Source organism: Neopsephotus bourkii, unplaced genomic scaffold (genome assembly GCF_033783945.1).
Source record: "Neopsephotus bourkii isolate Nb327-2 ecotype Australia unplaced genomic scaffold, CSIRO-AGI_Nbou_v1 NB_1825, whole genome shotgun sequence".
NCBI classification, from domain to species: domain Eukaryota; kingdom Metazoa; phylum Chordata; class Aves; order Psittaciformes; family Psittacidae; genus Neopsephotus; species Neopsephotus bourkii.
This window is the reverse complement of record NW_026902298.1, coordinates 7,565,754-7,685,863: the sequence shown is the minus strand read 5'-3', so window position 1 is coordinate 7,685,863 and position 120,110 is coordinate 7,565,754. Positions and strand designations below refer to the sequence as shown.

At 41.5% G+C, this 120,110-nt stretch overlaps 4 protein-coding genes across 11 annotated transcripts; all 4 read right to left on the bottom strand.

Annotated features, from left to right (window-relative positions):
- Positions 1-226: 226 nt before the first annotated feature.
- LOC133207010 (golgin subfamily B member 1-like) lies at positions 227-44,382 on the bottom strand. Of its 7 annotated transcripts, none has more exons than XM_061343490.1 (28): positions 42,129-42,186; positions 41,338-41,481; positions 40,123-40,269; positions 38,893-39,015; positions 38,129-38,296; positions 37,590-37,775; positions 36,010-36,132; positions 35,713-35,826; positions 33,564-33,885; positions 33,100-33,209; positions 32,640-32,757; positions 31,843-31,934; positions 30,774-30,924; positions 26,179-26,288; positions 24,865-24,988; positions 23,244-23,377; positions 21,656-21,765; positions 21,217-21,385; positions 20,765-20,869; positions 9,693-20,495; positions 9,304-9,455; positions 7,691-7,850; positions 6,062-6,214; positions 4,461-4,628; positions 3,145-3,242; positions 2,667-2,801; positions 1,737-1,851; positions 227-926 (listed from the first exon to the last, which is right to left on the bottom strand). In XM_061343490.1, exons 1-28 carry the CDS (start codon positions 42,171-42,173, stop codon positions 768-770), a joined length of 14,538 nt encoding a protein of 4,845 aa, XP_061199474.1. In that variant the 5' UTR covers positions 42,174-42,186; the 3' UTR covers positions 227-767. The 7 variants fall into 7 exon arrangements, 6 of the variants coding, with proteins under 6 accessions (XP_061199474.1, XP_061199479.1, XP_061199475.1 ...); XM_061343495.1 differs by having other exon boundaries at positions 9,810-20,495; XM_061343491.1 differs by having other exon boundaries at positions 23,244-23,374.
- An 8,229-nt stretch (positions 44,383-52,611) lies between these two features.
- CD59 (CD59 molecule (CD59 blood group)) lies at positions 52,612-58,516 on the bottom strand. Of its 2 annotated transcripts, none has more exons than XM_061343520.1 (4): positions 58,424-58,516; positions 56,019-56,091; positions 55,277-55,378; positions 52,612-54,135 (listed from the first exon to the last, which is right to left on the bottom strand). In XM_061343520.1, the coding sequence occupies exons 2-4, from the start codon at positions 56,080-56,082 to the stop codon at positions 53,942-53,944; spliced, it is 360 nt and encodes a 119-aa protein (XP_061199504.1). In that variant the 5' UTR covers positions 56,083-56,091; positions 58,424-58,516; the 3' UTR covers positions 52,612-53,941. The 2 variants fall into 2 exon arrangements, with proteins under 2 accessions (XP_061199504.1, XP_061199503.1); XM_061343519.1 differs by lacking the exon at positions 58,424-58,516 and adding an exon at positions 57,778-57,950.
- Positions 58,517-61,764: 3,248 nt separating this feature from the next.
- On the bottom strand, positions 61,765-78,300 carry FBXO3 (F-box protein 3). Its single transcript, XM_061343513.1, has 11 exons — positions 78,134-78,300; positions 74,796-74,885; positions 73,359-73,522; positions 72,258-72,372; positions 69,305-69,509; positions 68,190-68,235; positions 65,987-66,071; positions 65,424-65,546; positions 64,871-64,986; positions 64,283-64,473; positions 61,765-62,865 (listed from the first exon to the last, which is right to left on the bottom strand). Exons 1-11 carry the CDS (start codon positions 78,238-78,240, stop codon positions 62,740-62,742), a joined length of 1,368 nt encoding a protein of 455 aa, XP_061199497.1. The 5' UTR covers positions 78,241-78,300; the 3' UTR covers positions 61,765-62,739.
- A 12,346-nt stretch (positions 78,301-90,646) lies between these two features.
- Positions 90,647-97,783, bottom strand: LMO2 (LIM domain only 2). Its single transcript, XM_061343789.1, has 4 exons — positions 97,520-97,783; positions 97,252-97,429; positions 93,612-93,827; positions 90,647-91,652 (listed from the first exon to the last, which is right to left on the bottom strand). Exons 1-4 carry the CDS (start codon positions 97,524-97,526, stop codon positions 91,433-91,435), a joined length of 621 nt encoding a protein of 206 aa, XP_061199773.1. The 5' UTR covers positions 97,527-97,783; the 3' UTR covers positions 90,647-91,432.
- Positions 97,784-120,110: the final 22,327 nt, after the last annotated feature.

The window sequence follows — 120,110 nt, the reverse complement described above, 5'->3', positions numbered from 1 at the left end:
AACTAAACCCACCAAGACAAGTTCAAGTGAATTTAAACAAACAAAAAAAATCACAAGAAAAAATATGGAAATGGAACCTTTAACCAACTCTAAAGGAATATAGGAAGTTGAAGACATTTCTTCATGTCATCTCAATTCTGAATCTTTAATCACCGGCTTACGTCCTTACCACACATGTATCAGCACACCTTGCCATATCCATTACAAACTGTACAGCCACAGAACCACCTTCTTCATTCTTTTATTTTCAGCCAGAAAATAAAACCCCAAACCAAACAACACCCAAACAAAAAATTTAAATCAAAAATCCAGTAGTTCTTCCTTTATTGCACTCTATAAAACTCCTTGTTATAATCAAGAAGCCAGTGAACAGTAATAGCTGAATATTCCCTTAAAATTTATAGTTTAACTCTTAAAATAAAATTTATATAGAAAAGATATCATTTACAACCCATTCAGTAGTAATCAATCATTATGTACCCACAAACAATATTAAATAACTTGTATGCAGCAGTTTCTTTATAGGGCAATCTTTTCTCCTTAGCAAATATAATATTCCACTGGTAAAGAGTGATTCAAGTCAACTTTGGAGCAACTGTGATATACACATATGTCTGTTTAGAAGCTCAAGATTCATGTATTGTAACAAGAATATATACAACTGTGTCCAGTGCATAGCTTAACAGCAGCATGTGAAAAGTCTATAATCTTGAATTGGCACACCATTACCTACAGGGAAGTAAGTTACCCAAGAAAATGCAGTGTATTCAGAGAACACCCGTGAGGCACAGTAAAATAACAAGATGTAGTGTAACCAGGTATGTAAGGAATAAATAGCGGGATTTTGCTCTGGAGGTCAGCAGCTTAGAACAGTAAAGACTTCGCCCTCGAAGCCATCTTCGGATGGAAAGGGCTCCTCCTTTCATCTGGTTAGGAAACAAAAAGCATCCAGTAAGTATTTATGAATACAAATGAAAGGAAGCTCCAGTGCAACTTGGATTTCTGAGCCACTCTAAACCTCTTGCCTCTGGTGCAGCAATGGGTACCACAGCACAGGCTGTAAGCAGAAATGATTTAAAGGCCGAAGAAAACAGCATTAATAAAGGGGAGGGGAATGGATAGAAGGTATTTGTGTATTATGTAATTACATATACACACTAGAGATGAAAATACATAATTATATGCATACACATTTTATTTAATGGCCACACGTACAATATAAATATGGTTACTCATGCTTTAATTTGGACAGATGTAATACATTCTATGGCATGGAGTACAGCTGCCTCTATTTGACTCACCATCCACAACTCAAACAGAAAGAAATTCAAGACATTTTTACAGTAAGATGTAGTTTCAGTAGTAGTTTACTACTCAGAATGGGTGCCTCTATGGCCCATCCATCCCCATGATATTAACAGGATAAAAGAGTACTTCACATCTTTTCAGAGACAAGGCAGATTAGGCAAGCAGCTGCTTCATGCCTGTGTTTCTGTGTAGAGGACAAGCCAAAATCAGTGACTTCCAATCACTCAGAAGGGAAATCTGCACTCCCAAGAATGAATGAGAGTTGAAACAAAGGTACAGCGGAGGGAACACAGAAAAACAAAGGGGTAGCATGATGCAGATCATCATGTGTGCTGTCTTCAGTCTAGCCTGCAAGTATCAGCATATGGTATGCACACCTCTGTTAAGTAGCTTATAACACAGGGGTTTAAAAGCTTTCATTCACTTACCTTTCGCACAACAACATGTTCACTGGGATTGATGATTAAGGCTTCCCTTTCCTCCTCTGCTTCCATCTGAACAGTGTATTCACTAGGTACAGACCTGTAACTGCTTACTTCAAACCTAAAAATAAAGGGAGACAGTGGAGTACTGACTTACCTCCTCTTTTAAAGTACTGAATTCACATCAGAAACATTGTTTTGTATACATACATTAAGAGGGGAAGGTCCCCACAAAAAGCAGGAAGACTTAGTTTATGTTGCCAGGTCTTTTTCAGTCTCTATTTACAATCTACTTTCAAGGTGGTTTACTTATTCACAAGAACCCCCATCACCATTAGCTTATTGAATAGTGATTTCCAGATGATGGCAGCGATGGACACTTTACGTAGCCAGGTGGATAATGGTATTTTGACTCTAAATTGTGGGTGTGCTAAAGCTGTTATACTTGAGGCTTTTTTCTAACTTGGAAGAAAACAAATACCCCTGACTACTGAGTCCAACAGCTGAGGCCATAGAGTTAAACCTAGCTTTTTAACACAGTCTCCATTGCTTCAAGTAGCACAGACTCACAAACAGGCTCTATTAGTTGTTTGTTCTATTTGTTCTGTTACTTGCTCAGAAATCTAACACCTACAGGAAAACCTACCACTAATCTCACTAAAAACAAAAGGCAAACAAAAAAATCTGACCCTTCTTTTTTCAGTTCTGTAGCAAGCTTTGCATTGACTCCACACATAGTGTAAATGAAAACCTCACCCTGCATTCATCCAAGGGGAAGCAGAGGTGAAAGGTGGCTTTGGCTCTCTGAACATTAAAGTTATTCCATACCCACATAAGGCTTTAATGCAGCAATCTAACTGTCACATGCTCAAAAGTGTAAGAAAAGAAGTAACTACATTTTACAGACACTCTTCTTTACAACCAGGAGTATTTTACCTGTTACTTCGCTCCTCAGAGAGCCCAAGGGCTTCTTCTGCTGCTTCTCTCCTCCTCTTCTCTTCTGACAGTGTTTCTGTCAGCTGCGTGAGTGCCTGCTGCACTGAATCATATTGTTGCTCAGTCTCTGCAAGCCTGTGACAAAATGAAATGCAAGATCAGCATCTGATATACTTAAAGAATTACTTTCTTGTTGTTTTTTTTAAGGAATGCTCTTTTTTTGTGAAAAAGATTTAATTATCTTTAAATTAGTTATTGAAATAGTCACCAATAAGTGTGTATCTTTACACCACGAAACCACAAATACCAGCAGATTATAACAATTCACAAGGACAACTATGATTCATTTAATCCACTGTAAATCCACTTCTTTCCCTTTTCCCCCAAAATGTCTTAGAGGGATAGAAAAGCATTACTTTTGCACTCACAACACAGCTGTCAGGAAAACAATATTGCTAATACATGTCTCAGTCCTGACCTTTTTCTGAGTTCATTTAGCTCCATATTGTCTACTTCAACAATAACTGCAGATCTTTCCTGTGGCGCTCCAGGGGGAACTTCTGCTCTAGTTTCATCCTAGGAAATATTAAAGGGGAAAAAAAAAAAGCCAGTCACCATTTTTCTAGCTGCTAAGAATCTTTGTTTCAATTAAAGAAGCCATAAGCACCATGAAGCTGTGGAACAAACCCCTCTTTGTGCCATTTAATCTTTTCATTTCTGGAGCTGCAATCTTCCAAGCCTGTTTTCTAACTGAAAGCTGATGAAGAATAATGCCTGTGTGTGCTGCAGGACTTGAAGGATACATGTATGCTGTATAACAAAGCCAGCTCTGAAGTGAAAGAAATGCATCTACACATCCAGATAATAATATAGCATTGACTGCAGTTTCATAAGTAATGCAGCTATTCATTTCCAGATTTTCCTCTGATCATCCCCAGATGCTCAGAGGCCCCTCTGCTCTGAAGACAGGCTGAGAGAGCTGGGCTTGCTCAGCCTGGGGAAAAGGTGGCTCTGGGGAGACCCTTAGAGCAGCTTCCAGTGCCTAAAGGGGCCAACAAGAAAGGTGGAGATGGGCTTTTTACAAGGGCATGTAGTGACAGGACACAACAGAGAATGGCTTTAAGCGGAGAGAAGGTAAATCTAGATTAGACATTAGGAAGAAATTCTTCCCTGTGAGGGTGCTGAGGCACTGGCACAGGTTTTCCCAGAGAAGCTGTGGCTGCCCCATCCCTGCCAGTGTTCAAGGCCAGGTTGGATGGCACGTGGAGCAAGCTGCTCTAGTGGAAGGTGTCCCTGTCAGTGGCAGGAGGTTGGAACTGGATGAGCTTTAAGGTCCCTTTCAACCCAAACCACTCTGTGATCTGTTTTTTATTCAACAGTTCTTCTTCAGGTTTATTTCTCTTTATGGAAGAGTAAAGGTTGTTATATGTATGTACCTATATCGTATTTTAGGGTATTATATTGATTGCTACTGAATAACCAAGGCAGTAGACCAATTAAAAAAGATGGTACTTCAAAACAGAATGAAAAAAAAGCCATGTATAAACAGCTTCCTTAAATGAAAACTCAAATAAAACCAGCTTTACAACAATGAAGACATGTATCTCCAGCACATCATGGTCTTTACAGTCCCTTCCAACCCAAACCATTCCATGATTCTATGATCACGGACTAGCAAAAGTACTGAATCGGTACAACAGAAAGTATTTACTTTGTTTTTTAGCATGGAAAAAATAAAAGCATAAGCATAGGAGGAAAAAGAACCAACTAAAACCACTTCCATATATTGGTTACCTGAACAGTGCCTTGGAAAGATGTCACTTGCATTGTCTGATACTCCCTCTCCAGTCTTAAGTAACGATTTTGCAAGTCAGTGTAACGAAGCTGGTTGTCTCTTAGGGTCTGTGAAAGAGTCTTCAGCTGGGCAGACAAGACAGCATTCTCTTCTGTTGACTGCACAACCTGCAAGAAATGAACATTTAAATAAATAAAATTTAGCAATGATTTCCTCCTGGAAATTACAACAGATTTGAGACCTGCTGTTGAACACAACTGTGTACTAGTTTGAAAACTGCATAGACTTCCAGTATCTGAAGGGAGGATACAAGAATGCTGGAGGGGGACTCTTCATCAGGGACTGTAGTGATAAAGAGAAGGGTTAATGGGTTCAACTGAACCAGGGGAACTTCAGGCTACATATAAGGAAAATGTTCCTTACTGTGAGGGCCGTGAGGCACTGGAACAGATTGCCCAAAGAAGTGGTAAACACTCCATCTCTGGCAGTGGTTCAAGGCCAGGCTGGACAGAGCCTTGGGTGACATGGTCTAGTGTGAGGTGTCCCTGCCCATGGCAGGGGGTTGGAACCGAATGATCTTAAGGTCCTTTCCAAACCCTAACTATTCTGTCATTCTATGATTCTATGACTTTTCAGTAAGATTTACCTCATTACTTTTTGGACAGTAAAAATAATAAAACCTGAGTATTGATTTCCCCTGTCACCAATCTGCCCGAAACAAAAACTCAGGATTTTAAACCCTTCCTCCATGTGTTTGCTATGCTATCACCACCTGGCAAACACAGCATATGTAGTCGCTGCTTCAGGATAACACATAAAGCCAAATAAGGCTGGTTGTATAAGCATGTTCACCAGGCAGTCCAGGAATGCTCAGCAGTGAATTGTCATCTGTTTTCAAAAATCAGACCATAATATGGGGCTCATTACCCAAACACTCATCTTCCCTTGTAGGAGGCTTAGATTTCTACACCTGTTTCAAAGTTTGGTTAAAATGATTATTAGGTTTATAAAACGTTTGGGTGAAGGAGTGAAAACAGTGACAGACAAAAGGTAACATAAACCTGCTTTGCTTGAAATACCAGGGGAATATCAGGCAAAGAGAGAAACATTAAGGGAACTTGCAAGAACATTTACAAACTTTTGTAAACAAAACTGAACACAAAATCATTATGTGCACACAGACACACACTGTGTTAGCAGCCGCAAAACTGTTCATCAAGAATTTGTAAGGAAGCATATCTGAAGTATGTAATATTTGGTCTGAGATAGCTAAAATCTTGTTCTAGCAAAGACAGACATCTGCTTCTTTCTATAATGAAAAATCCTTTACTCTGAGTAGAAGCTCATCAGCATCCCATCCATGTCTTCAGAATGCAGATTCAAACAAACCTCTCTCAGCCAAAGAACAAGCCAGGAAAGCCTGACAGAAACATAATACTGATGTTTAGTTTGCAATCTCTAGTCTGAGCCAACGTTTTGGAGAATGTAAATTTTAAAGCCAAACCACACAAGACACCACCAATTTAAGCAACGTTTCTATATTGATACCAGCTAAAATTCATACGAGGTATTCAGGATCACAACTGTTGTTCTAAGTTACCTTTGAATTCATCTGCTGGAAATGAAGATCCTTCTGGTGTATCTCCTGGAGGCAGCGCTGCAGTTCATTCTGGAGCTGATTCTTTTCAGCTAAGATACGTTTGGTTTCCTCCAGTGTATCTGCACTTCCAGCAAGGGAGACAGTTTCTAAAACCTTAAAAAGCATCAGCACATTCATGGGAAATGGTACAGGAGCTCTCTAAAGAATATAAAACTCCAACACTAAATATATAGACTACATAATAATTTCCTATTCACAAGATCATTTCCTTCTCAGAAGTTAATACCACATTTGCAAGAGACTTCTACTTTATATGTATTTAAAAAACCCTTAGTTTTCAACCTAAATACTTCAATTTAGAGAAAAAAACCCCAATTTAAATTACCTTGAAAAGGCAACCCAACTTAATTTTTAAATCTGCAAACTGTGTGAAGCACACAAAAAAGGGGGGGTGTGTAATAGCAAGAGACAGATGAATACAAAACACCTTTCAAACTAATAATATATGGTATTCATGACTCATAGAAGAACAGCTATTTTGTAAATACGAATTTAAAGCTGAAAGTCCTTTTTGAAAAGAAAACTAACCCACTCAACTTTATCACAGATTCACAGCTTTGGACTTCTTAATCTCTGGCAGTTCAATTTATTGATATTACTCTCCAATAATGGAGGGATGTGTGCAACCTCTAATGCTTTACAAGATCTGTTTTCCTATGCAATCATGAAATAAAGACTTCTACCACCTAGGATGTTCCATAACCCCACATTACTGTTCCATAGCTTTTATTAGAATCATAGAATAGTTAGGGTTGGAAAGGACCTTAAGACCATCCAGTTCCAATCCCTCTGCCATGAGCAGTGACACCTCACACTAAACCATGTCACCCGAGGCTCTGTCCAACCTGGCCTTGAACACTGGCAGGGATGGAACATTCACAACTTCATTATTTTAATCACAGAAAATGAACAGCATGTGAGATACAAACTATACCAACTAAAATGTTTTTAATAAAATAAAAAAGGAATATGGTTTACTTCCTTCACTTATGTGTCGCTATCAGCACTCAGTCTGTTGCTGAACCATTTTGTGGGTTTTTTCCCCCAACTTCTTCCCATTACATTCTGGATTCAAGTCATCTGAGATAGTAACTTACAATGTTACTTCAGTAATCTACTACCAACTCAGCAACAAGCAACTAGAATTACCTTAAAATGTAACCACAGCAAAGTTACTCCTTTTCGACTATGAAACCATTAGTGGTTTAAGACCTTCACATTTTGCTTCACAATCATGCCATTTCTTTATGAAGGTGCTTTCCATTTTTTTAATCATTAAAATACAGCACATCAGTGAGTTCCCTCTCTTATTTTATCAATGCATGAGAAACTCATTATTTTTCTTTGTTTAAAAGAAGCTGACCAATGTATCAGACTCCCTTAAAAAGTGGTTTTAATAATTGCAACTCATTGGCTTGGAATAGTTTCCATTTACTGATTTCAGCCCAGGCAACACTGACATACATTCGATACTTCACTATCATGCTCTTCTGGGAAGCAAGCTGCAAACTTAAACCAATAAATTGATGGAAGTAGATTTGTGCCTCCTGCTACATTTCATTTGTTTACCTGGACTGGATAATTGCTGCCAGCAGAGACTGATTTCTTCACAATCATGTCTTGTTGTAGCTTCTGTAGTTGTGCAATCTGTTGGTCCTTCTCAGCAACTGTGATTTGGCATTGATTTCGCAGAGCCTGAGACTCTGAGAGGAGGAGGTTTTTTTCCATTCTGAACATAAAATATTAGACAAAAAATTAGATGTCAAATGATGATATACATACAAAGTTCAAGAAAAATGGTAAAGTTGTACTTATTGTTATTTCTGAAATAAATAATGGTATTTTCCAACAGTTATATGCAAATATGGAACAATATATGAATATTCTCAATACATACTTCAATTTAAAGAGATGTGCTAAAAAAAAGGTCAGAAAATAAAGGCTGGAAAGTGATAACATCACATTTTCTTTGTTGGCTTGGAGACAAGAGAAGATCATAGGCTGCAAAGACACTAATATCTGTTAATGCAATAAATACTTCAGCTAGTTAAAGAATAAGGTTGTTCAACAAAGCAGCTCTAGGTCACAGTTGTGCAGGGTGCTGCTCAGGGCAGCCAGCCGCCCTTATTGCAGACACACAAGTTTGAAAAGGAATACCCCTCGACTCAGAACACTGAAACAAACAAGCATACCACGTCTCCAGAATCTGCTGTCAGACACAGGCAATGTCTCAAAGGGCATAAATGCAATTTAAATCCTTTTGTATTCAATTTAAGACAAGTTTGGGGAAAAAAAAAGGGAAAAAGACTATTAATGCTGTTCACTGGTTAAGTCCACATGTTTAGAATGAGGTTTGAATATTTCATGCTAACTTGCTCACATTTGTGAAGGTAAATCTGGGGCTGGCCTTTTGATCTACAACCCCACCCCTAAAAAGTTCTAACATAAACCAGGTATTATCTATACAGACTTTAATTAGAGATCTAGAAATTACACTATGGATAGTAAAATGCAGTAAGGCACTAGTATGCTGCCTACTGGCCTCAAATTCAAAGTATCTTCACTGAACCGATCACAGCATGTTAAAAGCTTGAACAAGAGTCTAAACCTCCACTGAGTGCCACTTAAAAATGCCTACTGCCTTCTCTGAAGCAGCCCTTGTGAGTCATTCACAGAATTAAGCCCAAGGTGTCACATTATTTATCACACATGATGCAAGAACAGTGCTGAACCTACAAAAATAATGCTCAAATGTGAAATTACTTTGATTTTCAATATGTTGTTGGGACACACATGCAACACCTCAGACATCTTTTAAAAATCGAGAAATTTAGGGGAGGAAATATCCAGCCATATCGTTACTTTGAGAAGAGAGTATGATACCAAGCACCGAAATAAGATTCATGAACTATCGTTCCATGTCACCAAAAGAAAAACCATTCAGTGAAGACTGTTTGAAACTTGACATAAATCAGAGGACCATTACATAAAGATACAAGGATAACCACCAACAGACAACCCTGTAGAAATCAAATTCGGAGATTTCACACATTACAGAAATATTTTTATCCTACTTCCTGCTGAACTATACATAATTTGGGGTTTGTATCAGTTTTATGTCAGGTTCTGAAGTCACTGAAGAATTCTAAACAAGAGTCACATATACCATTTAACGTTTATACCTTAATCCAGCAAGCTCATTCTGGTATGATGCAATCTCTCGCTCAGTTTCTGCTTGGAAGGCTTTTGTCTGATGCAATGCCTTCTCCAAATCATCAACCTTGGTCTTCAGTTTTGATATTTCAACAGCTGCAAGGCTGGCTCCTTCTTTAGCCTATGTTTAATGAACATGATTAGTGAACTGGAACAAAAACTGTCTGGTTGAAGTTTTAGTAGTGCTAGAATTCCAATTACAGAATGATGTTTTTTCATCATTTGCTCCTGTTTAACACCATAATTACCTAAACTCCCAAAATTGAAAGCATGCCTTTCTAATCCCACGTTTTCTTAGCACTCCAAAATAATGTCTCTAAGCATTCTCTGCGTAAAGAAATACAAAATGAAAACTTACCAACGTTCCCCTATTGTTCTGAGGCATATTCAAATAACTTTTAAGAGAATTTAGCTCACTGATGCTGTTGCAACCAACGAGAAATGAAGCTGTGCCCTGTTTTGTTTCAGAAGTTACCTTCTGATTGCCGAGTTCCTGCAGCAATTTGTCTCGGTCATCCTGAAGACTGGCCATAGCCTTGGAAAAAGCTTCAATCTGGTGAACATAACTGCCACACTCAGCTGAGAGCCTGCTAACCTCCATCTCTCGACTGACTAATGTCCTACAGAGCTTTTCAATTTCAGCAGCAATCTGATCAAGTGTAACCTTATCTGCAACATCAAAAATAGCCCGATTCAGAAGAGAATTTTTTTTGAGCATAGTGACAAGATGTAATTTAAAGCCATCCAATTCAGCTTCACGTTCATCTCCTTTCTTTTTTTCAGTCTGGAGATCAGATGTGTATTTGCTTTGAAGTACCTTTAAGTCTTCTATTATCCTATCTCTATCATTTTGCAGAGCACTCATTGCTTTCCCAAAGGCCTCGTTTTGGGACCTCAGCTCACTATTTTGAGACTGAACTTCTAGCATCATCTTCGTTGGAAAAGCATCAGGTTCATCTCTATGTTCAAGTGTCAAAAGAGTCTTACTGTATTCCTTATCTGCACCCTTAGTGTTTCTGCCTCTTGATTTGTGGAGTTCTTGAAGATTTTCTCCATACTGCCCATTTGATACACATTCTTGATTCTGAACACTATCACTAGTTACCAGCTTCTCTCCAGATCTGGAAACAAGCTTCTCCTTATTTAGTGATGCAATTAAAGATTCTAAATCATTTACTTTAGACACCAATTTCTTATTTTCATGTTCCAAAGATACAGCAGTATCCTTCTGCAGTTCACTGGAAAGCTGCATTTCTTTTATTTGTTTTTGAAGATCATATTTTTCTTGTTCAAGGCTTTTAATACAATCCAATTTCTGCTTAAGTAAGTCTTTTAGCTGATGGTCTTTCAGAGATAAAACTTGGTTAAGATCTTCCCTATACTTTATCAGCTGTGCACTTAGCATTGCATTTTCAGAATGAAGATCATCAATTTGATTAAGAAGCACCCTCAGTTCTTCTTTCAAAGCATTATTCTCACTTGCATTGCCAACTATAAGGCTGTCCCTCTGATTCAAGACATCTTGGTGAAGATGTTCCAGCTCTCTGTATTTAGTAAATAGATCATCCCGATCATTCTGAAGAGATGACATTGATTTTTTCAAGGCATCTATTTCACCGGCAACTGCAGCCTTATCTTGACCTGCTTTGTCTGCTTTCACCTGGAGACTTCTCAAATCATTTTCCAACCTCTGACAGGACTCCTCAGATTGCTGCCTCTCCAGCTGCAAAGACTTTAACTGAAGTTCATACTCTTGGATTTGTTTTCTGTGTTGATTCTGTACCTGACTAAGATAATCAGAGATTTCATCACCTTTGGAAGAAATAAGTATGGAAATTTCCTTGTCTTTATTATTTAGCATGACCTTCATTTGCTCAGAAATGGTAATCTGCTTTTGCAATTCAGCATTAAGTTTTTCCTTCTCAGCTAGAAGCTGTTGCAATTCTTGTTCCTGTTTGGTAAAATTACTTTCCAGAGCTTTTATCTCTCTTCCTGCACTTTTGCTATTCTCTATAAGATGATTAAGAGAACTATTTTCTTTAAGGAGTGCTTGCAAAGCTTCTTCTTTGGACTGAAGAACACTCTCCAGTTCTTGCTGCCTGTTCAGAAATGCTGTATTTTCTTCCTTTATTCTGCAGAGCTCTTCATGGCGTTGTCTATCAACAGATTTTTGCCTCAAATACAGTTCATCCTTTGTTTCCTCTACGACAGAATATTTGATATTCAGTTCTTGAATCTGAGTGATCTTCTCTTTCAATTCATCTTGTAAAGATATTATTCTTTTATTACTGTCTTCTACCTGTTTCTCTTTCTTTTGGATGATCTCTTTGAACTGCATTTCCCAGGTTTTCATTTCGGTAATTACCCTGTCCCGGTCATCCTGAAGAGAGGACATACACTTTGTAAAAGCAGCTAATCGTGCCAAAGCTGCATTCAGATCTGCTTGAAGTTTCTTGTTTTCAGAGTCCTTCATGCTAATTTCCTCTTGCAAACCATGAATCTCACTAAGTGCCCTATCTTTTTCTCTCTCAAGGGCACCGTGTCTTTCCTCTAGATTCAAAAAGTCTCTTTTGTGAACCAATTTTAGCTGCTGAAGATTAAATTCCAATTGTCTCTCATATTCCCTCTTTTGAATTTGCAGCTCATCATCTTTTTTCTTAAGTTCTTTTCTCCAATTTAGATTCTCATCTGTGAGCCTGTTCACTTCATCCTTTGACTGATCCAATAAGCTCACCTGGGAGGAAAGCTTTCCCTCAAGATGCTGTATCTCTTCATTGGACTTTGCAAGCTTCTCTGACATATTCCTTAAGTCCTTTTCGAATTTTTCGCTTTTTGCCTGTGACAGTTTCACAGATCTTTCCAAATCCAGGATCAGCTCCTGGAACTTTATAGAATCCTTTTGCAAATGGCTGATCTCCTGCTGTTTCTCCTTTAAGAGTTCTTGCAATTCTTTCGTTTTGTTTTTACTTCCATTATTATCCCTCTGAGCACTTTTCACCTTCTCCTCAAACATTTTTACAAGATGTAACTGCTGTTCTTCTTTTTCTCTGATCACATTACATTTTTCTGCCTTTAATTCTTCCAGCTGCTGTAAGAGCAAGTTATTCTGCACTTGTGCCAATTTCATTCTGTCAGTAAGGTGATCAACTTTTTTGACATGATTAAGCAATTCTGTCTCCAGAAATTCTCTTTCATTCTTTACTTTGTAAGAACTTTCTTGTACATTTTCTAATTCTTCCTGCAGGAGACATTTGTCATCCTCTAAAATCTTAACTTTTTCATTTAGGCTAACAATTTCTTGTGTAAGCCTTTGACATTCCATGTCCAGCTTTGTTAGACAGTGATCTTTGTGGTCCAAAGATTTTTCAGTTTCTTTTGCTTTTTCTGAAATTACATTTCTTTCTTGTTCTAAGATAAACACGTCTTGTTCTTTTTCAGAGAGTTTATCCTTTAACTCATTAATGTCCTTTAATAATGATTCGTTCTCCAATAACGCCTCACTGATTTTAGATTGTGTATCATTCTGGTGCACTTCCATTTGAACTTGGAGCTCTCCCAAAGCTGCTTTAGTTACAGTGATGTTGTTCTGAAGGATGTAATTTTCATTTTGAATCTTCTCTAAAGACTGTTTTAAGTTTTCAGAAGTTTGTTTCAGCTGCTCATTTTCCTCCATTAGCTGATGATTCTGTTTGGTGAGTTCATGAAGACGATCTTGGTGCTCCTGCATCCTTGCCTCTTGCTCACGTATCTGCCTTTCTGCTTTACTTTGTAGCTCGTCAACTTCCATTTTCTTGGATTCTCCAAGTTGTTTCAGCTGACTCTTAATAACCTCATTTTCATCAATGAGTTTTTGTAAATGCTTCTCAAGAGCTTCCTTCTCAGATTCTCCTTCCCTCAGTCTTTGAATAGCCTCTTGCTTCTCTTTTCTACTGAGATCGATAACTTGCCTCATATCTGCTATTTTACTACTGATATTCTCATACGCCTGAAGAAGCGATTCATACTCCTGCTTTAATTCACTATGTTTAGCCTTCCAGCCTGTTAATTCAACTGTCTGAGAATCTTTTAAGGTATTTAGTTGGAAAGAAAAGGCCTCTTTTTCCTGAACTATAGTCTCCATGGTGGATTTAAGACTTTCACAAGCTGCAGTGAGGTTTTCATTTTCAGTTAGCAATCTGGCATTTTCAGATGCAAGGCGCTCCTCTTCAGACAATGAAGCAGCAGTACTTGAACTCTGCTTTTCTCTGGCAAGCTCTAGCAAGTTTTCAAGCATCCCTGCTTTGTTCACCAGTTCTTCTCTTTCCAACATCACCTTTTCAAGCTGGTCTTTTAGACATTTATTTTCTCTCAGGGATTCTTTACGTGATATTAAAGCTGCCTGTAATTTTCTCTGAAGGAGCTCTTTGGTCTTCTCTTCTGGTACAGTTCTTTGCTCTTGTGGTTTAGAATCATTTTCATTTGCAGTTTTTGCCAGTGGCTCTTCAATCACCTGCATTTGTTTTTGGACTTGACACTCTGTTGCTTCTCTCACTTTAGTTTTGCCAGAGCAAGCAGTCTCTGATAGTTGGAAATAGGCGCCTTTACCCTGCAACCTTTGTCGTTCGGTATCATCGTCTTCCTTCAGCTCTTTGGATGGTGCCACGGGTCTGCTCATCTCAGCCTTCTCACGTAGCACACACAGCTCTGTCAGAAGTTTTTTGTTTTCCTCACTGAAATGTTTTACCTCCTTTTTCATATTAATTAGCTCCAAATCAGACTTTTCTAAACAACTGAGTAGTTTTTCTTTTTCACTCTTCACTTCTTCAAGTGCTGTTTTGTAATGGAGGGTTTCTTCTTGGCCCTCCTTTATAGTTTTGTTTAACAATTCCTTTTCCAGATCAAGTTTATCTTTGAGATCTGTAAGCGAACAGTGCAATGCTGCTATTTCCTCATTCTTTTCTCTAACCTCCTTCTTAGCTTCACTTCTCAATTTCTGCAGTTTCTCCTGGCTCATCTTGTAATCTTCTTCACTTTTTTTAATCAGTGCTTCCTTCTCATTATTCACACGTTCAAGCTCTGTCTTAACGTTTATAGCTTCAGCCTCATATGCTTTCAACTTCTTCTGCAGATGCTTTATGTCCTCCAACAAGCTGCCCTCACATTGCTCCTGCTCCCTTGAAGAGTGCAAGTTGACAGTTTCCTCCCTTGCATCACCAAATTCAGTGGGTATTTTTCTCAACTCTTTCCTTAACATTTCTGTTTCCTCCTGAAGTTTTGCATAATTATTTCGCAGTTCTATTAACTCGGTGTCTTTATCTGCCACCAAAGTGATGTCTTCTGACTCTTTAAAGGATGAAACCTGAATGCTGCTTGGTTTATCGGATTCTTCTTCTCCCATCACTACCTTAGATGAAGCCAGCTCTTTCACTAGGGGGTACTCTAACTCATTCAAGTCAAGTTCTTTACATTTTGTTTGAAGAACTTCCCAGAGTGCTTTATGTTCTAGTTTCAGTTGCTCAAGTTGGTTTTTTTGTTCATCAAAATCTGCTGCAAGTTTAATGTGCTCTTCCCTTTCTTTCTGAGCTTTCTTCCTATCTTCTTCCCTGACCAGAAGCTCCCTCTGTAAGGCTTCTTTTTCTTTTTTTAATTGATTCATTACATTAACGTCAATGTTGGCATCCAGGCACTTCTTTCTGTCCCCAGCACTTAAACCAGGCTCGTCTGCACTGGAATCTTTCAACAATTCTTCCTTGTTAACTTCAGACTTCACCTTTTCAAGAGCTAAGAGCAGCTTAGAATGTTCCTGTTCATACACACTTGTTTTTTCATCAAGCATAGACTGCATATGAGCAAGCACATGGTCCTTCTCTTCTAAAGACTTTAGGTTCTGCTCACATGTATTTTGTTTGTCAGCAATGACATCATTTAGTTCTGCAATCTTGTCCTGAAGTTCCTTTAAATAAGAAGCTTTAGAAGACAAAACTTCAGTCAAATCACTTATTTTGGCATCTTTTTCTAAAAGTTGTTGCTTCAAAGTTCCAAGATGAGACTCAAATTCTTTCTTTCGTACTTCAACTACTTTCAGCTTCTCTGTTAACTCATTAACTTCCTTCAACAGCTCCTCTGCTTTTTTTTGCTCTTTTTCTATTTCTTCCTGACCATTCTTCTCTAGTTTTGCAACTTTTTGCATTAGATCTCTTCTTATTATCAATGCTGCTTGAAGTTTCTTTTTAAGATTCTCTTTTTCCTTGCCCATTTTCTCAAGATTAAATTGCATTTGCTCTTTCTCATGCATTAAATCTCTAAACATAGCTTCTCGACTGCTTAACGTAACCTGACTATGTTCCAGTTCTTTCTTACAGTCCTCAAGTTCCTGCAATGCTCGGGTTAGCTCTACTACAGAACTATTATGGACAACTTCCAGGTCTTGCAGTTTGGTATTTAACATATTTCTTTCTTCAGAAAAATTCAGCATTTCATTAGACAATGATTCCATGATCTGGGTAACAGAACAGTCCTTTTCTTTCAGTTGCTGGCTTAGGCCAGAAACTAAGTCCTTCTGCTGATTTACCTGGGAAGTTAAGTTTTCAATGAGTTGCTCTTTTTCTCCCATTTCTTTAAGGAGACTGGCTACTTTTTTACCTTCGATGTGCAGTTTTTCTTGACTGGTTCTTACTATTTCTTCTGATTTATCTATCTTGTCTTGAAGAAATTCAACCTGCTTATTTACTTCTGCAAAAGATTCTTTGCTTTCTTGCAGGAGAGACTGTTGTTTACATAATGCTTCCTTCACTGTGACCACTTCTTTTGACAGACATTCAATTTCAGACTCATATTTACCCTTCATCTTCTCAATATCATTCTGAAGCAACTCCTTCTGCTTCTCAAGTGACTCCATACTTTTTAATTCCTCTTTCATGGTGTCTATCTCTTTCTGTTTTTCTAAAAGCACCAGTTGCAACTGTTCTCCTTCTGTTTCTTTGCTCAAAATAGCGGTTATCAGAGTGGAGAATTTTTCCAACTGAGTTTTACTATTAGTTAGCTGCAGTTCAGAATCTGAAGCCTGTGCTGCCTTTTCTTTACATAAAAGCCTACTACTAAGTAATGGAGATAAGCTTTGAGTTAATTCCTTGTTTATAAGATCCAGCTCTTGCTGCAAAGACTGGATTTTGCTATCCTTTGATTCCATTTCACTTTCTAAAGTGCTCAACTGCTCAGCAAGATTGTTGTTTTGTAAAGTTGCCCTATCAAGTTCAGTCACCCATTTGCTTTCTGACTCAAGTAGACTTTGTTCTAGAGTTTCAAACTTACGTTCTAGTTTAGCAAGTTCTTCACCCTTCACACTGACCTGCATCTGTAACTTCTCTTTTTCAGTCTTCATCTGCAGTTTGACAGCATCTATCTGCATTCTTGAATAATCCTCACTGATTTCTAGTTTTTCATTGATTTCTCGGAGCTCTTCCAATTTCTTCTGCAAACCATTTTGAGAGGCACTAAGTTGTGTGTTTTCGGCCATCAGTTTATTCACATCTTCTTGTAACAGATTTTTTTCTTTCTCTAAAGCCTCTACCTGACACTGCAGACCAGCTATGAAAAGTGCATTGTCATGGCAGTCCTGAGATGATTTGGAATTTACATTGTCCAACTCTAACTTCAAACGCACTATGTTATCTGCCTGTTCAGTGCACTTCACACGCAGAGACTCCACAGACAATTCTTTCTGCTGTAGTTGCTCTCCCCATGTACTTATTTGGTCTAGTGCTTTTTGGTGTTCACTTTTAAGAGAGTCAAGTTCAGCAGTCAAAGAATCGATTTTCTTCTGATTAATACCAAGTTTTTCATTCTTTTCCTGAATTTCCTCAGTCAGGTTTCTCATGGCTGTATCACTTTTCTCTAGTTTTTCTCTGAGAACCTCAATCTCACTAGAAAGAACATTAACGTTGCTATCTGCCAACTGTATACTGGCATCTTTCTCCTTTAAAGAGTTAAGCAGTCCAGCAATAACAACTTCTTTTTGGCCAAGAGCTGCATTCAACTCAGTTCTTAGTTCATTCTGTGCTTCAATTTTCTCCTGAAGAGATAAAAAGGCATTTTCTTTCTCAAGGATTAGTTCTTTAGATTTTTGTAGTTCTTGTGTTAGTTCGTGTACCTGATTTTGGAGCTCAGAAATTGTAACTGTCTTCTTGTCATCTTCCTTTGCTTTCTCCTTCAGAGTTTTGAGGAGATTGTCATTTTCTTTAAGAGATGATTCCTTCTCTGATAATGATTGTTCCATCTCAGTTACTAAATTCTTCTGATGTTGTATTTCTCTTTGTAAAGTCACTTTTGCTTCCTCCAGCTCTACCACCTGTTTCTTTAAAACCTCACATTCATTCTCTTTCCCTTGAAGCTGTGTCTTTAAATTCTCACTGAATAATGAAATATTATCGATGGCTAATTCTTTTTCTGAAACAAGCACTTTCAATTGTTCTGCTTCAGAGGCTATAAGCTTTAACTGCTTCTCCTGCAAAACAGAAGATTCCTGTACTTCAGCAAGCTGGGCTTTTAAACTGATGTATTCATCTAACTTTTGTTTTAAACATTCATCCTTCTGTATAATTGAATCATTCAACTGGGATGATTTTTCTGCTGCATTTCTAATCTGACACTGCAGGTCAGAAATAACCTCCATATTCTCAGACAGTTGAACCCTAAGTACATCAGACTCCTCAGATTTATCTTTTAATAATTTTAATTCTTGGCCTTGCCTCTTAAATTCATTTTCTTTTTCCTGCACTGTTTGTCTAAGCTGGTTGGTTTCAGAACCTAGGGCTTGTATTTGGTTTTGCAGATCAGAAATGATTTGCATGTACTGCCCTTCTCCTGCCTGTTTACTATCTTTCATTTGCTGAATCAAAGCCTCCTTTTCAGAAAGGAGAGCTTCTTTTTCTTCAGAGGCAACTTTTAAGTTTTCTTTTTCAATCAACAGGCCATCAATTTTGTCCTTCAGTTCTAAAATATTATGACTTTGTTGGGATAAGTGTGAAGTTAAAGCAGCTACTTCATCTGACTTTTTCATGACCAGAACATTAACTGTTTCAATGTCTGCTTTCAACTTGTCATTTTCTAGAGCTGCTGTTTGTGCTTGTTGCCTTGCTGAAGTAATTTCGGACTGTTGTTGTACCAACTGTGACTGAAGAAATTCACACTCGTGTGACTTTGTGATCAATAAGCTTGCAAAGTCCTCCTTTTCATGCCTAAGCTGATCTACTTCTTTGCTTAAGAGCTGTAGCTGATCCTTTAATGAAGTACTTTCTTCCATGTTTTCAGAAACTTGCTTGTGCAACTTTTCAAGTTCTGAACCCTGATTTTTCACAGTCAGGTCTCTTTCCTCTACCAACTGTGATAACTTTGTTTTTACATCCTTAAGATTTTTAATTTCATCCTGCAACTCTACAACACACAGCTTACTCTCTTCCATTTCTTTACATAATGAATCATTTTGAAGGGTCTTCTCTTTTAGAGACCTGTTTGCAGTTTCAAAATCCAAAGTTAGGCTTTGAATTTGTTCCTGCAGTAGTAAATTATTTTCCTTACTATGGCTGAGCTCCTGGATCAGGCTGCTGCATTCAGATAATTTATTATTTAATATTTCTTCTGTTTTTATTTCTTTGTCTCTAGTATCCTTCAGCTGAATGAGAAGTGATTGCATTTGCTCCTGCAACTGTTGCATCTGTTCCTTGCTTTCAAACAACTGATCAGTTAGCACATTACATTCCTTTGTTTTCTCCTGCAGCTGTTCTGCAACTGAATTTTCTTTTTGCTGGGCAAGCACTGAAAGTTGTTCAATCTCTTTTGCCAGGCTGGTTTTATCACAGTTTAGTAGTGAAAGAGATTTTTCGTACTCAGCGGTGCTAATAGATAACTTATTCTCTATTTCTGCCACAGACTGGATTTTCTTTAACAATTCACACTCTTTTACATCCAGGAGTTTGGACAAATCCTCCTTTTCACTGATCAGCTGTTCCTTCTCTTTTTCTACCATATCGATACTACTTTTCAGGTATTCATTTGCTTTTATTTGCTCTGCCAGTTTTTCCTCTTTCTCTTCAAGATCTGCCTGCAATTGCTTATTAGCTGAAGTTTTCTCCTGTGCCTCCATTTCCAGTTTGTTCATCTGTTTATGTATTTCATTTAATTGGTTATTAAGTTCTTTGCAGCATGTCTCTTTGGCTTTCAGATCTCCAGTTAATTTAAGTTTAGTCTCTTCATTTTGCTGCTCCATAACCCCAAGCTTCTCCTCTAATGAAATAATGAACTCTTGTTTCTCTTGTAGCTCTTTTTGAATTGTTTCCTGATGTTCAGTATGTTCCGCAAGCTTCCTAGACAACTCAGTCAACTCTTCCTCTTTTTTAGCATTTTCCAACACCAGTTTGTTGTATGAATCTTTAATTGATTTTAACTCATCTTCAAGTGTCTGTGCTTTACTCTCTTTCTCTTTAAGCAAATTGCACCATTTTTCCTTTAGAGTATTGCTTTCCTCAAGCTGAGATTTCAAATGCTCAGTTTCTTTTCTTTGTTTATTCTCAGTTTCCTGTAGCTTTTCAGATGATTTACTAATTTGCTCTTTCAGCAAAGTAATTTGTGACTCACACTCCGCTAGTTTGTTGTGGTATGCAACACTGTTGGCCTTGATTTCAGAACGGAGATCCTTAATTGTAAGGCTGTTCTCACTGCTTTGTCTTATTAATTCCTCATTTTCTTTGGTTTTAGCTTCATTCTCAACTCTGATTCTTTCAAGCTCTACTCTCATTGTATTACTCTGCTCAGAAAGGGCAGATATGTGCAGGCTTGCATCTCTTACATCAGCTGTTTGTACTTCTTTCAGTAAATGAGTTTCCCTTTCAGCCTTTGATAAAGCCTCTTCCATGCCTCGGATTTCTTCCTCTTTGCATTGCACGTGATGCTTCAGGATGATAACCTGTTCAGAATACTCTGTCATATTCAAAGACAGCATAGACATCTCCCTGTCTTTTTCTGCCAGTGCTTCTTTAAGATTATCAATTTCTCTTTCACATTTCTGGAGATCTTGAATAAGTTGAGATCTTTCCTCTAAGTGGCTTGTGTTCAATTTGTCAAGCTCTTCATTGGTCTGGTCCAGATCCAGCTGCATCGATTCTACCACACCATCTTGTTTCAAAGTCTAAACATCAAGAGAATAATGTTACAAGAATATTTCAAACTTATGTTAGAGGGAGAATGGAAGTTACACTCCACATGTGGAATGAGCACTTAAAGTAATCAATCTGTACCTTACTGTATACTCACAAGATACCCATATTATTCTTTAGGCTGTTTAAGTATACAGAAAGCTTAGTGTATGAAATTTTAAGCAGTTAATGCTGTTATTTTACTGACATTTAAATTGGCTGTGTCAAAAGAACATAACATCTCTTCATTTTAATGAGTTACCTTTTCCTTCAGTGTGGCAACTTTTTCTGTTAGATCACTGATGACTGTTTTCTGCTCAGTGTTCTCCACTTCATACACACTGCATTTCTTTAAGGCTTCATTCAGCTTAGTGTTAAAAATAAAAGGCAACGTGATAGAAATATATAGAACTATATTAAAATTGTGATGTTAGCGTTATAATATTCAGTTTATACAACAGTGAGGTTTCTGTGTTGAAATTAATAAATGAGAATAACTTATCACCCCAATAAAACATACTTTCATGCAAAGCTCTGTGTTTGGTCTAAGAAATCCTTACACCCAACTTAAAGCAAAGCAATTACATGGACAAAACTGTAAAGAAACAGAGCAAAAATCTTAGGGAAAACTGCAATACTGCTGCTGGGACACAAGTAGAAAGTTATGCCTAATGCTCACCAGTTCTAATAATACTATTTAACAATAAAACTTACTTTTTGCTCAGTATGCACAAACTTTTCACCAAGCTCTTTGTTCAAAAGATCCTTTTCTTGAAGCAGTTTCCTCAAAGTTTCAATTTGTTCCAGTTTTTCTGTTGTGCTCGACAATTTCAGTTCTTTCTCTCCAAGGGAATTTTCAAGAAAGCTATTCCTGTCACTTAAGCTAAAAGGAAAATATATACTTAGACATTTTGAAAACAAAGCTGGCTTTACGCTTTCTAGAATTATTAGCCCCAAACTATTTTCCTAAAATATTCATTTTTTACATTTTCCTTTTAAACTTCCAAGTACAAATATAACATTACTGCTATCAGAAGCAGGATTCTTGTAACTCTTTCACAGGTGTTTTAAAAGAGTATACTTTTCATACCAAGTTTAAGCTTAAAGCAAAGAAAGCTAATCTGTACAGAGTTGTAAAGACCCTTTATTTTACCCTTTAAGCTGCTCATTCAAGCCCGAGATCAGAAGCTGATGCTTTTCCATATCTTGTTTTTGTTGGTTGCGTATTTGGGTGAGTTGAGTTTGCAAACGTTCATTTTCATTCTGCAACAAAAAATTAATGAAGAGCATTATCATATACAAACACTTAGAACAGCATGAAGTAACTGGAGTCACGTAAATCTGACTCTTCAGGAGATTTAGATCCTACACAGGAGTAAGAGACCATTATTCCAGCACGTCAGCAGATATCATTGCAAAATACAACACTCCTATCAAAAGTTCAGATGTGATATTAGTCAAATAGATGCAACCCACCTTGCAGAAACACCTCCTTTAGTAGGAACTCTAGGATGATTGCTGTTTACTCAAAACAACACACACACTCAAGACTGTGTTAAGGCAGCTTACTTATCTTACTGCTTTGAATAAAACACTTTCCCCATTGGTTTGAGGATAGTACCAAACTTGCAATATTTTTTGGCCTGTTTTTTCAGGTTGAAGAAATGTAAAATATGAGGAATTATGGAGAAAAGAAAGAGGAAGCAAGCTTCATTCACACAGCTTTTGTTTTTAAACACAATACAAATCTCCTACTCTAACCAGATCCACGGCACCAATTCAAAAAGAAAAGCACAAACCAAAAAAACCTTACAAGCAACCAAACAACCCAAACCCAAAAGCACAAAACATATCCAGAATCAACAGCAAATAGGACAAACAGGGCAAACTTGTCACCACTAATGAAAATAAGCTAGCCTTTTGGAGGAGGCAGAACACACCTGTACCGCCCTCAATAGCTGCCCTTCTTCATCTACACCAAAGGTTACCTGTATTGAAAGGCTTTGTTACAAAATTCTCAAGGAATAATTAATACAAGGTTGTCATTCATCTTAATATCATTAATGTGCAACTTAACAGATGAATATCTATGATAATCTGTAAACTTTGTTTGCACTAAATGACACAACTGACGTCTTACAGCAGGCCTGAAAGAGTTTTACTTAAAAACAGTAACTTGTCAGTCAGGTGATATTAAAAATAACTTTTCAGATAAATATTTACTGTACCATTCCTTTTGGTGCACTCAAATAATTTTACAATATAAATATATATCAATTTGATATCTGAGGTTTAGATTGTATATCAAAATATTGAAATAGTAATTATTTTTCTATATTTAAACAGTTTATTTTCTATAAATGTGTGTGTATATATAAATAATAATGCACACATACATTTACAAGTAGCAACAGAATCCAATTCTGGACCTTCTGACAAAGGTCCTACATAGGATAATGAAAATCATGTTACCTTTTACTCTGTTCTGTCAAACAAATATTAATATCTACTTCCAAATAAGTCTCTCCATATGCTGAGCAGAAGTGAAAGGCTTCAACCTGTATTGCATAATACAATTCATGTACACTCTCTGGCAACATAATTATCAAGTATAAAGTAGGCTTTAGACATTTTTGCTTGCTGCAAATTGATGGGTTTGTCTTACTGCAGGTTAAAATTGTAAGACTATACAGAGAATAAAATGATTCTCTTATCAGGTTTTACACACTATAACAGCTCACCTGAAGAGCCTCCATTCTCCCCTGAAGCTGCAATCTATCTTCCAAATCTTGACAACGTTCTTCTAGAAAAAGAATTTGTTCCTGCAGTTGATTTCTTTCCAATTCCAACTCTTCAACCACACTCCGTAAACCTACTTAAGTCAAAGAAGAAGTTATTTCAGGAAAGGCCTACTAAAATTCCTGAAGTCTAGAAAGCTTCAGCTTCTGAATCACAATTCTCACTGGTTTGGGCACAATCAGGGCTCAACCATTTCCAGTGGAAATGCCTGAGGTCTTCTGTTTCCAAAAATGAGATGTCAAAATTACCCTTAACTGATGGAAAACTAAAATAAACTTGCATAGCTTAAAAACTCAGACCTTGGCAGAAATACTCATAGAATCATAGAATAGTTAGGGTTGGAAAGGCTCTTAAGATCATCCAGTTCCAACCCCCTGCCATGGGCAGGAACACCTCACACTAAACCATGCCACCCAAGGCTCTGTCCAACCTGGACCTGAACACCACCAGGGATGGAGCATTCATAACTTCCCTGGGCAACCCATTCCAGTGCTTCACCACCATCACAGTAAAGAACTTCTTCCTTATCTCCAATCTAAACTTCCCCTCTTTAAGTTTTAACCCATTACCCCTTGTCCTGTCACTACAGTCCCTAATGAAGAGTCCATCCCCAGCATCCCTATAGGCCCCCTTCCGATACTGGAAGGCTGCTATGAGGTCTCCATGCAGCCTTCTATTCTCCAGGCTGAACAGCCCCAACTTTCTCAGCCTGTCTCCATACAGGAGGTGCTCCAGCCCCTGATCATCCTCGTGGCCTCCTCTGGACTTGTTCCAACAGTTCCATGTCCTTTTTCTGTTAAGGACACCAGAACTGCACACAATACTCCAGGTGAGGTCTCACGAGAGCAGAGTAGAGGGGCAGGATCATCTCCTTCGACCTGCGGGTCACGCTCCTTTTGATGCAGCCCAGGATACGGTTGGCTTTCTGGGCTGTGAGCGCACACTGAAGCCGGCTCATGTTCATTTTCTCATCGACCAATATTATGTAAACAATACCCCGGCTTAATCAATCGTGTGGCTCCTGTTCCTTCAATCTCAAGTTACTCATGTAATTACAGGATCAAATCTGAAGTAATTATTGATAATCAAACTGGTCTGTATCAAGTGAGTCTATTCCACTTTAATAAGATACATTTGCAGCCTTTATCATCGATACAAAAACATTAGCATTAAAAAAAATATGAATTTGACCTTTAAATTAAAAGCATACAGCAATGGAACACAATTCTGCTTTGCAACACAACTGTGATGTAAACTGGAAACACATTCACAGGACAAGACTCATAACTTAAAAAATATATGATCTTGCCACAGAGGGTATTTCATAGGCACCAAGGCTCAACTAATTCCAGTGTGTGGTTGTGTATTCTAATTCTGAACCAAAACTAGGCAGTTCATCCAGCACGCACATGCTTTAAAATGAAAAAGAAAAGGAAAGCCAAAAAAATTCCACAAAGATTAGAATACACCACAAATGGGTTGTTAGTTGAATTTGAAAACAAAAATAGACACAAAATACAGATGCTGTGCATGCTTTAATAAACTGTCTAGTCTCTATCACACCTGCATTAGGTGAAGTGTACTCTGGCCACCAACCTCCCATGTTTTCTCCTTCAGCTGAATCAGTGCTATCCAAGGTGGCGTTCAATTCTTGAAAGCATTGTTTTCTATCGAAGTTGTATTCTTCCTATGCACGAAACAAGAGAATGAAGTTTGAATTAAAGAAGAAAGGAAGCATGGGTAAAATACACATTATAGAATCACAGAATGGTTTGAGTTGGAAAGGACCTTAAGATCATTCAGTTCCAACTCTCCTGCCATGGGCAGGGACACCTCACACTAGACCATGTCACCCAAGGCTCTGTCCAACCTGGCTTTGAACACTGCCAGGGATGAAGCATTTACCACTTCTATGGGCAACTTGTGCCAGTGCCTCATCATGCTCACAGTAAAGCACATCTTCCTTATATATATAACCTGAACTTCCCATCTTTCAATTTAAACCCATTACCCCTTGTCCTATCACTAAATTCCCTGATGAAGACTCCCCCTCCGGCATCCAGCATATTTAATAACAGACTATTAACATATTCTGTTATTAAAAGCATAGGTTTCCATTAAAAGTCCTAAAACTCAGCATGTGAATCAGGTGCTTAAAAGTACATGGGATTGCTGTGGACACTGGAGTAACCTGCCCAGCTTCCAGGTTTTATTTCTGGAAAAGCCAAGTCTTCCACAGGTTTTTGTAGTATCTACCAGGCCTTTGAAGACACCCTCAGGCGTCTTCAGGCCAATGAGTAACTATGTCTGCATACCTTAATTAGTCCCAATTTCTAATTAACAGGTTGTCTGAATCTCAAAGTAAAGTACTGGAGTTAACTAAATATTAAATTACACTTCCAGTGGTATGTTAATGTGACAATGACATCAATTTTTTCTTACAAGAACTATCATCTTTTTGTGCAAGTTACATCACTAAGTACCCAGAATTACACCTGAATGAAGTGAAACTACTCGACATTTATTCAGGAAAGCTCCACCAACAGAGAGATTCATGAAGATTGTATCTAAAGCAAAGATAGCCTCAACATATTAATCATGCACATAGCTTCAAGCATTGGAGTGAGTTACTCCAGAGGGAAGCTCATTAGTTTTCAGTGTAAAATTAAGCAGACTCATGGAATGGAGATGTGTGATGCACTGGAATTTCTTACCTTCTCACTACGTCTGGCTACAATCATTAAATTACCAATGTTTTCAGTTCTGTAAGTAATCTAAGTTAAGTCCTTAATGTTTTAAGTGTAAAACACCATACAAATAATAGTACTTTCCATATTTTTATTAACATAAAGGCAAAAATAACCTCTTTTAACCCACCTGAAGCTTCCTGCTGGTTTGATTGCTTTTTCTTCTTGCCTGCTGTAGCCTGCCCATTCCTTGAACTGTGGTCAGTTCCTCCTCCAGCTCCTGTTCCCCTGAGACTATGGCTGGATCAGAGCAGCCAGGAAAGAACCAGTCATCCTCAATCAGTTTTGTGCCACAGGAATGCAATTACATTTACATCAGACACTAATACATGAAAAGAGAGGCCAGGGACAGGCTGAAGTCCCTATGAATGAGTGACAGGAACAAGATTAAAGAAGCAATTCACTGCATTTACCCTGTGTTTTCTCTCCAACATTATTACATAGAACATGAAACTAAAGTCTGCATGTCTTACTAAGAAGAAGCAAACTGAAGTCTAACCTTACTTCTTCGTCAGCTCTAAATGAAGATTTTATATAGAAGACTAAAAAGGGTGAGGTTATACTGATACTAGAAAAAAATGCCAACCAATTCAAATGCTATATTACATCTCATTTCAATTTACCAGGTTAAAATATACCTCATTTGTATGAGAAAGGCATCAGCTGAAACAGCTGTGTTGTGCACAATCTGAACAATGAGTTTTATGGAAATGACGTGTTCCTTTCAACTTTGAATTTAGTATAAGCCACAAAGCCAGACCATCTGAGGAAGTCACAAGCACGTGTTACACTGCAAACTGGCATCAAACCATCTTATCACAGATTAGTAATACCATTCTTTTTAAGACAAATAGAGAATCACTTGTAAATAAACACACTGCATAAATTCAGAATATGAAAGCTTAGGTATGCATCCTGTCCATTGTTAGAAATGATTTTTCATTTCAAGTACATTCCCATCTGTTTTGCGATACGACAAAACATGTTTGGGGTAACAGATTTGGAAATAGATGTTTCATGCAAAGCAGACAAAACAGAACAGTCAGCAAACAGAAGCGAAAGCAAAGGTGGCTCCATACTAATTAAAAGTTAGAGTAATTAGACAGTTACGCGTTTAGCTTTCAATTTAACCACATCAATCCACAGTTGTCCTCACAGCATGCAAAATTCAGAGAACTTATGTTGAAGCATCTGTGAGGCTAATACCTGAAATGAGGTGGTTGAGCCCCACTGGGAACACTCAACTTCCAGCTGAGTTGTCCACAGAGTACTTGGACATATACCATAATGTCACTAACATGCAGTTCAGTAACACTTCCTAGATTAAAGCTCTTCCTGTAATATTTCTAAATTCCATACTTAACATGTTGTCAGAAGAGATTAGAGGAAAAAAAGTTAAACAGAGAAAAAAAATTAATGACCCTCTTAAAACAGGTCTGTTAAATTGGGGTTTAATTCTGGTTTTTGTTACATTTTGGCTTCTGGCACTGTCACTTCAGCAGCATTCATGTTACACGCCTTTGTTTATTTTCCAGTATAGATTTTATATTTAATTCTTATTATTAATCAATTCTCTTATTAATTAATTTAATTAATATTTAATTCTTATACATACTTCTTTAAAGGTGTGAAAATAAGTGCCAAATGTTGATCACAAGCCTTACACCTCTGTTTACAAGAGTTGTCACTGAAATCAGTGACACTACTCAAGAAGCAAGGAAAGAACTTAATCCTTCTTTTGGAGGGGAAAAAAAAAATAAATTCAATTTCTTGGACATTGAATTTGATGTGGTCTGGGTTTAAGTTTAATCAGAATGTATAACACACTGTTCTTCAGGAACACAAAAATATTTAGGCTTGTAAGTATTTGATAAGGAAAAAAGAATTAAATTACCATTATCACGTGAAAAATCAAAGTAGAGAAACCAGAGCACACCTAAGCAAGCGTTAAAACATTTTCAGTTAAATTTAGCATTAATTTATCAGCAATTAGTAAGCAAACACATTTTCTAATGGAATCATAGAATAGTTAGGGTTGGAAAGGATGTTAAGATCATCCAGTTCCAAACCCCCTGCCATAGGCAGGGACACCTCGCTCTAAACCGTATCACCCAAGGCCTCGTCCAACCTGGCCTTGAACACTGACAGGGATGGAGCATTCACAACCTCCTTGGGCAACCTATTCCAGTGCCTCACCACCCTAACAGGAAAGAATTTCCTCCTTATATCCAATCTAAACTTCCCCTCTTTAAGTTTTAACCCATTACCCCTTGTCCTGTCACTACAGTCCCTAATGAAGAGTCCATCCCCAGCATCCCTATAGGCTCCCTTCAGATACTGGAAGGCTGCTCTGAGGTCTCCACACAGCATTCTATTCTCCAGGCTGAACAGTCCCAACTTTCTCAGCCGATCTTCATACAGGAGGTGCTCCAGGCCCTGATCATCCTCATGGCCTCCTCTGGACTTGTTCCAACAGATCCATGTCCTTTTTATGTTGAGGACACCAGAACTGCACACAATGCTCCAAGTGAGGTCTCACAAGAGCAGAATAAAGGGGCAGGATCACCTCCTTCGACCTGCTGGTCACACTCCTTTTGATGCAGCCCAGGATATGGTTGGCTTTCTGGGCTGCAAGCACACACTGCCGGCTCATGTTCATTCTGTCATTGACTAGCACCCCCAAGTCCTCTCCGCAGGGCTGCTCTGAATCTATTCTCTGAGCTCAGGGAGCTTTTCAATTGCAATTGTATGTAGCGCAAAATACAAAAAGCTTCCCAGAACACCTTTCTGCACACATTTAAATTAACTAATGCTGTGTCTCTAGTTCCTATTCACACTAAATATCACAATCTTTAGTGGTGTGCAGAAGAAACAAGCCCTGGTCTGTAAGTGTAATCAATACTGTCATCCTCTATGCTTTTGCAGGTCCCCACACATTCAACCCGACAGAGACAATGACCACACATGGCAAATTGTCATAGACTATGATGGAATAAATGGGTTTATATATTGCTTAAGGGTTAGACTTGCTGATCTTAAAGGTCTCTTCCAACCTTGTTGATTCTATGATTTTAAAATATTGGTGCCTAATATGAATGCATGAAAAGTTCAGCAATTTATGGGATGGAATATAACTCTGGTTTTGGTTTTTTGTTAACTACTACTGAATTTCTAGTCCTACTTAGAGTATTTAAATGAATTTGTTTCTTACTTAGTCACAACCACTTGCAGCAAGTCAAGAAATTTTTCTCTAGATAAGGTTACAACATAAATATGGAGTCAGCTGTTACTACAAAGGAAAACGAAGATGATTTGGTTAATATAAATGAAGAAACAGGTATTGCAAGGCAGGAAAAAAAAAATCAAGTTAAACCCAGCATTTGTTACATGTATTGCTAAAACCCACATACCATCAATGGCAAATCTTATAAGGTACTGTTGGCAATTTCCTCCAAAGAAGCCAAACCAGGAGAAATCAACAACAGTATATTACAAGTTGCCATTGCTGCAGGAACCTGCATGCACAAAACTGATGGGAAACTCTGTTCTCACTGGCTGACCAAATCGCAGTGTAGGGTAGGAGTGGAGGGGGAAGGGACGCTGAGTGCTCATCAGGTGCAACGGCAGGAAAAAAGAAACAGAAAGGTCATGCTTATCCCAGGGGAAAAAAAAAACCACAAAATCATACATGGACTGACACAGATGAAGTTCTACAACTGGTATCAAAATTGCATGTGGAGCTGCAGTTACTCCAGGTGAGGTAACAGGTTGTTTTAATGAAAGGAGTATTATTCTCTTTCCATTTCAAAGCATTACACATGTAAATCCCTCAAAAGGAGGAGATGCGATCCTTAAAGCATTTCTGTGCTTCCATGCTGAACTTCCAAATTGCTCATGTAAATCAACAGTGGTTCAATCTCAAATTAACTAAGTGGATTAATTATGATGGTAGGTTGTGTGCATTCAAATTTTCCATTAATTCCCACACAGTTAACTAAGAGTATAAAAATTACATTATAGTACTAGTTGGCACAGAAAAAGCAGTAAAAACTATCTGAAATTATCCAGACTTTTGTTAAGTTTTAATAGAAGCTGCTTCACTTTCTCATCGTTTTATTAATAATTTAGAAAACCATAAAACCTTGGATTACTTATTTTCTGTAGGCAATTTAATATCTTTAGCTCCAAACAACTATCAATGTTATTCAGGTGACCTATACAAGCGACACTTACTAACAGATTACTAAATACTCTAAGAAAGGTTTCTCATTAATTATGTCTAAAGGGAAACTCCATCTCAGGTACATTTTACTAAAGCACCACCTCTACTCATCAAATTCAAGCCAAGCCTATATGGTTCCCCACACCTTCATGGGTTGTTCTAAGCAGGCAGCTTCAGTATTTCAATGGTGAACTTTTTATCATTGACCGTGTGTATGCAGACAATAAGCTTTCACAGTAAGTTCAAGCAGTCTGACAAAGCAGCAACTCAGATGGCAAACAGAATGGGCACATCTACTAATCAAAATGATACCAAAAAGATGAATGTATGAAAAACATAGATCCAAGGAAACAGGAAAAAGGAGAAATTGCAAATTTAAGCAATTTCAGTCACTGTACAAGTCTTATGACTATAGAACTAAGGCGTGGGGGTTTGCTATCAATTCAGTCTGAACTACAGCACACACAAAAGATTGTAACTGTACTGTATATAAAACAATTCACCTTCTCTCTCCTCCTCAATCTGAGCCATTCTCAAGGCCATAGCAGATTTCTCTTCCCTGACTTGATCACGCGACTCCTCCGACTCTTGCACATTTTCTTGCCATTCCAAGAGCTGACTCTGCAGTTCATCCACACTCCCTGATTCACTGGCCTAAACAAGAGAAGTTGAGCACAAAAATGTATTTACCAAATCCCACTGCAAACGTAAATAACATTGAAGTTGGCAAACCATTCACAGCGAAAACAATCCATTACAATTCACTACTTCGCATAAAGATCTATGACAGCAATGACAATTGCTATTGTAGGTTATGTAAAAATCAATCTCAGCAATCTGTAAAATACCACATATTTTTAAACAAAAATGGCTTTTTAATCAAATTATTTTTATGGCACATTATAATCTTAGCAATATTTCAAAGTAAAGCAATATCCAATTGTCTTTATGAGGGATAACAAATCTCTATTAACTTTTTTCCCCTGTGAACAGAATAGAAATGATCCTGCATTCCCATCAAAATAAAAACCATGTTAAGATTTTGCCAAACAAAACTCCAACTTTTCCATAAAATTTGGAAAAACCCCATTCTTTTTTAAGCAAAATACAGTAACTGTTTCAAACTGGCCCTCTGCTAGGGCTGTACAAAACTACCACAATTAATATGTACTGTCAATCCATCTAAAGCCCCTTAAGCAATATTTTCTGAGTCTTCTCACTTTCTTCTCCAGACCTATACATCCATCAACAGGTTACAGCTATTATTTCCTTCTGAAAGCTATTCATATTGTACACAAAACAATGCTTTGATGATTTGTGTTACATGTAACTAAATAAATTGCTTAGAAAAAATGCAAATTAAGGTACATGGCAAAGCAAGCAGAAATCATTCATTTTAAGCAATTCAGAGCCTGTCACCTTGTTGTCCAACTGAACAGCTACTGACATAGACAATTCCATACACCACTAAATTCATTTTCAGCTCCAAAATCCAGCTCACACACTTCTCAATGTCTAATTAGCACTGTTTGAGTGAATCAGTAACTCATAGAAATCAATTTTAAAGTTAACCTGTGAAGCTGCCCTCTTTGTAACTTGGTCAAGATCAGCTTGCAGCTTCCTTTGCTGCTCTTCATAGACTTCCAGCTTAGTCAGCAATTCTTCTACAAAAAACACATCAGAAATTTGGTTCCTTAGCACACAAAAATAATAAAGAGATCAATAAAAAATGAAAATTCAGATGATAATTTGTTCGAATTAGATGACCTTTTAGGCTGCATTATGCATCTAGCCATGATATTGTCTTCTTGATTATTAAATATTGATGAGTACTTTAAAGCTAAGCTGCTAGCAATTTAGACTGGTGACCTCAAAATTCAACCACTTTCCATTTATAGAAAGGACATCAGAGAAAACGCAAGGTGAAACAAAAAAAATCTCTCTGTGCTCTACTTTAAACTGAGGTTTTAAGCAAAAATTCTCTCTCAAATCCTTACAAAAGAAAAGATAATTCACTTGTAACTCACTGCTCTCAGAAGTTTATTGTGTATACTCTGATAAATTTTCCAACTGTGTTTGGCCTCATTTTTCCTCCTAAGAAGATGCTTCTGCCACTTTTTGGAAAAGTTTACATCGATTCTGCCTAAGCCTAAATGTAACAAGAATTATGCACAGGCAGATTTAGAGAAGGAAAAACTGAGCTGTAACTCTGACTTAAAACACTCCAAGCTTTTGTTCAGAGTTGCATGAAGTTACTTCAGAATCTGTTTCAAAAAAAGATACACTTTGAAAATGAAAATTAGAAAGTTCATTTATTTTTGTCTCTTTACTTTTAATCATCTGCAAAAGAAAGATTCTTTCTTTTTTACCATTTTGAGTTCTGATTTCATGTAACGACTGCAGCTTTGTCTGGAGTTCTTCATTTTCCGTTTCTAATTCTGAGATACGATTGTTTAAGGCAGACACATCATTATTCTTTGATGAAAACTAAAAGAAAAGTGTTATGAGTTTTCAAATGCATCAAACACCAAAATCACAGCAAAGTCAACTAAAATAGCTGTGTTTCCAATATTTGAAATCCGCTAATCTCTAATAGATCTATTTCTGAATGCTGGTTTGAACCCCAGTTTATACTAATTTCTGTTGAAACTTCACCCTGTATCAACATTTTATGTCAATGTAATTTTCATACACTAATTTACATATAAAGATACTTCAAATAAATTATTTTAATACTCTATTTACTCCATATTTTACTTTTTTCAGTCAAATCTCCAAGTACAGTAGTTTAAAACAGCCATGGAGTATTAACCATAATGTTACCCATACATTTTTTAGTTCATCCTCCAGTTGTTTGATTTTTGATTTAGACCAAGCCTTCATTTTCAGAAACTTTGCTTCAGATTTGCTGGCCTCTTCTGCTTTCAATTTCACTTGTGCTAAGAAACAAGATGGAAAAGAATTATTTAAACCATAAAAAGGTTATTAATACAAGGACCTACATTTAGTTTAACAACTGGAAGTTATACAGTTTATGAGACAATTACATTTACAGAAAAACATAACAATAAAAAATGCAGTGAGAAATGTATAGTTCATGTGATTATCTCAGTGTTCCTATAACCCTCAAGATTATAGTATTTGACCAGAGATACCTCTTAATTAGTGTGGCAATATCTCTTCCACTAAATTTAATGTAGCCCTACTTGCAAGAGGTATAAAATTGGCAAACAGCATGTAACAGTTGGGTGCAAAGAAACCCTTCATATGCAATAACTGTTCAAATAGGATACCTTCTAAGTCTTTCATCTTCTCTTGGGTTATAGACTCCAGATCGCCAATTTCTTTTGACTTCGTTTGTCCACTACCACTTAACTCCTCCACTTGTTTCTTCAGCTGAAACAGGGCTTGATCCTTCTCCTGCAGCTCAGTTTCATGTTTCTCTTGAATTTCATGCAGTTCAGCATTATATTTCTCCTTAACTTTTGACATTTCAAGCTCATGTTTCTCCATCATGTCTTTTAACTGGGCTCTCATTACGTGTTTCTCAGCATCCAGTTTAGACTGAAGGTTTTCTTTTTCAGACAGAAGACGTTTCATGTTTTCATTAATCTCCTGGAAAAATAAAAAAAAAAGGAAGAAAAACAAAAAACACTTTTATATTGTAACAGAAATATATTTAGTATCCCTGTCAAATATTGTATCTGTATTGCTACAATACGATCATACATACACAGACTATAATAAGAAATCAGGGCTACTGCTGGTAATCTGGCTCTACTACAAAAGTTCTACTACTCAGCTCTGACTTTCCAAGACTGAAGTGGGGACTTCAGCAAAATGGCAGCACTGAGAGCAAACTACATGCAATCACTCCAACAGATGAAAATGGAATGAAAAAAGGAGTTTTGTTTCTACAGAATATTTAAAAAAATCCCCAAACAAACCCCAAAGCAGATCTGTAACAGTGAACTCAAAAGATGCTCACCACAGGGTGACCCAGGTATTGTCACCTACATCCATTAAAGCTGGCAAAATGATCTAGTTCTCCTTTACAATATTTTGGTGCTAACTAGTTTTCTATTAGTGTTTATTCTACTTTTAGTGTCTTTAGATCAGTTATTTTAACACATAAAGAGGCAGAAAAGATCACTGTAGGAAAAGAGCAGGCCACTCACATTACTCCCGCTGTTCAAAAGACTACTTTCATGATACATAAAGCTGGGACTATAAACTGTTCAAGTAGAGAAGCTGTGCAGAACAGCAGAGCGAACGTTTCCAAAATATGGTTAAAACTGCTTGGGAAGTTGAAAATCTGGTGGAAATAGCTAAAATGTTGGACCTGGCTCCCCAGACAGGCTATAACATGCCTGTTCCAGCAAAGTCTCTAGATACTTATCTTGGTGACCACAAAGTCCTTTTTCTATACTGTTGAACTGGAGCAGCTGCACTCAAAGGCTATAATCAGGGGTCACGTTAGATACTAAAACACAAAGAATTTTGTTAGCTGTTGCTTTTGCCATTAGTAGAAATACAGCAAAAGGAAAGACACACAGGCAGCAAAACACTCTTTGGGAGGGAGAAAATGAAACCTCACTTTTGGGGCTGCTGCAGTCTCTAGAGAACCCGAAAGCGTTTGAGAGTAAAAGTCTTCCCTACATGGCAAGTTCCCAAAATTAATCAAGACAAACTTGGATGAGAGTTTACAGTTTCATATTTTATGGGCTTTACTTCTCCTTTACACTGATTTTCTAACTGGAATTCATATCTGCTTGCACAACTATGGTTGTTATTAGCACATGCCAAGGCCTCCAAAGAGCTGCCTGAATATTTTATGCAAAACTATCTTTTGTGCAAAACCAAACAGCTTTGTGAACTTGTAATTGACCTGATCAGTTTTGTTTTGCACTTGTACTATTGAGACCCCACTTGGAGTACTGTGTATCGTTCTGGTGTCCCCAGCATAAGAAGGGCATGGAACTATTGAAGCGAGATCAGGGGAGGCCATGAGGATGATAAGCGGGGTAGAGCACTGCCATACAGACATAGGCTGAGAAAATCGGAGCTGTTCAGCCTGGAGAAGAGAAGGCTCTGGGGAGACCTCACAGCAGCTTCCAGTATCTGAAAGGGGCTACAAGGATGACAGAGAGGGACTCTTCAGCAGGGGCTGGAGTGTTAGGACAAGGACGAATGGGTTTAAACTGACATTAGATATAAAGAAGAAATTCTCAGTTGCAAGAGTGGTGAGGCACTGGCTCCAGCTGCCAAAGGAAGTTGTGAGTGCGCCATCCCTGGCAGTGTTCAAGGCCAGGTCTGGCAGGGCTTGGAGCAACCTGGTCTAGTGGAAGCTGTCCCTGCCTGGGGCAGGGGGGTTGGAATTAGATTACCTTATGGTCCTTCCCAATCCAAACCATTCTGTGATTTTATGATTCTATTTCTTACTTTCAATTGCTGGTCCTTGGCATCCAATTCTTTCTGCAAGACATCTATCACCTGTGTCCTTCCCAGCATGACTTCTTCCTTTTCATGGAGCTTCTGTTTCAAGGCCTTTAGTAGCTAGCAAAACAATATAAAGCCAAACAATCAATGAAGGAGTTAAAACTTTCAAAGGAAAAAGACTTACCTTTATTTTCCCAAGCAGAGATCAGAACTGTGCTGCAGAGGTTAGTAATTACATGATTTCAAATTGCCACGTATAACTAAATCAAGGCAAGCTATTGAGTTTCCAAAGCAACATACCTGTTCTAGGTCAGCACTTGCGTCAGATTTAGCAGCCAATTTAAAGAGCTCCTGCTCATGCTTTTCCCTCTGTGCCTGCAGTTCCTTTTCCTTTTCCTGGATAATATATTGACACACACGTACCTAAAAAAACCAGAGAAAGTAAATATGGAAACAGTCTATAGTAAAGTACGCTGAACTGTCTAACTAAAGGTACAGCAAGATAATGCATTCTATTTTAAGTCTGAATTTTGCTTCTAGTTAACTGCAAATATACTGATCTGTCATGATTACTGATGTCAGTGGTGCATGCAGATAAACCTCCCCCTTACAGAAAACTTGTCTCAATTCCACAATAATACACTTTAAATGAGAAGCATGGTACCATTCATTTTTCTTTAATGTCACAGATCTCCACCTTTCTTTTTTGGATGCCACTGTCCTCAGACTTCTAATTTCTAAAAGATTACAATGATGATGTTTATTTCTAGCAAGTTTCTATTGACTAAGGCCAAACAGCAGTTTCGAAACCTTGCTGTCTCCTTTTCAAAACCTGTATTCTACTTCCAACATGTCTGTATCTTAAAACTTTTAGGAGAACTGTATATAACTTTTGGAATCTCACTAATGACATTTTGAATAAGTTCACATAAATTCCTAACCAGATTTATATCAGAAGGATGAAACTGCGCTCGTGAAATGGCTTTTACAGTGTCAGCTGTTTTTCTTTTTTTCTCTTTCCTGTATTAAAACTTATTTCCTGTGTGCTGCCGAACAGGTGTGGTCATGTTCAGCATCAGAAGTAGGTTTTTTGTTATCGATGAATAAACTCAGACATCAAATGATGTGGGGCATACTGAGGCGAGTAGTTTCATATGTGGTAGAACTCAAATACTAAGGGGTCATGTATATCACATTAAAATCCAAGATTTAGCTTCCAAGACAGCTGGAAGAGCTGGTAACACAAAGGTAAGGATAACATGCTCCCTAGTTCCACCTTTTAACTATTATTTAATAAGTCATTGTTTGTCTTGCCCTATCAATCAGCTGCTAACTTCCAGAGAAAGTTTCCCATTAAGTATACCAGACTTCTTCAGCTCTTTCTCCACCATGAGGAAAACAATTTTTTTCCCATGATCTCATATCAAGAAGTGTGCCAGACAGCTCTCAGCACCAAGTGAAATCCATCTGTCAAACAACCATTTGTGCCAAGAATGGCTCCAATAATCCAAAACCACTACCAGCCACTGCATGTGTGCATTTTTGCACCTTGAGATATGAGAAAGAGATGTTTGGAGGTTGTTCAACTGGAATTCTGCACAACCCACTTCACTCTGGTACACGCTAGGTTCCTCCATGTCCAAACACCATCCACATCCTTAATTTCCTTTCTTGCACAAAACTTTTAAGTTGGATTATCATTAGCACAAACTATCTGCTGCTCATTATTCTCATTTCATCTGAACATCATATCGATCTTCACTCAAAAATCATCCAAAATTAAAAATGGCATTTCTTAACTACTGAGCTAGAAACATTACAGCCGAGATACTACTTCTTCCACCAAAGAATGTAAATGTTTTTACAGTGCATTTACTTACATTATTCATATACGAGGCTTCTTTTCCCAGGAAAAGCTCTCTTTCTTTGCTCTGCATATTTTTAAGACTCTCAATCTGTTCCTGGAACAGGCTACATTTTTCTTCACTGTCTCCAACCTTCTTGGTAAGGTTCTGAACTAGAATCTGCATGCTTTGTAGTGATGACTCTTTAATAGCCAGCTGATTCTTTAGAATGCAAATCAAAAGACCATTAGAAGAATGGACCCAGAAAAAAAGATATAGAAGCTCTTCCCTCAGTTAAAGCTACAGTAAACTTAAAATCAAGTTTGGTTTTACTTTGAAAGAGCTTTGTCAGCAGATTCCACATTTAATACTAACATGTATAAATGGTACTGACAGAAGTAGTAAATAAATATATGTATATAGACATAAATGAAAATAATCAGTAAAGAATTTTTATTCACATGAATAACTGTACAAGACTTGTGCTTCAGAGAAGAATCCACTGTATAGCAGATCAGAATTCATTGATTCCTTGAAACATCTATGGAGATCTAGTATTTGAGCTGCTAATATACCTTCAATTCTTCACTGGGAAAGAGAATTTCATTGGTAACACCACTTGATCCACACGCTGTCTGTAAATCAATGATATAAGCATCTCTTTCAGCTAACTTCTTTTCCTTCTGTGCCAGCATGGCATCCATTTCAGCCCCACGACAGCGCTGTGCCTCCAGCTCAAGACTCTGAAAATGAAAACGAGAACAGTTTGCGCTATTTCCTTATTGCCTCTATTAGGGTACTGAAAAAATGATAATCAAATTTGGAACCTGGTTCAATTTTAAGTGGAATCTTTAATTATTGGACCATTTCTCTGAAATTCTGCAGCATTCACATTCCTGCCACTTCCCACAGCAAACAGCCATATGTCCACAAAACACATCACTGCAGAGAACAGCTACAAACCTTCACATGAAATCATCCCTTGCCTACATTTCTTCCTGTTATAACTTACTATTGCAACAAGAACTGAAGCAGAACAGCATAAATATAACACTAACCCACAATGTTTGCATTTGTGTTTCCTATTCTATTCATTTTCCTATGATTACAAAAGCATGCTTGAGGATTCACTACTCACTGAAGATGCAGTGACAGAATTCTCACTGCCTTTGCTCAGGCAGCTTGCAGTGTATAAACATCTCTGTCTACTCAACAGAAAACTCAAGGTTATCTGTTTAGTAACTTAATACAGAATTAAATATTTAAACAAATATATTGCAATATAATCCTATAGCACAGCTGTGAAAAGCCACACACTTAGCATCACCAAAAACACCACCTTTTTTTGTAGCTCCTCATTTTTCTGTGTGATCTGGGATTCTAGTTCTTCAATTCTCCTTCTCAGTACTAGTACCTTCCCCCGATTTGCTGCTGCATTTTCCGGGTCACCATCTTTTGACACCTGCAAAACCAGGGAGTTTTGTATTCCATAAGTCATAAGTACATAACACCTGACTTCTGTACCTCTACCTATTCAGAAAATACTAGTGAGAATAAGTGTACTTTACTCATGGTTTGTGTTTCAGTTCTCCTACATATTACATATTCTATGTAGAAGTGATGTATCAGGAATGAAATTTGTATCAAACTTGTAAAAACCTTTGTATTTCAATTATCAATGATAGTTATTGCTGCAAAGTGGCCTGGGACATGCAAAAATGGCTTTTATGTCCTCTACCAAATTATAATCTGTATAACCTGCTAAGTGTAGTCCATACAACTCAGAGAGAAAAAAAGGATTATTTGGGGGAACAAAGGAGAAATTAAACTGTTCCTAGGCACAGAGCTTCTAATCAGAGTTTTGGTAGGTATAACTACTGGGTTACAGAAAATATTTGCCATTACAAAAGAAATCAAGTACAGTTGCTAAAAGCATGCTTTATTAGCAAAGTAACATAAATAACTACCTCCAGTGTCTCTTTTGAGTACACTTGAAGACTTCAAACTGATCTGTTTCTGTTCCCTTTCAACACACCTTTAAAAGAACAAACCCCCTAGAAATATTAAAGCCTCACTGAAGTTATTTTAGAGGCTGTATGTAGTTAAAACATGCCATGTTAAAGAAATACAAGTCTACTCATACAACTGCACTACAACAAAACACTGGTCATTTAAATGAGACCTTCCAACAAACATTTTGCTATGAAGGACACTTTTGTATTTCCATTTTTGTCTTGGACATTACAGTAACAAGATACACTTTGTTTTCATTTTTTCCCACAAACTTATCTTCCTGATTCACATGAGTTAAGATTTTGAGGTGCCACCAAGACGAAGGTTATTTTACTAAAACAATTTGAAAGGAATGTACAGTTTTCTAAATTTCTACAGAAAGATAAAAGAGTGAAACAGAAATACACAGATGGACTGACAGCACCCACAAAGTCAGCCCTGAGCCTAACCTGACTCAGCTCAAAATCTGAACTTTTGTCCCACATGCGAGTCCAGCACACAAAACTGTCTGCAGCCTTACCTAACTATGTCTGCTTTAAAACATAAGGACACTTACCTTCTTTTGTTCTGCTTTTGCCTCAGAGCCTCCTGATACTGCTAACTGTTTCTTAAGTTCTTCCAACTGTGAAGTTAACGACGCAACCTTGGCTTTGTTTTGCAGTTTTAACTTGGAAAGTTTGGCATCAGCAGATTCCTTCTCCTCCTACAAATATCAAAGTCATGAAGGACTAAATTATTTACATGAACAACTGCATCCTTCAACTCTTTCGTTAAGAGAGAGACCTAAAGTCTAAAAGCTCTTTCCCCTGAAGAGACATTCTCATGTCACATGCAACAGGTCTGCATATATGAAACAACCCTCCTTTCACTATTTAAGCTTTCTGCACATGGTTATTATTATTGTGTGGGATCCAGAACATTATAATGTCAGAAAACATCCTATTTTTTTACAGCAATACAAATTCAGGGCTTGATTTTTTAACAAGAACAATTAATTCATAATATTATAAAAGCATATTTGATTTTGTTTGAAGAGTAAACTTAATTTACAATGAGTTTTAGAAAAGTCTGTATTTTAACACTTTGCTGTTTGTGCCCACAGAAGATGTTTTTTAAAAGTGTAAAACTAAGTCTCCTGCAGGAACAGACCCACCTTATAACTGTTTAAAGAACAACAGAGTAAAGAATAACAAACCCTCAAAAGTCTTCAGGATATTAAATATGAACTCTTTCTAGTTTCATCCTTCCTAATGCACATCAAAAGCAGAGGATAATACATAATAGCATGAATAGCAAGATCACTATATGACAAAATAGATACATATTGTGGAAGAATAAATAAGAAATTACCTACAGAAATCCAGTTTTAGGTAAGTTGGCATCTCACTAAATGCCCAGTAATGATTTAGACAGTGGGTTTCCCCTTATTTAGCTAAAATGACCATACACCTCTAGCTCTCGGAAAGTCAGCCTATCCCTTGCAATGATTAAGTCCATCTGTTCATGCAAGGAACACACATTGTAATATAATACCCAAATGCAGTTACAGTTTTGAAACAGAAGACACACTGGCAAAAAGCAGTGACGTTCAGGAACCAAAGCAGCTAACTGTGACTAATTTGTCACAGTTGTGTTCCTAGAGTTGTGCTCCTTGCGTTCCTAGAGTTGTCATAACTGACTAAAAGCTTGTCTCTATGAAAACAGCTCATGATAAACAGGAACAAAGGGGTTTTGTAAACAGTATATTTTGGCAACAATACATGCAGGGTACCTTTAACTGAAGATCTTTATTTCGAAGCTCAGCATCCTTCTCCCTGACAAGCTCCTTTAGCTGTGTTACCAGCTGTTCAGTACTTGTCAGCTGGTCAGTCAAATCCGTCACTGACATGCTTTCTGCATCTTGTGAGCCTGCAGCCTGCAGACATCAAGTACAGTTTGAGCAAACAAAATGGTGCAGACAACACTGGTCCTGAAAAAAGTCTGCTGGGGTTGCTTTGGGGGTTTTTAAACATTCAGTAAACATTATTAGAGTGCAAGACCAAAACTTACATGTACTATATGAGCATACACCAACTTTAGCAAGTTTGACAGACATAAGCTTATAAATCTTAGAAACTGGTTTAGGAATATCACTTTGAAATACAGCAAAACCATCACAGCTTCCCAGGTATTTAAAACTGGATTTCCTTACTGGATTTGCACTGTAACAACCAGTAGGGTTGCTGAATCTGTCAGCAATAAAATATTGATATTAGATATGCTATACCCAAAAAATACCCTTGGGATAAAGCTTATGTAATTCCTACAGATGTTTTCTTAAAGCAAGATAAGCATGAAAAGGAACAGAGCAGCTGTGTTACACACACGAGATTAAATACCACATGAACAGCAAGCAAGAGCCCAACCTGACTTTTAGAGCCCTAAAACTGAGTCACAGCAAAACTAGTTAAGCAACTTACTTGTGAAAGAGCAAATACACGCCATTAGTGTATCAACAAGTAAAGATTCTCTATGTCAGACATTCTTAAGAAAATAATATTTTAATAGGAATTTGATACTTACTACTGTTTTGGAAGGAGAATCATCTCCGCTACCCCATTTCCACATAGTTTCACGATGGCTATGAAAACATAAACAAAATAATACCATGGTAAGTATCAGTGACTCTCAGATAACTTCAATTAACTTGTATTTCTCTCTATATATTTCACTGTGAAATGCTTGAAACTGATTTGTTTGCTTAATTCTGACCACCTCTGATCTCCACATTATTAGTTGTTGAGAAATGCTGAAATCATGTATAAAACAACTGCTAGTCAGTAAAATGTCAATACTACCAAAAAGAATCCAAAGAAGTCTTTGAAGAGCAAACGCCATAAAGTATTTCCAGCATAGTTCCTTTTCCCACATATAAATAGAAGACACAAACTACATACAGCTTGCTAATATTTAACCTGACCTTACACACTGCCTGCCACTGCAATATAACAGGGGTTTACCAATGCATATTTCTATAAAATCATACATAAAGACTAAAAGCACTGAAAACCAAAGTGCTTTAATTGCTTTGTGACTGCTGCATGTCTGAAACCCTTGATGTCACTGATCAGGTACAAAATGCCTCCACCTTAATCCCTAAGTGTTCCTAGCTTCTTTTGCTCCCAATCAGGCACTGTAAACTTTTAAATGGCACACAAATACCAGACATAGGTCTACATAATTGCAGTTTCTGACTATGGAAAGTTGCAGCTTCTGAATAAACATGAGTATGGGCTGTGTTTATTAATCCTAAAGATCAAGTAGGTACAAGCCAGCTCAAAGGTTTAGACCTTTACTGAATAAAAGGGAAAAATTGAGTTGAGAAAAACAGGCGAAGTCTATAGAGCATCCCATGCAGTAAATTCCACATTGTTACTTGGAGGTATAATTTTTAAGAACAGACTGAGGTATCTTGCTTGGTTTCCGGATAATATTCCAAATAGCAGGATGAAGATGTTCAGTCATCGTCACTCTCAACTAGCAACATCCAGAGGTAAACACCATCTCTTTTCTAATCTGTATTACAGACTTCTGAAATATGCACACACAGACCAGTCATGGATTTGGAAAGCAGTTTATAACAAACATTAACACGTAGCTTATCTTAAAGTAGTGAATTTGGAAAGCAGTTTATAAAACACACTAGCACATAGCTTATCTTATAAATTATGCAGAATGATTGCAGAGGCTGCCTTTAAAGCTGTTTATCATTTCAAAGCTAAAAGACTGCAATCTATGGCCTTCATTATTCACAAGGCCAAACTGGATTCTGCTAAGAATCTTGTCTAACATTAAAATCAACAAACAAGCCACAGGCGGAATTACAGAACTTCTAAGTAAAAACATCCCCTCATAACTACTCGAAAGCTGTAACATCTAATCTATTCTTCGTTAAAAGTTCATTTCCAGATACATAAAAGAGTTACCAGGTACAAAGAAGACAAAATGACTCACTAGATGTAAAGTACTGATGCATTTGTATTTCATTTATAACTATTTTTAGCTCCTTTCCAGCTCTGATGCAATCACTTGTGCTCACTTCTTGTGCTACCTGAATACCTGATCTGCTACTTTCTGATACATGTCCAGTCTGAATGCTGGACCAGTCAACTTGATCTCTTCTCCTTGCAGTACATCTAAACACAATTCAGTTAAGCTTTCCATCCCCATTTCCGTTCCTTTGGCGGCCTACGTCCCAGACATAGCACTATCAGGCATCAAGCATAGGAGAAGCAGGAAGTCCAAATAACTTGGCTGACCTCTCTTAAGTTTTCACAGCGACAGATAATTTGTATTTCCCCTCCAAGTACAAACTGCTCACTCTCACTTCCAAGGCTTGACGTTGCTTATCATTGCTAGCACCTCATCCTGCTCTCTATCCTGCATATTCTACTGTGTTGGTAACCATTCTTTGCCATCCACTGCACACTCACGCCTGTTAACATCTTCTCCACTGACGAACAACAGGCAGGATGGTTGAATCTTTCACAATATCCAAGAGACACAAGAGGCCCACTTAGTTTTATGAAATAAGTTTCTCCTGATACTCAAAGTACAAGTGAGGTTTTGGTTCTTACCACAATGGGTTTAACAAAAAGAAAAGTCCCCTGGCAGCTTTGCCTTCATACTTGCCCATTCTGTTGTCCCAGCAGTAGCTGCAGACAAATGCAGCTAAAAAAAACTAACCCTGCATTATTCAGCTGGGTAGTTTCCAGCCTCCTTACTTCCATGAGTCACAGGACCCGGCACAAGGGGCACTGAGGAGCACAAAACAGCAGAGAGGACAGATTTCAGCAGCAGCACTGAAGAATCCCACAGCTGGAGGGTGGCCAATGTACATGGTAAAATAACGAACTGCGTTCTTACAAATACAAACTGAGATGACTACCCAGGCAGGGAAACAGTCTGCTGGTGAAACAGAACTCCTCATGTATCTCTAGCTTTCCCCACATCCATTCCAAAATCATTCTGATATAAAAAACGGCTTTAAAGAGCACACATCTGAGTTCTCACTATGAAGCTATTAAGGAACTTGCCTTCTTCCTTTATGGAAACAAAGATTATGGGGTAAAAAACTAAGGCAGAACCCCATCCCTTACTACCAAGGAAGGCAGTAGTGCTCCCCTTTTCTCCTCTCTTCCACAGAACTAGAGCAGAAAAACAGAGGAGACTGCAGAAGTATGTAAAAACTTCAGTGCCTTATTATTTTAACTCTATTTCCTACAGCATTTTTGTGCTTTTAACACACTCATTGGCAGAACAGCATTTGAATATTATTTTCTTCTTCTATCCGTAATTTTTTTTATTTTATCCTTATCTGACAGCTTGCTAAGATGTTGGGTTTTTTCCTGAATAAGCTAAAACTGTTTTCAAATGGGCTATGCCACCTACACCAACACAAGAACTGCACCAACACATGACATACAACAAAGAAGCACAAACACTGACTGAAGCCACGTAAATCACAGAACCACAGAATGGTTTGAGTTGGAAGGGGCCTTAAAGCTCATCCAGTTCCAACCCCCTGCCACAGGCAGGGACACCTTCCACTAGACCAGACTGCTCCAAGCCCCCGTGTCCAACCTGGCCTTGAACACTGCCAGGGATGGGGCAGCCACAGCTTCTCTGGGCACCCTGTGCCAGCGCCTAAGCACCCTCATAGGGAAGAACTTCCTCCTTATATCAAACTTAAATCTCCCGTTTCAGTTCAAACCCATCACCCCTTGTCGTATCACTACAGTTCCTGATGAGGAGTCCCTCTCTGGCATCCTTGTAGCCACCCTTCAGATACTGGAAGGACGCTATGAGGTCTCCATGCACTCTGTAAAGTTAACATGCAATGTATTTGTATAGCTATTATGTTTATCATAAACATTATTTCTTAATAACATTGACCACATTTTCCTCTCAAAATAGCATGCAAGGGAAGAACTATTTTGTAACAGGGCACCACTGGAGAATTAAAGGATCAGTGCAGAGGCCCCAGTGAAGCACAGGTGCATGTACACAGCATTAGCTATTTCCACCACAGCAGCCGGATGCAGCTGCTCCTGCAGTACGGTGCTACCAGCAGCCTGGGACTGGAGGTGCACAAACACCCCCAGACCCTTCCTTCGCCTCCAGCACAGCAAGCACCTCGGGAAGGGGGGGGACGAGACCACCTTTCCGTCCACTTCAGACGAGGGCAGGGCCAGCCCCACATCAGCGACCGGGCTGGCCGGGAGCCTCCCTCCTCGGACACGGCTTGCTAAGCCAGCGGCCCAAGGGACCACGGCCGCCCCCCGGAAGGCTGAGACGCGCCCGTGCAGGTGCGGCACCCTTCGCCGAGACCCAGCAGAGCCTGCAGGCGACGGGAAGGGAACGAAGCCCAACGGAGCGGACCCCTGCGGCCCCACTCACCTGCGGGGGGCACGGCGGGGCCGCCGGGCCCTGCGAACCGCAGCCGGTCACCAACACCGCCGCTTCCTCAGCACGGCCCCCTCAGCCTCCGCCACGCCCCGGCGGGGGACGTCGCACGGCGGCGCCATTGCCCCCTGGCGGCCAGGAGGACCGACCGGCAGCAGCCTCGTTCCCCTGGTCTTCTCCCTGATCCCTTCCCGTTCACCTTCCCGCTTTCCCTCTCTGTTGACCTCCCGGCTTCCTCTATCCGGCTACAGCTGCGGCCACGGCCCCTCAGAGGTGGTGAAGCCCTCTCAGTCCTCTCAGCAAAAGCCTGCGGGTGTTTTAAAGTACAATGGACCGCAAACTGACCAAAATGTCATATTGTCAAGTGAAGTAAACCAGAAAAAAATGTTACCTGAGGTAAAAAATCATCCCTGAGACGAAAAAAAGAGAGAGATAAAGGTGATTATTCAGTGGAAGCAAACAAAGGGATCTAGGAAAGGCTGGATGAGCTGGTTGTACGCTCCTAGATGGAGGAAGAATTCCAAAGGAGGAGAAGGGTTACCCTGCAGAAAGGACCAGAACACATTCGGTGTGTGCAGGGATCTGATCACAACAGGAAGTGAAACATGAGGGAAAAGCAAAACCCTCTTACACATTTCCTATAGAGAGAAGGGATTTTATTCAGTGGGGATCTTCAAGGACACTCATGGCCACCAGGGTGCCCATAACGTGACAACTGGCCTGTGACAATGGAGAAAAGCCAGGCTGGAACACAGAGAAATACACAGGTAATACGTATAATGTTGAGGTCTATAAGGTGTCCCCACCAAACTGCAGCAGCCCCAGTGTGGTTCTACACAGGGTCCTTCTACCCCTCAACTGTTCAAGTACAACAGGATGCTGGTGTTATCTTGGTTGTTCAAGGGTGTCTTTTATCCTTCCTGGACAGCTTTAAGCTTCCAAGAAGCAAAGTCCTTCTTCCCAGGGCCAGGCTGTCCTTTAGTTTGTTATACTTACACATGAACAATGCCAAAGTCTCCAGTAAAATTCCACTACCTCATTACATTGCAGTGTATACTGTGAACTAATATATATATTGACAGAGTTAAAACACTTCCATGCTACCCAGGCTGGCTGCTGTATAGTTAGGGAGGGGAATTTTCATAACAATAGTTATGTTGATCTTGCTTTCAGGGAGAGGAATGGGTTGAAAATCCTTTTTCTAGACAGAAAAAAGAAACCACCTTCAGCTTTCTATCAGGTAGAACATACTTGAAGTAGAAATCAAGCAGCACATTGTGTCTGACAGCAGCAGCTTTTGTATTTTGCCTTCTGTAATAGCTTATATAGTCCTTTTTCTGCATGCAAACTGCAGCCTTCTAGCAGCATCTGGCACTGTCTGGTTTCTGGTGAGTCCCAGCTACAGCCCCAGCATTTACCAGACACGCATCAGTTCACCCTGTAGTACATGGAACAGAGAATAAGTCTTAATTTACAGGAGACTGCAACATTACAATGACTGGGAACAGGAAGGAAGCAGCCCATCAGACTTTAAAACTGATTAGATTTTAAGATGCAGTTATCATTTTAATCACTTTAATCTTGTCCTGGTGCAATGCTGCAGACTATCTCCATTCATTTCAGATGTGAGCTAAATGATTGTACTGCATTGTGTGTGTTCTCATCTGTGCCTTCACGGTTTAGGAATGTGACAGATGATGATGGGTGCCTGAAGTCCTCTGGAAGACATTAATGTCTCTGGAAATAGGAGTCTGAAATGAACTACAGCATTACAGGCTTGAATGAGTCACAGAGCACTCATGAGAATAAAGGTTTCTTTGGGACTCATGCAAATGTTGCACCTTCAAGACACTGCTGGGCAAGGTAGTGAGTCAAAAATATTGTGCATTTTAATGAAACCCAAAGGCAACTTAAGCCAATATTCTCATTACTACACTCCCTGATTAGTGCTCCTCATGCATCCAGCAGAACACAAGGCAGACAGTCACATTTGATTAATTCTTGCTTCAGTCAATTTAGGTTTGCAGAGGTCTCCAAATACCAGAGTACGTCTGACCAAAACCTCCATCTACTCAACCTGTAACCTTCACGATTTTATTCCCATCCTGCAGTATATCCATAGCTTGCTTTGTCTTCTTCCAAATCTGCAGTTTGGAGGAGTAGCATCTCTGCATAGCTGTCAGAAAGGAGAAAATGAAATGAATGTGCTTCACTCTCATCCTCAGCCAGCAAACTGGTGGCTGCTTTGTATCAAGCATCAAACCAGCCCTGTATAGCGAGGAATGGTGAAGTTATTATTCCTGAACAGCAGTGGCATGCCATGAATAACTCGGCTGACTCAGAACGGTGCTGGGATCTGAATTCCAAGAGCGTCCAAATAAGTGCAAGATTCCTAATCACTTAAACAGAACTAACATTGGATCACGTGTAGAAATGTTCATATGGCAGGATGGAGGGTTCAGATGCAATAGTCCATAAGTCAGTCTATATCCAGGTAGTTTTTCCTCCTCCTTCATTTCTGAGCAGAGATTTTTCTGCAGTATATCTGCAGTACTGAAATTCTGGTAACAACTGTTACAGCACAGCTGTCCTCATCCACGGCCAAATAAATACCCAGGGCTTTGAGGTAAAACCAAGAGCAGCAGAAGCAGAAGGTAGATGCAAAAAGACATCAATATAGAAGGCTTACATGTAAAGGATTGGTTTCTGAGTGGAGCCTGCCCTGTGGTCTCTGCAGGAGGCAAGGATTACAGAATTTTTAGCTCTCCTGTATGGGGACGTGCATATAGATTGGCCTGAGGAAACATGCTGTGTTTAGATCTCTGTTGCTTCATGTTTACACCTGTATCATCATCTTAATTGACTCTGCAGAATTAGTTTCACCTTTCAGAATGCTTTCTTTTCTGAAACATTGCTCCAAACATTTTTCTTCAGTCATTCCACTAAAGTGAAAGAAATCAAAAGCATGTTTCAGCTTTCCCTTTCTTAGGCTCCAAACCAGTTCTTTCTAGGCTGTAAGTTGTCATAAGACAGTAAGAGATGCAGCGTATAAACCCATAGAGATAATATCATCTGCAGGTCTTTATTTTATCCCAATGTATAAATTACTCTTGGAAAGATGGGAGCGGAAATGACAACCTGCTTCTTCCAGAGATACCACAGCCAATTAGATGCTTTCTTCTCCCTCCCTTAAATGCAGAATTTCCCATTAGTGCAACCCTGACATTGTTTTATCAGGTCAGTAAGCAGAGTACTAGTTTCTGCCCAAACACATGTGGGTCTCTTATAGATAACACTGGCTTGGATGTTTAGGCCCAGAGTGCAGCCTAACTTTCCTGCTATGAAGCCAACCCTAGATCCAAGCCCCTTGGACATGTAGAGATCCAGACAGGTTAAACTCTCTTCCAGCTGGAGCAGCACTGTTGTTATTAAATGCATTTAATATTATGTAACAGCAGTATCCAGATGCCTCAGTTAGTGCAATAGTGAGTTACTTAACATGCAGTTCTCTGTTGGGACTACTTTATTATGTTAGCAATTCCTCCTTCTTTTGACAAAATAAAAGCTTCTTGCTGGTCAGCCTCCTCATTCCTCTCACTCCAACAAGCAGTGGGAGGAAATTGCTTGCTCTTCTTATCTGTTTTTTCCCATGCATCTGCTTCTTTTCACAATTTCCTGCATCCTGAAATAGCAGAGCCATCCCACCTTAGTTTGATGAGTGAGAAGGTCTTGAGACAGGATAAAGCAAAATCCCTACCAACCAGGTATATCAGCCCTATGTTCCACCAGTACAAGGCTTCCAAACTCTCCATGCCCAAGTTCAACTCAAAGGACAACCTTGACAGCTACCTGACAGCTCCCTGCAGTCACCACCACACAGAAGCAGGAAGCAGGATGAGAAGCTGAAGGAGGAATTAATGGCAAAGACAGATCACAAGAACAAATTTCTGCACATGCTGCTTGCTGCTACTGCAGCTTACATTTGCTGGCTCTATCTTGTTCCTATAGGGAAAAATAACTCCTTTGTTAAATTGCACACACACACACACTCCCATCCCCAAAAAAGCGATGCATGGTTACCAGAGGAATGAATATTGAGAAGCAGATGCAGGGAAGAACAGTCATAGAATCATAGAATGGTTTGTGTTGGAAAAGATCTTAAGATCACCTAGTTCCAAGGTGATGCCTCACACTTTTAAACCATGTTGCCCAAGGCTCTGTCCAGCCTGGCCTTGAATACTGCCAGGGATGGAGCATTTAGTGCTTCTTTGGGCAGCATGTTCCAGTGCTTCAGCACCCTCACAGTATAGAACTTCTATTTAAGCTTAAACCCATTACCCTTTGTCCTATTACTACAGTTCCTTATGAAGAGTCCCTGATGAGGAGTTTTTGCTAATTAGATGGACATTAGTACATAAATTATGTGTGTTGGCAAAAAAAGCATGCTCAAAGGTACAGAGCTAAGGATGAGGTTTTAGTCATGCCACTAATTCAAACCAGAGCACATCATTTACATAATTACAAAACAAACTAAAAGCCAGACCCACACAATAGTGGCAAGTTACCCAGCACTCACTGCAGAGAGACACACTTGCATAGCAGCAGTTCACCTTGACGATATTCTGCATTATCCTGTAGCTTGCAGGACACAGTTAAACCACACAAAATGCCTGGCACATCCCAGTGAGGATGACCTAAACCTGGGAGTCCCTGGGGTTCAAGCCTCATTTTGTGAACACCCACTCCAAAGACTGGGAGTGACCCAGGAGTGGTACATCCTAGGGGCTGACCAGCTGGAAAGCTGCTTTGCAGAAGAGTATCCTGGTGAACACCAAACTAAACATGAGCCAGCAATGTGCCCTTGCTGCAGGGAAGGCAAACAGTATCCTGGGCTGCATGAAGTAAAGCATTGCCAATGGGTCAGCAGAGTGATCCTTCTCCTGAGCTCAGCACTTTGGGATATTCAAAAGCCACCTGGACGTGGTCCTGGATAATTGGCTTTAGATCCCCTCCCTGAGCACAGGGGTGTGGATCAGATACCTCCAGAGGGTCCCTTCCAGCCTCAGGATTCTGAGATTTCCCACCAGTCCTTCAATTTCTTGCAATTAATTATCACAACCTGAAAAGAGAGAAATTCCAGTCCATCCAAAACCAGTGCCATAATTAGGTATAAATAAGAGGCAAGCCATTATCATACATATTAGCCGCACTGTTATATAGAGTGAAAAATCACCGATGTCAGAACAGGGACAGGTAAGTGAACAGTCACAACACTGGACCAAGGCTACACACACAAATGACCGGTTACAGGAAAATTTCTGACAACCGAATGAGGGTTGTTTGTAGCTCAGAGCAAAGCTGGAGCTGTCTTTAAAGCATCTGCAAACCTAAAGCAAAACCACTATTTGCACTGATGTGATACTAATACGTAGAATTGACCTGTGGTACACTGTACTACAGTGTCTTACTGTCACTAAATGGAACTGCATTTGATCTAAGGTCTTCATGGCTCTGGTTCCCCATCTCTGAGGTCTGGCCATCAAATCTGAATGTAACACAGCAGCGCTGGGAAAAGTGCCAATGTTCAAGCAGCAGTCACTGTTCAACAGCTTTTTCTGCAGGACAGAGCTCACCAGGCAGCCATGCAGGCTCAGGAGACACAAATATATAGCAAACTGTGAAACCCTGCATCACCATTCAGCTTGTAAATGGCATGAGATGTGTTTCAGGCTACATAATTAATCTGCCTTTCCCAGCAGAGGGACACAAGGGATATTTTTCCACTTGAAATCTAGCCATTTTTCTTTAGAAATTGTTTGCTGTCATAGAAAAATTCTTTTCCTTTGCCACATGCATTCTCCCCAGGAGAATTAAACAACATTCCTACTAATCTTTGTAAAAGAAGTGGCCTTCTACAGTGCAAACCACAAGGATTCATTGCTCAAGCTGCTTCTAGAAGAGAAAGGAAGGAGAAATAGATTAGACAAGTGTTCAAGGCTATCAAAAAACAAATACCAAAACTATTCAAGCTATTATCAGAGGCAAAATAGATCTTATTTTTGCCCTTCTTAAAAAGAAAAAAGAATATTTTATATATGCAATCAACCAGGTTTAAAAGTGCCAACCATCAGAAGAGAGACATTGACAATATAATAAATAATGGTGTAACTGAGATTGTTTAAACATAAGGAATTTATCAGCTCGTCTAACACAAGATACCTTCTCTGCTACAAACCTCCCCCCAACTCTATATTGAGTCAGTGCTTTAATACCACTTTTGCATCTCAGATGAACAAGAGGTAGTGACAAATGGTGGTGCCTTAGCGAAAAAAGCCACTCTGCAGAACTTACTGTCTTCTAAGTGTCTGCTTTTGTCAACCAGATGGAACTAAAAAGATGTAAGGACAAAAAGAGTGGGAAATCAGGGACTATTTTCTTCTTTCTTCCTTGTATCCAGCCTGCATCTCTCCTCTTTTAGTTTAAAACCATGACCACTTTTCCCATCAAGCAGCTCTTAAAGCAAATAACCACTACCAAAACTGAGCACACCTGTACATAGCTGTAAATGCTGACAAATAACCACACTCCCCACATTTTCGTCTTTCACATTTTTATTAATCAAAGACAGTATGACTTATGTATTTTGAGTGATCAGAGATAGTCCAGAATACTTTCATAGCTAACAGAAGCTTAACCAAAAGATACATTGCAGAATACATTGTGGATTTCGAGTAACACCCTTGTTACGATGAACTGGTGTTGCTGGCACCCTGCACAGCACAAGCAGGGGTCCTCAGGAAGAGAGTATCTCACTGGGAATGGACCACAACTCCTGCAGGGACATGCCAAGAGCTCTAGAAGACAAAAAGGAGAACCTGGCAGTGTACCTGACTGAGAGGGTCCCTAAATACCAGAGGAGTGTCAAAGCTCTGTCTCTACCTCTGAGGCAGAACAATGTACAGAGTATTTCAGCTCCAGACCCCTTACACATACAAACTGAGCAGGCTTTATTCATGCTATATAAATACATTTCAAGTTTGCATTGGCATTTGTAGTGTTGCATAAAGGTCAAAATAGAAAGTTCTGCAAGGTTTTGTTTAGTACTCTTAGGTGAGAGCTTGAAGGGTTATGTGTGGGGAAAATAAACTAGATCTGCCACTTCAGTTCCTTAGCATTTTATAAATCATTTTCAGTGTACCAATAAGCATGCAAAGCACATGCTTACTTAAAATCTTAGACATGGATAAAGTATAAGGGGGGAAAAAAATACTCAGAAAGAAGCTGGCACATGTTGTCTGCACGCTTGCCGAAATAGAAAAAGAGTGTTTCTCACTTACAGCATTATTTTGGTTTTGGTTTAAGAAATGTAGATGCTTTCTCCCAGAATAAACAGTGCTCACAAGGTCATATCATTGGCTTGTAAAAACATTACAGTGACAGGAACAAAGAGCCTACATCACTTGAAACTAAATATTCCCATCCTCATAATGAAGACTTAAGCAAGTTTATACTTAATGATCAACACTTCTTATGCTGAAGGCAAATCCACTCCAATAATTACAATTTATGGGATGATAAGAAATAATAGTTTTTCAGCATTAAACTTAAGAGTATTCCTTCCCTCTCACATCACCCACTGAAGTTTACCAGGGTTCTCCACAAGGTAACACTACTTCATAGCAAGTTGTTTCCCCCATGAATAGGGCAGGCCAAAATACCTGAATTCATTGTAACTGGTAACAAGCTCAATCTCCTTTCCATGAATAACGACAATGATTTAACAGACAGAACCTTAGGAAAGAGCATTTAAATTTAAAAGGGAATGTTTTTGCCCACTGTTAGGAACTGCAAATGTGAGAAGTACAATTCAGAAAAGAGTTAATGATTTAGTGTAATTTCAGCTTGAAAGTACAGCATAGAAATGAGGATTGTTACAGGAGCATCCACAACATGGTCAGTACAGAGGCAATACTGAAGGCTGCTTTGTTAAGCCCAGGAATTGCACTCTCATTGCACAAGTCGTGTTGGCAGCAAAAGAAATCAAAATTATCCAACTGGAAGAATTCAGCAATATCATTCATACTGCACTGGGATGCCTTCCAGCAGGAGGAGGTTCTCAATTTACCTACAAAAGAAATTAAACAGATTAAAAGAATATTGAAAGCAATATTGGATTTGGGACAGAGAATCACTACCTACAACGCCATGGTTCTGCCTCTCATATGGCTTTTAGCCATAGGTTAAGAAAGATTTCTACCTCAAGCTAACTGGTGCTTCCAATTCAGCCCAAATGACCAGCTGAGTGATACAGGGGGGAGTTTGAGTGATGCCTGCTCTGAGGCTCCTGACAGAGACGAACTGTGCATCACCATCTAGCTCAGCTTGCAGTGCTCTTGCATTGTCCTACAGCATGACCATTCTCGCTCCACAAAGCTCAATAACTCAAATTAGTTTTTGTTCTGAAAACAAATCCCATCGGATCTGAGCAGTGCCATTTCCAGAAGCAATATGTGAAGAAAGAGCTTGAAGAGTCCTTGCCTTTCTCACTCATTTCCCTGGACACCACAAACCAAGCAGCTCACCTTCCATCTCCCCCAGCTTGACACCTCAAGTACACAACTCGTGACTCCAACAACGGACTGGCTGAGTGCTAGAAAACAGACTGAGCTCATGGGAAACAGCAAAAAGACAAAATCCCTTAGGTTGCAAGCAGCATGGAGCAGCATCCTGATCCAGCCACATTAGAAGCTTCCTCCCTCAAAGCCAAGTCATGAACTTTACCAGGGACCATCCAGTGGAATGGAGCAGTCCCATCCCATACTGGCTCCCACTGTCCAAAGCCAGCCCAGCATCTTTCTTGAGCAGAGGAAACCAGTTGGGGAAGCAAGAGATTATTTCACTTGACTTGGTACTTTCGTTTTTGCAATGAAACTCCTGTCACTGGCAGTAAAAGAGCTACTGAAATGTTATTTAACAAAAACATTAACTCTACGCCCTGAATATCCTTGACCATCTTCCCCATGGTTTGTTTTGTAGTTTTGTTTTAATTCTGGATATAAAGCTATCCTTGTATATGCCTGCCCAAGTATAAATCAGCTAAATCATCATCTTATTTATCAGTTGCTTGGATATAAGCATGACCTTCAAAAACACTCACAACCTTCTTTTGAGCAAGGCTAAGAAATGCATGCTAAGGCCAGATTAGAAGCACAGAGGCAATGAAAACTGATATAACCACGTTTATTTTAGGGCTGAAGGGTACATACCGAATTTCATCTGCAAGCACGTATCTTCAGTTGCTAAGCAAGTACTATTGGTCTTGCACAAGGAAGGGCTGTTCTCGCAGTGGTAACACCTTAAGGCATAACCTAAGGAGACAAGGGTTTATCTTTACTGAATAATGAAGGACTGAGACTGCAGCAGCATTAAAAAGGGAAAAAAGAATAATCACTCTCTGCATCTGTCACAAAACGTATGCCTGGTTGTTAAACCCAAGGCTTAAGCTAAAATTCACCAGCTTTCGTCAGTGTACAAATGAGACTGGCAGTTCTGAAAGGAAGGTTTTGAAGCCTGCACTTACATCATCTTTAAACTCACTTACCTTCATGTGCCTGCAGAACAATGTATTTGCTTCTTTTATCTAGTCTTAAATCCTGCCTTTTCCAAAAGAACAGACAAGAGACACTTCCAGCAGCGTTATTCTATCCCTTTTTTATTCCACCTCATTTCTCTCCTGCCATACACCACATTTCCAACTCACACAACAGGAACTGACCCTTCCAGCTGCAAAACAATGGTCTGCTGCCATATTAAGCAGCATCATATTCAGCACCTGATTCTCTCTTTTGACCAAAGACACCCAGGAACAGAAACTAAGCCCTACTTTGATGGTTGCTGTCATTCCCCAAAGTGGTATTAAATGATCCAGGCTGCCCTGTTTATTTTTTCCATGATTTCCTCAGCCCCTGTTACAACATTACATCAGGAAAGTAGCTCACTTGTACTCACCAGAACTACAAAAAGCAATCAGGACAATGCAGGCGGTCACCAGGATGCAGTTCATCTTGGTCATGATTCTTCCCTAATATGAAGGCATAAATAACAGGCATAAAGGCATGGAATAAACAAACATGTAACAATGGAATATGTTACACATTCCATTCAAAAGCCACGTGAAACTAGCAAAATACATAGTGAGGAACTGAGGGTTAAAGACTTGATTCAGTGGGGAACTGGCCAGGAAAACCAGTGAAAGGAAAGACAGAAAGGTAACTGCACTTTCCAAGAGAGGGTTTTTATTCTGAGAACAGTATTTTGTCTCAAGAGCTGAGATTTGAGCCCTGACAGGCTGCAGATGGGTCTCCTCCCTTTGATTACACCATTCAACAGGTCTTATTTCTAAGAGCTACAAATGCACTTAATAACATAAAAGACCATTTAGGTGTCAAATGCTTTTTTCTTTCACAGCAATTCCCATAACCCTGGAGCCTAGCCCTCCTTTCTTCTCTCTCATGGGGTTGCAAGGGATTTGTCTGTACTAAGGGGGGTTTTGCCTCTCCTCTCCCCAAATTTCTCCCTCGCACTGGGGGACCAACACATGCAATAACCCACCAAGTAACTGCAGCCATAGCTTGAGTCCTCCACAATTACTGTCATCATACTACTAAAATATCTCTGCTGTTGCAAAGAACAGGCTATTTACACCATGTATAGAGCAGATACAGGAGGCTGAGAGCGAAGGACCATACTTATGTTAAAAGGACATGATTTGATGTTTGTCTTCAAAGCCCTAGTGGGTTTGGAAGTCCAAAAGGATTAAAGACATTCAGGTGACATGATTCACTTACAAAACTGCAGTGATACAGCCACATCACTGCTTTGACCCTGTTAGTACCACTTGAAGCTATTTCTACATGCAGTTAAGAGTCTGGCATGGCAGACCATAACCATGCTGGGATGGAGCTTTTTCCTCCCAGAAGACTGACTGTGGGCTTAAAGAAAATGGTTTCATAGTAAAATAAAACTGAAATCCTCAACCTTAAGTAGTCAATTCTGTTACTGGCCAAAAAAAACCACCCCAAAACAGCAACCCACCCAGCAGACAAAACCACGGACATTTTCCTGTCTGTCTGACCTACTGCTGAGCAGGAAAACCGAGAAAAACAAACCCATAATGTTCAGGATGAGATGATTTTTCTGGGGTAAACAACTCTATGAGAAGCATTTTCCAGACCAGAGGCTCATCCCACAGTGACGTGAATCTGCAGGAGGGCCGTTAGTCTGGTGGTTAAAGCAAGAGCCATCCTGGACTGCAACCAGCATCATGCTGGGAACCTCTCCATCTTTCAGGAGCCCTCAGGCACCCAGTGGTGTCAGCAGATTAAACTGGGTTTGTCTTTTAGCCAAACCAAATCATGACCAGAAAAAACAGAAGGCAGATTAATAAAAAACACTGCAGCCAACACAAGAGCTTTGTCAGGAGTAATTCAACCAATCCATTTTCTGTGGAAATGAGTAATTTTTTCTTTTAATTCAGAGATGAGACAATGAAAATTGGGCTCTAAAAAAGCGCATATATAGAGAGAGAAACAGTAATTCACAACATGGCTTAAAAGAAACAACACAGAAAACAGTTCCTAAACTGAATGTTCTAAATTGCTGTTTTGACTCGAGCATCTGACCAGTCTCCGTAGCAAGAAACAACAACTGCAACAGCGCGGAGGGCTTATTGCCTTGCTTGTGAAGCAGAATTTCTCTGCAGTCCCACCTGGGAGGCAGCAGCCGTTCCACACCACGCTGCTGCTTCCATCAGCACCTCCAGGCAGGCAAGGGAAGGACGACCCGGACCAGGAGCCGCGGTCCCGGGGGGCCCGGGGTAGCTCCTGGGGATGCCACCGCTCCTCTTGCCGCGGTACCCCGCAGCCAGCAAGCGCCCCACAAATGCAGCCTGGCTACCTCACGGCTCTTTTACAGCCACCTCCCCCCGCTACCCCAGCCCCGGGGTCCCCCGTAGCGCTCGCGGTCCCGGTCCATGGCCGGAGCCCCGCCGCAGCCCGCCCCGCTTAGCGCACTGCGGTGCTACCGCCGTGACTCAGACCCGAGGGCAGTCCCCTGGATGAAAACCACCACCACCACCCCGGTTAATAGGTACAAACACAGATTTCCACCCAAAACATGCCCCCACCCCTCCCAGTTCCAAGGAAAAACTCCCCACCCCCGCTCATCCCCACTGAGGACTTGTTCTTCTGCTCTCTCGTCTCCCCCGACCCCCCGTTTCCCCTTGGCAGGCTCCCATCAAGATAGAGGCTGGCCCCCAGTCTCCCCGCGCCCCGACAAGGCGAAGGGCACCGGGCTGCCTCCGTCCCTCCGGGACAAGACACGGCCCGGTCCGGAGCTGCCCGCCCCATCCTCACCTGCTGCCGACCAGCACCGCTCTGCCTGCCGGGCACGGGATGCGGGGCGGTCTGCAGAACCCGGCTGGGCCAGCCCCGGGGCGGAGCTGCGGCCTCGGCCCGGCCCTGGCGCCGCGGGCGGTGCGGGAGGAGCGGGGCTGTGGGGCGGGAGTGATCGCTCCTCGCGTGGGGCTCGGATGGGCCGTGCGAAGTTGGCCGCAGCCCCGCGCACGCTGCAGGGCTGTGAGTAACGGTGCGCGGTGCCGGCGCCGCAGGTTTGCGTAGAACCACAGAATCAACCAGGTTGGAAAAGACCTTTGAGGTCTTCAAGTCCAACCCTTCCCCGGCACTGCCGAGGCCACCACTAACCCATGGCACTGAGGCCTCGTCTACACGGTGGGTGAACACTTAGAAAGGACGGTGCCTGCAGCCCTGTCCTGGGCAGCCTGTTCCAATGCCTGAGCACCCTCTGCGGCAGGAATTGTTCCTCAGCTCCATCTAAACCTGCCCTGGTGCAGCTTGAGGCCGGTTCCTCTTGTCCCATCCCTTGTTCCTTGGGAGCAGAGCCCAACCCCTCCTGGCTCCATCCTCCTGTCAGGCAGTTGTAGGGAGTGATCAGGTTGCCCCTGAGCCTTCTCCAGACTGAACCCCCCCAGTTCCTCAGCCATTCCCCATCACACCTGTGCTCACACAAGAGGCATCACAGGGCCTGCCTGATAGCTCAGAGATCCCTCCTACCCTCAGTTAAGCATAGCTGTTCCTACACTTGATTTCTATCCCAGGGGCTAAACCTGCACCTTGCACCCACTGCATTTCCCTCTGCACACAAACCTGAGTTCCAAAGGCCCCAGAACCAAACTGTCCAGTGGGCCCCTGCTCCTGAGCTGGACAGGGCAATGGACTAGGATAGTGGGATTGATGGAAATCACTCGTTTCCCTCTACCACTTTCTTCCCAGCACAAGATGTGGCCGTGCACATCATACATCCCCAGATGTGGTTAAATAAGTGTGCGAGTTAATAGGGCTAAGGAAAATGATGACGAGTCTCAGAACAAACCGAAGGGAAGCATCAGGAATGGAAATGGCAGTTTCCTCCAGAGGTACCTGAATACTTCTAAACATTCCCGACCTGGAAAATGATTGGAGAGCAACAGAAATGTGACTGAGAACAGCAAAAATGGGTTTTGCTGTATTAAGAGATTATAACCAGCACTATCTAGAAAAAGACATTGAGCACAGGCTTGAGTGGAAGATGAAATACCTGTAAGTAGCAGTTGTACTGAAAGAGGTGCTCTGGGTTTATTTTTGTTACCACAACACAACTGCCAGTCCATTCATTAAACCTAAAATAAACCCAGAAACACTGGGATCTTAAACCACCTTCCCTTGGTGTGTCAAATCAAACTCCCTTGGTGTGTCCCAACTGAGTTATCAGTCAGCTCAGTCTATGATCTTATATATGTCTTTAGGGTTTTACCTCTGTTTAAGCCGTTAAATAAAAGCAAACGGATGTCAGAGTAAGATGCTTTGGGTTGCTATATGCAACTTACTGAGAAACCACTCAGTTAAGACCTGATATTAACACCCTACCCCCCCCCCCCCTTAATTTATTAGTTCAGTTTGGAAACTGTACTGAACTGGGAATGAGGAACTTCAGCCACAGCTGAACATTCCCGTTTTCCCTTCCGAAAATCTGGGGTGAGCTCCTCTGAGGCAGGACACATTTATCTCCATCATCACCAATATATGGTATTTCCACCTTACATTCCTTGCATAGATGATGAGAAATTCCTTGAAACAATGACAGGAAAAAAAACCAACACCGGAATAACTTGCACAGCAACTCTGGAGTTGGTTTTATTTACCACTAGCTGGCACACCACTTGTTTTTCCTCTCGTGTGATGCAGTCACAGCAAGGAAATGGCAGCCAAAAGTTCTCCCCATTAAAGCATCCAGCCAGCAAAAGCCCACAAACCCACTATTTTCCATGTACAGAAAGAGAACTGGATTAGATATGAATTTCTGTTGGCTGTGCTATGGTTTTAACCATATTTTGAGTTCACAGATGTTCAACAAGGCTCATTGTAACTTGAAACATCAAGTCTTAACCAAGCATCAGTATCACGGTATCAGTCGGAAGCCAACAGAAGTTCAGGCTGAACCTGAATTTGGCAGCTGAAGGGAATGACATGGATACATCACAGTCTGTGTGTACACATATGGTACCAACCACAGCAAGTGTTCAAGGTGTTGGGTACACTGTGGTGGCAATTCACAGCACACCTACCTGCTGCCTGTCTGCTGGGTCAGTGAAGTGCTCTTCTTCCAATGCAGGATCTCGAGTCAGTTCTTTCCTGCTTTCCCAGTGAAGATTTCCACGGTGCTGGCGGATATAACCGATTCCTTGTCTTCTTCTTATGTTCTTATCCACTTCTCTTTCATACCAAGCTGGCTTGAGCTCCGGTTTTGGGTGGGGTGAGGAGAACCACCAGCCCTACTTCGAACGCACATAATGAAGAGTTCCAATGCTTGCAGCAGCACTGCAGCTGGTAGCTTTAGGCAATAAGCCATGTGCTAGAACAGCTGCCTGGAGCAACGGAACCACCTTTTTCCTGTTAGAAACACACGTTTGGTACGATAACATTTCATTCCCCTTACACGGTCACCTTCTCATTTGAGACATGCACAGTTGGAAGGAGTCCTGTGACAAGCTGTGCTTGGACCCAGGGCCTTGCACCCACACATCACAGTGCATGTTGAGAGAAAACATTGTCCTGTGTCTTGGCTTCTTCCACAGTAAGCAGTAATTATGGTTCCTTTTTAACATCCCAAGGGAGAACCACTCCCAGAGAAAACTACCAAGAGTTGGGAGTGTTTCTGTAGAGCCTCAGAACTTTCAGCTGACACCACTGAACTAGAACAGATCCTGGTTCAGTACCAAGCAAGCCTCCAACCATGAGAGTTATCTGTCCTTAAACACACCCAACAGGACTGGAATGAAGTCTAGTTCCAACTAAATTCTTCTTTCACTGATCCTTTAAACAGATGATGAATACTTTGTGAAGAAAAAGCATTATAGCACAAACATATTTTCCCCTCACAGTTAACACTTGTACCACTGTGGAAGATCCAAATGCTGCGTGACACTTAAGAGGAGCACATGGAGAACCTAATACCATGACTTGCAAAAACCCCAGGCTTTCTGTAAGAGCAGTAACTAGTCAATAATGGAAACATTCACTTGGAACCACAATGAACTGGTTTTCCCCACAGGAGCTACTAATGCTGGATGTCAAAAGGAAGAACTGGCTGGTCACACAATTATTGCTCAAGTCTTGGCAAGAAGAGTCCCATGTAGCACTTCAGAGCAAAGGAGGCAATTAAGTTGTTTATTAATGACAATGGAAACAAAATAAAAGGGATAAAGCAAACAGATACTTCTTTAAATAGAAAGTTTCTAATCATCTAGTGTTCCGTCAGGTTCCCCTTTTCTTCCTCTTTTCTCATTTTTATTTAGGCGTAGTTACAAAACTCCAGAGAGGATTGAGGGAAACGTGATAATTCAACATAAATTTGACACCTATGACAAAGTCTGAACAGCAAATATTTTATAAAGAAAAACCTCAAAACATATTTACAAATTCATACTTTGTAGTTCACTGAGAAATTCCTTGGGTACCCAGTGGCAGATTATGCACATACACTACATTCCAAAAAGGCATTATCCAGTCAGAGTCACTCAGCATAAAATGAAGTTGAAAGACAGATTGTCTAAAAATAAGGCCAGTTTCATTCCTCATTTATGTATCTGATGACCAGAATTTTCTGGTACTTCTATGCTAATAAACAAAAAGAGTGGAAGAGCACCTGATCTCAAGAGCAAACTGCAAATTTTATCCTTAGCAGGACTTATTAAGAGTAGAAACTCACCTTTTTTGCCATCTTGCCTATTGCTAATTTTAAATGCTCATATAAAACCAAACCCCCACACCTGTATTTGCAGTATGATCATAAATAGGCAATAGTTTAAAAATGTAAGATACGATTACCTCAGATTATCAAGCTATTTTGTACCCTGGGAAAAAAGTGAACAAAGCTCAAACACCTTCTCTGCCTGTCCCTTGCTCGCTCCCTCCCTCCCCATCTTCCCCCTTCCAAACCAGGAGAAGAAACCAAGTTAAACTCTGATGAATATTACAACTGGCACCAACATTCATGCTAATTGTCCTGATGTGCAACAGGAAGTCCATTTACAACAGTCAGAAATATTCTTATGCACTAGCCCCAAAGAGTTCAGCTTCTGAAACCAGTTTATTTCATTCTGTTAAAGAGCCCATCAGGTGTGCCGTGGGCAGCGTCCACCAGGCGCAGGAATGTCCAACACCCTGCGGCGATCTTCGTATTCATCAGTGTCTGTGGAATCTTCGTCTTCATCCACTGCATATTCATTGTGATTTGTTTCCTACAGCGAAACACATCCAGATTTAATTAACATCTTTTCCAGCTAGTTCTGAGGAAGCACTAACAACTGTCTAGAAAACTCTGGTCTGCATTATGGTGTCTATTAGAAGTACGCATTGTGATCTTCATCCTAAATCCAGCTCCTAACAATGTTTGTCATAGAGAGTTCTGCCCAACTTCTTGACCATTAAATTCATGAAATAATGAAGGCTGTTGGCTATTTACTATGTACAATTATGTAAAGCCACAATTCAGTACCAGTTTCTTGGCAGCTTATATTGTGTTTTATTAAAAGCAGTTTAAAAAGAAAGGGTCGTTACTTGTAGAGCAAAAGAGAAAAGTAGTTATTTACAGCCCACTGAATGGAAGGAGGTTACCACTCCCATAAACAGAAGCATGAATTAAGAGATGCCATTATCTCTGCTCGTGGCAGGAGGCTGGAACTAGGTGACCTTTCAAGTCTCTTCCAACCTAAACCAGTCTGTGATTCCATGATCTTCTGTTAGAATCATGACATCTGCTGGCACTTACTCTTAGAGCTACTAGTAATGAGTGTCTCAGATCCCTGGAAAAACATGAGGAAGTGCACAAGTAGATGCCTACTCCTGAGGAAAGACAGTGCTTGCAGAATACTTCCAATTCTATCTGAATTAGTTTAAATGCGCCATAGCAAAGGGAGAAATTATATAGTTACCCTGCAATCTCCACACTGAAACTACATTATAATTAACAGCAAGCTAAATATCTTACTGATTCGAGAAGTCATTAAGTGACTTTATGAAATGCACTTTCAGTGACAACTAATGAGCATCATAGAGGCTGCTATAATTTGAAGTTGTCATTAACTGAAACTCTTCTTGCTGAAGAAAGTAGATACATTCTTATGACAAAAAGAGGCAAAAGCGGTCATACCAAAGTGGAATATTCAAAAGAAATCTAAACAGCTAATGCACTGCCATGTTTCTAAGTACAAATTAAGACCTTTGAAATACACCCTGAATAGACATACATCCACACACCCCTATATATTTCTGGGTACCCCAAGAGGGAGCTGTGTTCAGACACAGGACAACAGAACAGTCAGATTCTACCTCTGTCAGGAACCCACAGGGCCCCTCATCTCACTGATACAACCAGGTTTGACCTTCAGAACAGACAGAGGTGAGCACTTGAGGAAGAAGACCCAGAGCCATATATAGCATCCTATGAAAACTAGGGCTGAGGGTCCCGAATTCAACTGGTATCATTCCATGTCAAAAGCAATAAGGCTGCGTGACTTTACCAAGGTACAAACTGCCTACAGGGACTACTACAGTTGCTAGGTTTAACTGGCATGTGTTTTGAAGTTACAGTATGAATACTGTTCAGTACTGTAATTTTTGTACTAAAAGTGTTTTCACACCTGCACCTCCACTTACCATTCGTGCTGTAGACACCTTGAATGTTGGACACACCATATGGAATCTAGGAATTGTGACATTGAAGAATTTGTCCTTGTAGTAGAGGCAATGAAAGGTGTAATAGCCCTCCATGTATCCAGATGTTGTGGAAAATGTAGTACAGCTGGTATATTCATAGACTTTCCCTGGGCTGATAATGGGAAACTCCCCTGTTGGTAAATTAATAGATCATGACAGTACGGACTGAAGTAGAACTTGCACTCCACAACATATTCAGGCAGATCATTTTATATTCCAGTGGATGCATAAATGATTCTCAGCCATTATTGATGTTAAACTGTCTGAAGGGTGGTTAATTATCAGGATGTTCAGATATCCCTTGCAAAACAACTTTAAAGACAAAACAGATGGATACACCTCTCTTTCTTTCAAGCAACAAGCTGATATTGATATAAACCATGTAATTACTACCCTCTGTCACTATAACGAGTAACTGGTCATGTAAATTCTCTAATATGTAAATACAGAGTGTATCTAATGTACACTAAGTACACTAAATACAAAACCTCTCTCTCTATTGGGTTAGTAAAGCAATCTTTTACTTACCAACTACTCCAGGACCCTGAACTTCTTCTACATCACCTTTGGCATTTGTTATTTTCCAGTATCGACTGTCCAGCTGACAAGCCTTTTCAGGAAGAGCATCTTTGGACATTTCAATTCTAGAAGCCAAAATGCATACTTAATGGTTAGATAACTACTTCTGTACAGTTTAAGAAAGGCTTTTGTGTCCTTGGATCTAAGACTGGGCAAACAAAACCCCACTAAGGTAAAGTATACTGAATCAGTAGTGAAGATCCATGTCCATGCCTCTGCTTCACTATCTGTTGTTATTTACCCCTTTCTACATCACAAGAGCTACTTGTAACTTCTTTCCCCCACCCATCACTGTACTTTACCAATTACTAACCTGTCTGGTACTCTGCATACCTGACCAGGTAATGATTTAGTATTTTCTTATTAGAAAGTGCAGCAGGTTGTGCACATCTTGTTCATTTTAGAACAGTTTTGAATGCTCTGCATAAATTAGCAACAACCAATGCTCTGAACATTGCATAAGTCCCTGTGTTATAAGAGTTAATTCAGTTGTTATTTTTACCTGATTCTGTAAGTGAAGAAATAATGTGGTGGATGTACAGAACTGAGTTCAGGTAGAAAAGATGTGGACACAGAAACAGTAATATCTTCAGTTGTAGCAACACATTCTTTATCATGCACATACCTACAGAAAGGAAAATGTTAATGCTGCAAATTGCTCTGTACATTCAGTGCAGAAAACTACACATGTAAAGTGATTAAGTAATGTAACAAGAGCACTGTGCAGCTGAGTAATACTTAACTCTCCATTTGGCAGTTAAATAGAAGACATATGTATGCAGTGTCTTCATGATGTGTACCTCCCCATCACCTAAACTCATACAGCTGTGGATCTCTTTGTACCTCTGTTAATGCCTGTATTAAGCTATGCATATGATTTCCTCTGAAGTCAATGAAAATACACTTGTTTAATAAGGATGTGTCATCATGCTGTTTAAAAAACTCCCAAAACTAGAAACTCCTACAGCTTTTGCACCAGCTACTCACAACTACTTGGAAAAAGGTCAGCATTCTAAAAGAAGCACCAAACACTTGCACAGAGATTGTAAATCCCAGTCACGATACCTGAAAATCTGGTCTCTGATGATAGGATAACCTCCAGTTACAACTTTGTTTACATAGGATGTAAACCATTCCAAGTAAGATGTACCTAGATACCAAAAAAGAATATTCATCAGGACAGGCAAATTCACCATTACACAGATTACGATAAATACTTCAAGGTAAAAGTTTACAGCTTTGATTGTTGTTATAATAAACCCTCAGTTTAGATGACTTAGTATTCCAGACCATCTACCAACAAAGACCATTTGGAGAAACCAACCAAGAACTAAAAGTTAAGGGTGCATACTCCAGAAATGACACAGCAAAGAACTCTTAGCTGAGTATGCCACATTATAATCATGGTCTTCAAACGCTGATGTGTCTCACCAGCTCCTTTCCTGCTCGTGACTGTTCTGCTATGACCAGGAAAGAGAAGAAGTATAGAGGCCTATACTACTTGTGTAGCTATTTCCAGCTACTCTACTTGCAGAGGACTGCAAGCCTGCTGATGGATTTACAGACTTAGGTTTGATAACCAAGTTTCCATATGAATAGTTTCTGAAAAACACGCTAGCAAGTTGCAGTATTTCCTTCTCCTTAAAAACAGAGGTAAGTCACAGACATCCTCCGCACTCCTGTGACAAACCCAGAAGACTAAAGCTGTGTGTTATTCTGAAGAAGCTGGGATTTTCATACACTTACAGCCATTGTCTGAGAACAGTCTTTCATACACCTACAGCTATTCTTTAGGAACAGCTTGATTTCCAAGTAGACAGTCAAACTGTCACATTTAACTCTCAAGTTGGATTTAAGCTGAAGTACTAAGAAATCATTATTCTCACCTGCACTGAAGTGTTATCAAGTGCTACCACTCCTGTTAGATGAAGTGTACTTACCGCTTCTTCCTTTGAGCAAGAGCTATGTGTACTGTCCTTTGATCTTTTGGAAGTCTAAGGAACTCCAGGTTTATTATCCTCCTTTCTACCACTAATCCACAAAATGCAAACCTTGTATAAGTGAACTGTGAATGGAGGAAGTGGAGGAATTTACCCTATCACCTTCAAAATGACAAGATAAATGCTGTATATGAAAACTCCCCTCTACTTGCAGTAAGTCAAGGTTGGAATACATTTAAATATGATGTTTGATCACCTCATCACTGACTCAATTCCATAAAAGCAACAGCCTTGAGCTGCAATACCAATATATCATCCTCAGGTGGAATGAAGCAAGCATCTGAACTCCTGAGCTTTTGCTATGCACTCCTTATGATGGTTCTAAAGTACACAATGCATCCTGCAATGAGTCCGCTGTAAAGCAGGTAAGAACGTTGACTACATCACACTGAAATCACTTCATACAGTATATCACTACTTGGAAAAGTTTCCTAAAGTTAGCTTGGTTAAGCATTTGACTACCTTCATCCCAAACCTGCATTGCCTAATGTGGTTGCTCACTGTACTATTAGTACATATATCCTAAGAAACATGCCAGGCTAAATTTTAAGTAGGGTGCCATTTATTACACATCTGTCTTCACACTGAGTGGAAGGAATTAATTTAGACATAGCCACAATTACCAGATTCCAGTAGATTACCAAAAAGAAACAATCAAACCACTGGTGCAGTCAGTGTACATGTCAGACAGATGACCACAACAGATTATTACATAACCAAACAACAGTCATGCAGTTTTCCCCTTCCGTCTTTTTGGGCACTGGACTAGATGACCTTTGAAGGTCCCTTCCAACCCAAACTATTCTATGATCCCTTTATCCTTTGAACAAAGCAATCAGGCAACTAAAACATCCAGAAAGGTTTTCTTCTATGTTAATATTTAAACAGATTACATTAAGGGACACGATATTTTCAACTCCTAACATGGCTGCAAAAGCTACTGGTGGAAAAACCCAATCTCTGTCCACATGAGTGTTGCTTTTAACAGCTGCTTACATCACCCCCATGAGGGCTAACTTAAAGGTTCTGCTCCCCTTGTTAGACAGGTTAGTGCACTGAATGATTTGTATACTAGGCACACACAAGAACAAGCTTCATTAAAGAAAGCTTGCATATCAATTCAAGTAGGCACTGATGATTTTAAGCAGCTTAGAGTCTTGCAAGTAGCACAGAAAATTTAGCACTTGCTTTGCTCAAGTCGTACTGACAGGCATTTTCTAAACAGCACAGTTAAAACATTTTGCAGCGTATATTATTTAAAGGCTTACCTGTAATGAACATATCAATAGCAGATGGGTTGCGAGCCATTTGGTCCTAAAAGAGCAAGAAATGTACGGATATATTAGAAAGAATGCATTAGACTTCTAAAGTTCAAATTCGACACCTGAATATAACATAGGAAACTCTTTCCCTATATTCACTAAACAAAATCTGTCTGCTTACTACATCATTCTAAGTTTGAATATGTGACTGGGAGTATAAAGCACACACACTTGTCCCCATGAACACTCATGTGATCACTGAATATACAGCCTGAACATTCCATGAAGGCTCATGCATACAGAATCAGATTCAATGCATCATTCAAGAAATAAGGCCCTGTAAAATACTGCCTTAAAACAGAAACACAAAACAGCTAAGGTTGGAAGAGACCTCTCGGGATGACCAGTGTAATCCATCTGCTTGAGGCAGAGTTAGCTACAGCATGTTGCTCAGGATCATTCCCCATCCCTGGAAGCGTTCAAGACCAGATTGGATGGGGCTTTAAGCAATGCAATCTACTGGAAAAGGGGGAGGGAGTCATCAGGGCATAAGGTAATGAGAGGGCTAAAAACTTGTTACATTTAATATCCTTAAGCTTCACTAACAACAATATGCCTATCTTAAAATACTGCAGCTAGAATTATGAGGAATACTCAATTATATTCTACAAAGGAGCTGTTCAAAAGCAATTTGCTCTCTCACTAGAGTAAGTTTTCCTTAGAAACCAGGGTTATCATTTACTCTAGGAAGTTTACATTTAAAATACCTAGGGGAGGAGACATATACAGATGCTGATCTTCCTTAATGGAAGTTTTTCTTCCTTACAGAAACAGGGACAAAAGTGTGTATCTGCCATGGTTTGAACAAATTAAATTAGTACCTTCCAATGAGGACAAACCTATAGAAATTGTTACAGATATTAACAGCTTCATGTAAATTTATTTCACTTATGGGCTTTGATGAAAACCAGATGGCAGCTCGAGGGCAAGTACCACACTAATATGATCTTTCAGTATTCACTTTCTACAATGCAAAATACTTCAGGTATCTGATAATGTGCATAGGGACAGCAGCAGCCATCAGCAAAGTACATTCACGAGTATAAACATATGCTCCTTACAGGACATTGATAGAAGATCTCGTATTTATTTCGTCCCTCCACACTCTCCAGGGCCATGTATTGACTCAGGCCAGTGTGAATGCAGAAAGTAAGAGGAAGACACTGCTTCAGGCCTAGCCTCTGCTGAAAACCTCCAGCTGCTGTGTCGATATCCAGCAAGTCTTCAGAGCGGTAGTGGTTTGACAGTGCCATGCTTCCCATCAAACTGAACAGACAGCAACAAAAAAGGAACAATAAAGATAAGATACCACTTACAAGGCAAAGACAGCTTTAAAGCTTTTCTAAGTATTGATCCTATGCATATGAGACTTAGACGAACTCCAAGTCTAACACCCAGGTGCTAAACTAGGTTTAGTTCACAGCATCAATCTCTGCAAAGGGAGGCTTGATGGCTCCAAGATAAACACTTCCTTGTATATATTTTAAACTGTGTTGGTGATTCCCATCATCTCTGCAACTGCTTCGAAGAAGCTGTTCACAGCTGATGCAGCTTCCTATAGTAGCAGAATCTTTTGTGCAAGTTCATTTCAATACTATCAAAGCATCCATGACTTTTCAACCCACTGCAGTAACAGTCACTGATCAAAACTAATGAGCAAGCTTCTCTATGGTGTGGACAAAAGGCTGAGAAGTAAACTAGCTAAATAACCATTGAGCCAGATTATAATCTCAGTATAAAAACTTAAGGCATAGACACACAGGTAAACAGACATACAGGGAGAGAATGAGACAATATTCATCAGCAGGACATGGCAAGACCATCAACTGCCTGATTTTTTTCCTCTCTAGCTTTTTGTAAGTATCACAGCAAAGAATGGGATTTGTTATCCGTTTTGTTTTGACAATAAGGAAGTGACATTGAAGACAGTAAAAGAAGCCTCTTACACATAAGAAAAGTAGTTTTAATCTGAAATATGGGACAGAATAGTAACAAGGTGGGTACTGGAAACTAAATTTAACCTTGATATGAATGTTGGGCTAGATGCCAGCCAGGGTGAAAATAAACAAGCAATCTACATTCAATGTAACAAAGGGGCAGACAATGTCAGAATGGTAAAAAAAGGGTAACATGATCAAATTAATCAACTACAAGAACACACACTACAGCAGCGTGCTTAGCAGTAGGAGGAGTACACAAACCTGTCATATACACCTCCCCACCCATACTCCCTACTAATTTGCCTTTCACTGATGTTCTCAGATGTAAACTCCTGCAGATGCTAAAGCTTTTACTGGTGTTATGAAAGCAGTGACTCAGGTGCAAGCTGCCACATGTCAGTGTGATATAAGCTGATCCCACCCTGGGCAACAGGTTCCATTCCTCTTTTCCCTTACACAGTCTTGCTGGAATGAGTGCATTGTGCAGTTCAAAGAGTGATGCTAACATGCAAACACAGAAAGCTGAAGCATCCAACAATGACAACTAGTCCCAGATCTTCTAGGCACATCATCACACTAGAGGCTTTGTGGGAGTGAGAAAGTAGGAGGAAGAGCAGGAAGCACACAAGCTGTATCTGAAATCTACAGAACGAGGGCACCTATCTCCTCTCTAAAAAAAGGTTTTCCTGGAAAAAAAAGGGGAGTAGAAGTCATCTTTATGGCTGCATAAAGATGTTCCACATATTCCTTCCGCACATTTGAATCACAGAATGATCTGGGTTGGAAAGTTCCTTAAGATTACCTAGCTCCAACCCCCTTGCCATGGGCAAGGACACCTTACACTAAACCGTATCACCCAAGACTCTATCCAATCTAGCTTTGAACACTGCCAAGGAAGAAGCATTTAATACTTTTCTGGGCAACCCATTCCAGTGCCTGACCACCATCACAATAAAGAACTTCTTCCTTAGATCTAACCTGAACTTCCCCTGTTTAAGTTTTAAACCATTACCCCTTGTCCTATCACTGCAGTCCCTAATGAAGAGTCCCTCTCCAGCATCCTTGTAAGCCCCTTCAGATACTGGAAGGCTGCTATGAGGTCTCCATGCAGCTTCTCTTCTCCAGGCTGAACAGCCCCAACTTTCTCAGCCTGTCTCCATACAGGAGGTGCTCCAGCCCCTGATCATCCTCGTGGCCTCCTCTGGACTTGTTCTAACAGTCCCATGTCCTTCTTGTGTTGAGGACACCAGAACTGCACACAATACTCCAAGTGACGTCTCACGAGAGCAGAGGAGAGGGGCAGGGTCACCTCCTTCAACCTGCTGGTCACAATCCTTCAACATACAACACTGGAATTGGAGAAAGCTGCACTTTCTTTACTTGTGAAGGTTTTGGTAAAGTAACATGAATGCATTGGCCCCTACAGACACTGCAATGATTTGCTGTAGCTTCAATCTTTAGCTAACACTAGCAGCATTTATCAAGTGCTGACCTGCTAACTCTGCCTATAGCTGCAAGATAGGAAACTATGGTTATTTACCTTCTATAATCTTACCATAGGAGGAGTTTTCAATTGCGGAAACCTCATTAAATTGTATCAAATCTTCTACTGAGCAGAACTGACATTTTGATTTTACTTGATTACCTGGTTTGAAAGTCATTCCCTAACCATTTTAATGAAAAGAGTTATTAAACAGTGATTCCCAAACAGATCAAGAGGCCAATTTACTCATGTAATACAACACAAAACTTTAGGAGAGCAACTTGCAGTGGCACCACTGAAAGTCCAACAGTTTGAAGTTCTAGTTATTACCAAAAAAGAAACAAAATCAGGGCTCTCACTAGGAAAAAGGGCTGAAGTGCAAGAGTAATTTCAGCAAAACCACACTGTGTTTTCAGTTCCTCCTGAGACTGGAAGATAGCCAATTCTAGAAGTGTCACTTCAAGCCATTACTCAGTTACATTTAAATGCTTCAGTTATCCTGTTCAGAAGACATTTTATCTTGTTAATTAAGGAACTACCCAAGAAATAGAAAAGGAATTAATAACTTGGTATATAGTTTTTGCTCCTTACCCAGGAACAACAAGCTTCTGTCCATTATGAATACGAAATGAACACCGATAGTCATCAGGGAGTTTGCAACCTATTTGTGCTTCCACAGCATCCAGATCTTCCTCCTGCACACTCTCTGTGTAAAAAAAGAGACAGTAAGTGGCAGTTTTGGAGGGTAAATCAAGAACTGCTGCTCCTACAAGATTCTCAAATGTAATGCTGCTCTGCTATTCTGTCCCCAGTGCCCAGTGTGCTCTTCCTGACACAGCTGGTATTAGAGGTTGTGTTAAGACCTCTCCTTCAAAATCTTATTTCACATAATTGCAATAGGGCTGCAGGGCTAAAAATAAGGCAAAAACTTGCTACATTCTAGACATAACAGCATGTTTTCAACTTCTAAAAAGAATGTTAAGTAGCTCCAGCAACCTTAACAGTATGGAAGGTATTTTGTTATCACAAAAGGGATATTTATTTCCAAGTATTTTGCCATTTATGATTCAGAGAAAGTGAAGTAACAGACATACAAAAGCAAGATAAAGTCAGATCAATTTTGGGATGCAGCTGTCTACTAGCATGGTCTCAAGCATCTTCCACTAATTAAATTCATGCTAGTGGCCAGAATCACTAAGATCAAGTATTTCCAATACCAAACATGGAATTTTTAAAAGCTCTGATGAAACAAACATGGACTCAAGTCAATATTTGGTGACTTTATTATGAGCTAGGTGGCACAGAATGAATACTACATATGTTTGAAAGGAAGACGATTACTTAATACAGCACCAATCTCCATCTGATGAAATCTCCATAGGTCTAACTTAAGTAGAAAGTATTTACGAAGTGACATGAACTTTCTCCTCCCATTATTGTCAGTGAAACACACACATAGGATGAAAGCAGTATCATAGAATCCTAGAATGGTTTGGGTTGGAAAGGACCTTAAGATTGGCCAGTTCCAACCCCTGCCATGGGCAGGGACACCTCACACTAGACCATGTCACCCAAGGCTCTGTCCAACCTGGCCCTGAACACTGCCAGGGATGGAGCATTTATCACTTCTTTGGGCAACCTGTGCCAGTATGAAAGTTAACAACAGACAACCTACTAGGTATTACACTGTACCTTTCAAAGAACCAATCATCCGAGGACACCTCTGTCCCAAGTATTTTTCCAGGTCATCCCAGGCTTTTTTCAATGTAGCATAGTATTGGATGTATCTTCCCAGGTCAGAGTAGGTACTGATGAAGATGGCTTTCCAGCTCTGGTTTCGTTGGCTTTTTTCCTCTCTAAGTGGATATGAAGAAAAGAAGCTAAAAAGACAGCCTAAAAAAGCTTAACTTCTATACCCAAGAAGTTATTTGGCAGCAGCAGTACGCATAATATTAAGCTAGGAACACTCTGAGCCACATGAAGCTACATGAACTCATTTAATTTTGGCATCTATTCAACAGCAACTTGGAACAGAATTAGGAAACATTCAGGGTACTTAGTACCAGGGGAAAAACAGTATTCCTTTAAATAGAGTGCTGCCTATTATTAAACCTTAGAACTGGTGACTGGCTAATTCACATCACATTTCACACATACAAAGACAAGGCTTGAAAAAAAACCCAAATCCCACATGTTTTTGATCTACTGCATTAGTCACAAACTCCTTTATTCACCCAATAAAGAAGGATTAAGGAGCAAACCAGAGAGTTAAATGAGAATTCTGGGCACTGATGTGGAAAGCCAATTTCTTAAGGAATTACTGCATATTCAGTTCTCCCCACAGGTACAACAGAAGGCTATAGGAAGACAGGCTGCCAAAAATGTGCTAACATCTGACAAAGGATGCTTGCCTCCAAACTGTAGCAGCCACATGTGGAGCACTGTGTCCAGTTCTATGGTCCCTATTACATGAAAGATATGGATGTACTGGAGAAAGTCCAGTGCAGGGCCTCAAACGTGATTACGGGACTGAGAGAACTACTCTGCCTGAGAAAGTTTAGGGGGATCTTATCAATGTGTACAATTACCTAATGGGAAGGAGTAAAGGTAGAGGCAGATTCTTCTCAGCAGTGCCCATTGATAAGACACTGGACACAGTCCTGGACAACCTGCTGTAGGTGACCCTGCATGAGCAGGGGAGTTGGACTAGAGGACCAAAAAGGTCTCTTCCAACCTCATCTGTTCTGTGATTCCAGTAATGACGTAAGAATCCAGTTGTACCCCTAACATGGCCATCCAGATGTACCCCTCGTGATTGCAGAACTCAAGACTTTTTTCATGGAATATATGGTATCTGGTAAGATTAAGTTGACCTCTTAATGCCAAGGCTGAAGGAGAAGCTGCGCTGCTTCTCTATCTATCCATAAAGCTTTTTAACACTCGTACTTTCATGAAGCTTTTTAGGAGATGAATATTTCTGATACCTCTAACCTTTCATCAGTTTCTTAAGAAGCTGGTGAATACCAACGCAGTCTTAAGAGTTACTAGAAGTAACATGGACCAAAACAGATAGCACAGTAACATAAGCTTCATTTTAATAGAAAAAAGGCTTAAACCAGCCACACTTACTCTGAAATAAGCCAGTATTTCTTGCAGTGTCTTTTCCATAATGGATCATGGCTTGATAGCTGATTTAATCTTCGACTTAGATAGCAGCAACTATAAATAGAAAATAATTCAAATTTATTACAAAGGATAAGCAAAATAAACAGGGATAAATACTGGCCAGTGTATTACACACTGCATTCTCATTAAATTAATGCAGAGGTCGAAAGTTAGTTAGCTGTCCTTTCTAGAGTTGTGCTTACAATGGTTAAAAGTCTCCATTACAGCTGTACAAGTCGTGAACTACTTTTCTCCATGCTTTGAGAACTGCCAGCAATTAAGCAATTCTGTAAAGCAGGTCACCCAGCAGGGCTGTGCCATCGTAAACATTGTCTGAAGGATTCCAGTGTGACTCCACTCCCCTGGCAGCAGGATTCCAGTAGCACAGCCTAGTCATGGTTTAAATTCCAGCTGTATGGTGGGCTGCATCAAAAGGAGCGTGACCAGCAGGTCAAGGGAGGTGATCCTGCCCCTCTACTCTGCTCTTGTGAGACCCCACTTGTAGCACTGCGTGCAGTTCTGGTTTCCCCGCTGTAAGAAGGACATGGAGCTGTTGGAGCAAGTCCAGAGGCCACGTGCATGATCAGGGGACTGGAGCACCTCCTGTATAAAGACAGGCTGAGAAAGTTGGGGCTGCTCAGCCTGGAGAAGAGAAGGCTGCGTGGAGACCTCAGGGCAGCTTCCAGTGTGTGAAGGGGGCTACAAGGATGCTGAAGAGGAACTCTTCATCATGGACTGTAGCAATAGGACAAGGAGGAATGGGTTCAAACTAAAACAGGGGAAGTTCAGGTCAGATCTAAGGAAGAAGTTCTTTACTGTGAGCATGTGAGGCACTGGAAAAGGTTGTCCAAAGAAGTGGTAAATGCTCCATCGCTGGGAGTGTTCTAGGCCAGGTTGGACTGAGCCTTGAATGACACAGTTTAGTGTGAGGCGTCCCTGGGGTTGGAACTGGATGATCTTAATGCCCTTTCCAAACCTAACCATTCTGTGATTCTATGATTCTATTATCCTGGCTGAAGGCAAGGAGTTAGCAAAAGCTAACCTATATTCCTGATTCCTAAACTGCTCTTTAAAAGCAGTGAGGGAGGTGCCACCAAATACAGTCTGTTCCCATATTTACTTTTACAGTTATAAAGCCTTTCCGAAATGTACAACTTGCATCCACAGCAAGTCATTTCAACCTATTTGTATGAGTAAAAATGGGCAGCAAAGCATCAGCAACATGCAGAGCAGTAATATAAGGAATGATTCAGTTATTCGAAGATCCATAGAATTTAAAAGAGATTATTGCCTCATTCAGTCTAACCTGAACACCAGGCAATAAACCTTTTCACTTCTATGTTTGAGCTGAATTATCAGTTATGCTTTAAAGAAACACCCCAAAGATATGACCAATTTAGATGCAGCAACATCACTTCCTCTGGTAGTTTGTTCTAAGAGTTAGGTGTATTTTAATGGCTTTAATTAACATCTAAATACCCCAAATGAGGTTACCAAACTTAAGCTTCCAGTTACTGCTTTCTGGGGTCTTGTCAGTGTGATCCAGAAACTGGTAAGTAAGACAGACCAACATTGCAAACGGATACAGTTATGTACCGAAATAAAGATGCCTCTCATGCTTGTCTTTGACAAGTAAAATCAGCCAAAGTCCAGTGCTGGTCAAAATCTCCTGCATCAAAATTAGGGTGTTTTTCATACGTGTAATTCATATTTAGCTGTTCAATCCTGTTCCCTTCCACACATTATAAGAAAGTGGTAAATGCTCCATCCCTGGCAGTGTTCAAGGCCAGGTTGGACAGAGCCTTGGGTGACATGGTCTAGTGTGAGGTGTCCCTGCTTATGTCAGGGGGTTGAACTGGATGATCTTTACAGCTTTCCAACCCAAACAATTCTGTGATTCTATGAAATCTATTACACTGGCGATTACTGATGCTTCTGGTAGGAAAGAAGTCACCCACTGAGGCATCACAGGAACACATGTCTTCAAACATGACACAGATTCAATTAAAGCCATTCTCAATAATTACATAAATATTCGGTCACTCATCAGCTTTTCTATTATTTAGGGCCACCACCAGCCTAACCAACCCATGGAACTGGTAATGTTTGTGACGGTCCGAGCATATATGTGTCACTAAAACAAATGTAAGCAACCTAGGTATGTCCTCAACACAGTCAGTTCTGCAAAACTGCCATTACTGACATTGCAAATAAGAAGCCTACATAATATGGTAATGTCCTCGCACAGCAAAATCCATCTTATTTTGTTAAATACATAACACAAATAGGTAGTGTCTTCATTACACCATTAGGAACTACTACTAAATCATCTGTGCTGGACTTGTAACAGTTGTTTTGCTTATACTTAATGTGTTTTTTGCTGTTATACCAGAACTCTCCCACATGTCTTTAGCTTTGTTGACTAGTTTTTACAAGGGATAGAAAAACCCCAAACAAACCCCATTTTGTTAATATCCTATTTCGTTCATGCCTATTCCTCCTTCTTTGATTAAGTGCTGTGCTTTCAACCACTGCCAGTGCTTGTACTGCACTGAAAACACACACTCATCTTCTCGCTATGACTCAACTCTAGAGCTATCCAGCAAAGCGTCCGAGACCAACCTGCAACTTTCACTCATGTATTTTTCTGCCCGAAAAGTCACCTTTTGTCCTTTCATTTGGTTTTTGCTCAAATAACTGAAGCTATCTACCGGCACCGACTGCCCTTTGTTTACCCAAGGGTATGCAACAGTTACGTGAGAGTTATTGATGCTGCAAATTAAGTTATGGGTTTGTCTCTGAACTGTGGTCTAGCTACAAACAAAACCGAGGTACAACAGCGGAGAGAACAGCCCGGAACGTTGCCTTCTACCACAAACCCCCAGAGAAGGCCGGTGTTCCGCACGGGAGCGGCGCTCTGGGATCTGCCCTGCACACGGCAGCTCTCCAGGACAAGCCAACCCGCCTTCCCCGCACACACGGAGCGCCCTGAGACACTTCGCCCGCCCGCCGGACCCTTGAGATCTGCACACCCAGAAGTTGTGCGGCCCCAGGCCACCGGCAGCCGGCAGCCTTCACCCCACCTCCCACCGCCTTCCCCCGCCAGCTCCTCCCGCTGACCCCGCCGCAGGAGCCGGCCTCGGCTCCCCTGGCAAAGACACACCGGGCCCTCCCGCCTGCCCCCTCAGCTCCGCCGTGAGCGGGGCCCCGCTCCCCACCCCGGCGCTGCCTCCACACCCCCACCGAGGCCCCGCTCCACCACCCGCTGTGCAGCGCGGATCCGGCGGAGCCCCGGCCCGTACCTCATCAGATCCCGGTAATCCAGGAAGCTGAGGATGAGCAGCAGCGGGTCGGTCGGCAGCAGCTCCAGACTAAGGGCTGACGGCTCCATGTCCAGGGGCGCCGCCATCTTGCGAGCCGTCCCACGGCTGCGCCGCTCCGTTGTCAGCTGCGGGGCGCCGGGAAAAGAGGCGGAGGAGTGGGGGGGAGTCCCGCAGCGCCCCCTGCTGGCGGCTCCTCCTCCCCTCCCCCGGGCTCCTCCTGCGGGCGGCCGCCTCTCACCGCGGTGTCGCGGCTCACCTCAGCCCACACCGTGGGGTCGGGTACTGGGGTAGGCACCGTCATATTCAGCAGTCATATTCAACTCCCTGTGCCATTAAACATGTACCACAGCGATGCTTACCTCAGGTGGAGGCTGTGAGGTTGAAGCCCCATGCCAGGAGAGGAGCTCTGTGCCTTGGGGACTCCAGGCCACCGGGCCTTGATCCTGTGCTCTGGAACACCACAAGCCCGACTGGTGTATGGCCGTCTGTGAGCCCTGGGCAGATGTCCCCTTTACCCTAAAGCCTTCCAGATGGCGTGGTTTGGCAACAGGCTTGAGCCCATCTTGTCAATGGTTCAGGCAGTCTGGGACTTGGGCGTGAAGCTATGCTTTGGTTTTAAAGACTATGAAGAGATCAAGCTTCTTAATATACTTTATGCATAACTTAAAGCCTGAATTACCTTGAACAATTAGAACACTTCTGGAATTTTCAAAATAAGATAATTCAGTGGGTGAAAAGGAAGTGAAATAATCAAGATTTAAGAGCAAAGTAGAAAGTAACAGAAGGAAATAGAGCAAGAATAGAAAGGTGTCTTCATAAGTTTGCTGAGGAAGCAGAAAATGCATACAAATCTATGAAATTACCAGATTTGATAATCACATATCACAATGATCATTTTCCAGTCAAAAAAACGGGTGATGTGTAACGCTGCCATTTAAAAGGGCAAAACTGCTCTTGAATCATTAACAACACCTGCACGAAATGGCCAGCAAGCACAACCGCCTCCAAATCTTCACACCACCAAGGTAATAATGGGGCTAAAGAGTGGAGAATCCTCATGGACAGTGTGTGCCAATAGTGAGGAATCACCCTGGACAGTGTGTGCCAAGAGTGGGGAACCATCAAGGACAGTGTGTGCCAAGAGTGGGGAACCATCGTGGACAGTGTGTGCCAAGAGTGGGGAACCATCAAGGACAGTGTGTGCCAAGAGTGGGGAACCATCGTGGACAGTGTGTGCCAAGAGTGGGGAACCATCGTGGACAGTGTGTGCCAAGAGTGGGGAACCATCGTGGACGGTGTGTGCCAAGAGTAGGGAACCATCATGGACGGTGTGTGCCAAGAGTGGGGAACCATCGTGGACAGTGTGTGCCAAGAGTGGGGAACCATCGTGGACAGTGTGTGCCAAGAGTGGGGAACCATCGTGGACAGTGTGTGCCAAGAGTGGGGAACCATCGTGGACAGTGTGTGCCAAGAGTGGGGAACCATCGTGGACAGTGTGTGCCAAGAGTGGGGAACCATCGTGGACAGTGTGTGCCAAGAGTGGGGAATCATCGTGGACAGTGTGTGCCAAGAGTGGGGAACCATTGTGGACAGTGTGTGCCAAGAGGGGGAACCATCGTGGACAGTGTGTGCCAAGAGTGGGGAATCATCGTGGACAGTGTGTGCCAAGAGTGGGGAACCATCGTGGACAGTGTGTGCCAAGAGTGGGGAACCATCGTGGACAGTGTGTGCCAAGAGTGGGGAATCGTGGACAGTGTGTGCCAAGAGTGGGGAACCATCGTGGACAGTGTGTGCCAAGAGTGGGGAACCATCGTGGACAGTGTGTGCCAAGAGTGGGGAATCGTGGACAGTGTGTGCCAAGAGTGGGGAACCATCGTGGACAGTGTGTGCCAAGAGTGGGGAATCATCGTGGACAGTGTGTGCCAAGAGTGGGGAACCATCGTGGACAGTGTGTGCCAAGAGTGGGGAACCATCGTGAACAGTGTGTGCCAAGAGTGGGGAATCGTGGACAGTGTGTGCCAAGAGTGGGGAACCATCGTGGACAGTGTGTGCCAAGAGTGGGGAATCATTGTGGACAGTGTGTGCCAAGAGTGGGGAACCATCGTGGACAGTGTGTGCCAAGAGTGGGGAACCATCGTGGACAGTGTGTGCCAAGAGTGGGGAACCATCGTGGACAGTGTGTGCCAAGAGTGGGGAACCATCATGGACAGTGTGTGCCAAGAGTGGGGAACCATCATTGACAGTGTGTGCCAAGAATGGGGAACCATCGTGGACAGTGTGTGCCAGGCTATGGAAAAAGAGCTGCATGCTTCTGAAGACCTGCAACAGTGCATGGAAAGATGAGAAACAAGGTAAAGTCCTTTGCCATGAGACTGTGGGTTTGGCAGGGACTATCAAAGGAAGTAACTGGTGTGCACATGTGTTCAAGGTGAGCACGTACTGGCAAGGCATTAAGTTACTATGGTTTGTGAAGTGCTGCTGGTGCTCTGAAGTACAGCAGTTGCATGCTCATTCTTACCTACTGGCCTTCCAAAATCAGTGCATTAGCTGAAACTGGAAAGTAGGTTCACATTTCCTCCAATGCTAACACGTCAGTGAGTGGATGAGGATGGCTCTTCGTTGCTCTTTTGGAACTTAACAGGCAGTATACAGCAGTCAGTGACTGCACTGTGTGGAAATGTACACAGTGTGATTGCACTGTGGGGAAATGTATACTTGGGAGCTTAGGCAGTGGTGGGGATGGAAATGGAGTTGGCCTATAATTCTGTAGGAGTTAGTAGTAAAAATTACTTAGCTATGCTGGTTAGCTAGCTCCTCAGGGCTGCATTGAAGAGCTGTCATTGTACTTTCCTTATGTATAGCCTAACAATTGCAAAGAACACGCAGTAAAAGGGACCTGTCAGTTCCTGAAGCCGAACAAAAAATGCACAAAAAAAAACCCAAACAAAAAAGCTCCCCAAAACCTAAAAGCAAAGATAAACCCACTTAAAATCGAAGCATTTAAATGGTTTACCCACTCCAGGCTTTGCATTCTCCAACAACTAACTGACAGCTGCACAAACTGTGGGTGCAGGTAAGTTATGGTGGCATTTTTCCATCTCTGTCTAGACATAAAGGTTCTTTTCCACTTTAATAACAGAGTCTGGTTTTTCTTCCATTATCACCAGTCATAGAGCCCAAATGGCTAAATATATCACAGGTATTCCTCAGGCTGAAAATTTATCAGATTGCTTTGTGCATCCCATGTTTAATCTTTGAGAGATGATGAGGGGTTTAGATTCCTTCCTTTATTTTCACTTATTGAAAATCTGCTGAAATTACACACAAGGGATCTTTGCCACTGGGTACTGAGTGTCTCTTGAAATTCAGCTAATGTGCTAAGATTTTGGGGCAGGGGGTGATCCATATTTCACAACGTCAGCTTCTTAGTGCTCTAAATGGACAATAATAAATGGGCAAAAGTGAGACTTTGAGGGGAATAGAGAGCTTGGGGAATTGGTTGAAAGAAAGAAGCTGAGGTCCAGAAAATTTCTGTTGTTATTATACTATTATGATTGGGTTTATTCTTTACTGTAGCAAAGATGCAATAAGGTCAGGGCCTCATAGGAACAAGCAGACAATGACCTTTGCTTGGAAATCTGATCATCTAAAATTAACCAGCACACACTGAGTGGCTGTAATAAAGAGCATGGAAGGAGTAAGGTAAGAAAATTAAAACTAGGAGCTGTAGGATCATACAGTGACTCCAATGAATCACATAAACATAAGGAGAGTTCATCAGCCCTTAGAAAGGTGAGGGATTTACATATGAGCTGATAACCAAATCACTTTTTCAGGCTTCCCAGGAGTGAATCTCAGATGAGATTTGAAAGATGACAGGGGGGGTAGCTAAAGGGATCAGAGCCAGAACTTCAATGACATGTGTATGTGAATAAACTAGATATTGCATAGGAGCTTGTTGGACATTTTAGTAACAAATGGGATATGTGTCAGAGTGCATCTTCAGGCTGCCTTTGTTGGAATGAAACCATGGTTTGAAATGAAATCCCTTCCTCATTACTGCCACATCACCCAGCCAACACTAATGCCCCTCCTAAAGCTCTCACACAATGCTAAATTAGCCTTGACAGCTCCAAGGTCAAATGAAGTCAAAGGAATTGCCAAGGATTCAACCAATGGACTTTATCTAGTGGTTACAAGCAAGACTCAAAGCAGCCATAGTTGGGGTCTACTCCCAGCATTTATCCTTCTGGACCCTCTGAGACAGTAACCCAGGCAGGTCCCTTAGCATGGAAGGTTGGAAGCCGAACTAGAGCCTCATATCCTTGTGCCCCTCACCTCTGCGGGTCCTGATGTGGAGATGAGCTACGGAAGGAGCAGTGTGGTAGCATACCTGTGGCTGGTCTAGCTGGAGTAGTCAGATACATGGATGCTCTTGCATATATCAGTTGCCTAAAGTTCACAAAAAGCCAGCTCTGGTCCTCCCCTCTCCTGTAGGGCACAGCTCTGAGTCAAGGTGCTCTGTGACTTCAGACTTGTCTTTTTTCATTTGCAAATCTTCTTGTCTCAGATTCTTAGCTCCAAAATGGATCTGAAATATTTATGGATGTTTGCAGAGTGTGGAATCCCACTTGGAGAGTCATTTTGCCAGACTGGGCTTTATTCTTCAGATGAAAGATTCCATGTTGGCACACACTGACATACCCGAGTTTTATTCTTTCCCAGAGCTGCATAGCTCAGAGTTGGTTTTCCTTTCATATCATCTTTTTTCACATGAATCACATATAAGATACTGCTGCAAATGTAAACATTAACCTGTGAAAGTATAAAAAATCAAGCTTTCTTACTTTACAGAGCACAGAAATGCACAATTCTTGCCTCCAAGAGCTAACACATTAAATGAAGCAGATAGTGTAGAAGAGAAACTCAGTGCAGTGAATAATCAGTAGATGCCTTCATCACAGGCCAGCAATGCCAGTATGTGCTTTCAGGTTCTGTACATATACAGTTGAATGTGCTGGTTTAATATTGACAGAGTAACACTGATGAAGTTCACAGGAGACCAAGATAGCTAATTTCAAACTTAACTTGGTCAAAAAAGGCAGTGATAAAGCCTCAGGAATATTTATCACTTCATGCACTTGCAGCATTTCATTGTGTGTGATTCATGGTACAATTACATGATTCATGGCCTAAGGGATGTGTGAGAGACCCCGCTGAAAACAAGGATGGGAAGAGTATTTTGTGATCGCATGGAAGGTGCTGGGACCCTGGTGGGTTTGAGTGGGAGCTCAGAAGGTCTTTCTTTACCCAAGGAACATGGAGAAAAATGAGGTGCCCCTAGAGAAAATTCTACTGCTGTTGAGTCTTTCTTGGCCCTAAAACCCCACATCTAAGTGAAACAGCAGCTCAGTCTTCAGCTCCACACACTCCTTATGCTATTAGCTGAGGTTGTTAATGAGGCTGGAAGGTACCTGTGGCTGCAACGATGGGGTTTTTGGCTACAAACACCTGTGCAGGAGGAACAAGGCTGAACCCAGCCCTGTACCCTGTAAACGCATCAGACGATGGCAACAAGAAAGGACTGAAGTGTTGAGCTGTATTTGAAAAGGTAGCACAAAGATAAAAGCTCTTTGCAATTCCCTTAGTCATCCATTCCCACTGAGAGCTTCTCTTTTGAAGTTTCCAGGAGGCCTGGTGCGACCTTTGGTCGTCCTTTTGGTCAGAGCTCTTATCTGCCCAGTGCAGACCTGGTCTCTTTTTTGCTTGCACTACTCAAAACCAGTTATTAGGGGATAAACAAACTGTATTTGCTGATGCACGTTCTCAGTTTGCTTATCAGCTGAACAACACACTGCTTGTGCGTGTGGAGTCAAACTCACTGCTGGGCTAGCTCCAAGAATTCCAGGGCAACTGTGCCACAGCTTATTTGGCACTTGCTTGTACCTACCACCTGCAAAATCCCATAACCGTGTTGTGATGGAGTGTGTCTTAGGAACCAATTGAGGATTTCCCAGTGTTGCAAAGCATCCTTAGGTTGATGATTGCAGGTCTTGGATCTGTTTAATCAGATACAACGGGATATCTAAGCACTCTTTTGAGGAGCTGTCAAGATGCTTCACGATATTGTCAGACTGAAGACTACGTGTCTTAGCAAAGAAGAATTTCTTGTTTATTTTGGTTGTCTCTTTATATATAAGTAAATCATCTGTATCTCAAAACCAGTTCTCAGCTGTTGTGAAATACATTGGTAAAGTGATCTGATATGAGATGCAGGACACGTATCTGAGGAGAGAAGAAAACCAAACCCCTAATCCCAGCCTCAAATCAGGGGTCTAAAAAAAGTCAGAAGGCTGAAGACTGAAGTCAAAGTCTTAGGTGTCATGGTTGGGAAGCTACTCTCCCTACTAACAAGCATCCAAATCTGCCATTAGAAGGGAAAATATATCTTGTCACTGATGTTGTGGAAGCTACAAACAGAGAGCTGGAGTCATTAGACAGTATTTCACTGGCATAAGGATCATTGGTTGGTTACAAATAAACTTCTTGCAGCTGTTACATCCAGAGGCTTTTGCCTCCTTGGTTGTATCCCTGATGTTCATTTGCTGCTCTGCTGCACTAGTGCTTCCAGATCTTTTTTTTTTTGTAGCCCTGAGTAGCCTGGCAAACATTTGTTGTAGCTTTCAAGCAAGAGAAATGCTTTTCCTTTTCTTGTCTTTCAGACAGAGAGCTTCAATGATTAACTAAAGCAAGAAAACAAAATCCTGCCTTGCTTTTCAGGCTTCTTTCATAGCCTTCTTAGTGTCAGCTTGTAGATACAGCCCTGAAGAGGAAACGTCTCAGGAATCATGTGAAAGCTGCCAGAGAGCTACTGGGTTACAAAAGAAGTTAGTTCTCCTGGGCCATGGCTTTAAAAGGTTATTTCTCTCTCAATACTGCAGAGCAACAGCTACTTTCCACCACTCCAGTCACTCCTTTTACAGCATTCTGCATTGCTCCTCCTATTCCAGCACCTCCACAGAAATCAAACTTGTTGCAGTCTATTCACCCTTGGTCACAGGCTTCACTGCATTATGCTGATCTATAAATGTAACAAGAATATGCCAGAGAGAGCAGAGATGATCAGGAAGCATTCAGCACAAAGTGAATTCAACTTTTTCATTAAAACAGGAAAAATCTCTTCCCTGTAAATCTTAATTTTTTTTTTCACCTGTTATCTGTTTTTTACCCACCAAAAATCAAATATTAGAAAAATTAATTTTTAATAGACAGTTTAGTTTAGTTAGGAGTTTTTTGATCATCCCTTTGCTGTGGGTGAAGAATACAGATAAGGAGGCTTAAGGAGGCTTCAGGCTTTGTATGAGTATTGCTACAGAGATGAAATGGTGGGTTGCTCTCTGCATGTGAAGAATAAGCCATAGATGTCATCAAATGCATTTCTTTTAGCAGAAGTTCATGGTTTTTAACCACCCATATGGCCCAAATGTCTCCCCAGGCTGTTAACTCCTCTGCAAACACAGCTGGGCTTTATATACCATGTTGGCTGTTATGCAGGGAGGGACGTATAGCGCTTTCAGGCATAATTCATAGAAAGCATTCATATAAAATGCTGTTTGAGACTGTTCAAAGTGTATTTGAGATCCCCACTGTTGGACAAGTCAGGCCAATGCTGTCCCCGTGCTTTGGCAGTGGTGGCCAAAGTGTCTGTGGTTGAATGGTCTCGCTCAAGCCAGGGTGTCTGGTCTAACTTCTGTACAAGTTTGGCTGAGATATTGGGTGATTTTTAAGCAGGTTGGGTTCATCTTGTGCCTCAGTTTCCACACTTACAGCACGTGGCTTATAGCTTAAAAAGGGAAAGAGTAATGCACTAACACATCCGTGCTTGCAAGGCACTTGAAAAGTATTAAACAGAACATGGTGTTCTCCTACAAAATACGTTGATGAATTCACCATCAGAGATCTGCTGGTTCATTAGGAACCTCTGAGAGATGTGCCTTCTCATTAGCCTGGTACAAACCAACCCACTGCAGGAGGGAACAAGCTGCTTCAAACAAGGTTCAACTTTCTGTCAGTTTAATCTTCATCTCATTTACAGACTTCTGATTATTCATTTAATTCCAGTTCCTTAAATGTTTGCTGATATCCTATCTCAATCTCTCTGTTCTATTTCTTTTTTGTGCTTTCTTTTTTGTCATGGGATAGAGGAATAGATCATTTTTTTTCCCAGTGTCCATTAAAATTCCCTTTGCCTGCAGTGCAGTATGCTCTATAAAAGAGATGAACCTGCTGCAAGTGAAATAAGCTGATGCTGCACTGTCTTTTTAGAGCAACAAAAATCTTTATAGATTGTTTTTCCCAGTGTCATGAATCTCCTTCAAAGTCATAAGTCACTGTTATCAATTAATATACTTAATAGTCTCATTTTCAATTCACGTTCAGGCCATGGCAGATGCTTGAAAGCTTTGCCTTTCAGACATAAAATGTTACCTTGTATGTGATGGGGGTGCTAAAGGAGGGGGTGATTCAGGAGCAGGAAGACATGTTAAAGTGCAGCACCTGAGGCCTTCTTGTTTTCTGAATTTACAGTCTCAGGCTGGCAGTCGTATAAATGAGTGATGCTCTCTGATGTTCTCTTCCAAGCAGGCTATGAAATTGGCAGGGAGTCTTCAGTTTTGTGCTGATGTGTCCAGAATTCAAATAATTTGATTCTTGGGTATAATGACAATTGGAGGCACAGTATTACCTTGAGAAAAGAGATGGGAGAGACAGCTCCTGTATCCTGTATTGAACTAACAACCTATTCCCATTTACTCTTTCCCCTGAAAACTCTATTATGCAGGGCTTTTATTGCCCTTATTCAAGGGCATGGAATTAAAAAAGTGATATCAATGGTAATGCTCTCATCTTCCTACCGTGACATTGAATAATGGGGACAAAGAAGGGAAATCTTGAAGGATGATACGCCTTTTAAAATATTCAAAACATAGGATGGACAATGCATTTGAATATCAGCTGATGAAGACAGACTCAGATTTTGGGCCTTTTTGCTTGTGACTTTAAATCATCTTTGCTTTCATTTTAGCCAGTGGTTTTGCAACATTTTATTTTCTTTTTATTCAGGAGAGAATCCTTACTGTAGGAGGACAGAGGCAAAGTGCTGGTTATGCTAATTCCAATGTAAACCTGTTCTTTCCCCTCCTGGATCCAGAGAGAACAAGTTAGGAATCTGATGGGAAAAGTCCACTAACAGACTGGTATAATTGCACAGGTAGAGTATACTCTGCTCAAGTGGAGGCTCTTCTTCTGGCACAAGCTATCATTTTCCAGTTCAGCTTAAGCTCTTTCTGAAGTTACATAGACCAGATAAAACCAATGGTCTTATAACAAAAGAAGAACATCCACTGTGGACCCTGCAGTATTCTTCCTTTACAGATATATTCATTTGGATTTAAAGACATATTTTCCAATACAAGTGATACAGAACATAGTAAGTGTATTGCCATTAGAAAGTTTTTACAGAATAAGTGATAATAGCTCCATTTTATAGGCAGGTAACAGAATAATTAAATACCTTGCCAAAAGTCACACAGGAAATACTTTCTGAGGTGAGACCGGAACATGGATCTCACTTTCATTGGTGCAAAACCACAGCCTCCGTGAACCATTGACACTAATCCCAACCCAGATGTTAATGAGTCCCTTACACTAAGTCTTCAGTCAAACCTCTCTGGGTTGTGGAATCACAGAAATTAGCTGTGCAGCATGCCTGAGTAAGGCTAAAAATTACACTGGAAAGGGTTTAGGAAACAAGTGTTGAAACTCCCACCTGTAGTGATACCTGTTGATTCTAGCTATATTGATGCTATCTTTATGATGATGTAACTCTGTGATTGCAGTTATATTATATTCAGTTATACCATCATGGAGTGATCAGGATGTGGCTCAAAACATCTTTATAGCAAGTCTGTGAAGTCAAAATCATGGCTTACTTTGTCAAAGGGAAGCTATTTTATCTCCCACTGCCTCTCACATGGTCGGAGTTATCAACAGAGGGCTACCTGTGATCTGAAACATGTGCTCTTGGTTCAGAGACCCTTCAGCGGGCAGCAGCATGGGGTGGAGCGGAGCTCTTGTCTCCCTATCACTAGTGTGTGACTGCAGAACAGTCAGCTTTACAGCTGATTGCCATCATCTGCGAAATCTTCTTGCTATGAAGTAGTAGAAAAAATCCCTCACTATGAGGTTGGTGAGACACTGGCACAGGTTGCCCAGAGAAGCTGTGGCTGCCCCATCCCTGGCAGTGTTCATCCCAGCCAGTGTTACTGGACAGATGAGGCTTGGAGCAACGTGGTCTAATGGAAGATGTCCCTGCTCATGGCAGGTGGTTGGAACTAGATGATCCTTAAGGTCCTTTCCAACCCGAACCATTCATTCTGTGATTCTATGTTCATTAATCTGTAAGCAGTCCTCTGCCCTGCTTGTACAGTAGTGCTATCAAGGCATATTTTAGGGGGGGGAAAGCAGAGGGGTGAAAGAAAAGGGACTCACAGAGGAACATCACAATGATATGTCAGGGCATGATGACCTGGAAGGCTTTAAAAGTGTCTGCCATGAAGAGCTCACACAGTGAGCTCTGCACTCACCAACCTGAGTAATAATTGTCACTTACATCCTGTGTTAGCATCCTGGTTACACCCACCAAGCTGTGAAAACTGATGAGGATATTGAGACTTCATTTCTAGCTGGACTAAATACTTGCCAGGAGCCACTGCAGGTGAAGAGTTGTATTTTAACTTGGGTATATAGCTTTCTTGCCTGTGCTGGCAGGGATGTTTTAGGCTAAGAATTATAATTATAACCAGCTGCCTGTGGCCTCCAGAGGTCAGCATATCACTTGAGAAGAGCTAAATCACTTTTCAAGCATGATCTCATTAAGTATAGTTTCCTGTATTACTGGTAACAAGATTTAAAGGTTTTGTCCTCAACACTACTTGTGACATCAAAAGCAAGAAAAGAAACAAGAGTTCTCAGAATATCCATTGTAAAAAGGAAGATGTTGTCATTGGTCAGTACTGCCACTTGGATGGGAGATCTCTTAGGTGACAAAACTGGACAAATATCCGTATGTTTAGGTGCTATTCCTTACATGTTAGTACTGATGGGGTGGGTGGACATGCCAAATGTCTTGAGTGGACTGTCAGACTTGTTCAGCTGAGTTAAAAGCTCTAATTTTTGTACATTTGAACACAACTTGCAGTTCTAGTGGCACTCTAAAAAAGCAGAACATAGAAGCAGAAAACACAGAGATGAGAAAGAGATTATCAGAGGCTTTCATGCAAGGAGGAACATGGATTATTCATTTCAGAAAAACCAAGTTGGAAGAAATATGACACAGGTCTTTAAAATCAAGAATAGTGGGGAAAAAAGGTGATAGGAAGTGACCATTCATATCTCTCACAATACAGTGGTCTGTGGTGGGTGTTATTCTGAGGGGTCTGCAGGAAAGCTCTCACAAAGCGCACTGGACCTTCCTACAAGCTCGAAAGGCTTCAAGACTCCCTGCTTGCCTGAACGCTCACTACTTGTCTCTGAGGGAGTAATATACCAAATGTCCACTTTTGCCTGACCAGGTGTACTCCTTGTGTTCTTAGTATTACTGCAGTGCTAAGACACTGCCTTTTGCATAGGAAGCAAATCACAACAGTCTTTGCAAGAAAGGTTCTGACTTAATTTGTCTAAATACTAGCAAGTATTGATTTGCTCTAATGATGTTATACTGGATTCAATAATCCAGAGCAAAACCAGAACGGGCTACCTTTCTAAGAGACCTTATCTTACATGATCTCCTCTGTGATGTGATACACTCTGATGTGTATACTCAAATGTATTTCTCTCTGGGCCATCAGCCTCAAAACATCCTCATAAACACCAAAGAGCCTCAGTGTCACACAACACTGTCTCATGGGTGCCGGAGAGGGACTCTTCTTCAGGGACTGTAGGGATAGGACAAGGGGTGATGGGATCCAACTTAAGTAGGGGAAGTTCAGTTTGGATATAAGGAAGAAGTTCTTTACTGTGAGGGTGGTGAGGCCCTGAAACAGGCTGCCCAAAGAAGTGATAAATACTCCATCCCTGGCAGTGTTCAAGCCCAGGTGGGACAGAGCCTTGGGTGACATGGTCTAGTGTGAGGCATCCCTGCCCATGGCAGGGGGTTGGAATTAGATGGTCTTAAGGCCCTTTCCAACCTAAGCCATTCTGTGATTTTATGATTCTATGATTTCTCCTACAACACTAATTTATCCTCAGCATGAAGAACTCAGCAAGGCTTACTGAGACACTGGTGTTCTCACATTATGTGTTTGAAAGACAACCATAAGTGGATCCATCAGGCATCAGCTGTAGACAAGAGTGTGTAAACCTTGCTACAGAACATAAAATAAATAATAGAAGCAGAAAATCCAGCCCAACTCCAAAAGAAATAAACACCACCACTCAAATCTTCTGTTATTTTTATTAAAGCTGCAGAGTCTTACTACACACAACAAATATTTTATTGATATAATCTAAGTTAATAAAATAGTTGAACAACTCTTTAGATTTATATTTGTATAGAAATGATCTGTGGAACATCTCATCTTGAAACAGCAGTGCCAAAAAACTACTATTCAGCAGGATTCTTTTAAAGAAGGGTTTGGGACTAGAGGATGCACTGTTCATTCTCAAACAAAACAAAAACTCCATGCAAAAATAACCCCCACCCTCTTCCCTCTTTCTCTTCTACCCAAAGTGTAAGGCCATATAGAAAGACCACAGAAGTGATGGCCCTTTCCTCCCAGTGTTCTTCCTCATGTCTACAATAGGAGCTGTCATCTAAACTCAGTAACTAAAACAAGATGAAAAGAAAGTTCAATTGCACAATCCTAGTCTGCAGGTGACAAAGTCATAACATCTCTTTACAGAAGTCCCTACTCTTTTTCCAGTTAGGAGAATTCATCATTGTGTTGTGTTTGTTCCCCACCTCTCCCCTCATGGCTGATGTCAGTTATTGTCCGTATGCCTTTGTTAACAGAAGTCAGTCTATCGACTGTTGCTTCAGTCTCCCTTCTTCACCTATTTGTAGTTTAGATTCTATGTAGCACTGCCTGCATAGAGCCGACTCCGTGGTATTTTCCCCCCATTTTAGACAAAGCCCATAGCTCAAGTGATGATCTCCTCACTGCCGCTACGCATCAGTGTTGCCCACGAGATGGCTTTTGTATACTATGAGGCATGTCTTTGCTAGATCATTCCATTTATCTTAGTCCACTCGTAGATGTCCTGTTCGCATACTATGTCCGAGTTGATGAGGAGGTATCTGTCCCCGACACAGAAATGTTTCTGGCAGGCAGCACATTTGAAGCATTCAAGGTGATACACTTTGTCCTTCACTCGCATAGTCATCTCATAAGCGCGGATTCGCTTGTCGCAGGAGGCACAGAGGCCGTCTTGGCCAAAGAGCCTGAAACAACAACAGCAGAGAAGTCAGCAGAGTTCCTTTGCTGGGGAGATGGGAAAAAACAAATTAAAACCAGAACACAGCATCAGTGCTTTGATCCATTAGTCACTGTGTTGCCAAGGTAGATGAGGTCACGTGGAAAACTGCTGAGCAGAACTCTCAACTTTGCCATACCAAAAAGAAAGTCCGAGTTCCTCATCTATTTTCAATATAATTGACTTCTCTAATCAATGACTTTATCATGAATTGCTGAGTAGCTTCAGGAGGAGCAAAGGTTTCCCAGATCAAAGCATAAAGTTGTGCCGTGCCAATGCTTCCACTTCCATGATCATTACAAATTACCTTTCCATTGATAAATTTTGCCTATCTTCAGCTGTTGCTATTGTAGTTTACAGAAAGGAGTTGACACAAACTATGATCTAAGACTCCCCTGTCTCTTGTCACTGCCTCCACACTGGAGGCTCTTTCAAATCCAGACATTTCCGTATCCAGGAAGTCACTCATGCTGCATTTCAAAAGGATTCATGCTAAGACTATATATTTATCTATGTGTGAATGCCAGCCTTTCATGCAGTGCTGGCTGCACATTTGGTACATCAAATCATTGATAAGTATGAATATATATTTTTTCTTGGGGGGGGGGGGGGGAGAGAAGAGCTTCATCCTACTTGTTCAGTGTATAAACCTATTAAGTTTTACTTCTGAGTTTCTCTACTAATTCTGGAAAGAGTTTTTCCACTTCCTACACTTCTCTTACATGTGCTGTGCCCGCTTTATATCATCTTCTCAACAGGAAATAGAAGGCCTGCTAAATTAAGAGATCTTGAAGGGGAAACGACATCATTTCTTTCGTCTACCAGGAGATGGCAGTGTTTACTTCTGCCCAACGAAAGTAAGCCTAAGGTACACAAAGATTGCCAAATTTTGCATTGATGAGGGAAGATATTATATGTTGCATTATTAAAGAAGTAAAAACGTTGAATTTCACTGCCAGACAATACATTCATTGTATTCCCATATTTAGGTTGCTTCCATTTTAACATGAAAAGTAGCTGGAAACTGTTGGGTATGCAGAGTATTTACAAGGGGTCCCATTAACAAAACTCAGTTCTTAGTCTCTGCTTAGCAAAATTCCCATCAGTAAAACTCAGGAATTAAGAACTCCGCTGAGATTTTGGCTTGATTTTTATTAGCAGGTAAATCAGCCTGCAGCAGGGGAGCTGAAAAAACATCAAAATACCATTATACTGTTCCACAGACCTCCTGACACATTGGAGATCCATTAGAATTGGTACACAAGCAGCACAGCAAAGATCAATGCCTTTTAATTGTACTCAAGACTGTAAAGATCCTTTGTTACCCATTTTTGTGAACTATCTTAATCTCAATTTAATCCTTCTGCTTACAAATTCTGGCAGGACAGTCAGAGAAACGTTAATGACAGTACTTGTGACAAGTGTATTTGTAGGGTCTGATTCAGGAAATTCTTGTCTATTCAGGACCAATTCACTGTCATTAAAAAATGCTTTTTTTCCCCAACAAGATTTTAAAGATTTAACCTATAAACAACTCCGAGTGACCTCATCACCACAGGTAACCTCTGTAACTTACTGAGTAACATCAGAAGTAACATAAAGCATCTCTGCATGAACCCCCCAAATATATTAGACCATATTGTAAACCTGACTTGCAGACAGTGCTGTATAAAAACTGTCACTGCTGTCAGGCTTTACATTTAAGAGTAATCAAAATGAATTCTTTACGGGCAGGTTCTTGATCAACCTGGTGTAGTGGGAGGTATCCTTGCCCATGGCAGGGAGGTTGGAACTGGATAACCTTAAGGCCCTTTCTAACCCAAACCATTCTGTGAGTCTGTGGGCCTTTGCCCACTAGCAATACTAATTAAATGAATTAAATGGTAAAAAAGAAGGGGAGTGAGGGTAGAAGGATTGGGTTGTTCACCTGAGATAGTCCCTTCTGCAGAGCTTCCTGCCCAGTTTGTAGTACAACCGTCTTCCCACCTCGCCCAGCCTGCAGCCGCAGAGGTCGCAGCTGAGGCAGTCTTCGTGCCAGTACTGGTCGATGGCTTTCAGGAAGTAGCGGTCCCCAATGTTCTGTTGGCAACCGCCGCATGTCAGCAGCGAGGGGGGAATTTGGAGGACTTCATCCACCGGCTCCCTGAGGGAAAGAAAGAATCATTGAAGAAGGAAAATGTACCCTGAAAGCATCCATATCAGAAGAAGGAGAAGGAAAACCAAAATGAAACCCAAGAGAGGTCAAGTTAGAACAGGGATTACACCCTCTTTTTCTCCACTGGAATAAATGATTTATCCTTTTCTTTAAAGAAAAAAAGGATCAGCTTAAAATGTAAGGAGTTAGTAAGAGTACCCCCAAATGTACTAACTTATTTTTCTTCAACGAATAATGCATAAACCTGGCAGTGTCTGTATGACCCCCGTGCATCCATTGCTGTGAACGCATCTGCTACTTCACTCAGACATTGCTGTCTGTATAGCTCCATTCTTTTTCTTCTACTGGCCAGCACCTGAACTGCTCAGTCATGTTTCTCAATTCATGTAGTTCTTACAAAGAAATACCTTTCTCATAACATGATTCTTCCATAATTAAGGATTGCCCTTTGCAAAAGTGCCATCAAAAAGCTGCCTGGGTTCACCAGTTCATAGCTATGCTGGCTATGACCAATGCCCACCAACATCCACAAAGTTCTTGCTATATTCTTCACCTTTCCAAATCATTCTGGTTTGGCAACAACTTATAGCAGTGCTTTAATTTCCAACTGTAAGTAACCTGATCAACACAGATAACCTCTGGATTTACCTGCAAGTTACTGAAGAACCCCAGCAGAACAATAAAGTGTTTATGTTATATCAAAAAATACACCAGCCCATATCATAAACCTGAGCTTGCAAGTTTTGGCTGCAGTGCTGTTGGAAGCAAAGGGGGTTTCTGCCTCACCAAGGACTAAAGGGCTGGGAAAGGCACCTAAGGGATTTTAAGTGCAGTCAGGTTTCCATTGGGAAGTGTAAATGTGAAGACTAATTCTGAGGATGTTATTTCTCTGAACAGCATGATATGAATAAATACAGCAGATGAGGCCGTTGCCCAATGGGTTTAAGTTTTGCTGCTGTTTTTAATAGAACTGGAGTTTTACCTCATGTTACTGCAGGACTTCTTTTTTCCTTTCAGCTAAGGACATGAATCCCCTGGGATGGGTCTATACCAACACAACTCTAATTATTTGGGATTTACACATCCCTGCATGAAAAGAGGCACAATCATTGTGATACCCGCACTGACTAGTCACACACCTTATTTTTTTCCCTTTCTGAAAAGCTCTGAAATCGAGGATGGTTCTGGTAATACCTGGGGATAAAACAGGAATTTCCTTCAAAGCTACTTCCTTAAGGAATTTTTATCTTTGCCTTTTTGTGTAATTTTACAAGTTCTGCCTAAAACCAGAACAGCAAAATACATTTGCAGCAACCTGGTGCTGCCACCAAAAGCCTCATCCAAGCCCCAGGGGAGTTAATAAACTATTGGGTCAATCCTTTAAGCACTTAGTTTCAGACCTGTGGCTAGCAGTAAGGAAGGTGTATGTTTGCACATGAATTGCTCTGCTGGATGGTGACTGAGTGCTCAATATGTGGTAACCAAAGTTCTTTTTGGAGCCCCCAATTTGTCTCATAGGTTATTGACTTCTCCCTCAGTGCTTTGTTCCTGGTCTGTCCTCCCTTGGGCTGGAGGGACAGAGGGGACCTGCACTGATGGAGAAGGACGAGGCTGCTCCCACTTTCCAGCAGGCAACAGGAAAAGATTATATTCCTACTGCTTATTTACTGGCTCAGCAATTTTCTGGGCAAAAATTACTTCTTCAGCAGGGAAAAACAACCACTGGTCAAGAACTGTGCTGAGAAACTCCTCCTGCTGAGCCCTAAGATATTATCTGACTAGATTCTGTTCTGGTTTTCGCTCCTCTATGTTTCAACTGCTGTACCCTGCAAGTTGTGTCACAACATCCCTCTCTTACCAGCTCCCCACCCTGTGATGCTTTGCTAAAATCATGAGGAACTCAGTACCTGATTAGGCCCTAGTTTTCCCAAGTTTATCCTCCCTTTCCTAACACATGGTTTCCACTCTGACAATTTCAGTGAGCTTTCTAATAGGAGGAAATACACATAATTTTCCTTTATTATCCATATAAACTTCAGGTGGACCTTAAAATGTTTCATCTCAGGGGTGTGCAGGAATCACAAGGCCAGGTTTCTGTGAAAGCCCTGAACTCCGGAACAGCCGAGCGGATGTTTATGCAGAACAGAGTTGCTTGTTTTTGCATTAGCTTTTTGATGTCCACAGATTTCTAAGCCAGCACTTAAAAGTCACTTGAACACAAAGTAGGTAAATAAATAAAGATTACTAGAACTTTGTAATTGAAACCTGGACATCATATACCTGGGAGCTTGGATTATTGTTTCTTAAGAAAACAGCATAGAATAAGAGGAAATATAACATAAAACATCAGATGTGACATGGAATGAATTAATTTAATCCCCCCAAGAAACAGTTTCCATGTGTTCACTCCAGGCTTCAAGCAATGGCATTTCTAGTGGCGTTTAGCTCACAGGAAACAAACCACAAATGACTCAAGTTTACTAAGAGTGATGCTTGAAGTGTCATCTAAAAATGGAGATTTTAGACTGTGTTTTTCTTCTGTTTTATCATAATTCCAGACAAACATAATTTCAGTTATTAGCATGTGAAGAGCTGGAATGGCTCTGGGTTTATGCTGCGCTACTGTGCCTCTTGCCACGGTGGGATAGGGTGTCTGTGTGTGCCAGAGGGATGGGAAAGCTGCAGAGCGCAGCCCTAAAGCTGGGATTAGGACACAGCACTGGTCCCTTCGCTGAGCGGGAAACCCTCATGAAGGTGAAATTCTCATCTTCTGTATCCCTTTGTAGGGATCCTTTCTACAACCAAGTCTTTCTGCATGCCCTTTGCAGAGCACCCTGCCCGCAGCAAAGCAATTTATCCAAGCTCTTGAAAGTTGCATTGTAAAAATGTGGAAGTTGGGCACCCACAGATAACAGCTCTGACCTTTCACTGTAATCGGCTACAATGAGTTGGGGCAGGTCAAAGACAGGGCAGAGAGAGGGTCCCTCCAAACGAAAAACACCTTAAGCTGTGAAAACGCGATGCTCTCCCTTTCCCTGAGCCGTTCCAGTGCCCGTGGGGCGCATGAACGGGTGGAAAATGCCCTGCTTGGGGGGGCGGAATTACCGCTTCCCTGCTCCCGGCTTGTCTTTCGCATAACTTGGGGAGCTGGCAATGACCCACACCCCACCGCCAGCCCCCGGCGGGACCGGGGCCGCCGGTGCCCTGTACCGGTACCCCCAGGGCGGCTCCAGGTGGGAAGGAGCGACGGGAGCTTGTGCCGAGCCACCCGCTTCCCGCTGCCGGGCACACAATGCCGGTGGCGGCGGAGCCGGGCAAGCGGCTCCTTCGGGGATGGGTAAGTGGCCAACGAAAGGCTCCCGGGGATAGAGGAAAGGGGTGGGGGGCGCGAGGAGAAAAAGAGGCCACTTACTCGGAAGGATCGAGGCTTTTCCTCTCGATGGCCGATGACATTGGCAGGGATTGTTCCTTTGTAGCGTGCCTGTGGTGGGATCTGCCCCCGCTGCCCCCGCAGAGGCTGTCTGCTCTCGAAGCCTTGTCACCAGCTGAGTTCCCCCTCCGCCCCCCAATGACATTCACAGGATTTCCTCCTGCAACACCAGAGAGAGAGAGAGAGAGAGAAATAAGGGCCGGGGCCGGGGCCGCTGCCGGGCCGGACTCCGCGGCTACCGCGCTCTGACCTCCCATCCCCGCCGCGCTCCGCTGGCGCGCCGGGCGGCGGAGCTGCTCCCGCGGCCGCGGGCGGGGAGCGGCTGCCTCGGCGGCCACCGCGGCCTCAGCCCGGAGCTCCCGGGGCTCCGCTCAGGCTTCCTGCCCGGGCAGCTCTGAACATGCTCCGGAGCCCGGTGGGTGCGCTGCAAATGGGGAGATCAGCATCGCTAGTATTATTATTACTCCGTGGCTCAGCCCCGGGTCTCTGGTTTCATTTCCTTTTTCCTGATCACGATTCAAATACAATAGAAGGAAATCACACTTAAAGAGACAGCTGCCCATTTCTTAACTGGACTCCTGGGGGTTTAGCAATACAAACAGCAGCATCACGACTCGCTGGGTTCCTTAAAGAGACAGAGCTGGGACTCCCCAGAGCCCGGGCTGGGAGCTGGCGCTGCATTTTCACCTTACGAGGGCATTTCATAGCACTTTCTCCATGCGGAGGGGGTGCTCCGGTAGGTAGGCAACCTGAAAATGATCCCAGCGGCTGGAAAAGAAGTGCCTGGTTCTCTATTGCTGGTTTCTTCTCAGCTCCACACAGGACCAAAGCAACAGTCACCGCCTCTCTCTTCTCCCTCTCCTTCTCTTACATATATACGCACATACCCCCCCCCCCCCCCCCATGTTTTTGTGTGGTACTTTGAGACCCAGAGGTAAAGCATCCAAGTATTATTTTTCTACTTAGGATTCAAATTGAGCAACTAAATTGTGCCTCATTTATGTCCCCAGGGAACATTTACGGGTGTCTGCTTCTAGTTCTTGGCAAGCAATAGAACAAATTTATATCTTGACACCATTTGATGTTAATGAGCTATAAAAGCTGGCGAGTACGAAGTATCGATCTGTAGTTAATCACAGAGAAGCTAAAGATGGGAAAGTCTTGCCTGAATATCTCTTCTTCCCCCTCCCACCCTTCCTCCTCTCCATCAGCACAGCACATCCCGGAAAGGATGGATTTACAGTGCCAGAGTGAAAACTATTACAGCAATGTGAGCGTTCGCCAGTCCCTATGGCATTAGGTACTGGCTGATGCTGAAGGCAGAGTTCTGCCTGAGTTTGCCCTCTTAATTCCTTTAAAAACAGGAAGAAAATATCTGTAATAAAGCACTAGTAGCAGAAATACTTCACTGCTATATTAATTCCCAGAAGAGAAGTGTATTTGATGTCTATTTTTATGACTGCATTCTAATTTTTGCCAGCTAGGGTTATAATATCTGCAATACATTAATGAGCCTGATTCAGAGATTAGTAATGTCAGCAGAAGGACTGATATTCATTCCAAGAGGCTTTGAACCAAGATCTCCCAATACTTTAGAGCCATCACTGGTCATTAGAACACATCTTTAAAAACATTCTCTCCAATGTATTTTAAGCTATTACAGCATGACAGTCACTCTTATTTCTGTTAAGGGAAAAGGCTCTCTTCGTAGGTTTCTGCAGACAGGACTGAGTTATACAATGGCTAGAATTTCTGATGTATTTACATTGTGATCTGAAAAGTAAAATGTAAACCTTTCCAGAAGATTGAAAAACTGAACTATCGCAAGAGAACAGCCCCCCCCCCCCCCAAAAAAAAATCTGCATTTATTGTGTTGGTTTAAAGAAATCAGAGATTGAATTTAAAGGTGGGTCAAAAACACATATAAGGACTTGAAAGATGTTTAAAATAGACATTTCTATGAGCTTGGTTTCTCTGGCTCTGTGCCTCAAGGCTTAATAAAGTATAAACTCTGAGTCAAAATTTCCCTCATGATTGAGGTATTCACATTCTGAATAGCTCCTGATGGAATAATGCGAGCAATTCCATAATGTGAGGTCACTTTTGGGGTTTCAGATGACATAGTTGTGCACACACACTGCAGACATACAGGCATGCTGCCTCCTTTCTAGTCATATCGTCAACATTCACAGGAAATTAATATATTGAAGACCTCTGTCCCTTTGTCTATCTAAAAGGGATCAGCTGGTTCCAAAGTTCTGGTGAGAGACAAAAACATCGACATTGGCACACAAGGAATGGCTCAATTCCTTAGAAAAATAACATAGCGACTTATAATACACAGTGGCCAGTGACTGTGGAGAACCCACCTGTATTCCTTGCTTTGGTCAGACTACCTCAGGTCTTGCAGATAAGCTCCCTGAAGGTAATGAGATGTTTCTCATATTCATAGCTGAGTACTTGCATTGCTGGACAGGCCAAGAGCACTTCTCTGGAAGATCAGTCTCTCAACCTGCAGAAAGCTTTTCTGCATAAAACCAGTGGAAAACATGGAGCTGTTGGAGCAAGTCCAGAAGAGGCCATGAGGATGATCAGGGGCTGGAGCACCTCCTGTATGAACACAGGCTGAGAACACTGGGGTTGTTCAGCCTGGAGAAGAGAAGCTACGTGGAGACCTCAGAACAGCTTTCAGTGTCAGAAGGATGCTGGGGAGGGACTCTTCATCAGGGACTGTAGTGATAGGACAAGGGGTGACAGGATCCAACTGAAACAGGGGAAGTTCAGGTTAGATGTAAGGAAGAAGTTCTTTACTGTGAGGGTGGTGAGGCACCAGAACAGGTTTCCCGGGGAAGTTGTGAATTCTCCATCCTTGGTGGTGTTCAAGGCCAGGTTGGACAGAGCCTTGGGTGACATGGTTTAGTGTGAGGTGTCCCTGCCCATGGCAGGGGGGTTGGAACTGAATGATCTTAAGGTGCTCTCCAACCGAAACCGTTCTATGATTCTATGAAGAAAGCATGCAATAAAGAAGCTGAAGATGATTTGGATGTGTTTTATTGTCATCCTTTTCAGCCAGATCCAGAACAAATATTCCGAGACAAAGTCAGCTCTTGAAGCACAGTACTTGTGGTAGTGCTGAGATTGCCCCATGGCCCTGCAGATGCCATGTGTGTCCTCATCTAAAATAATTGTAATTAAACCCCTCAGATTATTTCTTGTTTTCTCTCTCTGCTCTGAAGGAGAGATGCTCAATGAAGGTCTGAGCTAAGAAAAGTGAAGAATAGCAGTAAATTTTCTGGTACATGCATAATAAATATGTTACTCCACTGTGCTTAATGGGGCAGAGCTCAAACTTGGTCTGCTAAGACAAAGAGTAACCAGAAAATGCAGAGTGAGGGTTAAAGTTGTCAGTGTGCCTTGAGCAAAGCACACAGCAGAGACACCAGGCAACACCATGCATCAGGTTGGGTTTCAAACTAAACTGAAACATGGCTTTACAGGAGCTAGTGTGGGATGCAGAAGCTGCCAAGCAACAATGTCCTGGCCTCATGGATGTCTAACAGACTACTGGGGGAGGGTGTGTTCCAGTGGCATTACTGGAAGCACTTGTTCATGTTTCTCTGCTGGCATTTCGTGCCAGTTCCTGCTGGATTTGCAGCAAAAAGCCCCACAAAAAGGTCCTCAGCATGCCAACCAGGGGCTGCATCTTCGAATAGCTTTGAAGGAAAAACATACACTTTTTGTGGACAACTCAGTTTTCATTTATTGGGTTTACATATACTAAACTCTTCCTCTGGGCAGTGAAATTTGGCATTTCCATCTAAGGACTCTTGTGTCCCACTGGAATAGGTGACCAGCAATCAGGAGCAACTTCTTTTTCTCACCTCGAGCAAGTCCCTCAGTACCTCTTTGCCTCAACGTTCCCATGTGCAGATGTTTACTTCCCTCAGCAGAATTAGCTGTTGATTTACTTTTGCCTCCTGCTGAATAGTTCCCAAAGACAAAGCATTATTCAGCACTACAATTGTTGGTGCCGACGTTTCCTGCACAGGGACAAAAAGACCAGCACTATTTTTAGTGAGGGCTTTTCTTTCCATTGTCCCTTTCTCTGTGAAGCTGTATTTTCCAGTGCTTTTTAGTGCAGCTTTTGTTGTGTACATGGATTGAAAATCCTAAGGGACGAGTTTTGGCTTCAGTTAACTTTTATTAATCAAGATCACACTATAGACTAATCTCTCATGGCTGAAATCAAACACACTGTTAATAAGTGCATTTAGCATTTAGTGCTTGGAATAGCATGCCATGAATAAGTTGGCTGGACTTTCCTAGGTATTGCTCTATAAGAACATTTGATGTAAAACTGCATCATTTCTATGAGTGGTGTAATCTAAAGAAATAGCTCAATGTGCCTGTTCCCAAAGAAACCTCCTGTCTTGGACTCAGTACTTTCAGCTTGTTTTTGGAAGGCCACTGGTTCATCATTATCACCACCACCGAGTCTCAGGTTTCTCCTACCTTTATTTCTTTAGTATATCCTAGCTTTATTCTCCCTAGAGCTTATGGATGCAATTGAACTATTTCAGGTTACCCTCATTTAGGGGAGTCTGTGTTCAGTAAGATTAACTTCGCTGTCCTTGATAGCCAGGAATGCTGGTTGCCTAAACTGCAGTTTATGGAGACTGAAGTCTCTGCATAAATAGAAGAATTAAATCTCAGTGACAGTGGCCTAGATTTTCTGCTAATGCTTTCTGTGGGATAGGAAATTCCAGACCATGACTGAAGGTGAATGGTTAACATGAAAAGTGTCAAAGAGCAATAAGGATTTCTGTCATTTGGGCTGTGTTCTGCTACTGGCACACCATTTGCTGTTAGAGTATCTCTTCTCCACTCCATTCCTTAATTTACCTATCTGCAAAATGGAAGAATCCTCCTTCCCACTGCACACTGGACTGAAGCTTTGACACTTCAGATGCCAGCCCTTTGGATGATGCTCTAAAGAAGTGGAAAGTTTGGGTCTAGAAATGGACCTAGAAATTTCTTTCTTACCCAGTAATTTCAAGCCTGGACTGTGCAGTCTTCACAAGTGCTGGTTTGTTTGATTTTGGTTTGGTTTTGTGCTTTTTTTCATATGAAAGACTCTGCATCATTCCCGTAGCTGGCATAATTTCTAACCTCCATGAGGATAAAAGAGGTGATAGAAAGGATAAGGAGTTTTCCTGGAGTGATGACCACATGCACTAACTTGAATATACGTTGGAGGCTTTTGGTAAAGTATGATTCAGGCGACTGAAAGACTCCCGACCAAGGATGCACTTCCCTTTTTGGGGGTTAACCTTTCTTTTGAACTGGAAGAAACCAAACCAGAACAGTAAAAACCACACTCAGGGTGAGGTTTGCTGTGGGATTGTGAGGTCCAGACGTTAGATACGAAGCCTGGTGCATAAAGAAGTTGCAGCAGTTACAAAGTTTTGGGTCATTTTGCATTATTTTCCTCATCAATCAACAAAGATGGGAAAAAAAACAATGCAAGTCTGTGTTTATAGCTGAGAGAAACCTTCAGCTGCAGGTCATACACAGAGATGATGAAAAGTGAGTTACAGGCGGTAAGATGAAGGGATATTTCAGTGCAAAACTGTGGAAGGTTCACCCTCCCCATTTCTTCTCTCTTGTCTTATTGATTTCTCTTGCTCCCATCGAGCCCTTGCTGCCTTACACAGAAGCCAGATCCAATTACCCTGTTATGGTTTTCATAAGACTACTGCTCTACAGTGTAGTGTTTCCAAGTAATTTTGGCTTTTCCCATGGTAAGTCCTCTTTCCTATGCTTATGCATGGGAATCACTCTAGTAAAGCATTGGGGATAGTTTTTACTTGGTATTAAATATCTCATCCCAACCCATACACATCAGAGGAGAGACATACCTGAACCGAAACGGGCTTTCAGTCAGACCTGCAAGTACTTTTAGTTTAGTGACTGGGAAAGCAATTCCTTCAGGGAAAATTCCAGAGGCAGTCATAGACCAAAGAGAAACTGTAGCTCGGGCTCCACTGTTTATATATACATACACACATATGTGTGTGTCTATTTACATGTTTATTTGTTTTTGTATACACACACATCTGTACATGTGTGTCTGTGCAATGTGTATATAATCATATATTTGTGTGTGTGTGTGCGTGCATGCACTTGTAAACACACAGAGACACACACAGATTTGCATGGCATGTAATTTTATCTTTTATCATAGAATCATAGAACAGTTTGGGTTGGAAAGGACATTAAGATCATTCAGTTCCAACCCCCCTGCCATAGGTGGGGACACTTCACACTAGACCAAGTTTCTCCAAGCCCCATCCAACTTGGCCTTGAACACTGCCTGGGATGGGACAGCCACAGATTCCTTGGGCAACCTCTTCCAGTGCCTCATCACCCTCTCAGTAACGAACTTCTTCCTTATATCTAAGCTGAACTTCCCCTGTTTAAGTTGGACCCCATCACCCCTTGTCCTATCACTCCAGTCCCTGATGAAAAGTCCCTCTCCAGCATCCTTGTGGGCCCCTGTCAGATATTGGAAGGCTGCTTTTCAAGCTGTTTCCCAAACAAAGATTACTGCTGCCTCTAGCTGACACACTTTCATATTATCACCTGAGAGTCACCAGGTAGATGTAGTAACCTTAGCACTAGCTGGCAGTATTACCAGAAAGTCTAACATCATTCCAGGAATACACATCCTCTTACTCCTCACTCTATAATGTTATTTCTGCTGTTAATTTCTTCTGGGGCTTTAAGATGTGATAAAACAATATAATAGGAGATAGTTCTAATGAAGAATTCTGGTGTCATGCAGTGTAGCTCAGCTTCAAATCTCATCACTCACTTTCCCACATTCCCTATAGAAAACCATTCAGTGTCCTTCATACTGTGAGCCTGTCCAAGCTTCACCCACAGACCAGTGTGCTGGACCCCCTCCTATTCGCTAATTCACCCAACTTCACTGACCCACCTTCAGCACATATTCTAATATTCCCCTGAAATTTCATCACCTGGGAATTTCTGATACATCCTTTAAATTGCTTCCCTTCTTTTTTCTACCTAACAAGGCTCTGTCACAGGCATCCCAGCACCTAATTATTAACATTGACCTTGGGAAGAAAAGCAGCAGAGTGCATTTAATAACAACCCCAGTGAGCTGAGGCAGCTTTACAATTAGGTTGCATAATGTAGTCATGAGAAGAGAGTTACCAGGGAGATAATGGTAAACATCAGCCTTAATTTTGTCTAGAATATAATTGGAGTGGTCTCCCTTTGTGGCTGGGGTAGGGGAGAAAATTGGATGGGTACATTTCCAGTTACCACAGATGTTAGGGAAATATGCTGCACTCCACCACTGACCAAATTATCAGCTACCTCTAGCTGCTGTGGGTATGAATTGTCTGGCTTCCCCTCCATGCACACCAGACTGTGGATAAGCATCATTTAAATGAGAAAGCAGTATTGGTTGTAGCACAACTAGTATCTCTCTGTGCTGTTACTATATCTCCTCTTTACAGTGGCTTTATCAAACTCTTCTGTTGTTTGGAGTATTCATCAATCCCGACCTTTATTCCCTTGGTCACCTTGTTCACAAGTGTTGGAGTGATGCTGGTGTGATCCTTTTGCCTTCACTGGGTCGCAGTGTGCACTCCATGGGGGAATCTGCTGCTGGCAGCTGTCCTGCCTCCTTGCTCCTGGATGTTGAGTAGCTGGCTCACCCCTGGAGCGCCTCCACAGCTATGAGCAGTGCCATCTCCTCACTCTGGCAGGACATGGGGAAGTCAGGTGCATGCCAAAGGAGGAGAGCTGGGATGCTGAGAGGTTTGCTGGCAGAGCATTCAGTACTTTCCTACCCCATCTGGTCACCACTATCCATTGCTGATTTATGCTTCTCTGCTGTTAACAATAGAAGCTCTGTATAGACTTGGGGCTACTGGAAGCACAGTCACGGCCACCCTCAGTTTAGAGCAATAGGCATTTTGCTCTGGCCTGCACCCTTTGCTGGAGCTCTCCTTTCTCGTTTCTTAGCTCCATTTGGGACCTTTAGACTCCGATGTAACCTGCTCAGATTTTCACCACAGAGCTGCAGCTTCTCTTACTGGTCAGCAAGCACAGCAAAGCCTGAAGAAGTCTGGACAGGCTGGCCTGCATTTTCTGCTCTAACCAGAGCTCCTTCCTGAGCCCGGGTGCCTCTCTTACCCTGCCTATGGCACAGCTCTCTCTCCAGGTATTTTAGGCAGTGAGTTTGTCAGCCTTTGTATTTCAAGCAGACATTTAATTCCACAACCACGGGGGCTGAGTGTTTTCAGACTGAACTGTGGTTTCAGTTCCCCTTTGACTCAGTTCTAGAGTTAACTAAACACAGTAGCATGTAGGTGCAGTAACTCAGCCCATACACATCAGCTTGTTCACTCAGATGCCTCCCCGTAAGGTCTCAGGGTGGAGTTGTTCAGCATCTCCTGTTCATATTTAAGTGAAGACAGTATTAGAACGTTGCCTGTGTTTTCCAGTGTGAAGCTTCTGGCAGCTCTGCTGCTGATTTGTAGTGGCTTTGGAAAATCAGGGGCCAACACAGGCAATCCTTGTGGATCTTGGTTGCTGGATCCCAGCAATGCAGCAGGTAGCACTGGGAGCACTGTGGTTATGTGGTACAGAGCAAGAGAACTGAAGGACAAACCCATTGTGGATGTATGCTTTCCAGTGCATCTCCCATCTTCTAGGCAATTTGTGAGCTCAAGTTCCACTGCTGGGACACAGAGACCTCTTTTTGGACATTCCCTTCCAATTGCTTCTAGCTCCTGTCACACAATGTCTTCTCTGCAGTAGCTTTCCAGCAGCATTAACCAGTAACCTCAGCATTATCAGGCCCTGCTGGCTCTGAAACCTAAGCCCTGTTGGCTCGGACTGCATCCAGCCCTGCAGTACCACTGTACTCCCCCTCTCCGTTCCCCAGCAGATCTCTCTTGATGTCGAGCCACACTTGTTGGCACAAACACATCATTTAGAGCTGCTTTCTACTACCCAATTAGAAGGCTGTCAGCAGCCAGGCCATCACCCCTCCTGCAGCTTCTGACAAGCCTGGACACTGCTATACTGCTGCAGAAGATTAAAGGAATCTTTCCTTTGTATTACCCAGTGGCTGTGTGGTAGCCAGAAACTAATTCCCCTTCCCAATGAATGTGTATGTGGAACAACTAATAGGGTCTGTAAGCCTGTCTTCATTCTTTATTAAAAGGAACACACTCACTAAAGAACAGAGTTGTCTAATATACATTTCTCCCCCATTTCTCCTCTCACCAAGCCTCAAGAGAGTTGCAGTTCCTCAGCATTAGAGACTTCAGGGGGTGGAGGTGCTTTCTAGTTGTTACAACGGTGCTGAGCATTAAGAATCCTAGATTCTATGTAATGATTCATTTAGGAGCGGTGGTGACGGCGTTTCTCTCCAGCACTTGCTTTTTGTACTGCGCACCCTCTGAATGGATGGGTGTGAGATGTGTTTGCCTCTACACTGCTGCCTCAGGTCTGCTCTAGGCTGGTAGCAGCAGCACCTCATTGTTCTCTGAAGGCTCTTTGGTAGCCGCTGTGAAATGAGTGGAGTGACAATCCCGTACATTAACTTTACCACCGAGCATAAAGATTACTGGGTAGTACAAAAGAAATGTTGCTTTAATCTCCTGCAGCACTACAGAGGTGCTCAGATTTGTCAGGTGCTGGCAGAAGGAGTGATGGGGGGGGGGCAGATCTCAATGGCATCACAGGGTGCATCAGAGACTGCACGTGGCTCATTAACTCCCAAATTCTGGCTGCATTACACAGTAAACCTGGCTGATGGAATACGTAGAGCTGAAAGACATAATTGATTCCCTCTAAATTCCATCTAAAGTCCTCAAGAAGTGGAACAAGCATGTGCAGACTACTTAAAGCTTGTAAATTCATTTACCATCCCATAGGGTTACACCTGCTTCCACTAGTGTAAATCTGGAGTAATTCCACTGAAGTATAGGAAATGTAAGGTCAGTGGAGCTGACTGGTGTTAAACTAACATTGTTGAGAATCGTTTTTTAGCTATAAAGAATGAAAGATATATGCCTTTTGAATTCCTGACCCCGCTGTGAAAATGAAATACAAGACGTGGAAACTCTTTGAAACTGATACAAATGTCTCTGCCTTAGATCTTTAATCAAAACAAGGCACTGTAATCAGCCCCAATTCTAGGTCTATCTGGAAGGAACAAAGCAAACTTAGAAAATTAAATCATTTAACACATTATTTCCTTCCGCATTTCAGCACCGATTGAGCTTGTTGCACAACTTCTCCTCCCCATCCCCTGCAGCTGGGTTGTTCTGCAGCCTGCAAGGGCTGTGAGTGCTGTTGCAAGGCAGGGAGATCCCCAATGTTCCTGTTTACTGAAGGGATTGCTGCTTTAGGAGATTCCCTGTTAGACACAGAGATTCCTTCACCGCCTTCCTGATGTCTGATTTTCTATTGCCTTTACTACCTGCTGGGGAGGAAACTTGGGACAGACCTACATAGGAATATTTGCCTATGCTGTTACACTGTGCCACCAAAATACTGATTTTGTAGCCATAGCTTAAACCTTCAGCATCTTCTTGAAGCCTTCCTTAGGTGAAACAGGCTCTGTTGGCAGAAATGCAATTTTGTCCCGTCCCTGGCAATGTTCAAGGCCAGGTTGGACAGGACTTGAAGGTGGCCCTGCCCATGGCAGGGGGTTGGAGCTGGGTGAGATTTAAGGCCCCTTCCCATCCAAACCATTCTGTGATTCTAGGAATTATTCCGTGAGACGCTGTTGCCAACACCACTGTGTGGATTTGGCATCCTTTCTCCTTCCACCTCTGAGCCAACCCAAGTTTGACATGTAGGCTTAGAGTTTGTGACCACCCTGAGGCCACTCACAGGAGGTGAACACAAGGCTGACTCCAAAATCTAGTGGTCTTCCCCACAGTGGGGTATGGCAGAAATGACATAAGATAACACAAATAGAATCACTGGACTCTTAAAATGACACTGTCTACATGGAATTGATAAAACTGATTTTATAGATTTTGAGGTTTTTTTTTTATTTTAGATTCATTTTGTAGATTTATAGTTTCAATCTAGGAAGATTTTTATGAATAACAGTTGTTCAGGGAATATTTTAGAGATATTTTTGTTATTTTGTACAATGGGAAATAGAGTAATTACATAGTGGCCTGGGCAGAGGAAAGGTATTTCCAAGGTGGGATAACTGCCCTCATATTGCAGTGATGGTTATGAGCAACGTGATAATTTAGTTTGCAATCTCAGCATCATTTTCTGTATTTTCTTCCCACCACCTTTTGGGTGTTGTAGAGTTAATGGCCATCGTAGCATTAATGACCATTGTAGAATAAATGGCCATTTCAATCATTATTTAGCTGTGGAAAAGACATCATTTTAATTTGGGATTGGCTTTGCTTCCTTAGGAGAGTGTTCACAGAGATCCTATAGGTACATTCTGTGCTATTGCTTTTCTGTGACTCCCTTAAAGCTTGTATCAGACTTCATTCACTAACTGATTTCTTTTCCTGCCCTCTTCCTCCCTCTTTGTAACCCTGCTGTGTTTGCAAGAATTCATCAAAACAGAACATGAATTTCTGGCCAGACAATGTTACTCCTCTCAGGAAAAGTTGGACGTTTGGACTCAATGGTCTTAAAGGTCTTTTCCAACCTGAATGTTTCTATGATCCTAAAGGCTCCCTCTGTAGTTTTCTCATTATTTCCATTTCAAATACATTTCCTGTTAACTACGCCTACAGGAAATAAATGCAAATCTGCTTCACATCAGTTTCTTAAGTAAATTACTTTGCATATCCCCACTAATAATAAGTGATGATTTTCAATTGACAACTCACTTCCTTTCCAGTGTCGTTTAGGGAAAGTGTCAAGGAGAAAACTGTCAGGGAGAGAAATAATAATAAAAGATGGGTGCTGGCCTGGCTGGGTTTCCTGCAGAGCTGCCTGTGCACAGATGGCTTCCTGTGATAGCTCTTCCCGGGCACCACAGCTCTCCGGGTACCGGCTGACATCCATCAGCAGTGAAGGTTTGATGGCTGTAAAACATCTGCAGGCTGGGGCTGAGGCTGTGGTTGGGTCATTTGGGTTGCTTGGACCTACATCAGAAAATGGGTGGAATATTTGGCCATGGGTTTCTCCAATTTCTAGCAGCTAAGAAGGGTTAAATGGTTTAAACCTCACCTCTGTATTTATACAAAACAGATACAAAGCAGTAAACTCAGGTTTGGAGCAATTAAGCCTTTGTTTCCAAGGGCTGTATGAGCAGAGGTGGGCTGTGAATGGTGTGACTTACTTAGTATGATGTGGTAGCCAACAGCTTATATTTCTTATTTCCATTAAGCTGTCCTGGTAAATCTCTGCCTCTCACCTTCCCCATTTTAGGTGAAGGAAAGTAAACGTATCTCCGTTGTCACATTTGTGTATCTTTACTCCCAGAGTTTCTTCCCTCCTTGTGTTCCTTTTGCTTTCCAAGCCAAATGAAATACAGTGTGGCACTGCTTCTTGTTTGCTGCTGCAACGCAAGCATCAGCATCAGACATAAGGCAATTCCTTTGTCACTTAACAGTGAAAACTCTCTTTGCAACAGCATGAGCTGTTCCTGGGACTGGCTGGAAGCAGGAGTGATATCTCTCTATTGCCAAATACGAAGATGAGTAAAATTGTACTGAGGGCAAGTTTGGACCCCACAGCAATACAAAATGCAACAGAGAATGTAAAACCATCCTGCCTGCCACACAGCCCACAGTGGGCTTCTCAGAAGATCTATGCATGCCACAGGACCACTATTTACCAGGACTATTTCAGCTTTAATAAGCTTTGGGGGTTATCAAATAACTTCCTAAGTCAGCATGGGCAAAATATACTCTTTGTAAAGGCCTAGCTTGTATTTATAAGCTCAGTAGTAGCTGTTGTCCTCCTGCCTCTTGGGTAAGTAATAAAACCTCTTCATCCATGCACATTGTGCATCCCCAGCCCTACTGCAATGCTTCTGCTGCAGCTTAGAGGGAAATCCTGGTTTAGAAAGACTTCCCAATCCATTCTGCCTGTGGTTCTCTGCTCAGCAGCTCTGCAGGATTCAGTTCTTTGGGGTGAAGACTGATTTCAGAGTTTCTGAATTTGAAGTGAGTTAACCTGTGCTCTCAGTTACACCTCTGGTAACTCAAATGCAGAATTTATCTTGATACTCCCTCCACAGGTGCATCTGTTTCATTAATGTTAGGTCAAGTGTGGTCTTGTGCAATGAAAATATTGAAATGTTTGAACATCAGTCTAAGAAAGACCATGAAATAAGGCTGGATCTTCACAGAAGAAGAAAAGCCACAGTCCTGCTGGGTACACATGAGGAAGGTACATTTCATTCTCTATGAAAGCCTGATTTTTCCTCCTTCTAAAGCTTTTATTGGTTTTGTAAGTCTTATGAGGAATGGTTGAAGGAACTGAGGTTATTTAGTCTGAGAAGAGAGGGCTCAGGGGGGACCTTATCGCTCTCTACAACTACATGAATGGAGGTTGTAGTGAGGTGGGGGTCAGTCTCTTTTCATAGAATCATAAAATCATAGAACGGTTTGGGTTGGAAAGGACCTTAAGATCATCCAGTTCCAACCCCCTGCCACGGGAAGGAACACCTCACACTAAACCATCTCACCCAAAGCTCTGTCCAACCTGGCCTTGAACACCTCCAGGGATGGAGCATTCACAACTTCCCTGGGCAACCCATTCCAGTGCCTCACCACCCTCACAGTAAAGAACTTCTTCCTTAGATCAAATCTAAACTCCCCCTGTTTCAGTTTGAACCCGTTACCCCTTGTCCTATCACTACAGTCCCTAATGAAGAGCCCCTCCCCAGCATCCCTATAGGCCCCCTTCAGATACTGGAAGGCTGCTCTGAGGTTTCCACGCAGCCTTCTCTTCTCCAGGCTGAACAGCCCCAACTTTCTCAGCCTATCTTCATACAGGAGGTGCTCCAGTCCCCTGATCATCCTTGTGGCCTACTCTGGACTTGTTCCAAGTGTTATTTTCCCAAATAACAAATGATAAGACGAAAGAAAACGGCCTCAAGCTGCACTAGGGGAGGTTTAGAGTGGAGATGAGGAACAATTCTTTCCCCAGAGGGTGGTCAGGCATTGGAACAGGCTGAGCAGGACAGTGATGGACTCACCATCACTGAAGTGTTCAAAACCCATGTAGTTTAGTGGCCGTCAATGACATGGGTTAGTGGTGGCCTTGGCAGTGCTGGGGTAATGGTTGGACTTGATGGTCTTAAAGGTCTTGCCTGGTTGCTTCTATTCTATTCTATTTGAATGGTTGTATGATTGACTGCCATATGGAGAGACAGACAGGCAGCCAGAGGGAACAACCTCTAACAAGCTGCTTCAGCCAAAATCTACCTGCAGCCTATCACCTCCTGCCTGCACCAGCTGCCATCTAACCCAGCTTACCAAAACTTGGGGGAGCTTGAATTTCTGGCAGAAATCACTGAGGATGTAGGCACACATTTGGAATAAATCCTAAAGCTCTTTTTAGTGTCTTCAGTTTAGTTAGAAAACAGTGTTTTGCTGCCCATTTTCCTTTAATTACACAGCAAACCCGTTACCTTCAACGTCTACACTGGACTCTTTTATCACCACAATATTTATTGCTAGCTGACCCATGGAACCTATTCAGCATATAACCCTCTCTTTATTTTCTCTTCTTGACCACAATCCATTTCCCCTGTGTACATGTGTTTTTCTCGCTCCCTGTATCTCATCCCATCCCATTAGCTCTCCGTGCTGAATAGCCTGTTCCAGGACATCAAACTTTAATTTAAACAGAAGATGATCAATAAGCTTAGCAAATTGCCTATGGCAACATCAGCAGTTTGAATCAAAGGGGTTTATAGGTAATTTAAAGGGCATCCTCATTCACCCCCGTGATGTGGTATATACCTATTGCTTGCTTTGCCAATTACAGCTCAGTTGGCTGAAGAAGAGGAGTAAGAGCTCTTTCTCCACACGCAAACTGGGAAGTGGTACACAGCATCTTGTCTAGGTGGTTTTGATAGTGTGTATTGAAACCACAAAAAGCAGAGCGTCTCAGGAGGGGAAAAATATCTAACTCACAAGACTTGTTAAAAAACCACCACATCAGAGCTTAGGATCAATATCAGCACTAAAGAAACAGAGGTGTAGAAGTTAAATACAGGCACTGCTCAGTCCAACCCCCTTCTGCTGGTGCTGTGGTTCAAGACCACCAGATTTTCATCCAAGGGAGGAGACACTGTATTTTAATCTGCTTCTAGAATCTCACCAGTTGATTTTCAGACATCCTAAACAAATCCACAACGTTTATGTCAGAGAGTTTACATAAGAAAAACGGACATCTGTAACCACAGTTTTGAAGATGCTTTGTTTGTACCAAGTTCCATGTCCACTGCCCCAGATGGTGATAATTGAAAGTTGCAAATACATCTATATAGAACTTTCCTGGTGGACACAAAGAGCTGGTTTGAATACAGTTGTGAAAGAAATGAACCCACTGATGGCTGAATAAAGCCAATGGCCGCTTGACACAAGGGTGACGGTACCCAGCCTCCCTCCGTCTTTTATCTTCTGTACCAGAGCAGGTGAATATTGAACATCTATTGCACTGACTTGAGCTATCAGCTATCTTTATTGGAGGAAGAAACTTCTTGTTGTGTATGGGGGGGAGGAAAAGAAATGCCATGAAAATGAATGTCAGGAAAAGAAGCACCATGAAAATAGGCATCAGTCACAGTGCGATACAGGAGATGGCTGCAGCCAGCCCACAGGAGACAACAAAAGCCTCGATGATCTTCAGGTCCTTTCCAACCCTAACTATTCTATGATTCTATGATGCTATGATTCTTGAAATCTTCTGTTTTGGAATGAGGTTCTTTGGGCATTGGGTAGCAGTGGCAAACATCTCTGGCCTGTGCTTCAGCCTCATAAACACTGTGCCCTGTTATTTAGGAGCACAGGGGGCTGATGAGGCCCTGTAAGAGGGGATATACGGTTCTAAAGGCACTTAGCTCCTGGCTGGCTCTAGGTCGGAAATTACACAATGGATGTTGAAATGTTGGCTTGTTGAAAAGTTGTCATTCGAGTAATGGATGCTTTATTTCCTGTTTTTGCTGAAAGCTAAAGTGAAACATAATTAGCAAGAGAGAAAGCAGCCTTGGCAGCCAAGCAAAAAAAGCACATTTGGGGTGCCTGAGCCAATTCAAATTGTTTATGTAGCCCATGAACAATATTTTTCTCCAAATCATTATGACTGAGAGAATGCATCATAACACAGCAGGGCTTGCTGCTCACAGACCTGCTCCTTTGTGCTGTCAGCTCCCAAGGATGAACTGAGGTCACACTGCAATGTCCATGAGAAAAGGCTGGTGACTGCAAGGGGGAGGCTCAACTCCCCTTTCATTTGGTGCTGGATCAATCCTGAGCATATGACAACTTTAATTTGCATTCACAATTGAAATGTATATTAATTTTAGATTACAGATCTCTTTTTTCCTGCCTGTCTGCACTGCAGAAGCTGAGATCCCCTCCTTTTGTTCTCCAAACTCAGAGTTTAATAAACTCACGCTATCTTCTTTTTGATATTTGAGTCCCAACCCTGTTTGATTCTCACATGGATGCTCAGAGATTGAGTTTCTGATGATGTAAGGCCTGGCTTCTTTCCTTGCTATATGAGAAAATAATCCTTTAGGAAAAAACGATAAGTGAACAAATATCACTGCTCGTTGGAAGGTGCTTCTCTGTTCCTCTTGGAACAAGTTATTATGCTTTCCATTTGTCTCCGAACTCTCAGCTTCCATTCCTGGATGTGTAGTCATTTTATGTGCAATAGTCCAAGGTATTTTTATGAATTGATCTGCTTTAATGTTTTGCCTCTTTCTGAAGCAAAGTTAAATCTGGTTGTGAAATTATCACCACCCTTTGGTAAAAGTTACATGTGTCCTGAAACACGTGAAAGGGAAGAGATCGATCTAGAGGAGAAACAACTTTTCCACCAGGTAGCCCATCACCAAGCAATAAGCACCAAGTGCACACACATGCAAAATGAATGCAGTGTCTAGACTTGCCCAAAGTTGTCTTTTTCTGTAGCTGTGTTTTGCTTGCTGCCTGTTTCTGGCCATGTACTCTCTGTGTGCGTGTTTATGTTATGGAGCCTGTTTTGTTTTGAGACCTTCACAAAGAAAAATGAATTGGGTGTGACTTGCCCTGGGAACGTTCTCAAAACAAAAGGGTGGGTGGGTATTCAGGCTGTTTTGACTTGCCTTTGGTATAGTCTAGAGCACAAATGGGGTGAGTGGACTTGCAGATTGTAGCTGCTGGAAGCAGAAATCCTGGGCTTTGGCTTCAATCCCCACTGAGCTGAAGTGCTAAAAAGGTGCCTTGCTGCTTACAGTGCCAGTGAAATACTGGAAGAAGCTTGTGTAGGAGCAGTACTTGCACTTAAATACAGGGCACTTAGTATGAGCAGCTACTCACACAATGGTTTGGGTTGGAAGGGGCCTTTAGGCATCATCTAATCCAACCCACCTGCAATGAGCAAGGACACATTCCACTAGAGCAGCTTGCTCCAAGCCCCTGTGTCCAACTTGGCCTTGAACACTGCCAGGGATGGGGCAGCCACAGCTTCTCTGGGCAACCTCTGCCAGTGTCTCACCACCCTCACCATAAAAATACATAAATACACAAAACAAATGACCACAGTCTTCCAAGATGGGCCAGTGCGAGCACTGAATAACTAGAAACGAGAAAGGAAAGGTTGCCATGGTGGAAGTAACTGTAGGGGACAAGAAGCATAAATGGGACTGTGGTGCTACTTTTACTGTGGTGACACTTTTGCACATACAACAGTGTCAGATGATGAGGATGAAACAGGCATTGCTTGCAGCCATAGAGCAACAGGGATACATTCCAAAGTGTGTGATGTGTTGGGACAATCATCACCAAGAGGCTTTAGGAAAACATGGAGCTTAATGTCGTCATTACAACTAGCCTGTGGTTCATGTGGTTGTTATGAGGGTCTCAGCTCAGCCCGGGCTGAGAACTCCTCTTTGTACTTCAGTCAGCGAAATGGGGACCAGTTGGTTGCTCTGCAATAACCAGATGGAGGTGCTGGCTGACAAAAGCAGTGATGTGGACTACATTTAACCTGATGTGAATCTGCTTCCCAAAGAAGAAGTCTCTTTGGCATGTTCCTCGAGTTCTCTTACTTGACTCAGAAGCATGATTCTAGGTTCTGAAAACAGTGTCTTTACTATGTTGCTGCTCTGCACAGGAAAAACGTAACAACATAAAATATTAATACTTCTGTTAGCCACAGACTTATATACCAAGAGACGTTTTGATCTAAACACTAAGCAGCATTATTTAGAAACCAAGTGATGAGTATAAAATCAGTAATGAAACACAATGTGCACGTTCTTACTTAATCAAACAAGATATGTTTCTCTATTAAATATATTTACCCTGGGTGGGTTTAGCGTTTTCCATTGATAAATGTATCTCTCTGGAATAGTCTATGATGGGGTAGAGAAAAGAGCAGGCTGGTAAGACCATGATAGCCTACAAACCCCTTTGAATGAAACAATTGCTTGTCTAAAAGCTAACAATTTGGTCAAATCGTTGCTATTGTGAGGTTGTGAGTTTCATATTACTGTCATTGTGGCATTAATACACTGAGAAATTCAGATAGTTTATCAGCATCCATTAAGGAATGGAAGGAAATTAGGACAAAAGCCTGTTGTTTATTCAAGGCTGTGTTTTATTTATCCTCTAGCTTTTAAAAGCCTCTTATTTTATGTGCCTTCTGGGCATGCAGGCTTGAATGTAAAAACATCACCACTAAAACAAACAACCAAACTGACAAAAGTCATCTCAGGGAGAGCAGCTGAGATGTAAAAGCAACTTGATACTTGCAATAGGCCTTGAGGTTTGAAGGATGATGACCTCTGGATCAGACCAAATGGGGAAATCGTGACTGTCTCTCGGAGAGGATGTTCTTCCTTTGGCTCTTCAGACTTTACACTGTGAACTCTTATCAGTCTTGGCACCTGAGGTGGAGGTTAAGAGGTTGTGTGGGGGATGCAGCAGCGGGGATGTGATCACATCCCTTTGCATACTGCCACCAAGCTAGTATGGGGGCTCAATAAAGCAGTGAGCACTTCCATGTGTAAGAGATGGGAAAAAAAACAGACAGGAAAAGTAGAGATAGAAGGACAAATATTTCTATTTCTGTGGGCAGATGATAAGCATGAAACGTTGGGAGCTTTCTCCCCAGCACTATCTGATTTTCCAGCCTCTTCTCTGGCAGCTCAGGGCTCACATATTTTCCTTTTGGTTACCCATAGTTAAACTCACCAAACAGCAAAATCCTGGAACATTACCAAATGCTCCATTGACAGAATTTATTTTCTGTCTTCTTACTTCCCTCTTTGAGCCATCAGTGGTTGTCAGAAGGTCTGTGCTGAGGATAGACTCAGTGGAGTAGGAACAGCCATTGAAGTTCTCCTCCAGGAGACACTCTTTCATTTGTTTCCATAAGTTTCACAGCTTCTCCTCCATCACCACCCCATGTCCCAGATCCACCTGACCACGGTAGGACCTAGAAGTCCCCACCTATATTCCAGCAAGAGAAACCCTTTCTAAACATCCTTCCCTTGACCCTATCCAATGCTCCCCGGCCATCTATCCAGAACCTGGTGTCTGGGGACCAGCTTACCTGTGATGGACAGCAGTGGAGGCCTCCAGTATTGAGAATTAGGGGACTCCTTTGAGCAGCATTTTGCAGGTTCAAGAGGCTCAAGCAGTATTCCAGTCCTGGGAAACTTTCCTAGCAGGACAACCAACAATGTGTACTTCACTCACTGCTAAACATGGTAGAGAAAAAACTGTAAAAGCATCTTCTTTGGAAACCTCAAATGTCACCTGCAGCAGAGGCTGAAGCACTTGGTGAGTTTCAAATTCTTACCTGCTGTCTTCCTTCTTCAAACAGATACTTTTAAGGGGCTGGTGTTGCCTCTTGTTGCAGGAGGTGCTCTTTATTGCTTTGTCTGCTTCAGTTAAAATCCTGACATTTTCTCACACCATTGGCCCTGAGGATTCACTCTGGTTTTACCCTTCTGTAAAAGTCTGTCTATTCTATTCCAGTCGTGAGGTTGAGGCTTCAGTGTAGTGTTACAAAGACCTCCCTTTGGGATGACCTCTGTCACTCTGAGTGTGTAATGAACGATGAGCGCCTGTCCCTCTTCATCTGTGTCAGCCCAGGAACACATCCTGCAACAGCCATCAACCTGAACATTGACAGATGCAGCAGTTTTCCTGGATTCCTGATGCCTCTGATCCTCACGGCTGGACTAGTAAATGTTTAAAACAAAAAGGAAAAAGGGCTGCTCTGAAGACACAGTGAGGAATTTGGACAGATGAACCTCATCTCTGCACATCCCTACAAATCCCAAACCCCACAGCTTGAAAAGCAGAGCAAAATAGCCCTTGAGTAGAATTTAGCTTAAAAGACCAGGCCAGTTTTCCAGCCAGATTCTGTATTATTAACCAAACTAAGTGCTTCTGTTTCCCTTTGTAGAGCATGCTGAGAGAGGCTGGCTCTCAGGCTCTTACTTCGTGATCCAGAGGGAAGTAGTCTGTGGAGTTCTTGTGGTGTGTACTTTGTGGGGAGGTGTTTATGTATGTGTGTATGGATGGATGGATTGATGGATGTGTAGGACCTGGTCAGTCTAACAGTCAAATGATATTGTTATATCTCGTAATGTGGATCAAATTAAGCTATCTTACCACTTGAACAGTTTGAAGAAGCCATTATGACAACTGTTTCATGAGAGAACCAACTGTACACCCGTTGCTGCTCCTGTGCCATATTCACTCACACTGGGGCATTGGGGCATACCTATCTCTTAGAAAGAACTTCCAAGGGAGGTAACTTGAAAGAGAATAAAGCATAGGAATTGCATGACTGAAAGATTTTCATCACTTTGCTACGCTAGGGCAGTCCTTCCCCTTGACAACCACTGCCTGATGTGGGCAGCGTTCCCAGTGCAAACTGGTGAAGCATTCAGGGAAGAGATAGCCATTCAGGGAGGTGGGAGGACTTTGCACTGCGCTTGCACACACCGAGGTTGGTTTATGTTCTCTTGAGGAAATGTTTGGAGATGCCAAGCAGGGAGGCAAAGGGGAACCAGGGCTCTTCTAAAACACTTTGGCAACAAAAGAAAGTCCTAAAATGTATTTCTCTGTGCTCTGTCCCCTCAGCACAGAGGCACCAGCAGCCAATTGCATTATAGCACTGCTGATTACTTATGATTCCCTTCCTGTGAGGACAGGCCCTGATGTGTTGTTTTTTGATAACACTGGCTCCTTTAGAGCAATAATGCTGGTACAGTTTCCTGCCTAATCGGCGAGCAATTACTGTACCTCAAAGGGGAAAACGTTTAGAAGAACCCAGTTTTAGCTCAGAAGTGATAACAGGAACATTCTCTTGCTAAGCCATGGTTAGACTTGAGCTCGTTAGAGCATGTCCCATGGTGACACATGACAAAAGTCAAAGAGACAGAAGGGTCTGAGGGGTGTTCTTATCTTCCATGTTCCTGTATGATCAGAATTCCCTGCTGCTTGCATGGTTTGGGAACTGGGATTGCATTGGTGCCCATCAGTTGTAAGAGAACATGGAATCTTTTCCCTCTAGTTCCCTAATCTGAATTTGCTCCAGTTTAGGAGTTAGCAGCATTTGCTATTACTGACTCCTATCTGTTAACTGAGCTGGTGGCTTTGGTCAGCTCTTCACTGATAGCAGGTGATCAAACGCAGACACAGAAAGCTGTACTTCAGTGTTTCGTAGAGGTGTTATTGCCTTTGCTTAGCAGGTAAACCCACTGCTATTTTCAAATTCCTTGGCCAATGCTCTATGGAAACAGAAATCAAAGACGAAAAGGTTGAAAGACAGTATTATCCTGTAGTTTTGAAAGGGGATTGGTAAATAGAGTATCGGGGGGGTGGAAATAGTCTTTGCTTGGACTGCTGGCTTATTTCTGGTGATTCAGTGCTTTCTTTAGGACTCACACTCAGGCATTTCCACCTAGGGCAGAGGCGTGTGCTTTTGACCTCCTGGCTGGAGAAGTCTCTGGCTACAAAGGGTGTGTGCCTGTGGGGAGAGAAGTGCTATCTTCCTGAAGTCAAACAGGGAAAGGAAATGACTCAGTCATCAAAAGGCCCTTCTTCCTCAGGGAACTGTCCTTAATCAGTATTATCCCGTTACAATAATACTATTTCAGAAGGACTGTGAAACAGAGCACTGCCGTAGCCATGTAAACTGCTTCCTGTATTTGCCAAACAAAACAGCATTCAGCAATTAATAGCATTTCGCTATTAGTCCTGCTATGATAAAACAACTGTGGCTGTTCATGCTGCGACCCATCCTGGTGCAATCCTTCTCCCAGGAAGAGTCTTTTTCTTTTGGATCCATGTTACCTGCTGCTCCAGGAAAGAATAAACAAGAATAAACAAGATTGCTTGCATTTTGCTTGGATTAAAGTGTCATATCTATGAAAATTGTCCTTGTTACCCTTGCAAGAGCTATTGCAGAGCTTCCTCCTGGGATACCCTGATTAGTCATTGCTTTAGTACTAAGCTAGGATACTTTGTGTTGCTTGCCAGGGATCCTGTGCAATCTCTACCTTTTGGTGCTTGACAATAGGCAGCTCCAGCAGTTGGCACTGGAAGCTGTAGAATAAA

Excerpts from the sequence above, each read along its gene's own strand:
- LOC133207010 (XM_061343490.1), bottom strand. The coding sequence starts at position 42,173 with ATGTGGAAATGGGGTAGCGGAGATGATTCTCCTTCCAAAACAGTA. Across the intron at positions 31,935-32,639 it reads TGAAATCAGAACTCAAAATG|AAGAATTGCTGACTAAGCTG; the intron begins GTAAAAAAGAAA and ends TGTTTTTTGTAG. Across the intron at positions 4,629-6,061 it reads TCCAGCAGATGAATTCAAAG|GTTGTGCAGTCAACAGAAGA; the intron begins GTAACTTAGAAC and ends CATTTCTTGCAG.
- CD59 (XM_061343519.1), bottom strand. The coding sequence starts at position 57,819 with ATGGAAGCAGCAGCGTGGTGTGGAACGGCTGCTGCCTCCCAG. Across the intron at positions 56,092-57,777 it reads GAACGGCTGCTGCCTCCCAG|GGAAGAATCATGACCAAGAT; the intron begins GTGGGACTGCAG and ends CCTTCATATTAG. Across the intron at positions 54,136-55,276 it reads GTGCTTGCAGATGAAATTCG|GTAAATTGAGAACCTCCTCC; the intron begins GTATGTACCCTT and ends TTTCTTTTGTAG.
- FBXO3 (XM_061343513.1), bottom strand. The coding sequence starts at position 78,240 with ATGGCGGCGCCCCTGGACATGGAGCCGTCAGCCCTTAGTCTGGAGCTG. Across the intron at positions 72,373-73,358 it reads GATGATTGGTTCTTTGAAAG|AGAGTGTGCAGGAGGAAGAT; the intron begins GTACAGTGTAAT and ends TTTTTTACACAG. Across the intron at positions 65,547-65,986 it reads ATCAGAGACCAGATTTTCAG|GTATGTGCATGATAAAGAAT; the intron begins GTATCGTGACTG and ends TCCTTTCTGTAG.
- LMO2 (XM_061343789.1), bottom strand. Across the intron at positions 93,828-97,251 it reads AAAAGCCTCGATCCTTCCGA|GGAGCCGGTGGATGAAGTCC; the intron begins GTAAGTGGCCTC and ends TCTTTCCCTCAG. Across the intron at positions 91,653-93,611 it reads TGCAGAAGGGACTATCTCAG|GCTCTTTGGCCAAGACGGCC; the intron begins GTGAACAACCCA and ends TTGTTGTTTCAG.